Consider the following 126910-nt stretch of genomic DNA (forward strand, 5'->3'; position numbering starts at 1 on the left):
GTAAAAGTCACTTTGGTCTTACATTAGAACATATCATGGTACAAGCTTTATAAGGAAATTTACCTCATAATATTTTTTAAAGAATTTTACTAAATTTGTTGTCTACTCAAACCCTCTCCCCCATTGTGCATTAATGCTTGTGCTGGCAGCACAGCCTGCTTAACATGATTGCTAAACCCATTTTCATGGAGAAGCCTGAACACTGAAGTGTAGGGCCTGCCTAAGGTGTTGGATGTAGAGCACTGATCATGGAACAGTTGGACTTTTCATCATCATTTACAGAACTTATCTTTTTAAATATTGCTATGTGTGCAAAAGCCTCACGGTGCCCAAGGTGTTATATGTGGTGTGCGAAACAGAGCTATTTGGGTGACTGCCCTAATCATAATTCCTTGTAGATACAATGCAATGGGCAAAATTCAGTGCAGTCACCACAGAAATTAAGAGTTCCTTCTGACTGTTCTGTATATTAATGTACATTCAATTGTACACATTTTCTAAGAACTGTAAACCTGCACTTTTGTTTTTCAAACTAGGCACTCCTAATAAACGGACCTAAAAATAAAAACTGTCTGAGGTTTTTTTTTAACCATTATGTTCTAGGAGGTATTCCTAGTTCAGTTTTGGTATTTATGAGATATGGATAAGCACTTGGTAAATAAAATGGAATTTCTTGCTTATTGGGTTGTGACTAAAGAAGAATCCAAGTGTAACCACCATAGCAATGTAATGTAATGTAATGTTTCGGCTGATTGCACTTTTTTTAATTTGCAGCAGAATTGCTTATTTATTTTAAACGCTGCGTAAATTGCCGGTGCTATATAAATAAAAGATAATAATAAAATTCACAATCTAAGGTGACATTACATCCAAAGCTAGAGAAGTTACATTTGTATACATTAGGGAGGGGGGAGCATCTGTAGAGGGGATATGATATTATAAACATAAATGTGGGGAATACCAGCTATCCCCTGAACAAGAACAAGAGGTTATCCATTCAGACTTGAAGTAAATAGGATTCTTTACAGCGAGCGTAATAAAGATCTGGAATTCACTACCCACGGATGTTGTGCAATCAAATTCAGTAGATGTGTTTGAGGCACATTTGAAAATCACTTAAATTAGGGGTTTCTGCCTTATTTTGGATCAACAACAAGGCTGAACTTGCTGGACTTACTATGTTACTGTGGTTTATAAAATATAAAATGAAAGCCTTCACTGCACCCAATCCAAAATACATAAAAAGTAATAAAAGAAATTTATACTTTGTTTTTGCCATCTAAGAAAAAGACAAACCTATATATATGGAGTTATATTGTACACTGGGTGTTTTTCAGCGGTGGTACATATGCTGTAGAAGCAAATTAAAATTTTTGCCCACTTTTTTATATTTTAGTGCAAATATATGGTAATAAAAAATTTAGACTGTAATCCCCATCTATATATGTATGTTTAATAACTGACACGAGAGAAAATAGCTGACATTTTTCTTAACTTTTAAATTCCATAATGTAACATTATTGCTTCAGGAGTACAGCTCACAGTCACTGTTCAATAACAAAATACAAGCTTGCTGCCCATTTGTCTCTCGTATGTATGGTTAAATACTTCTACTCCTTCAGCAAAGTAAGTTTGACCTGGAGGGCATTAAGAGCCGTCAGAAGCGGAGGCTGCAGTGGCACTGACGTGTGGAGTCTTTCTATGTTTGGTGAGCATGGTGGAGGATCTGGACAATAGGCAATAAAATGTTAGCATCTGTGGTCTGGAGGAGGGAAAGGGCCCAGAAGATCTTAAGTATGTGCTAACACGGCTATTTGCGTCCCCTTCGCGTCCAAGGACATACCTGGTACGTCATCAGAAAATGTCTCTTGTGGACCAATGACATAACTGACACCGACAGCAGACATTAGAATTGTGGTTTATGTGAGAGAAAAATGTTTTTGTCTTTCTTCTGATGTACTGTTTTATTCACTAATCCTTAAATTGAAGGGAAAAGGAGATGAATTTAAACATTTTAACTCATCAACTTCCCAATTCAGGAAAAGGACCGGCCCCTGCTAAGTTTTCTGCAAGATGTACTAAGGTGTCTGTGTATAATATATAGTTAAACTAGTGAAGCAATCTCACAGGTTTATTCAGGACTCATTTGCCAAGGTTGGCCATTCAAAATGCATACTGACACTGGTGGCATCAAATGGTTAAACTCATCTCACATACAAAATGTGAGAAGCCAGAAACAGGCTGGATGAAAAGAGCAAGCAGGCAAGCAGAAAAGAGGTGTACACCATGATAAAATCTATTTTCTTCAAACAATACACTGCACTTCAATGTACAAACAAAATAAATGTTTCACATTAGGTCTGCTTCAGTGTGTTTTGCCAGAACCTCAGTGTGCTCCTTATGTTTTTGCTTGCAGGTTTTTAAAGACAACCCGGTTCTTATAGGTGAAGGAAGGTCAGTCAAGATCCATAATGCGGCCATTGACCAAATCACGTTAAAATTCCTCGGCTAAACTGGATGGGCAAATACCACATACAAAGCAAACAACAGGAGATCCACTTTGTAAAGCTGCATTGTGATGATGAATTTAGGAAAGCAAAGCTGGATATTGCTGTTCATGTCACACATGCCACAGGTCATGTCTTCAACCATTCTTGCTTTCTTTATGCAAGAAAGCAAAAATGGAGTTTAGTTGTTGATCATACTGGAAGTAAAGAGCATACAATGCCTTTAATATGAATTAACACAAGGGCACAAGTATCAGTAGTGAACATTTTTGAGAAGAGAAAAAAAAAACAAGCAGTGAGGGTTAAAGAGAGACACAGAAGAAAGAAATTACATATTTGAAATGAAAGCTAACTGCTGATTGGCTTCTTGTTGTTTCCAGCCAGTCAGAGGACAGAAATTTTATTATGGCTACTAATCAGATTGTTCACACATGATGTCATATTCAGGTCTAAAAGGATGTATAAAAATTGAGGCTAATGATTTTGATTAAAAAGGAAAGGAAAACTAACTAGTGATAATAGCAGTCATTTTGTTTACTTGTATTAGGAAACTACAAAGAAGAAGTATTCTTATTTTTTAATGTTACTCTACTTTTCTAATTTTCGCCTGTTTTAATGTCAATTTCAGGTTGGTGTCACCATTCAGGACAGCAGTTTCAATCTGAGCTGTAATTCTAACCCCATTTTCCAGGACGATGAACAGAAGAAAGTACCAGCTGTACCTTATAGAAGAAGGTCTGAAAAAAATTGTTCTTTGACAACAGTTCTTTTTTTTTGCCTTATTTTAATGGGGATTACTTTAACGAACATAAGAACTCAAAATGCCTGCTTCCTTTAAGCCTAAAACCACAAGGAGGACCACGAGGCTGAGGAAGACTTGAAAGGCCCTGAGAGTAGCGTGGTGGCAGATGCTCCGATCCAGGATTACCAGGAAGATGCTCCTCTCAAGGTGAAATCGATGTTGCAGGAGATGAGAGAAGCTATTGTAAAATACATATCTCAAATGTCTTCGAGTCTTAGAAAGGATATACAAGAAGAGGGACCACTGCTCACAGCTCCTTAGCAGATCACCAGGTATATGTCTCCAATGAAATTAAAAGTTTAGAGGCACACCGGAGGATATGGCTGCTGCAGATCTTCCCTTATTCAATATTTTCTTAGATAGGACATACTGGGTACCTGCATCATAGAGGATGCAACCAAACCTTTCCAAGAGTTGTTCTCCCAGTGAAAGAGATAATAATGAAGGCAGCTTTTTAGAAACCAGACATACCGGAGAAATACCAGAAAATTCTCTTATTTTCTGACTGATCCTCACTCCCATTACGAAAGAGGAAAACTTTTCAACAAGTAGTTTCTGCTTCTTTACCCATCCATCCTTGGGTAGTCAGGAACATTAAATGCAAACATCGGCACAATACTACAACTGGATAGTCATCTTGGCTGTGTATTTAATAAAAAAAATATATGGCATCTACCGACCTCAAGGACGTTGTGTGAATTGTATTAGCACTACAGTAAGTAAGACCTTCACATACCCAAGCTAAGGTAAACCATACACCTTTTACAGTACATTAATTGCCAGCCCAATTATGTGATTTATTTCAAGTATCCACGTGAAATGAGTTATGTGGGGGAAACAACTAAACCCTTCACTGTACATATCGGGGAACATAAAGGCGCCATTAAAACTAACTGTTATGTCACCCATTGCGAGACACTTTAGTGAGGCTGAGCATAGTGTATCTTACATTTATGGGAATCGAACAAGTCCCACTGTCAACTGGGAGATCAACCGTGAGATTCAGTTACAGAGACAAGAGCTGTCCAGAATATATATATATATGTATAAGATATTGTCACCCAGGGGACTTAATCAGTTTCACTGTTTTCTTTTAATAACGAAATTATTTTTATTTAGATGCTTATGCCCCTAACTTTATTTTAAGGAAAAGTACTACACTCCATATGTGTGTATTGCTTTAAACCTTGTGGTTTTATTTTAAGGTAGGCTGGTCCTATGCTGATGGTGAATAGGTAAGGCAATGGCTGATTGAATTAAACTTTTACATTTATCATCCTGTTCCGATGTACTGTCCTACCTTCAGGATATATTTGACAAATTTTATCATATCTGGGCATCTGCTATGCAGAGGAGACACATGGAAACTTTCTGAGAATGGACTCTCAAAAATCTTTCCAAAAATGGATCATGTACAGCTGGGATGTGTCTGTCTTTAACCATGGATTCATCTGAATATACAATTCTGGATGCATCTGGATACTATTCTGTTCTATGGAAAATTAGATCATGTCTACAGCTAGGATGTGCTTGTGTATCTACAACTACGACTAATCTGCATTTGAACTTCTACCAAAACCTAGATATAATGGCTCATTTTCCATTTTTTCCTCATTATTTTTTTCCAGAATCTTAATGGAATACATTTCAAAAGTTTCCTTTTGACAGGGATTCCAACACTCACCACTGGGAACAACAATTACAGAGGAGACTGTTGGGGACGTGGCCCTAAGTCCGGCACCCAATAGAGATAGTTTTTTTTTAATATTATCTAACTATGGAATTTTTTTCTTAACAGAACTACTACTACTGGGCAGACTGGATGGGCCGAATGTTTCTTATGTGCCATCGCTTTCTATTATTATTTTTGTGCCATTCTTCTAAACTTGTTCTCTCACCTTGTGTTCAATGGGGTAGAGGGGAAATGATTGTATTAAAATATGCACAAAGTATTGAAACAAAGACTCAAAGATTTCAAATGAAACTTATTTTTTACATAACGAAGAACTAAACATAGTAAAATCGATTTTTCGCACGACGTTCAATCTTCACATTATATAGCGACTAGATTGCTGGATCCTATTTTCGCCATCACACATTTGTTATATTTATAGAGGAGCACACAATAAAAGCAGCAGAAGAGGTACCAAACAAACAAATACTGCTAATACTGCAATAATGCCCCATGTAGCAGAGTCCACGGAATTCTTTCCAGATTCAGAATCTGCTTTCTTCTTCTGTGCCGATTTGCTGTCTTCTTTATTCCATTTAGCTGGAAGCGGAGCAGCGAATAGTTCAGACCTCAGCAGGAACTGGACGAAAATGACCAGCAACATGTTTCTTCTTGAGCGAAGCACAACAAGTGGTCATCAGACTCTACACTGTGTACTCTCCAGCTTTGCCTTTATCGCATCACTGGGTTATGATGTCACGATCACTGTACTCCCATCTTAGGAAGAATTTTATATTGACTCGCATGTGTTAAATCGTAATAGTTTGCATTTTCACCCTCTTATTTCTACTTGTACTTATATTGAGAGTGACCATACCTGGGGACCATACATGTTTCTAAACTTTGTTCCACTCTCAACACTTTGCTCAAGGGTTTCCTTTTAAATATAAATCTACCATAAACATTATCTGTATTCCCTGTTCTTTTGCTGGTTGGTGTCACAGAACTAGCTATTATATTTAACTGCTGCATTGTCAGAAATCTAACACTCCAGCCATACAGCTTTTTATGCCAAGCACCTAGTAGGTAGTGATGTCCGGATCATGAACGAATCGTTCATTTGATCCGGTTCTTTTTAGTGATCCGGATGAGTCGGTTCACTAGACTGAACGATTCGTTTGTAGCGGTTCAGTCTGTGAATCATCATGCAGCTGTAACCTGATCCTGGAGCTGTGAGTCATCTGCAGAGCACTCTGGGGTCAGGTTACAGCTCATTAATTCTCATAGGAACGATGACTCATAGAGTCAGAGAGTCGTTCAAAGAGTCGAATGATCCGAAGAGTCGAATGAACCGAAGAGTCGAATGAACCGAAGAGTCGAATGAACCGAAGAGTCGAATGAACCGAAGAGTCGAATGATTCGAATCTTACAGGGATCCGGATCTTACAAGGATCCGAATCTTACAGAGGTTCGAATCATTCAGAGAATATTACTGATACCATACTTTTATAAATAAATACATTAATAATGTTCACACTGCCCCCAGGATTTAGATTCCCCTGAGTTTGCCCCCCTTTACCTATAACTGCACCTACAGTTAACTTTATTAAATTAATTAAATTAACCCTCAGTCATCAGCATAAAATTAACCCTTATACCCCATCAACCATAACTGCCCCTGAAATTAACCGTAAAGATCCCATTAACCATAACGGCCCCTGAAATTAACCCTAAAGACCCCATTAACCATAACGGCCCCTGAAATTAACCCTAAATACTCCATTAACCATAACTACCCCTAAATTAATTGCATGTACTCCAGATAAATTACCTAATAAATTGGTATGGTTGATGGGGTCTTTAGTGTTAATTTGGGGGCAGTTATGCTTAATGGGGTGTTTAAGGATAATTTAGGGGCAGTTATGCTTAATGGGGTCTTTAGTGTTAATTTGGGGGCAGTTATGCTTAATGGGGTGTTTAGGGTTAATTTGGGGGCAGTTATGCTTAATGGGGTGTTTAGGGTTAATTTGGGGGCAGTTATGCTTAACGGGGTGTTTAGGGTTAATTTAGGGGCAGTTATGCTTAATGGGGTGTTTAGGGTTAATTTGGGGCAGTTATGCTTAATGGGGTGTTAAGGGTTAATTTTAGGGGCAGTCATGGTTGATGGTGTGTTAAGGGTTAATTTTAGGGCAGTCATGGTTGATGGGGTGTTTAGGGTTAATTTAATGTTGAGGGTTAATTTAATTAATTTAATAAAGTTAGCTTAAGGTGCAGTTGCAGGTAAAGGGGAATGTAAATCCTGGGGGCAGTGATTATTAATATATTTATTTATAACAGTATGGTGACATTCTCTTAATGATTAGAATGCCAATGAAGGCAGAGAGTCGTTCAAAGATCCGGATCTTACAATGATCCGGATCTTACAATGATCCGGATCTTACAGTGATCCGGATCACTGTAAGATTCGGATCCCTGTAAGATCCGAATCTTTGAACGACTCTCTGCCTTCATTGACATCACTGGAGGCAGGGGGGAGGATTCATAATAAAAGGGGCGGGGCCAATCGTTAGTGTGCCTGCACGGAGTTACTGGAAGACAGTAACTCCGTGCAGACACACTGAGTGATCCGAAGATCCGGATCATGAATCGGATCATTTCAGTGAACGAATCGAAATGATCCGATTCACTTTAATGATCCGAACTTCCCATCACTACTAGTAGGGAGCCGAAGCTCCGCCCCTTTTCAGTTACACTGTCAGTTAGACCGGACTTCTTCTTAGACGGGTGCCTGCGAGGTTCAATTCCTGTCACTATAGCAGAATGCATTAGAAACAAATCCACCTATATTTATTCAGAGCAGCTCTTCACTGCCACCTGCTGCCCAAAGACACACACAACAGGGAAATATGGAGGAATGAACTGTCCTTTACCATGCGTGCCTTTTGCAGAGATTTATGTAGATTACTGTGCATTAATCCTGGAGATTGGGATATATATATATATATATATGTATATATATATATATATTGTCACCAGGCCCGGACCCGCAGCAGGGCCGGATTGACTTAGGGGCTGATGGAGCTGCAGCTCCAGGCCCCTACCTTAACATAGGCCAGTCAGGACCGGACTGACTGGGCCTATGGGGCCTCTACAGCCGCATTAACGCAGGGCGTAAGGGGCACCTGCCCCTTAAGCCCGCTGCAACTGCGACCGGGTCTGCCACTTTAGGGGGCCGGGAAGCCCCCACCAGGGCCGACCTTACGGGTGTGCGGCCGCACAGGGTTTAAATTAAAACATCGGGGGGGTTGTTGTTTGTTTGTTTTTTTACTTTATTTAACATCCTCCATGTTAAATAAAGTTTTTGTTAACTTTATTTAACATGGAGGATGTTAAATAAAGTAAAAAAAACCCCCAATGTTTTAATTTGAGCCCTGTGCGGCCGCAGACCCCTAAGGCCCTGGTGGGGTCTTCCCGGTCCCTTAGAGTGGCGGACCCGGTCGCAGTTGCGGCGGGCTTAAGGGGCCCTGCGTTAATGCAGGACTGACTGGGCCTATTTTAAGGTAGGGCTGCAGCTCCATCAGCCCCTAAGCCAATCCGGCCCTGCCGCGGGCCCGGTCGCAGTTGCTCCTTGCTCCGGCAACAAGGTGAGGGAGGGGGTGCAGTGAGAAGGGGCAGAGGGGGGTTAGATCGTGAGAAATGGGGAGAGGGGGTACATATTGAGAAGTGGGGAAGGGGGTACATAGTGAAAAGGGGGAGATGAGATGGGGAGAGGGGGTAGTGTGAATGCGTATGAGAATGAATGAATAAATGTGTGGATGAATTGTGTGAATGCGTATGACAATGAATGAATTCATGTGTGGCTGAATTGCTTGAATGATTTGTATGAATGTGTTAATGATTTGTGTGAATGAGTGAGTAAATGCAAAGATGGTACATGAAGGGGGTGGGCTTTAACAATAAATAAATAAAAAAAGGGCTGCTCAGGCTTAAATGCCCGGGCCTATTTTTTGTCCCAGTCCGGCCCAGGGGACTTAATCAGTATAAGGACCTTTCGCTGTTTTTTTTATTTTTTTATAATTATCTTTTTAATGACTTATTTAAATGCTTATGCCCCTAACTTTATTTTAGGGATAAGTGCTACATTGGACCTGTGTGTATTGCTTTAAACCTTGTGGTCATATTTTAAGGTATGCTGGTCCTATGCTGACGGTAATTAGGTTAGGCAATGGCTGATTAAATTAAACTAGGACTTATATACCTTTTTTTAATTTATCATCCTGTACTGATGTACTGTCCCACCTTCAGGATATATTTGATGAATTTAATCATATCTGAGCATCTGATATGCAGAGGAGACACATGGAAACTTTCTGAGAATGGACTCTCAAATATATCTCCAAAAATGGATCATGTACAGCTGGGAAGTGTCTCTGTCTTCAACCATGGATTAATCTGAATTGACTCATCTGAATATACAATTCTGGAGGCCTCTGGATACTATTCTGTTCTATGGAAAATTAGATCATGTCTATATTAGAAAGCATACAGCTGGGATGTGCTACAACTATGGACTAATCTGCATTTGTACTTACAGTTCTACCAAAACTTAGATACAATGGCTTATTTATTTTTTTTCCCAAAATCCTAGTTGAATGCATTTCAAAAATTTCCTTTGTTATTCAGAGGGCAAGGCATACATTCCTTAAAGTAATCCTCCAGCAGTAGTACAGTATACACTGAAGTCAACTTTTTGTGGGAATACATGCATTTCTTTTTTATTGGAATTTGAACATTAGATTGTTGTCCCCTTCTATTCTACATGTCAGCTCCAATTGTGTGCTTGAAAAAAAATACAGAAGGGGAAGATCACCCTAAAAAGCTAACACATTCAGATTTCGAGGTGATTTTGAAATGACCAACGTGTAAACACAACAAAGCAAGAGATCAGCACACACCCAGCAAATACCATCCAGAAACACCTATCAGAGCCCTATCAGAGTTATTATAGGGCAGGGGCGTCCAACATGCGGCCATCGGGCCAAATGTGGCCCGCCGGACTTCGAGGTGCGGCCCGCGTGAGCAGAAGATTTCCCAGTGGACCGGCAGACCATCATTCAAAGCGGCCACACGATACAATTAATTGCATGTACTCCAGATAAATTACCTAATAAATGTGTATGGTTAATGGGGTGTTTAGGGTTAATTTAGGGACAGTTATGGTTGATGGGGTGTCTAGGGTTAATTTAGGGGCAGTTATGGTTAATGGGGTGTTTAGGGTTAATTTAGGGGCAGTTATGGTTAATGGGGTGTTTAGGGTTAATTTAATTAATTTAATAAAGTTAATTTAAGGTGCAGTTAGAGGTAAAGGTGGGCAAACTAACGGGAATCTAAATGCTGGAGGCAGTGAAGATTATTAATATATTTATTTATAAAATTATGGTGTCAGTGACATTCTCTGAATGATGCAAATCTCTCTAAGATTCGAATCTCTCTAAGATTCGAATCTCTGAACGATTCTCTGACTTCAGTGACATCACTAGAGTAGGCAGGCAGGAGGGTTCACTGACTCTAATGGAAGGGATGGGGCCAATCCTCAGTGTGACTGCAGGGAGGGACTGGGAAACAGTAACTCCTGTGAGCCACACTGAGTGATCCCAAGATTCGGATCATGAATTGGATCATTTCAATGAACGGCTCGAAATGATCCGATTCACTTTACTGATCCGAACTTCCCATCACTAGTCCTGGTGTGCGTGTTTGGTTGTCGGTGTGGCAAAACCTGTCTAGGTGTGTGTTTCGGTGTCAGTGTGGCAGAGCCAGTCCTGGTGTGTGTGTGTGTTTAGGTGTCGGTGTGGCAGAGCCTGCCCTGGTGTGTGTGTTTGGGTCTTAATCTGGCCCTGCCTCCGGTGTGCGCCATTTTAAGTCCAGCTTGTACCCACAGTGTGCTCCCGTCTTGTGCAGTTTTATTTGGCTAAACTTGTTTTAAATGGTTTGTGGACTGACTTTGTTTCACTGTTTAAGTAATTCATTATTGATAGAATGGCATATAAAAGTTGATCAAAAAACTTTTCCACTGCTTTTTTCATTATCACCAAATTATCCCTGTATTAATATGCATTATAAAGCTAAAAGGCCATATTTTTTCTCAGTAAAAAATGAGTGCGGCCCACGCAAAGATACATTTTTGATGAAGTGGCCCACTGCAGAAAACACTTGGACACCCCTGTTCTAGGGTAACAGCCTATCAGTGCCTGCCTTTTTTAACATGGCTTTTGGGTGTTTGTGGAAAGAATTATAAAATAAATAAATGTTATATCACTTTATCATCCCATCAACTACACATTATTTTACAGAAATACGTCCACAAATACCCTGCATACATAAAGGACACCACACACATTTTAAATATACTTAGAGATATAAATTGGTCCACTGTGGATGTCATTATACATAATTATAGAACACTATTAGCATAGAGGCAATCGAGAACGTTCTTTCTAAAGATGGAGAAATAAAGATGCCCCAAAAGGAATTTATTTTAAATTGCATTTTGTTTATATTGAAACATTATTTTTGGTTTTAAGGGAGATTTTATTCTGCAATTATGTGGTACTGCCATGGGCAGTTAAGCAAATTTATTTATCTGAATGGGAGGATCAATAGATGTACAACCCCTTTGGTGGAAACCTGGTGCTTTGGAAAAGATATCTTGATGATGTCCTTATTATTTGGAGAGGACCACAAGAAATTTTAAATGATTTTATAGCCCATATAAATGATTTTAACCTGAGATTCACATCCAACATACAAGAAGAATGCATAGATTTTTCAGACCTTAATTTATTTATTATGGAGAATTAAATCCACTCCGGCTTTATTGAGTATACCAGCTGTCACCATCCAACGCGGTGAAATAATATCCCAAAAGGCCGATTGATAAAAAGAAATTGTTCTAATAAAGAAGCTTTCAGACAATAAACAGTAGAACTACGAAACAAATTTATGGAGAAACATTACCCCCACAAAATCCTACAAAAGAGTCTAAAAGAAGTAAAGGCAATGAGAAGAGAGGATGTATTAATAAAAAGAAAGAAAGAGAGAAAATATAACACTAGATCTCATGAAATCAAAAAGATCCAACGAAACATTGGCCTATTTTTTTTTTTTAAAAAATGATGATATACTGGAAGAACTATCTCCGGACCGACCACAAGTAGTCGATTCTTTAAAACAAATTTTAGTCCCAACTGTCTTACCTTTTAGTAACATGCAACTGAAAAACTTTATGGATATAAAATCAAAAGGCTTTTTTAAATATGGTAGGTGTAAAATGTATACTCACACCGAAGAAAGTAACAGAGTTTGTGCGTTCCAAAAGAAAAATTACCCACGCTAAGGATAAATTCATCAATTGTAACACGCATAATGTATATTTACTTCAGTGTCCTTGTGGAACTCAATATGTGGGTAGAGCCACATGGGCAATGAAGTAAAGAATACTGGAGCATTTGGGCAATATTAGGAACCTGAACACTAAACAGTGTACCGCGTGACTGTAACTCGTCTCCAGAAATTAAATTAGAAAATATTTCTGTCCATAGGGATAGACTTAGTTGCCCCCCAAAAGAGGAGGAACAGTAGCATCAAAAAAAGAAAGAGTGGATTTTTAAATTGAAGACTTTTAAAAGAGGGGGTCGTAATACAGATATTGATGTTTTAGCATTTATGGGTTAGAATCTCAATTCATTACACTTTTTTGGTATTTGTTTTTTTTTCACCTTTTCCTTTATTTTTGGGTTATATTATTTAGTTATTTATTCATTTTTTAAATACATATATATATACATATGGGTATCTTCTACTGTTTTATTTCTGAATGTATAATCGAGAGCATGCCCTAATAAGACCCAAATCTTCCGTGTCGCCCTACTCCCCGCACATTTCCCCCTTTATTGGTAGTGTACCCTAAAATCCAACTAACCTCACTAAAATAGTAGTAGCTAGGTGGAAGAGCTGTCAGACGGAAACAGTAGAGGTTCCTACAGTGTGGAAATATAAAATTTTATATTGACTCACATGTTAAATTGTAATAGTTTGTATTTTCACCCTCTTATTTCTACTTGTACTTATATTGAGGGTGACCATACCTGGGGACCATACATGTCTAAACTTTGTTCCACTCTAAACACTTTGTTCAAGGGTTTGCTTTTAAATATAAATCTACCATGAACATTATCTGTATTCCCTGTTCTTTTGCTGGTTGGTGTCACAGATCTAGCTATTATATTTAATTGCTGCATTGTCAGAAATCTAACACTCCAGCCATACAGCTTTTTATGCCAAGCACCTAGTAGGGAGCCGAAGCCCCGCCCCTTTACAGTTACATGGTCAGTTAGCCTGGACTTCTCCTCAGACGGGTGCCTGCGAGGTTCAATTCCTGTCACTATAGCAGAATGCATTAGAAACAAATCCACCTATATTTATTCAGAGCAGCTCTTGACTGCCACCTGCTGCTCAAACACACACACAACAGGGAAATATGGAGGAATGAACTGTCCTTTACCATGCATGCCTCTTGCAGAGATTTATGAAGAATATGACTACATCAGAGGGGATTCCTGTGCATTTATCCTGGAGATTGGGATGTACAGGAGTAGAGAACTGAAAGATTTCATATTGCGATAAACTACATAATCATTATACTTATTTTTGCTTCCAATTTCATATTGCTTCAAAAAGGAAGCAGGGTGAAGTACAATCTCTTTCCATCAAATCATCTAAGAGTTTCAAATCCCTGAAAACGAGCCTCTCCCAACTTCTAAAAACAGAACGTAGCTCTTTTTCTTATTACAAAACTCTTTCTACACTGCCTATTGTAGGTTTTTTTTTCCCAATAAGTCTATTGAATTGCATTGAGTTGTATTACGTATTGTATTATGCTCTATCAGCACTTTGTTTCTTAATTAACACGGTCCTACATAATATACTACTTTTTCCATACCTCAGCATTCAAATTTTTCTTTGTATTCTCCTTCTAATTGAAATTCACCTGGACCTTACGATATATGCTAGAACTTCATACATGACATGTAGAGGATATCACAGTTTCTCTGCCTATCTTTCCAAATGTTGTATTCATTCAGCTTTTGTTTTTGTGGATCACATATGTGTATCGAGGAGCAATCTCTTGTGGAGTAATCTATAAATATATCGATGCACATGTTGCTGACATAGTTATGATTAGGGTTTTGCTATTTGGGTTTAGACTTCCAGGACGGACCATCCTCATAACATTGGCAAACTGCCTCTGTAACCTTTTGGTTTAATGTTCTTTGGTGTCTGGCTCATCATTTATCAAGTTGTCTGCGCTCAGATGGGGAAGTTTTGCCTTTACAAGAGACTTGACGAGCCTAACAGGATTTCATCTGTTAAAATGTGTAATTCGGTACTTTGTTTTCCTAAACTGACTAGATTCTGAACAAATGTCAATCAATTTGCAGTATCCTTTAACATTATATTTAGTGATTGAACTAATGAATTAATTAATAATTAAATTAACATGGATTTTGCAGTTCTTCGGTTTAACGACCTAACCGGAACATTCCCAAGCAACACCCCAGGTGTTCCGGTGAATACTTGGAAGTTTCAAGGGTCTTTAATATATTCAACCCATTCGCTATAGAGAAAGTGGGTACACGAGTATTGTAGAGTGAGCACAAGCAGAGTACAAAGAGGAATTTCCCTCTCATCCTTGGATTTCTTTGCACTTTGGGTGTAATTCACTAATCCAGAAGTGTGTAGGTTTGGAGGCAATTTGTAACCTTTTCATATCACCAACCTTGAATTAGTTTTCATAATGCATAGCCAATACGTATATATATTCTTTAAGTTACCTCATTGATTTAACTATGCATTTTGAGGTGCCACATCAGATTCTCTGGCAGGAGTTTGTTGGAGTTGGCCATTAATATATATTATTATATATTAATCTTTCACATTACAAGGCACATGAAAACTCTCGGTAACAGGACCGCCACCTTGCAACAGCCAGTGGGAGATGACAAGCCTCCTGAAGATTACCGCTGTGGTAAGAAACACTGAATGGCCACCTGGATAAAGGGGGGGAAACAAGGAGAAAGCCGTGCCGGACCGCTTCAGAAGAAAAAAGTAGTTGTGAAAGAAAAAATAAATGTGACTATAGAAAGAAATAATTTCCATCCAAACCAAGATGACGATTTAAGGAAATGTTAACCCAGAATTAAACTAGGATTTATATGTAAGTTAAGGACTTTCGATTTCCTTGTTCTACTCCTTTTATAGGTTTTGTATACATCGTGTGTGAATTTTGGACAGGACAGAATACTGCAAATGGAGCATGCGCTGGGCCACTTTATTTATGATTATGCCACCAGCCCTCCCTTAGGCACCTAAACCCCTCTGTCAAAACTTCCTTTTATGCAGGCACTCAGTTCAGATATATATATTATTATAATCTTATTATTTATTGTTTTATATAGCGGCATCAGATTCTGCAGCACTGTACAAAGGGTAGACAGGACATAACAATTAGTATATAACATAAGAAAACATACAGAAACAATATGCATATAATTTGACATTTTCGTTGAAAACCATGCTTAAAGTTGCACCTGCGTACTAGACATTGGCGAGGTGCGTTTGATATCAGAGATTTATGGTACATTAAAATACGTCTCCAACACCTAGTGTGATAAAAAAAAAAAATCATCTAAATTGTGGGTAGAAATGTGATACAAATTCTACCTATCAGAATTTTTCAGTTTTGTAGAGAAGACAGTGCAACCTTTTAGTAACCAATGTTCACAGAGTGAGATCCAATAGCTCCATAAGCTTTCAGGGCCTCAGTAGACCCTGGTCTTTATATCTGAAGAAGGGACCCTGGGGTCTTGAAAACTTATGGGACCCTATACCTTACCTTATCAGCTTACCCGATCGCTATTAGGTTTCACAATGGTCAAAAACACATACTACAACTCCCAGAAACCCTGGAAACACCAACATAGTTTCAGATTGAATCAAGAGAGACAACTCGGTAAAAGCATTGTTTTAGTGTATTTTATCATTTGAACTGCAATTTATTTCCATTCAAACAGCCCTACATGAATAGAGAAACATGTCAAATATATGTATATATGCTTATACAAATATATATACATACATCTATTTATAAAGAAATACATATTTACAAATATCATTACAATGTTACTTTATTCTCTGTCTTTGGTATTACACATTGATTTGAAGTTATTAAAATCAGTGATTACGTTACTTCATTTAAAAGAGTAACCATACCATTAATGCTTATGCCTCTAATAAAATAGAAAAAAAAAACATTTAGTGATAAGGTTTATTTATGAGTGTCCTCTATTACCTACTTTTGGGATTATTTTTATTTAATTTATTTTTTTTTACTGAAAAGACAAAAGCATATTCTAACATTACATTAAAACACCCCAATCTATAAAAATCATAAAAATGTACTCTTTATTCTATGAAAAAATGGCATTGGCCATCTGTGTTGCTATAATATAGCCAAGGCAACTTGGGTTAAAAACTATACCACAACAGAGATTATCAATAATAATAATAATAAAAAAAAAAAACAATCCAATAAATTGTGATCTAGTTGCATGTATTTCATACAAAGTTCTGACAGTATCTTAAATATCCTTTTCCCACAAACATTTGATAAAACAACCATAGTCCTCATAAAAGGTCGATTTAAAAAACCAATACGCGTAATATGTCTTATGACACTTTAAAAAAACAAAACACACCCAGTAAACTTTGAGAGGGGAGAATTAACTTCTCTTTTTTTCCTGATTACAATTATACGAAAGATACTTTGAAGAATTCAAAACACAGCGTCTCTGAAAGAAACTCTATACCATCTTATCACTGTACGCCCAGGAGAGAAACATTCAGTATCTGTAATGATTCTGGAGCGGTAGCTAATCAATACAGAAAAACCAAGGAATCCACAAACCGAATTGTCTTTTCTTTTTTTTTTGTTTTGTTTAAACTAAATTGAACTCTCTCAGGTTCAGTTGCAGGATTGTGTCCTTAACAGCAGCGAACACAAAGCGGATGTTTTCTGTGTCCGTGGCGCAGGTGAAGTGTGAGTAGATGACCTTCTCCTTGTCAGGGTTCTGATCTTGGTAAAGTTTCAGAATGAATTCCCGCGCAGATTTTGCATCTTGTTTTGGCCCTATAGGATAGAAAGAAAGAAAGAGAAAAAACAAAGACATAAGACACTACTATAAATAACAAAATTGTAACACTTTATGTAAATTTCATTATTTTAGAATTTGTAAATTGACAAGATAACGAGTATCCATGCCAGGCATCACTAGGTGCATCATAAGGTTAAATACCCCCCAAAAACTTCACAAGTACCCCTTATCCACAATATAATCAAATGCATTTATCCATGGAGAAAACCGGCATATAAGAACCATTCGGCACATCTAGCCTTCCCATTTTTTTTCCAGGTATAAAAGATTTAATCAGACCTTGGTCAATTCTGTGTCTCACTTCCCTTTTCCCTGTTTACTCCAGAGACAGTCAGCATAATGTCTTAAAGAGATCACTTATTAAATGAGCTTCACGGTATAAGAGATTATATATTTTAGTTGCGGAATCTGATGGCACTATATAAGACAACAATATTAACCCCTTAATGACAAAGCCCGTACATGTACAGGCTCAAAATGCATGGTTTTCAATGGGTTTAGGGACCGCCCATTGTCCTTAAGGGGTTAATAATAATAATATGTACACACACACACACACACACACGGTATTAAATGTATACACATATTGTAACATTTTACCAAGTCTTCATACAACCCTTTTGTAACAATTTGATATTATTCATTTTTCCTTTAAGTAAATGTTACAAAAGGGTAAATTGAGTTGTTACAACAAAATGCGCTTACCAGTGAATTCAGGAAAGTAATCAATTAAATGGGAAAACATAATTTTTTCTTCTAAAAGATCCTTCTTGTTTAAGAAAAGGATGACAGAGGAGTTCTGGAACCAGGGATATGTTATGATGGTTCTGAAAAGTGCTTTGCTTTCTTCCATTCGGTTCTGATAAAAACAAAAACGTACAGTGAATAAAAATTATTACAGGCGCTAGTAACGGGAGAAAAAAAAATCAAATCGCGCTATATGAATCTATAAAAAAAATCTAAAAATCAAAGTGATCCAGAGGATGTTGCATTTTCTTTTATGTGGTAGTTTGCCTGAAGTTGTATGTTTTCACAGCTAGAACATTTTGCTCTTAATACTATATAATTTGTGGGTCCTGATCGCTGAATACACATCTATTCAGCTTTGTCGTGAAAGGACTGAATAAATGCTGATGTAACGGGCAAAAAATCTGGAGCAGGGGTCTAAAAATGGGCAGTTCAGGGTCTGCCGTTCAGTAGACTCTGCCTGCTCCCTAGAGACTGATGCACTCTATATCTGAAGGAAATGAGAGTGTCTATTCTAGTGCAGGGACGGAATAAATTAGAAAATGATAAATACAATTTAATACATTTTTAAATCTTAAAAATGAGTAGCTTCCATTAAGGGAAAGGTTGGAGACTCCTCACCAACATGGGTATGTTCACAATGTATGACTACATTTATAAGGAGGTTTTGTTGGTTTTATCAGGCAAAGTGCACTCAATATTCCAGAGAAGCTATCAAGCTGTTATCGCTGTCCAAATTATAGGAACATATTGCAAGTTAAGGATGGATAGAGATAAAATGTCTGGAATTTTTAAAGTCATGGGAAAAAAAAAAAACACTTTTTCCTGGAAAACATGGAAATGTACAAATTGAAAATAATTTTGTTACACTGGGAAGATTAAATGCAGTATATATAGAAGTATGATGCTGAAATTATTCAGTAAATAATAAACTAAAATTGTTTTTTTTAAACTTTATTTTTTGTTACAAATGGAACAAGGTCTGTATATTAAGAACATTTCAACAATACAGGAGATGTTGGTCTCACCATTTTAATGAGAGGAGGAAAAGAAAAAATGATTCACTGGCCAGGCTCAGACTATAGGTAAACATTGCACTGTGATGGGGGAGAACATCAATAGGAATGGTTTAGATAAAGATTATAACGACAACCAAATTTAACCTCTTATCTGTCAACTAAGGCCTAACGGAGAGGACAGAAACAATCAACTACTGTACACCAACAAGATGGAGCCCGGCCACAACCAAACTAAACCAAACCTCCCCTGCAGCCCCCCTAGAGACAGAAATGCACATCGCTCCTGTTTAAAAATTTACGTTCTGAGTACTTGAATTTTATTCCAGCATTTGCTTGTCTTCAGGTGAGAAAACTTGCAATGATTTGAGACTTTACAGTCTCAAAAACAGAGGTTTTCCTGTTATATAGTTTGAATACCATGTCATGCACGTTGTTTATCATTGTAAAAGAACATATTCCACACTCCATATTTTTTTCAATTTTTCCTTTGGCAAAAAAGGAAAAAAAATCATATTTTTCCCAGGCCTTTCTAACTCTAAGGGCAGATCACATTAAATATCCTTTCCGCTAACTGGGATGAATAATAAGGCATGTGATGGTAGTCTTGTCATCCCACTGTGATCTTTAAATCATTGGCAAATATGGAGAAAATTAATCATAAAAGTTTTAAACATTTCAAAAGGCGTAAAAAAATATCAATATTTGATGTTAATGTACTGCATATTACCTCGTTGTCACACTCGGCAAGCACCTGATCATATTCACTTAACGCCACTAAGAAAATAATGGAAGTCACATTTTCAAAGCAGTGGATCCATTTCCTTCTTTCGGATCTCTGCCCTCCTACGTCCACCATTCTAGAATAGGAGAAGATACAAAGCGAGGTTAAACACGGTGGAAGTTTAATGATGTCTGGTGGTATTCAACGAAGACTGTTCTAAAAGGGAAAAGCCTGCATTATGTTATAAAGTGTAGTCTTCTTGGACTAGCATGAAAGGCAGACACGATCCACAGAAAATATGCAACAGATACATTTAGCAAATGTTGCTCAGGCACTAAACGAAACTGGTGCACCTACACATAATTTGTTATATAAATAAGAACCAGTTCTAAAAAATACTCTTATTTATTCCTATGCCCAAGGAATGCGATTGGTTAATCACCCTAAATCCAAGGCTGTTGGGAGACTGAACCAGTATCGATCATGGGTATATACAAAATATGGTTTTTTTTTTGTTTTTTTTTAACCTTGCAGTGAATCCTTTTGATACCTTACCTGAAAATAATGTTTTCTAAATCAAAGGGATATTCAATGATTCCAGTGGTGGGCACTCTGACTCTCAGGACATCTTGCTGAGTTGGTATGTATGCAGGAACAGAAATCCGATCAATGTCGCTAAGATAGCTGGAGGGGAAAGTTTTCATACAGAATTGCAAGTTAGTAGAGACGACTTGACACAGTGCTCGTTGCTGCATCCATTCAATCTACTTTAAAAAGTTCTGCATCGTGGGGACCCCAACAAATTCCAACTACCTAACTCAGACATTTAAGTAGAAGTTCCACCCATTTTATCAGGTTCTGTGTTCAAGTCATTGAACTTTTTTGAAAGCTTTATTTCATTTTGCAGGACTCGCACAACAAATTGGCTGATTTGAATTATTTAACAAAAAAAAAAAACTCAACTTTCTTAAGGCTTCAGACTCTCTAAAACTAGCGGGATATTTCAGGGAGCCCTGGTGGCAAAGACCATCCACTTACTATTTGGCAGAGTCTGAAAGCTGATACTCTCTCCTCCGATCATAACACTCCTGGATCCCAGGATCCTCCCACAGCTTTTTTATTGCTTCAACTTGTTTCCTTTCCATACTGCACACTTTGTCCACCTCCACCTCTCGGACCAACAAAGCATTTTCCTACAGATAAAAAGAAGAGGTTATTAATGTTATGAAACACTTTATTTGTGTAACAATATCAATGTACTGTATATACTGAATTACTGCAACACCAAAGACAGTAGATCCACAAATCAAATTCATGTATTTAAGGAAGACAATTATCCATAAAGAACTTGACGGGAGAAAATAACTATTTGGTTCATCTAACCCTTGGTCTCATTGGTTGGCACTTGAACATTTTTGCATACACTACAAACAACTACAGAATTGATACAAGTTAACACGTTTATCTATATCTATATCATTAACATAAGATAAGAGCCCATCCAAAATGTAAACTAGACTGCACACAACCAAATCAGAATGAGAATATAATGTACCATAATTTCCCTCTAGTAAAATATACTTTAACTTTATGTTCCTCTGGGGGTCAGTGTTTCCCCAAAACAGGCATTCAACAAAAAACATGTAAGTCACCTTATAGTCATTTCACAAGAAAAAAAACAAAAAAACAGCGCCAACAGTTTTAATTTTCCGGGAAGGTTGCTGCCTAGCAACAGCTAGTGGGAGATGGCAAGCCTCCCGAACAAAGATTTGTCCCGCAACAAGGTGCGCATCAGCACATGCCTAGCACACCCACAACAGCTCAAATCAGAAGGACTGGCTGAATCACATGTTCCCTGTCACAAAATAAGATGGCTTGGTACATCCAGTCCTAAACACAAAAAATAAAAAACACCTTTTCTTCATCAAAAATGATTTTGAAGGGAAGGCTTACAAGATCTCCTTTAATATTCTATCCCATGGAGTTTCCAGTGAGTACCAATTTAGCCTCATCGTAGGGTCTGCTGGAAACACCACTTTTGGACTTTCCAATGTTCCATTTCCCATCTCTATAATTATGTGGACAGTGGTCACTTGCATCTACCCAAAAGGGGTAGCCTGTATCATTTACTTAGACAATATGCTGGTCCCCCAGCCAATCCAGGAAGACTCTCCTCATAGACATGCATTTTGTTCTGCCCATGTTCAATACTCTTGGGTTTTTGAAACTATGGGTGGCCTGAAAGTTCTGCTGTGTTTCACCACATAACCCCTCGGCTCTCTTCCTCAGTCTATGTGGATCACAGCACAAATGGGGGTATAGATTCTATTGGTCTTTCCACCTTGGCCAGAAACTTGATCAACTCTTTCGATAGACCTTGTACACATCGGCAATATAAAAAATAAAAAACACCTCATTTGACACAAGGTATGACTCCATTCACATTGATACAGTGTGGTTCTGCCCTCTCTTCTATTTTTCCTTCTCTAAAGACAGATGGGCGTTACCTCAAACCACTTAAGGGTACATCCTTATCCAGACCAGAAGGTGCCCCGTTACTTTTCTATCCAATTTGGACAAGTCTTCCATTTCCCTTCAAAAATTTTAATTGAGAGAAATTGGTTACCTATTAGCCCTTGCTCTAGCTACTACAACTTTGGTAAAACACCCTGATTTATATGCATGAACCATAGCTCACTCAAACGCCAGGGGTTTCTATCTCATACATAGAAGGACAGACAAAAACTTCCATTTCCTCTTGCCTCGTAGAATTGCCAAGGATTCAGAACACCCAGGCCTTTGTTTAGTCTCCTCAATTTTATTATATCTTCAGAGAACAGCTAATCTCTGGATACTTATGGCCATGCACTCAGTCAGCATCAAAACCTCTCTCTCTTTGGACGCCATGCTTTACGGGGGATGGAGGTCACATTGGCCTCTTCTAGAGGCCCTTCCTTTCCTATCATAATGATGATGGCTAGGTGGTCCTCGGCCTAGGAAAGATGCCCAGCCTTTTCAAAAACACAAGTTAAAAGTGATTGTCCTTTACTTCTGCGTCAGCATCTCCCTACTGTGTCTTCTTTGGATTGCTAATCTCCGTGTAAACTTGGTGCATGAGCTGTCTCTGTGGACTGGCATTTTTTTCTTCCCTCTCGTTATTTTCCCCAGTCTGCAAAATTTCCTTTTTGTCCTAAGGAAGACATAGGTTTGCCACTAGGCCTTCCACACTCACTGACACACAGTTACTACCTGCTGTGGGACAAATCTTTGTATATCGTAGTCTTGGGGAGGCTTGCCATCCTTCTCCCAAGAACAAATAGGGTTTGCAGATCATGGATTTTTGCAAACTGTTTTATCGGATGTTTTCTTCCATAATGCAAGAAGACACTGTAGGTTTGGTACTTTTAAACACCCCTATTATAAGCTTTATCAACATCTTCCACTAGACTAATGAACTTGTGCCTTAAGAGTCATTACTAAATGATACAGTAATATTTTGTAGCATATATGTTGCATAATACATTATCTTAAAGCGAAAGTTGGATAAACCCCATCATTAGGTAGCTCCTACATGATATAGTGCCTACCCCTAAAGTCATGTTCACCCACTATTGAACCAAACGCAGCATCGGAAACATTTCCCTGTAATTGACTTGTTTATGGAGATTGCCAAGAACTGGCTCTGCCCCACTACATCTGGCATTACAGGATGTTCCAAGATGCACTTTACACTTTTCTTCTTCAACCCAAACTAATTTCTGTTGTCATTTTCTTGGACAATATAGAGTAGTATTTGCCAGCTCAACTGTAAACCAACACATGGTAGTCTAAACACTGCAGGACACGTTTATTCTGATACAATGTTGTGTAAAATACATCAAGTCAGAGTTTACTCTTCTGGACTACAAAGCAGATTTTTTTTTTCTGTAACACCAGAGTCCCCAAAGCAGGAGGCTAAACTGTGAGAGGGCTTGTTGGTGTCAATAATCAGTGTTCTCCGTAAAAAGGAACCGCACCCGCTTCCCTGTATTGACACAGGATTTCCTCTGCCCTCACCTCTCATCACCTTCCCAAGGAAGCTGCACTGCTCTATTTCAGGCTGCGTCCCTCGGACAGCTCATTATGTGCTACTGAGAACAGTAATGAAGGCCAATAGAGTAATAAAAGGTCAAGTAAGGGGCATTATACAACGCTAGGAATATGAAATCTGACCACAAAAGAAGATCAAGCAGAAAAATAAGCGTTTATGGTAAAGTTCTATTTTTCGCACAATATATTGTTTCCTGGCAGCTGCACATTAGCAATTAGTATATGTTCTAGCTCTATTATCTTAGCCCATTCTACAGGACTCTGATCCTGACACCTACCCCGAAGCTCTGGGAGAGTGGTCAGGAGAGCTTCAGCTCCTTGGCTTCACTATACATTAGGAAGGTCCAACTCATTGAGCTTCTGCTGCAGGAAGAGCTTGGCTGGTCCTTCAACATGTGCAGGTAAATAGGTCTCCTCATACATTGAATGATGCATTATATAGTACCAGCTCTGCCCCTCTTGCTTCATAAATTTGCTAGGGATGGTTCTTCATAATAGTGAATTGAGAGAGTTAAATTCACAACCCTCCTGCTAACCATGCCTTTTGACAAAAGTATAAAGGAGGAACGGACTCCATTAGCATTGTCATAAAAAAAAATCACCTCAATGTGGCGTTTAAGCAGGGAAAGGCACCCAAAATATCACGATAATGGCAGCCTGCAGGTCTCCTGATAAAGAGGTTCGTTTAACTAAAGCTAAGGTTGGCAAGATATTTGCGGTACCAACTCCTTGCACTATTCATTATCGAGGGCCAGCACTGGCAAGTTTATTCAGAGAAGATTGAACAGGCCTGGTATAATGCATACTTTAATGCGTTTTAAACATTAAATTGGAGGTTCTATGACTACTACTACGCTTCCTTCTTTATGTGCTTCACCTCTGTAAGGGCTCTCCTAAATCCCAGTTATACAACATGAATTTCCAAACTAACTGAAAGCTTACAAAGATACAAAGGGCATACTTGGAGATTTTTTTGCCTGTTTGATAATCATTATTCACTGCATGTTGCCATTACTAAAAGTCTTAAAATATATAGGAGACAAGTAGAGTTCAGCCAAGTAGATTTAGAATGCAAGCTTTTGAGACCTTTCAGTTACCCAAAAGAAGGCATTAACTTGATTCTACTTGTCTCCCGTGTTTCTAAGGCTAACACGGCACCAACTCTCGCCTTTGAAATTATTTAGGAATAAAGAATATGTGCAGATAACTTCTGTGGTGTTCACATATTTCTCACCTCATCTGCACCTTATGAATTATGGAGGATTCACTAAAGAAGACTTGGCTAAAATCTGCAACCTAAATTGTCCAACTTCCCCGGTTCATTATTAAACTCTACAGACAGCTGCCAAATTCAACTCCGAAGGAACTTGTAGTTTCCAAGTTTATCGCTTAGTTTTTACTGAGCAACGTTATTGTAGACTTAAACAGGCTACAAAACTAAAGGCTCTTTACTTACCACGTTACACCAAATATTAAAAAAATAAAAATAAAAATAATTCTACATAACCTACTTGTCTTATGAACAAACCAAAAAGTCATGGCAATTAGCATTAGTTGAAGGACTTTGAACCCTGGGAAATGACTGATGCTGCTTTTCTTTAACAGCTGGGCACGTAGCTATAAACCTCCAGATTACAGACACAATGATCCCAGCGATGTGTGGGAGAGGATCTCTTGCACAAACTACCAAAAAACACTGTTTAAATATTATAGTAGGGGAGAGACATCCATGCGGGAAGTGCCGGATCCCAATCATTCACCACTATAAACAAATGTGTAAGCACACGCCTCATTTAAAAACACTGCAGAGACCAAAGTCCCTTATGCAGCTGAAGGTACATTATATATAATCTGATTACTAATCTTTGGACAAATTATCTCCAAAACGAGGGTGCATCATATTCCATATCATTTAGGTTTGGTTTATTGTGCATATGTCCTTCACCAATATGTGTATAAAGAGATCTGCTTCAGGTAGAAAACTGAAACTTCTATATAATGGATTAAAAAAAATAAATTCTGGGTACAAAAACTTCAATGGGTTACTAGAGTAATATGGTATGTTTCTGTGACCGAGTTTAAACTTTTTTTTATATAGGTAAGGACTATCCAGCATGTATTGTGCATTCCCTCTATGCTCATCACAGTGAATTGGGGCACAGGATATCACACAGGAGAGGCTTGGTTCCATTTAGCCCAGGTGGCGTAAGCCCAGCCAAGTAATACGACAACCCCTAAGCATATCTGGACAACAATATGCTTAACGTACACTATTCAGTCCTACACATATTAAATAAAACGGACTGTGTGTAAGACCCATGGAGGAGCAGAGAAAGAATTCATCTCAGGTCTCAAATGCCGCCTTAAGTCCCGATTACTCCAAAACTTGGAGCGTGGAATTACAAGGCAAAAATCTTTAAATCATAGCGGGCCAGTCCTCTCCTCAATGGCAGCATTTCCTTGATACATATCCTACCTCCTTCATTCTGCAAATCAACACAACAGTGACAGATCTTAGATCCACCTTCCTCTGTGGTTAATACTGAAGATGTAGTTAAGCAGATCTCAACCTCAAGGAGTTTCTTTATACTACATTTTCACATGTCTACAATAAGCTCCCAACATGGACTTGAAACAACCTTTATATAAAGGAATTGATTCATTGATTTTATCAAGAAAAAGGTAACAAGCTTTTTTAGATTGGCAGTGGTTTGTAGGCTTTGGTTTTTGCTCCTGGCGTGGTAGAAACGGAGAGAGAAAATTATCAAGAGTCCTTTAAAGGGCCCAATGGCACCCCAGTAGTAGGACCATGGTCGGCTGCCCATTCAACCCAAAGAAAGTGACAATCCTTAATGCACATGTCAATAAAAGATGACCATCAATAAGGTGGTTTAGCTTGAAGCTTGGGACAGTATTAAAGGTTCTATTCTACTTATACAAAACATTAATTACATGTCTAATATGAGCAGAAAAACCACAGAAAATTTGAGTTGAACTTGAATGATGGCCTAGAAGTATCCACTTTTTTATTATATAACAAACACTCCTTTATAAAAGCAACATTTCCAATGATTATAGTATTTTTGTTAGTGATTGCTCTTTAGGAATGAGGTCCGTTTTAACTATTCATTACAAAAATTCAAAAGCAGGTGGAACAGCACCTCAACAAAGATTTTTGTGTAAAAGAAAGGGTACACTACAAAGCCAGCACGCTGGTCCATTAAGCATAACATTTTAACACGGGCCAGCAGGTGTAATGATGTCTCCCTGGCAGTTTACGGGGGCAGCGTTATATGTTAACTCTGTATTTACTTCTGGACGGATCTATTAATGGCATATCGTTAACCCATTAAACATATTAATAGACTTTAGTGCCAACCTGAGACTAACTCTCTTAAAGTGCAGCGCTACCAGGCAACAATGTAGCGACAATAAATATTTAGTCTTTGTATCCAGCTTGCAGCACCTGTCGTACTGATTTCAAAGCAGGCGTCATATCTGAGATCAGTTTAATTGTCTGTACAATGGGCTCATCCACCTTTCCAACAGGCTGGCATGTTGTTATTTACCAACATCAGCACATTAACCCTTGGTGGGCCAAGGAGCGGGGTGTTTTTTGTAAGTTATGTGCTTTCATTAATACTCAAAGGATTCACAAAAAAAAAGGTTTAGGCTAAGGGGTTAGGGCTAGGGCTAACCCTAACACATACACACACACTCTAACCCTAACACACAGACATTGAATGTGTATTTATACAGGCGGCCCTCCCTTTTATTATTAAAATAAATAATAAAAAATATATATATTTAAGGAGAAAAGATCTACTTATTGGACGATTTCTGGACCTGTTCCATTCTTGGTATTTTCACAAGACAGACCTGTCCAAGATCCACAAGGCTTGCACGTGCATAAATGTTTTGCATTGATATCCTTGGCACTAGAAAACCACAGTACTGCAAGAATAAATTCTTTTTTTCTTCTTCTTCTTCACATGTGGTTTATTTTCTGACTATTTCAAGGAAAAACCTTGAAATGTATACTGAACTCCTGATGATTTCTGTGTAGAGTGCTACATTTTGCACAAACTGCCTAATTCAATCTGGGTGGTAATATACATTAAAAATCAAACAAACCATAACTGTTATTATGTATTTAAAATAAAAAGTGATGGAGGTCTTGATTTATGGAAAAATGAGAGCAAATACATATTAATGATTTTATGTTGAAGAAAAAATAAACAAAAGTTGTGAAGGTTTGAGACTATTCTATTATTATAATGCCCAATGTGATTTTTTTCTAATCGCATTCGTTTCACCTGATACCATACATTTATATGGCAAACTATCTCGTAACCATTATTTCCAGTAACCGAAAATCACTAACACAAAAAATAGCAATTTCACAAATGGACATTATGCCAGTCCCAGTGCAAACTATTTAATGATTGCCTGCGTTTAACCTTTTCGCAACCAATGACGAACCAGGTACAGATTTTCAGATTTTTCAAATCCGGGTAAGTTAAATATAGTAGTGTTCCCAATTTATGCGAGCCGTGTATAATTTATATACCAGTGAAACTGAATAAAATACATTTTACAGTTTTTTTTTTCTTTACATTTTATCCATAAAAAATAAAGTTTGCCATATATGAATTTGTACTTTTTTTTTTTTTTTTTTTGCAGAAGTTCACCGACAGGACATTTGTCTTTTCTCCAACAGCTGAACTGACCTACAATGTACGAGTAGCAGCCTATTTAGCCGGTGTTATCAAAATGATTTATAAAGTAAACTATTTTCATACAGCCAGCTACACCTAAAACTAGGATAAGCACGTATGGCAATCTGTGTAGGACACTTGCAAGCCTGAAGGAAAAAGTAGTTCGTAATTCTGATAAACTCAGAAAAAATACAGGCAAGCGTGTTATGTGGCAAAGGCCGAACAGCCACGGTTCACATGGAAGATCCTACTGGCTAACGGCCTAATGTCTAGATCCTAAAAAACTCGAGTAGGTTTTGCTTCTTTTTTCAAGGTGCAACAGGTATATTTTTTTTCACCCCCGATATTTCTATTTTCTTTCTCTCCCGTTTATTTCGACTCTACTTCTTTCTTTATTGCCTCTCTCTCTCCTTAATATCTAATAAACCATTTTAGCAGCCACTGGTGAAACACACCCATGCCCACATCCCTGCAACAGAACAGAACCAGACACAATCTCTCAAGTGTCCAGAAAACGGCTCGGTGAAAGAGGCAACGTTACCCATACTTATTTAGGACAGAACTTAAAATCTATATGTATATGGATCCTGGCATTAACATGATAACCATCAATACATAACTTCAGTGCAGTGTACTGTACTACTTATATCTAAATGTATGTGCAATATTCTTTATGTGGTCATAGAGGAGGCATGTAAAACCAATCTTTGTCTACAAACTCATTTGTGTATGACACAGAAGGCGACTGGTACCCAATGCTTGTGATCTTACACTTAAATGTCCTCCTCCAGCAAGCATCGCTAAGAGATACAGTCAAATAAATAAATGTAAAACAGATACTAGACTTTGTATATAATAAATACGATAAACAAATGATGAGCATAAGCATTGTTACCTGAATCTTTAAACAAGGACTGTGTTCCCACCAGACCATAAACTCCTTAACACATTAGACCAAATCATTCAATACATCTACATGAAAACTTCATGCCATATGTAAAGCCTACCTTAAGGCGGGCCACGGTCACAACATTTTTTTGTGTGAAATATATGAGAATATTTGGCCAAAGTTCAGTCTGGTATTTATAAAAGTATTGGGCAGAATGAAAATGAATCATGTATTATAAAGGCCCCATTCCTTAAATGCTAGTTGATCAATTAAAAAGTCAAGTACTCACTCTCCAAATTTGGCATTTTTTCATGAGTGGAATCAAATGTTATGACTTAAATATACAACTGACATATAAGATACACAGAGGGTGGTGATGTATAAATAATGGTGCCATTTCTAAAAATTCTACTATAATGCCTTTAGTCTGAATGATATGCCGGAGAATCCCTAAAAGTAATTTTAAGAATGAAAGGCTGTAGAACTGATTTATAATTCTCTCATTCATATTTAAATTATCTCCATGATAGATAAAAAAAAAGGCAAGCCTAAACTAAAATAAGCGGCCTAAAATTTTTACACATAAATGGCACTGGATTAGCACTGTTATGAAGTTTTGTTTTTATTTTGACATTTGCTAAATATGAAGCAATCACCGTGGAAACCACTGAATCTTTTGGATGATACCCGCAAATTTAGCCACTGGCATCGCTGCTCCACTTTTTACTTATAGGACAAAGTAAATACCGTATTTTTCGCTCCATAAGACGCAGTTTTTTTCCTCCCAAAGTAGGATGAAAAATCAGCCGCGTCTTATGGAGCGAAGATGCAGGCAGGGAGGGGGGGGGGGCAACGATATACCGTATTTATCGGCGTATAACACGCACTTTTTTAACTAAAATCCGGAGCTTAAACCCTACCTGCGTGTTATACGCCGATAAATCCGGGGTCGCAACTGAGGCAGGCGGCGGCGGCCGCCAGCAGAGGAGTCCTGGATTTCTGCCAGTCAGGGGGGCCCAAGGGGTGCCGAGCGGTTGCTGAAGACAACCGCTCGGCAACTCTCGGGCCCCCCTGCCTGACAGATATACAGGAATCCTTTGCTGGCGGCCGCCGCCACCGCCGCCTGTGTTGGAAGCGTTTGTCTCGGGTGCCGGCGAGTTAGAGGGGAGATCCTGAGAAGGGGGGGTTAGGGAGTTAGAGGGGAGATCCTGAGAAGGGGGGTTAGGGAGGGAGGTCTTACTGTGTGTGTGTGTGTCTTACTGTGTGTGTGTGTGTGTCTTACTGTGTGTGTCTTACTGTGTGTGTGTGTCTTACTGTGTGTGTGTGTATCTTACTGTGTCTGTGTGTGTCTCACTGTGTCTGTGTGTGTCTTACTGTGTTCATAGCTTATTCAGTTATTGTAATAAATATTTTAGCCCATTTTTTAGCTCAAAATATTTTTTCCTTTTTTTCTCCTCTAAAATCTAGGTGCGTCTTATCAGCAGGTGCGTCTTATAGAGCGAAAAATACGGTAAATACAGGTTGAAATAAGCAATGCTTTCACTATAACCCTTGTGATTTACCTTGGATGGTAGCAAACGGCATTGATTACTTCGTGATTAACCTCGACAGACAAAACATAAAATATTTATCTCACGCATCGAATGCGAGAACTTCAAAGTCTTCCGTAAGCCGTTATTACTCAACGTAGAAGTATACTGTAACAAAAGCTCCATTTTACTGTGATCGACAAAACTCGATTTACTGCCATTTAAGCAGTTGTTCTGGCACCGCTTGCTGGTAAGTGGAGCCAAGAGGAGAGAACACATGCATTACATTAATCTTTCCTTCAAGGAAAGTGCAAAGCAACATTTTATTGGTGCTTCTGATTCACTCTAAAGTATACTTCTTGGGCTTTTCTGCTGGTCTGACCCCATGACTTAAAGATGTACTAACAGGGCTGGGTCATTTTTGCCTACAAGTTGGGTGTGTAATAGAAACATAGTATTATGCAAGGTACGGGTTTTACACAATGACAGTAACCCATATTGTCTATTGCTGTTTATCTTATTCATAGATACCAGATGGATCTAAGAGTGTAAAGAAATTGCAGCCGACAATTACCAAAAAACACACTGATTCAGAGAAAAGTTTCCCAGATTTTGACAAAACAAAAACCCCACTCTGTGTTTCTACACTTAACTTAAAAGAAGGGGGTTAAAAAGGGTACAGGGGATGACCAGCCAGCACCTGCCAGTATCTCGGTCAGGGGTAGGCCACAACATGTTTTGTGTCGCACATTAAACTAAATGGTTGATATGCACTACTGACTTCTACTGAACGTTAAAGTTAAGGCTAGCTTTGTAACATTATTATGTTAAGGAATGATCCACATTGGCCACAATGTAGAAGAAACTCCAGTCTAGTTCTAGGACAGTGATGGCAAATGTTTTTGGGCTCGAGTGCCCAATTTTCTGCATGATTCTCTTGGGGGATAAATGCAACAATTTGAAGAATAATCTTTATTATGCACAACCCTTCTTCTCTCATATCTTAAGGAAGAAAAGGGCAGTGGCAGAAGCAGACAAGTTCCACCTGAGAAGTCACCATACACCTTGCACCCATCCGGTTTAATCTAAATGCATATAAATATATTTAGATCCAACAGGATGGGTGAAAGGTTCTTGGTGGAACCCATGTTCTGCTGCTGCCACTATCTTTCCTTATTTCATTGTACATCTGTCCTTTTCTCTTACCGTTCTAAATTCCTGCGCGAGGTTGCTTCAGTGTTGAGCATTGGGATATGACAACATAGGAAGACAAGGTCTCCCTTTATTTTGGGCCAATGTAAGAAAATTAACCAGTCACTCAGCAGTCTAGCCTTGGCATGCCCATTGTGCCATAGGTTCCCCATTGCTGTTCTGGGAGATGAGTGTAACACTGTTTTCCATAGCTTGAGCCTCATCGTAGTAAGATAACACGAAGAGGCCAGTTTTTCTTTACTGCAGATTAACTGGAAATTGATGTCACAAAACTGCAGGGAACTCAACTCAAAGCTAAAACAAGCAATGAAGAGGATCCCTACCCTACATGTGGCCTTTTTACACAATATATTTATTTTAGTGCTCATACAGCCATATTGCTCACTCAAGTGCATCTGTGTACTTCTTTATCTCGGGAGAGAAATTATCACAGTATCGGTAGACGGGTTTCTCCCTAACATCCAGCAGCAAAGATTAAAAGGAAAAGAAACTTGCTCAGCACAGTCATTTACTGACTGAAACTTGAAGAACAGGATTATTTTTTCTTCATCAGTCACTGCCCTCTCCAAACATTTCACTGTTTGCGCATGAATAATCTCACATTTCTACAATTCACAGGCGCATAATTTATTTTCACACTTTTGCTAATCCCTGCCATGCAAAATAATTTATGCTTATTTATATAACAAAACCGTAATATTTGTGTCACTATCATAAACTGTAGAACTACATCTAAAGGGCACTCCTCATACATTCAGAAATAAAAAAAATAAAAAAAAAATAGAATTCCAGCTCATAAGTGTACACAACAGGATACAGATAAAACTGCAGAAATTGCAGTCAGACAGGGTTACTCCTGTAAAACAAAACAGTATTCTGGGTTCCCGACGTCATCTTAAGTATCAATGGAACACAACTTCAAAGTATATCTTGTAACATTCACATGTGACAGATATATTTTGGCCTATCTGGCACACCAAGCATATGCCCGGTGGGCTGCCGGCCGACGGTATGAGGCTGCCAGAGGGATATGCCTGGGGACATAAGGTACAACCGCACATATCCAGACTGGATCACCAGGAAGCCCAACTTCCTGTAGAAGCCTACTGTTCTTTAGACCTGTGGCCTAGGCACACTGACATTTTCTAGTAATTCTGCTGCTGCAACAGAGATAATATCCAAGCCCTATCTGGTGATCATTCAGACCTTTGTGAATTAACAATTCACTTTTAAATGGAAGGTATAATGCATGCAATAGCACAATCATATACCTAAGCCCAGGGTATCCAACACATGAAGACGTGACAAAAGTGGGAGATGGCGGCAAAGTTTACATTCATAAATTTTATCATGTGTAACATCCAAACGAGGTTCCATTCTATCACACAAAGGTCAGGTTCAGTGCGAGACAAGAAGGGAAACGGTAAGTAAAACAAAAACATACTTAAAGTGAAGTGAATCATCAGGTAATTTCCACCATAAAACACAAAATGCTCTAAGGCGCTCAAAAGGCGAAACGACGTGCTGGCGTAATGCCGTTATGAGTCTGTTCTCGCAAACAGGAGTACGTAAACAGGGGAATAGTTGTGCTGCAACTATGTCCTTACTCGCGAGTGACCTTAAAGTGAATGTCCTTAAAGCAGGGTATGCCTGTATTCGAACAGTTTCTCCAACCTTTTAAAGCAGATCTGTCCCTTTCCCACATCATATATACAGTGTCTGTATCTAAATATTTTTTTTTTGGTTGTTATTTTTAGATCCAGTGCAAACGCATGATGGATACATGAAATTCTGCTACTATGGATTTGCACCGTGTCACCACAACTAGCTCTTTAGCTTGCAGAAGATGCCTACAGCTGAACCTGCTTACTATTGCACCCACACAGACTATACCCACATCCAGTCAATTCCAGCAGTTGCTCGTATGGGAGTTCCAGGGGGTCCAACACGAAACCTTGTGTAGACACTGAGAATGCCCCCCTCCCCCGCTTCCATTAATGTATGCCTGTACTATAAACTCAGTATGTGGCACAGCTTGGCACTCAAACTATTCAAGTACAACATTCATGTACTCTTAAGTCATCTTTGCATATTATGATGTAAAGAACTGCTCATACAGTGGATATAAAAAGTCTACACACCGCTGTTAAAATGCCAGGTTCTTGTGATGTGAATGAATGAGACAAAGATAAATCACGTCAGAACTTTTTCCACCTTTAATGTGATCTATAACATGAACAATTCAATTGCAAAACAAACTGAAATCTTTCAGGGGAAAAAAATAAAAAAAAACCCCACAATAGCTTGGTTGCATAAGTGTGCACACACAAATACTTTTTGGAAGCACCTTTTGATTTTACTACAGCAAGCAGTCGTTTTGGGTAGGAGTCTATTAGCATGGCACATCTGGACGTGGCAATATTTGCCCACTCTTCTTTGCAAAAGCGATCCAAATCTGTCCGATTGTGAGGACATCTCCTGTGCACAGCCTTCTTCAGATCACCAATGTCATAATCTGTCTCATTCTTTAAAAACATGAGAATCTGACATTCTAACAGGGGTGTGTTGACTTTTTATATCCACTGTAGTTACATGGGGCAAACTATGTACCAACAATTCAACACTGGGGCAAAATGACGGAAAAAGGTGGGTAAAGTGGGTTCTATTAAGAAAATCACTTCCCACAATATTATAGTCATAGCAACTCCTCGGCCATTTTAAAAGAAGCACATTTTTCTCCACAGTCACCCGTAAGTCCTCCTCCCTTTCCTCTACATGTTTCGTACAATTGTCTCAAATGGTAATTAGGCCTGTTGAATCTGGCATGAATTCAAACCGTAGAGAGCTTTGAACAGCCAAGTTTACTTGAAGAACGAGATACGCTGAAAAACAGAGGATGTTTTCTCTTTTCTCAAAAGATTATATGTAGAAAGAAGAATGGGAATTGCCAGTCTCCTTTTTTTTGGGGGGGGGGGTAAAGGAGAAAAGATGTAGCTTTTATTTTTGGCCGTTTTTTTTACCAGGTTAAGGCAATAATGATTTTAAAAGCCTTCACCTTGTTGTAAAAACAGAAAATGACCAATCAAGCTTTCATTCCAACTTTGTATATCTTCCATCTCGGCTTGAAAGACTATTTCCTGTATGAAATACTTGGCAGGGAGACTGAAACAAGTGTTTATACAGTAGCCAATCTTTGCAACTGCCAGTTGCAGAAAGATTCATGAGCTGGGGTAAAAATATATCTGACAATTTTCATTCCTTTGTTGGAAGAATCCGTAACACCACTTTGAAGAAATGGGCAGCACAAATTCAATTTTGGTTGGTAAATATCCTTGGTAAATAAGGCATAAAGCAAACTGAAACAGCATTTAAGACAAATCACGCAAATATGATGCACTTTTGTGTGACGTAAGCACCTTTAAGCTTGTATACCTGCATTTTTTTCTGTATACCTGGTAAGGTAATTGTGAACAAAAGAATCACGGATGGATGGATCACCGGTTTCTGCAATATATTGGTATGTGACCACTACACCGGCACTAACAAAAGGGAGGAGCACAAATGGCATTTGCTGCTTAAAAGCAAACAGATTTTTAACTTGTCAACAGATGGCTGCAGAGAGGGGAAGACAGACTGATGACAGAAGAGCTGTTCCCGATCCAATTTTACAGCTACGCATATTAAAAGGAAAAATACACCGAAATAAAGTAATCAGGCCACCCTGACAGAATGAGTATGGTGGCTAGGATGATATTCCTTATAAACACAATCCTTACAAATATGGGATTGGCAACATGCCTGTGGATAGGCACCAGTCAATCCATTAAGATTCCTCTAACTGCAGTGCGAGCGTGAGTGTGTGTGTGTGTGTTGAAGTTGATGCATTTTATTGGGCCAGTTCAGGAAAAAGATGCCTCTTATTGCAGTCCATTTTTGTGGATTCTAGTCCATTTAAACTGTATCCAAACTGGATTCTAGTCCATTTAAACTGTATCCAAAATAGCATAGTCATTTTTAGTTAGTAGAGTTGGAAAATGAGGCTGTTGTAATACGTCCCTCCCCCCACAGTCTCTGCTGAAAGGAGGGAGCATACCTCAATGTTCAATGCAAGTTGGGCTCCAATTGAATTCTATAAGAGTAGTAGCTGCAATCACAAACACACATGCTAACTAAACACAGTTTTTTTGTTTTTGTTAGGATACATGCAACTGGCTTCTGTGACTTTAATGAAAGTACAAGTGAGAACGTGCAAGCAGCTTTCATACATATGCTTCATAGTATCAGTACCGGATATGAAAGAGAGAAAAAAAAGAGAGAAGCAGCTGTCTTATTTTATTATGCCAGTACCTAAACAATTCATGCTCCGGTTTGCATACAGTAAAATGCATTGCAGTCCCTGCAAAGTAGACTTAATTTATTAAAAGAACAAAAATCTAAACAAGGGTAAATTGTGAATGCATATTTGCCACACAACTCACACGTTCAATTACCACTGATTTCAGCGGAAGCTCAACATGCAGGTACGTGTTAAGCTGGCATGCATGGTGAGCATACTTAAGTACACATTCTGCTTCACTAGAAGGAAGTAGGAGCTGGAGGGAAAATGAGGGACAAGGTTCATTTTGAATGAAAGAATACACACAAAGAATGCAGAAATCCACTTCTATATGCATTACAGAAAAAAAGAAATAGGGTCTAGACTGTCCCTTTAACAGCGTGAAGGCGATGGTATGGAACACCAGTAAAGATGTAGGGATTCTTTTCATTATGTAATCAGGTTGAAGGGATTTGCTGAAGAATCAGCCATACCCAGCAGTTCATGCTAATTGGTCCCATTTTCACTAAATATTAATACAGTATTCATAATTGTTTTTATTCTGATGTGCATTGTCTTCGTGTTTGTTGGTTCTCCAGGTTCATCCACTTTCACATTACTGACCTCTTAAGATGTAACGTGCCTATTGTCTGTTAACTTTTTTTTTTTTGGGGGGGGACTGTACCCAGTAAAGCCAAAATATACGACTGCGTGGTATTAAAGTCCGAACGCACTTTGTACTTGATTTGCGACATAACCACAATGTTTTAGTTGGGTCTCTGGGCATTAGCAAAGCTCAGTGAAAGGATTGACATACCGTATATAACCTTACTTGATTTTCAAATATTCATGAAAAGCGTGGCTGTGTAGTTAACGACAAATACATAATTAGAACTTATTTGCGGCTGATCAAATCTGGCCACACAAGATATAAAGAGTTAATTTGGCTCAACTGGTTATTTTAGTGGAAATCTGTGGGTGATAGTCAAATCTCAAATTGTTTCTCAAAAAATAAAAAGGGGAACAAAGTTCAAATTAGCTTTAAAGCTCACAAATGTTAATAAATATTTCACTATATTTGCCGACAGTTACAATCTGAAATTATTTTATTCTTACTGTTACTTTAAAATCATATCCCAATGATCCTTGTCAACAGATAATATCAGGCTAATCAAAGGGATTTTTGTCAGAGAATTGAACACATTTGTACTTTTTGGAACCAACCTTGAAAAACAACCTTGTTGTAGAATTAACCTGACCATGTACTCACATGCTTAAGATTTCCATTTCTTGCTAATCTTTTATATCCCTACCATTCCCATTTTTTCTACTAAACTTGTGATATTTCTGGAAAAGACATTTGTTTCTCGTTTACCCATTTTATTTTGGATTCCCTAAATGACAGGAAGAAAATGTGCGTGATGTTTAGGTTTATGTGTGCCATGATTTGGGCTTTTTTTTCCCCAGGTGCTTTCTAGTCCATACCGCATGCCCTGATGCAAAACGAACAGCGCTTTAATTCAGCAAAATCAGATAGTAGAAGGGTTTCAATACGACATGTCAGGCAGTGTTGAAACAGCTGGATAATGTTCCAATGCCGAATGTAAATCAAGGCAGCAACGTGAGACAAGGCAGGCGGGGTATGCTATGTGGCCTCTTTCTCAACAAGATAATAAATCTTCCAGCCCGCAGCTTACAGAACTGGCTTTCCAAGTCTCTGCCCCGTGAGCCTGCTTACAAAAGGTAGCGAACTACATAGGCTAGATGACTTTACCAATGATTCCTAATTGCAGAGAATTTTGCCGAGGATAGCGGGCGTTAAACTGGTGACACAAGATAGAAAGCCACAACCTTGAGTCAAGTTATGCAGTTACAGTATATAGGAGTCTATGGAACAAGTCAATACAAAAACATATATACACACACAAAGATCTATACACATATATGATGTATACACACAAACATATACCGTATTGGCCCGAATATAGGCCGCACTTTTCCCCCCACTTTAAGTCTTTAAAGTGGGGGTGCGGCCTATATTTGGGGTCTAGCGCCCGACGCCCGGGACATGCAGTTCCGGGCGCCGGGCAGGCAGCGGGGTTAGGATACAGATCCCCCGCAGCGGTGCAGGGGACCTGTATCCTACTCTCTGATACGCTCAGACAGCCTCCCCTGCCGGCACTTCCCACGAGGGAAGTACCGGCACGAGAGGTTGTCTAAGCGCATCGCCGGTGAACGTCCCCCCCCCCCGACTTATCAGAGCAGACTCCCGTGGCAGCATATCTCGGGGGGGGGGGGGGGTAGGACAGAGTGGCAGCATATCTCGGGGGGGAGGACAGAGTGGCAGCATATCTCGGGGGGGGAGAGGACAGAGTGGCAGCATATCTCGGGGGGGGGGAGAGGACAGAGTGGCAGCATGTTTTTTTGGTGCTTTTTTAAAGAAAAAAACTTTTTCTTTAAAAAAGCACCAAACTTTTAGGGTGCGGCCTATATACGGGGGCGGCCTATATCCGAGCCAATACGGTATATATTTTCTTTACAACAGGCTGCAGTCACTTAAAGCTCAATTACAATCACATTCTAATAAAACTTGGAAAAATAAGTACATCTCAATGATGCACCTGATCCGTGTTGGGTTGAACCTTTAAGCATAGTCTAGAGTTTTAAGAGATCAAGAGCTGGAATAATTATTAAAAATGCATTAAACGCTTTAATCTGCAAATAAAAGATTGTAAGATCTGTTATTTTATTTTGCTCTTAGCTTAATCACATAAAAAAACAACACACACACTTTTACAAAGCACTTTAAGCTTCTATAGCAATAACCTGCAGAAAGTAGGACATCTACAATAGATTAAGTAATCAAAGCCAGGGAAAACTAAAAATATATATATATAGTTTCTTCACCAAAAGGTCATTTTCTCTACTAGGAGCTGCAATTCGTCGTTGGCAGATAAAGAGAAACCATAAAGTAGAGATTATGCTGGCAATAGATTAAAGCAAAAATATAGAACAAACACCCCAACAACTAAAATGAGTGTTTTGTAGGAAAGGTGCACCTGTTACAGAGAACTACCAAAATGGACAATTTTTTTTGTGTGGGGAATTCCCCGATTTCCTTCAGCTCTGAAAAAAAGACAAAAAAAACCTCCAAAAAGTCATCGTACTGTAACAAATGCCTACCTGTATTCCAAGTTCCCAAAACAATGTGCGTTGTAAGAAAGCATTCAGTGTAGGAAGCCCTTTTTACACCCTGATGGAATGAGTGGCTTGGATGATCCCTATGACTCTCCATCCTATTCTCACCCCACTCCACATTTGGAATAATTTAAAGAAGAACAAAAACAACTACCATAAAAGAGTGGCCCTCTCTGCCCTCTCCTACCACAATGTCACAATTCTCAGCACATTTAGTATTTCTGTGTATGTTAATATGCTTCAGCAATCTATTCTGTTATACTCTCGATAACACAACCAGCGTGAAAGAAACATAACCTAAATGCTCTGGCATGGAAGAAAACAACAAATCTTGCAATAAATCTGGATTCAGAGGCTAAACAAGGCCTCTGTGAAGTGATAGTCGCTCCCTATTCGGCCAGCCAAATATGTTAATGTCTTTTTGCACTACAGGAACGCATATTGGGTATATAATGAGCAAACTTATTATTTAGATCAAGGTTTTCCAATTAACTGCCCCATTCCGTATTGATTAATTTCCATCTTCGAGACACAGTAGACTAGTTAAAAGGAAACTGTCATCGTCACAACTAATTCAAATGATAACACACTCCATATTCCTAATCTCATAAATTCTGGATTTACACTTCATAAACCCATCACCTACTGCCTCTCCAATTCTAGTAACCAATATCTTTTATTTGGGGCTACCATAAAAAATGTTCGGGCCCTGCGTCAACGTAGGAGCGGGTGCCTAGTCTCATTATGGCTTATGTTAATCTCCTAATGTGCTTTCCATGTTAACTCTACACTCTTCAAATGGCTTCCCCCCAGGTTCCTTCAACGTTCTGCACATGCTGGGAGATACAGTACAACAGCAGCTGGCGTAGCGCTGTTGCCCACGTCTCCATTAGAGAGATCGGTTTCACGTCTCTAGCTATTTTTGTTAAACAGGATTATTAGGCTTTTCTTTTTCTGTTGCAGTTTCACTTTAATGTCGCAGTTATGACACCGTATTGAAAGGTGTTGTGAGTCAAGCCCTGCTGTTGGTTCTCATGCTTATCGCTGGAGCATGCAGGGGCCCTGTGAGGTAAACAAAACACTGAATAGATTAGTCAGTAACGACTCTCTGGGTCATACTTGCCACAATGAAGCCAGAACTAGATGTAAAAAAAAAAAAAAGTCTGGAACATTTCCACCTTCACGGGACACTCCAGCCATCATTTGTACTTTATTGCATATGATAGCCGAGTGGTCCATTTTAATTTGCATTCTCCCACTATGTAAATACATAGACGGAGCCTACAGAATCTCTTCAGTTTATTTGCCTCTTTCTCTGTCCCTCCGCACCTTAGCACGCAGGGCAGCAACAAGCCACAGAAATGAAAAATGGCCATTGAGTAAAGACCTTGGGGGTGACCTCCATGACGCATTGCCTTACTGATTGAGGCCTTTAACATGACAACACTATTCAAGTAGGAATTTGCAGTTTCCCATACTCCGTCATGGCAGTAATGTCTGCTTTATTCTTTTATTCATCTCCTACAGCACTTTCAGATCTGTTGTGGGCACAGAGAAGCCAACGTGCCATTAAGCGAAAAATACCAAGCCAGGCAGCTATGTAGTATCATTTACACAAAAACACACTGCAGGGCATAGGATGACTTGGGGGGCTTAAATATTTAACATTTTAGAGAACATGGTATAGTTACCTAAAGCTTTAGGGGCAGGGAGGCAGAACCAAAGGACAAGACCAGAGGTACATACGGTCAATTGCAGATCTTCACCATCATTGGTTGTGTAATTGCCAGTCTTGTTTCGCATAGCCATAGAGGAACTTTTTGCTTTTGGCGGTGTCCTAACAGGCAATGGTGGGACAAGATTTTATCAAGGCTTCGCGAAATATTGATAGCTACGTGTGTAACTATTCAGAAAAATAGTTTAAAAAGTAGTTTAATTATAAAACGTAATTTATAAAACACGTCTACTGTTTATAAACAGGTTAACCAAGCACGTAGAACACTGTGATACCCAGCTCCTAGAAAAGAGGGACATGGAGAAACAGAGAAGGACATGGGGTCCCAAAAAGGCACGTTTAATGTTTCCTTGTAAAATCACATTTGATAGAAGCTTTGCCAAGTAGGAAAAGCAAGTCTTTCTGTCTTTCGCTATTGTATTTGCAAACACAAATATAGGTTGCAGGCTTCAGTCTACATGTTTTCTTTCTTTGGCTTTTAAACGAGAAGGGAAGAAAAAATAAGGGGAAATAAATTGCTTACATTAAATAAATATAGCATATCGACAAGGTGATAATTGCCACTTTAATCCTGGAAGCTAATTATTGCAGTCTTGGAGTGTGCCACTACTCAATCACTACCACTTAATGAGTGCTAATTAATAACATAAGATACATTCCCGACAACAGCAAGAGAATTCTTATTTTCTACGATCGCCATTAAATAGAATGCAGACTACAAATATAGGTACATCTAAAACCCCTGCCATTCAGATATAGGAGCTTTATCCAGTGAGCAGTGTGAGCATTGGCCAGGCTCCTATTACAACACATTATTAATATTCTTCTACACATGATCAAATAGCGCATAGGAACAGCCCTCCTTAAATCTCTGCCCAGTGTTCACCAATGTCTGAAAGCATATAGATGTATACAATTTGATGGCAGCTCATAGTTGAAAGGCGAGCTCTATCAAACATTCCTTGGTTTTCATATAAATACAAAAAGAATAAGGATCAACTGATCTGTATCACACCATACAATGTTTGAATTAATGTAGCCATGCTTACTATGTGACCACATGAAAAAAAGTAAATAGCACTATATATGGAGATATGTATTAAGAATACTATGACCCTCGCAATGAACACGTCTCCATAGCTCTACAGATGTTAAGATTGCAAACCAGAAAATTATCTGCTAACTAACCACAATGCAGACATGGAAACCGAGATGAATAAAATTCTGACATACGTACAATATATATATATTAGGGCTGCAACAACTAATCGATAAAATAGATAATGAAATCGTTGCCAACTAATTTCATTATCGATTAGTTGAATCGATTTTATCGTATACAAGATGAGGGTTTTTTCAGAGAAAATGCTCTGAAAAATACCCCTTATCTTATAATCCGTCCTCAAACAACCGGATCCTCCTCACTGGCAGCCGGTTGGCAACTGTGCCATGTGCACAGACATCCTCCGCTGCTGCCGGCACTTACGCCGGGGCTTCTATGATGGAGCACCAGCATGACATGGCCTTCTGGTGCGCCACCATAGAAGCCCCCGCGGAAGTACCGGCCAGCAGCAGCAGAGATTGTTTGCGCGCATTGCACACCGCTCGCTGGCTGCCAGAGAGGAGGATCCCCCGCAGCACTGCAGGCAACCTGTATGCTCTTCTCTGGCAGCCGGTGGGCATCTGTGCGATGCGCGTAGACTACCTTCGCTACTGTCTGCACTTGCACTGGGGCTTCTATGATGGCGCACCAGCGTCACATGACCTTCTGGGGGTCAGTCATAGAAGCTCCAGCGAAAGCGCCGGCCAGCAGCAGAGGTTTGTCTACGTGCATCGCAGAGTGGCATATCCGGGCGTATAAGGCATATTTGGGGGGGGGGGTGGCAGAGTGGCATATTTGGGGTATAAGGCATATCAGAGGACATAGTGACATATTGGGGGGGTATAAGGTATATCTGGGGGGCAGAGTGCCATTACAGGGGGGTATAAGGCATATTATTATTTGTTTTATATAGCGCTGATCTGGGGAGGGCGGAGTGGCATATCTGGGGGTATAAGGCATATCTGGGAGGCAGTGTGGCAAGCCTGGGCTCAGATATGCATAACAGGTTGGGAAATAAAAACAAGAAATGCATTTTCTCAAAGTTTTTTTTTCCTGCTGTTTGTTTTTAACATCCTGTTTGTTCATTAAATTATTTACAAAAAAAACAAAAAAAATACATTTTTTTTTATCCGATTAAAAATATTCAGCCAACTAATCGATTGGTTGCAGCCCTAAAAAAATAAAATTATATACATATATATACACACACACACACACACACACACACGGCTTGACAGATCGCCTTGGTGCCCAGGGTTTTACAGGACATGTAGGTAGCACTGGCCAGGGCCACCATCGGGAACCTGTGTCCCTCTGCTTGGATGCAGGGGTGCGGTGAAGCAGGCGATGCAAGGCTCTCAGCTGGTTCACATAATGTGTGTGGATACTGTAGTATTCCATAAATAATTATAAATCAAACATTTACACTGTTAAAGACTTTTGTTTGAAGGGTTTGGACATTCAACAGGACATGGAATAAGGCTTCTAATCCTGCATTTAGTTAAGAAAATGGTAAAACTGAAATATGTCTTGAGAAGGAACAGTTAATTTTTGACAAACGAAGGCGCTACAGGTGACACATTTTATACGTGACCAGGGCCAGACCAGGGATAAGTACAGCCAAAAACTGCATATAACAGCCGGTATGCTATGTTTTTATGTACGGGGCACTGTCGGCCAGTGGCCCACCAGGTATTTGCCCCGCATTCCAGATGGCCAGTATAGGCCTAGTTATATTCAACAGCTAGTCAAAGAATGCTCTTATTTCTAATTCAGGCAGCCATAAAGAGAGGAATTGTAATGTGGTTTAGACATTTAAGCCTGTTTCACAAGGGTTAAGCCATAGCATTGTGGGAGGTATAGCTCAACAACAGATGGAAAGCTGTTCAGCTGGATACACCTGTACAACAAGTAGTCGCAGGACAGACGGGGGGGAGGGAGTAACACACACACACACACTATAACAGAATAAGCCAATCTTAAAACCATGGTTATCAAAATTTGTTTTATTTGCACTTCGGGGGTTCATGGTTGAGGATTGGAAATATTAAGGAAGAAGCACGGGCCCCTTGAAACATTAATAGTGAGGGATTACACATTTTTATAAAGTATACAGGATGTACACGCTGAACATGTCTCTTCCTTTTCCTTCCTATCAACACCCCATCACGTCCCGTGCTCTTCTTGGTAATGCTTCATAATTCCTGCCAGAAAATGCAGGAACATATTGCAGAAAGCAAAAACAATCATTATCAATGTAAGGAGTCAGATACTTTTTTAAAGAGATTATTTTGTTCCAGCAATACATGATTCAGTGTTTTTTTGGCACAAGGGCCACAAAAATACTGATCTTCCTGGAGAAAGAACCTATTGGCACTGGGAAACCGTACATGGGCAAAATGGGCACAAAAAAGTCTTTGCAATAAAGGGTTGTAATAAAGCAAATATTTTTAGCAGCTGAAAACAAAAAGATACTAGTGCATATAACAGAGTTTTCCTGACAGGTCCTATTCTGGACTTGAAATGTACATTCGACCTAATACTGTGCTCTGTAAAACAGTCCTTGGCTCAGAGTACTTTGAAGACAGGGCCAGACTGGCCTTCCGTGAAACCGAGAAATTTCCCGGTAGGCCGCTGCATGTGGGTCCACGTCGAGGGAAGCACTGCACTTAGTCGGCATGAGGGCATATCTAGGTAGAAGATGCAGATGCATTACCAGATGAGCAGGACCAGTTGGCGAGATCACAGATCTCCCTTTAACTGGCCCAACATTAAGGGAGTGCAAGGTCTGTCCCTTCAGACCTAAGCTCCGGTGCTCCCTGACATCATATCCTGGCAGTCCGCATGAATCGCCATGCATACTACCCATGAGCACAAAAGTAGAGGTCTGAAGTGACAGTTCTCACGCTCCCAGTATGAAAGAAGGAGAGAATGCGAGAGAGAACGTGTGTGTGAGCAGGCACCAATACATATGCAAGTATGGGCAGACGTATATGTGTGTGAAAGGACAGGTGTGTGTATGGGCAATGTATAAGTTTGTATATTGGCAGGCATGTGTGTATGAGCAGGCATGTGTATATGGCTTGTGTAAGGGCAGTGTATAGGGACAGGCAAGTATGTGTTTGTAAAGGACAGTGTGTGTGGGGGGGCAGTGTATATGTGGGTGTATGGGCGGCTGCAGTCATAAAATAGATCTGTGCCAACTGAGGCACAGATCTATCCACTGAGCATCTGTCAGTCAGCGCTGCACCAGATATCCGGTGCAAGCAGACACGCAGAGCAAGACCACACTCCAGACCTAGAGGCAGGTTGACAGACTCTGGACCGGGGGATAAGACACCTTATTCATACACACACACACACACACACACTTCAACACAATGCACATGATTACATGCACATAAGACAAACCCTCTCATCACCATACACTTACATAGTTATTTATTTAAAAAATTATAGATCTGGTTAGCATATTTATTAAACCATGTTCTAGGCATTTCAGTTAATCTGTGAATTTCTCATTTGATCTATACTCGCAATGCAGGGTTTGTATGTGATATTTTGACCTATAAATGACCTATGTAGTATTGCAATACAGCTTAGTAAAACATTACGAACATTAAAGGGTTATTTTTTGGTTAACAAATGCTTTGCACATATCTAGAAATAAGAAATCATTTTGCACATTATTAGCGCTATTTTTTCTTTAGGAAAGCTAGAGGGTTATTTGCTTGTATTATCTACTGGGAAAGTTATTTCATATTTAAAAAAATTTTTTTTGCATTATTTGGACTATACCGGTGCGCTCTCAATTGGTCCCAGTCCATTACATGATGTCATGGGCTTTATTGATTTTAAGTATATAGCAAAGGATCATAGGAGCTGCTTATAACATGGACTCCACTCTGTAGGTAGCAACAATGAATATACAAAAAGGCTCTCAGTGAGAGTGACAAGGGAAACAGAGGAGTGGGTACTCACTGAAAACAAATGTATCACCCACAATCATAAATGAGGAGAAAGTAGAAACATCAGCCAGGATAATAGTCAAAGCAGTTCCAAAAAATTTGGACTATAACGGTGCTCTCTCCATTGGACCCAATCCATTACATGATATCATGGGCTTTAATGATTTTAAGAACTGCGTTTTCACATGCATCTTTTATGGCTAACTTGTTGTTCAAGTACATTTTCAAAAATTCAGAGTTTCTCCCTATTTTGAACAAAAATAAATATTAGCACTGCGACCCTACACATGACTATACTCCTTTACCATACCATTACTCCCATCAACTGAACTCCCAAATTATTTTATTATGTGCATCAGATTAAAAATAAAAGTTTCCAAAGCTACTGTGCTATTTTCTTTTTTTAAATTCTAGTTTTCCGCCTAGTATAATGTTTTCATGAAGCCATTGGCATATGTTCTAAGCTCTATTATCTTATCCCAATCTACGAGACAAACACCCACACTCCTTATCATACTGCCCAGCTCACCCAACCAGGCACTATGACTAATGAAAGTCTGTAAGAAGTGCGTTCATAGCATCACCATAAAGAAAGTCGCCAATATCACATGATCTATAACAATGGCAGCCTCCACATCTGCAGATAAAAGTAGAAAAAACCCTGTCCATGCTATCGGCACAGACACCTGTTAGGCTGGCTACAGTACTTACATCCCCAAAGGGCAGTGGAGAGGGGTATTAAATACAATGCAATATTTTTCCCCATATACCACTCGTGTTATGCAGCCGATACCAATACCAGCATCAATGGTTATCACATAAAGACCAACCGTGGACAGGAGCGAAGACATGTTGGTAAAACAGACTTTTGGAAGAACTTAGCATTGGCAGCAGCAGATGTTGGCAAGCTGGAAAAAAGTGCCCTTAAGCTGAGTTAAAGGGCAGTAGATGGTTTAAACACACAGGAACCGAAACCAACAAAATTGCTGATCAATGGCCATCAACCAAAATGTTTTTGTTTATGTGGAATTAGATTCTCATTTTTTGTATGGGGAGCTTAAAAAATATTAAACTGTTTATAGTAATAGATCAAACTGCGCTGAATAAGTATTCTCTGGCCAAAGTGAACGTTTATCTGCAGAATTATGGTTATCTACCAAGAGTATAATAAGCAAACATAGCCTGTAATTTATTCCATTTTCCAAAATTGTCAGATCTGATATAGTAGTGGTGGTATTCCAGACAAATAAAACAAATCTTGCCTATGGTTTATTTAAAAGATGAACAGAATTTAAAGTCTTTTAAAATCAACATTTGCCAGACATCTTTAATCACAATTTATCAGTGTTTAATAAATAAACTCAATGTTGAGAACGAAGTTTAGCAGTGTATGTGGTTGGGACTATATTCATCTCGGACATGCTGTTTATGCTCAATGTGCCTTTTGTGTGGTATGTACATACCTAGGAGTTTTCTGGCTTTGGTTACCTGACGGGGAACGGGACTTGAAGCACATGGACATAGCTTGTGTTGCGTGTGGGCATGGATAACACCATGGGGGTCGGCGAGGAATTCAGCAGGGATAGGCATGCCTAAATGTCATACCCGTGACCCGGAGATTCAGTGCCCTGACCCAGAGAAGAGACCCGGAGCAAAGGAGCTTCACGCGGAGTCTCCAGGGGGAAACCCAAAGCTTTCCCAGGTTTGCTCATGTATGAGGTGTAAAAGGGGAGATTGCTTTAGTACAATTATCAGCATATAGGTCCTTATGTCAGGACACCAAGCCACATGACAGACGGTGCTCACAGTCAAAAGGTAAATACAGTGGTAAATCTCATGCTTTGGGATTTCAGTTTGTTCTGCAATTGAATTGTTCACGTTATAGGCCACATTAAAACTTCTGACATGATTTATCTTTGTCTCATTCTTTAACATCAAAAGAACCTGAACATTTTAACAGGGGTGTGTGGACTTTTTATATCCACTGTACCTCCGATGGGACTGCTGACCATATTAAGTCTGCTAGCAATGATGCAATGTATAATGGTGAATTTGAGCCTTTGTTCTAATCTAGCTTGCTATGGGCTACAACCCAGATCTTGTATGCTCCAAGTTCTCTTCATAAATGTCCATTTCTTGCCCTGACCCTTCCCTTCTTTTCTTTTCAGTTTAGGATGGAGTATGGGAGATAGCAAATAACAGCTTTACAACTGTGTTGATTTCAGAGACATCCAGATCCATGAAATTTAACAAGGTGATTAAGGATTTTTTTTTTTTTTTAATAAAATGTCTGCAGACAAGGCAGATGTTTTGGGATCAGCAGGACTTTGTTTAAAATAAACATCTGACATGCTTAGTTAAACATGCAAAGACCACACTGTAACTCAATGCCACAGAAGAAACAAAACCCAAGATAGAAGTTAAATCCAAACTTCTTACAGAGGAAAGTTTTACAATTTTATTTTACCATTATTGTAAGAACATCAGAGAACTATTTTTCAGATGGAATGGTTAGAGGATTTAACTTCCTCTCCCCCTTTAATCTCCATATTAAGGGACAACTGGGTGAGGCAAATAAAGCCTTAGCTCTTTCTTCCTACAGACACTCACTTGATCTTCAAGTCCATCCATTTACGTCAGCTAAGTAACACTGTTTTTTCTCACCACCCATTTTACGTTCAGATGCATTTAAGTGCTGGCAATTTGTTCACATCGGTTTAAGAAACACGTCTACATTTCACGTGATTTTCAAAAACCGTGGCAATAGGGGGCTTGCTATGTCCACCTTAATTAAAATAATCAGTAAAACATTTTATTGAGGGGGACTGTCAACATGACATACAACGGCTACCGACGTCCCAAATCCGTTGCACATCATTGAAAACATATTGGCTGGTGTATCTCTAACAGTACATGCGGACAGCACACCCTGAAAGCATGACTACTGTAATCGACGTACAATGTAACCAGGCAGATTTCAGAGGGAGTCAGGGAGAGATTCCAAACAGTACCAGTCACATGGTTATTCTTGACTGACTGGCTGCCTGCCTCAAGCAAATATAAATATAATATATATAATATATAATATATTATAAGAGCAAAATAATATAATTTTAAAAAGTAAATTAAGCTAACTCCTGTTATTGATGACATGACATACTGCACCTCATGATACACAGAATTATTAACCCAGGAGTGACAGAGTACATTTTACATGACAGTGACTAAAACATTCTGAAAATAGTTTAAATAAACTATTCCATCCACTCTATGAATAAGCGTATTCCATCCACTCTATGAAGTCTGCAAAGAATTAATGTTTTAGAATTTGTCACTTGACACAAAAGCACCACTGCCAAATGCTCACATCCCACCTGATTAACACCAGAACAGCTCATCAACAGTAAACTTATTATTTGTTAAGAAAAAAAAATACAAAAAAAAAAAAATAGGGGGGGGGACCAAAACAAAACAAAAAAAAACAGTTTCTTACCATGTTCTGCTCAGAGGAGTACTGTATCCGCAGCGTATCCATGGCCCTTATCATGGACTGCATAGCAGTGAATATGTTTTGGTACACAAGCTTTGTGAATCCTCTTCGGTCTTCATCAGAGTAACCAGATCCGTGGATAATTCTCATCTGCTTTATAAAGGTACTCTTACCACTCTCTCCTGTGCCTACAAGAAGAAGAAGAAAAAAGTTATTTAAAAATGCATGGCCTACACGTATCAAACAATGCCACTATTTATAGAAGTAAAACCCTGTAGCAATCAAATCTGTGTCACTTGTATTACACAATCTGTTTTAGTTTCAATTATTTTTTTGCAGTTCTAACATGTGTTTCCAATAAATACATAGTGAGGACGTTCAATGAAAATGTTCCTTAATTTCTTATGATCCATCAGCAAAGACTGCATTGGAAAACCAAGCAGAACGTTTTACATAGTTTATGGATAATACCTGCGCTCTATTGATCGACTGCACATGAGCCTCTAGCAATAGAGTTTACAAATATCCTAGGGTGAAGTAGTAACTTTAAACATGTGCTGCCCAAAAGAAAAAAAAAGCTCTTAACATGGAATGCTGTATTTGTTTTTTCCAGACACAAATCAGCCTCACTTCACCCAAAAAAATGCTACTTCTCACTCAACTGTCCATAAAAGCTCTTGAGGAACACCCAGGGCTTTTCTACAAACTCTATATATTCATGTTCTTGGAGACCATCTCTACGCTGTGGAGTCAAGAACTCCGACATAGCTGAGGCGAGATCTCTTGCTGTTTTAGGGTCATGCGTGACCGTGCACCTAGTTCTTTTAGATATTTCGTCAGGAAGGCCACCCCTGGAAACATTTACAACTGTCCAAATCTTTTTCATTCAGTTTATATGACTAACAGTGGCTTGGTAGAACTACAAAGCCTTAAAAATGGCTGCATGACACTTTCAAGACTAATATGGCATAATATGTCTTAAGAGTCACGTGTGCCGACAACTCAATCTAATGGCAAGGGCCGAAGTGAGATTAATAATTAGGCCTGTATACCAAGGTCTCCTTAGACCTCATTCTTTTTTGGGCTGGGTAGAGTAAACAAGGGATGGGAAATTGCTTTTTCAAACCTGGAAATGTCATGTTAGGCTACCCAGCAAATCAATAAAATGAAACAACTGAAAATGTATGACCGGTAAATAAGTGTCATTTTTAACACAATAAATGTGCCACAGGAATTTCACCTAGGTGTATCTCAAATATATGCCATGCAAAGATCTGCCTATCAACCGCAGAATTAAAGGGATAAATGATATACATTTTCTGGAGGAAAGAATCTTGTACCAGTGGCATCACCCAACAGTTTAAAAATCCAACAATTTAAAAAAAAAACAACAGTTTTGCCTAATTCAGCAGGAGGTTACACATAAACCAATTAGTTATTTATCATACTTTTTAGGCGTAATTTATCAGTGTAATATAGCACGCATACCAACATGAACTGAGAATATTTTAAGCATGCTTTAGTGAAGGGGCTTTAATGAGTGGGATGCTGCGGAAGCAGACAGGAAAACGGGTGGACAGAATATGACTTGATATACATCCTAAAGGAACGGCCATTTGATTATATTATATATTAAAAATATATGAAACTCATAAAATTTCAAAATGATCACAAGATCAAGCTAATGGCTCACGGTGCAAAAAAAAAAAGTCTTTCATCTTTCATGAAAATATTGTTTAAGGATATAATAGCAAGTTCATTACATCGAGGCTCTGCTGAAACAACCTTCAAAAGAAAATATTGTTGCGCTTGTTTTACACAATGTCATAAAATTACTAGAGTTACAAAACAATAACCACAAGAACATGCAGATTCAGTGTAAGAAGTGGACTTGCTGAAGCACGCTAAACATAGTGTCCCTGTGTCAGACTTCCATGCCAACAGATGCTAGGCTGCTAGGTTCACAGAGCACTTTGAGGACTTGCTTTCCTTGCTGGCTTTTCCCCAGAGGTCTCCTAAACAGAGTCCCCTCCGACCGCTGCGGGCACAGACTGTCCAAGGATAGCTTTACAGCACGTAACAGTACGGAGTTGCAGTCTTTGGATTCATAGCACATGTTTAGCAAGCTACACGAAGTCAACTTGCTAAAGAGAAATCTTAAAAAAGGGTCACCATTCACTCAAAACATGTCTGCTGGTCTCTCTACCAGTCAAGACCTAATTTTAATTTTAAAAGAGTATTATTGTTATTTATTGATTTACATAGCTCCTTCATATTCCATAATGAGCAAAGCAAGCAGCCTCTTGGAATGAGCTTACAGTTGATATTAATTACAGAAGGTCCTTGCTTTATACTGAACTCAATTTTTCCCTTCGTTCGGTTGGTCAGAATTCTACTTTTACACAAGGAAAATTGAGGACCAAGGCCAGACTCCAAGGCCACACATGATAATACACACAAACACAAGCAGCAAAATGCTCTGGCAACTTATCATTGGACTAACTTGGAGAAAAATGGTAAGTTAGAAATTCTCATGAGAATTTCTATTGGAATATCTATTTCTTTTGCATTTTCCTCTTTTTTTTGGACTTGCGTAGAGTTTACTGCTTCCATATAATATAACGAATGTTATTGGTTTTGTGGTAATGGAACTGGTGAACCAAACCGGTATACGACATGTCGCCACATGAGTGAAAACACTGTTATGTCAGCCCTTCACAGACATTGTATCCTAATCACCTGAATAGGTAGTAGATAAGTAGCAGGTAAACGGGCCTCTGCACGCTAGCTAGGCATCTCCTACGTAGCAGCATTCTGCCCCCTGAACCAAGCAGTCGCTTTTAGAGATTGCTAAAAATGCTTTCTCTAATTTATTCGAATGGAGGCTCCCACCGGGGAGAAGAGAACCCTCCTAACCAGCCTGTTACCAATCAGCAGCTTCTTGCCATCTGTCTATAGAGCAATCGGTGCAATCAGGTGCACTATGCTTGCTTGTTGCAATGGCAACCAACACCATTTTTTTTTTTTTTTTTTTTTTTTTTAGAGAAAGAGAGAAAAGAAAGAAAATGTCCTAGCCTCCATATTTCAGCTTCTGACATTCAAATGTTTGTCGTATTCAGCAATACGTATTTACATTGACTTATTCAGAATGTCCTAGTATCTGCTAGACAAGAAGAGCCAAGATCTGCTACTAAAAAGGACAAATGGAGGGGAAAAGTGGGGGCCCAGATTTGCTCTCAAGTCCAACACTTACTACCATCTTATAGTTACATGAAAAAAAAATGAAGAAACAGGGGTCCCTAGTGTGCGTGCACGCCTTTCTTCTGTAAGGAGACTGTATCAATAAATACATATTAGCTATTTGGATTTATAGATGTAGAAACAATACCAGCACGATTATTTTGTAATACTTCTTTCACTATAAGTGATGCGTCCTAATGAGTATATTTGTTCAACTAAGTCTTACCGTAAGCACAGCTTTAATTATTACGTAGTATGCTGGCTTGCAGCAAGTTTAACCTGTTACGCATAAACATCTTAATGGGGGGGGGGGAGAGAAGGACGCAGAGAAGCAGGTGAATACAGAAAGGAGAACTCACCCGAACAGCCGCTTTACATACTACAGAACCCCAAACAACTAACGCAAGACACTTAAGTGGTATTACCTCCCTTGGCTACAGGCTTTCGTGCAACTTTAAACCAAATCTATGCTTTGTTGCTTCATCTGGCTTAAGTTTACAGAGAAACTTGGAGATGTTGCACAGTCATAACAAGGCAGAGCCTGCGTGAGAAAGGTGATCCAAAAAAACTTACTTTGAAAAACTAAACAAAGATTAAGAGTAACCCTCCAATTACCATAAATACACCCACACGATTTGTTAAAAACCACATGGAAAATGTACAAGGTCAAAGCAGTAGCACTAGTGACGTTGCTTCCAATAAAGCCTCCATAGGGTCACACAACGTTCAGACTCTTCTTTCATGCATCTAGATGAGGACTAAGGATTTGCAAGTCAAAAGAAGGACCCCAATCTTAATTACTTAGACCCAAAAGACTAGCTGCCCATACTAAAAAGTTTGTAAAGTTTGGTGCTAGGAGTTGTCCAGCTGATGAACAGTGCGGTCTGAGTAGACATTTAGTGCGCCAAATGACGAGTAGGAGATCTGGCCCAGGCCATGTTCAGTATGGAGCAATCTCATTTTAAACCCATGGCATACCTGGGAACTTGTGGGCTCCGGCTACCCGGAGTCTACCCTTGCGGAACACAGCCAGGACAGCCCGCCGATGTTTTGGGGCAAAAACCCCCCGTTTAAAAGGGAGGGGATTGGGGCGTCAGGATCTTGCTTCTGCATCCCGGAGTATTTGGGTGTCGACACGGAGAAGAAGCCCTTCTTCCGGAGCGTCCCGGCAAAACCCAGAGAGTTCCCAGATATGTTCCTCACATGTTTAACATATGGAAAACGCCTTTCTTACCGTAACAAAATAAAGGGGGATTTTAAAAGCTGCACAGGTCCTGGCTATTATCCTGCAGGAGATGTGTTTAGTTGCTCCATCCTTATGGGGGTCTAACAAGGGGGGGGGTTAGATTCAGAGAACTCAATTCCCCCGTAACTCTGTAAATCCGATAACATGGGACACAAAGATATAAAGCAGTTACATAATTTTAATCACAATTTCAAATCTAAATCTAGATTAATTCCTAGAAGTCAATACCTTTAGCTTTAATTCGTTGGTAAACCAAAGAATGCCGACAATTGCTAACAAAAAAATAAACATTTCTGCTCACAGAAGCGAAGGCTTTAATTTATCATGAAGAATGTATAGATCTTAATTTTAAATAATTTTTTTAGGACTATACACTAAAGAGGAAGTGAATCCTGCAACACGGAGTAAGCTGGCACTGTGTATTTGGCATTTTATAATGTATGGTAGAAATATTCAAATTTACTGATAGATCTCAATATGGACACGCAAAAGAATACAAAAGAAATGAAAAGACCCTTCAATCATGCCATGACTATTTTATCAATTGTGTGCACACAAAAAATTAAAATGGAATAGGGTCTATTACGGCTGTCCACTGCCCCTAGACTTTTGATTTCCGTCATCAAGTATCTTGTAAAGCATCCATGGTTCCAAAAGATTATTGTCCAAGGTTGTTGGAACGTTGATGGCTCCACGCCAGGTATTTACATGGTTAAATATTTAGTTTAAATGATTTACATTGTTATACGCACTATATGTTCAGTCTGGTGTTTGTGACACTGTGTGCAGAGGGCAGATCTTAGCATAACGCTTTGGCTGGATTTGCATGGTGAGAATGCGGCGGTATTGATAGCTCGTTTGTAAATAAAAATAAAAAAAGGACAAATAGATTGAGCTGCAAATGACTCACTAGAAGCTTTTCACCTGGCTGCATATAGCCACGGCCGCATCGCTGTCACAACCAACCAGAAGCTCAAGAATTCCAACTATTTTATTGGAGGGATTTACCATATTGACACTCTAATCAAATTCACATTTAAAAGACACACGAGAACCACTGAGCAAGAATAGGTTGTAAACATGAGCTATACAACGTTTTATACATATGGGCGTCAAAACAGTTAACCGTCTGTTTGCCCGAGGTGAAAGGATGTCATTAAACGGGCATGGTTTTTAAGGGTTGCCCAGTCAAATCAAATGGTCAAGCCTCTAAAATAAAACCACAAAGAAAGCACAGGAATTTCAATACATTCAAAATATATATTACATATATATATATATTTTTTTTAATATAAATATTGAAATTCCTGTGCCATGTGTCTTTTTTGGGCTACAAAAAATAAGCAGTAGTGCAAAAAGATTAGGCTTTAACCCCTCAGTGGCTACAAAGCATCCTGCACATAAACCGGATAAAAAGAGGGGAAAAAATAAATAAAAACACACTAATTCACAAAATAAGAATCCTCTTCAGCGTTTACGATCTAGTGCATTTATCAGGGTGCATAGGAGAGACGCTTAAACTTGTGACGACACGTGGCTGTAACACCACATTTGACGTCTGTGTATATTATAATCCATGATATACCGTAAATGTGCAGCCAACTGTTTCATTAATATCATATTCCAAAAAAAAAAAAAAAAAAAAAAAAAACTGTTCCTTTAAAATGAGTTTGTGATAATAGGGCACATAGAGCCCCGATGGTTAGAGAGGCTCTGTGGCTATAGCAGCGGCAAAAGCTTCTTTGTGTTTGTTTTGGTTTTAGGGGATTAAAGCTATTCAGGAAAGTATAGAGTGACAGAGCGGCTTAGGTTTATTTTCTTAGCAAGCTACAGCACCCAGGTAATGTTTTGTCTAGTTGGCACATCACATTTAAAATATTACACTTCAATCTATAACATTAAATGTTTCTAGCTCAGCCATCCATTGTCGCATTTAAGAATACAATTTGCAAGCAAAGGAACTTGTTCATAGCGTCACCATAATAAAACACACAGTGATATTAGAGAGATGAAACTGGTGATAAACAATCACCAGAGATCATAGGAAACCTCAGAAGATTATTCTTAGAAACTAAACGCTCAGTTGACACCTAAGCATGTTTATGCGGACACCGATGGCTACCTTTTATTTCCCAGGTAGTACTGGAGTACATGTAAATATAAATCTGCCCACTTAGAGGTGACTGTAACATAATGCAATGTGTTACTGGTCGCTATAAAAACTCTGAATGTCTCAGTTACAGAATTAAAAGGAAATGCGAACAAGGGAGTACAGCTTCACAGTCCCTCCTGGCTTGGTGATGGAACAAGGTGGGCTTACAGGTTCTGATTTTAAAACCATAAGTTTCTCTTACATTCATACCCCTGTCTTCAGGATCATAAGAAGTTTATAGGAGAGTTTTACTAAAGCATTATATCAATTAGACTTGTGCATTTTGCTTCGTACAAAATGAAAATTTACAGAATTTTGGAACATTCGGTGATTTGTGCAAAGCCACAAAAATGAGGCTGGACCACCAACAAAGTGGACGATACTCTGAAAAATCTGGGACCTTTTCACGTACACCCTCTTAATGTCTTCCCAACACCTCTGCATCATCTTCTATCCTCTTTATCTCCGGGCACATACCCTGGCCAAAACAGTGGCTCTTCCTCCGATCAGGGTAGAGGACATCACTGACATGACGTCATTTTGCCCTAAGATGAACTTCCTCTAAAATTGTGGCCCTTTTGGTGACGTCCTCTCTCTGGATTGGAGGGGCATTGCTATTTGGCATAAATTTAAACCAGGTTATGTCCCTGGACGAAGAGAGAAGAGAGAAGATAAAAGAGGAGAGAAGATGAACAAGAAGATGAACAAGAAGATGAACAAGAAGATGCGAAAGCAGAAGTGGTCAGCAGAGAATGTAGGGAAAGAGCATGTCTAGTATCCATTGTGTTTAAAGCATCTTTAACTAGGCCTGACAACTTAAAAGGAGGTAGTTTACATCATGGCAAAGAGTTGTGGATACTTGTATTTTAGTCAAATTGAAGTTCATTAACTACATTAAGAAGAAGTAAAGCTCATGACCTACTCTGACCCCATTGTGATTTTATCAGGATTTATGTACATAGAACCAACACATTAAGCCAAGCTCTCTATGGTACGCAGGGGTATCACTAACTCAAATATACAGAAAATACAATATGTTGTGTAAAGAGGTCCCCCTGCTCGCAAGTTTATGCCATAAATCCCACTCTAAGAGAGCAGTACGAAGTGATACGCGCGCCTTACATCTTCAGACAGAGAGAGGATTATAATGTCCCTTAGGACATTCATATGACTTTTATCCCAACAACGGCAAACATTTGCATATTTAGGAGAGCACATTTAACAATTTGTATGTCTGCCAACAGTATACAACCATATAACTCACAATATAAAATGTAAAAGGTGTGGGAAGACGCAAGAAATTTAGGTAGCAATATCAGAGACCAAATTACGCACATTTCCCCTTATCACTTATTTTTGTCTTCCCTTCGCTTGATTTGTATAAATTTGTATGGCATTGTAAATAAGAGTGTTTGAGTTTCTATTGCCATTAACAAATCCTGCCTGGAATGAGGATGTGAACCTCAGTTCAATTGTTTGACAAATATTTTGTCTTACTCTTAGCCTTTAAACGGATGCAAAATTGTATGCATATTCGCCAAAATATACAGACAGACACACACACTGCAAACAGAGTCCAGCAAATATGACGACGCAAAATCTTTATTAATGCTAAACACGTAATGTGTTTGTGTCTATTTGTTAATGCAGATCAGGGATGTTAACCATCGCAAATCAGGCTGAAGATGGATCACAACTCCCAAAGTTCGGATTTTTTTGCTTCTGTTTGACCAGTGTGTAAAGCAATTTATGTCTACAGTGTTTGAAGGATCACATGAAAAATAACCAGAGAACTCGCATCTAAAAAAAGATGGCGCTATATAAAACAATAAATAATATACGTATTATATATACACACACACTTCACGTGATATTTCATAAGAAGAACTTACATTTCAAGCGCAACTGTCTGTTCAAGGGTCAGTCTTTTACGTAAAAGTGCATTCCAAGTGAAACAGCCAGGAACAACCACTTTGCAAGATATACAGCTCAGAACGTTGCAGGATCAGTGGCAAGTGTATTTAAGCACATTACTTAAAGGACATTCCATGCAGAGGTTTAAAAAAATAAATATAAAAAACTCCATCATCTATCCTTTTTGGCACATATTTTGTCATTGTGACAAGTAGAAAGTTCCAGTTCAGACCGACGTAATACGCAGAAACACATTTAATACACTAATTATACATCAATCTACATCGCCATATCTGTGCTGAGCGTACATGAAATGTCATACCAGACCCATGTAACATGGTTATTCTTGCCTTTAGGACCGAAGTGGGGGGCAAATTGAGCCAGATATATTACAAATACACATAAAAAAGGGGCGATAATGCATGCGCCCAAATGTCATCCGTGTAAAAATTGTATATAATTGTAGAATGTAAGCCGATTTGGAATGGGTCTTCCTTACCTAATTTCTTTAAGTGCATATCATTATGTTATGTGCTGTGTGTTATATCTTGTGTAACCATTGTACAGCTCTACCGAATAGAACAGTGCTATAGAAATTTGACATCACCGTTCCTTTAAACAGAAATGTGCACCTACCAGGGCCACAACTGCATGTTTTTAGCAAAAGGTTTGTCCAGCACTCGACTGCTTGTTATTGTGGCCCAATATCAGTTAATATCAGTCAATAGTGTTTTTTCTTATTTAAGAGAAATACACAATACATAAGTCAATTATATACAGATAAGGCATAGGTAAGGTACATTACTTATCCGTTATTATCAACTGTCCTTTCTGACCCTTGATATAGCATGAGACCAAGGGAGAGAAATGTAGCGTGGGCGAGCGCAGATAACACTTGCATTAGCAATGACTCAAACCTGTACATTTCACACACTACAAATCATCATTCTGATTTGGTTCTTTATTAAGAAACGGTTGTCTTTTAAAGGAGCGGTCACACCCACCAGGATTGACCAAGCAAACAATGGCTGTTTCAGGGTCCAATTTTCACAGTATTAAACCCAAATACTAGCTAATACAACATGAACATGAAGTTACCAGGTGTCCACCACGACAAGGCTTATGGAGGTCATTGTTGCTTATGGGGTCAAATGTCCTTCACAAAGTATGTAGCTGCCCATCCCCAGATTACCCTTCTACAGAGATCCATCTTATGACGCCTGGTGCACATTACCTAAACATTCCAGCAATTCTAATGTTCTCATGTTTGCAAAATGTCCGGATTTCTTCAACCTTTTCTACTTCTAGAATAAAAGGCGGCCAAACACTGCTATATTCCACCTTGCAGGGGAAGACTTTTTTTTCCTTCTAATGTTAGCAGTATCATATAGCATCAACATAACTAATTGAAGGACGGCAGTGAACAAGTAAAATAGGTCTTTAAGTGAAAGTTTATTCACTGCTTGCGGCGGTCTAGATTAGCATGTATTCATTAACTTCGGTCTTGTAAAGTCCACAGGTCAGTGCAAACCTATGATTACTACACCGCCATTTACAACGATAAGGATTTTACACGGGGGCTAATGGACGACACAGGAGACAGAATATTCCGTTCAGTAACTGCCCGGCAAGCCTTGCTGCTTTTTAGATGACTTTGGCTTGTCCTGGATCAACAACACAAAATTAGCCAATTTTACGTTTTGCTCTTTATATGTTTCACAGAGTATGCACATTTGTCTCTTTAAATTGTCTGGTAAACCAAGAGCTACTTACATTTTAGATAGCACCTTAACCTTTGCTAATGCTAATGCTAATGCTAATAGGGCATCAACGTCTTGTAAAGTACTGTAAAAGGATGCTAAATTTCAGCTGAAAACAATGAATCTAAGTAGGGCTGCAACTAACGATTATTTTAATAATCGATTAATCGGCCGATTATTTTTTCGATTAATCGATTAATCGGATAAAAAAAAACAATATGCAAATTTTTCGTTTATTTAAAAGAATTTAATGAACTGGATGTTAAAAAACAACTTAAAATTTACATTAACATTCTTATTTTGTTATGATGTAATAAAAAACAATATTTTCAAAGTACAAGAACCCAAACACAATATTTATGAAACAAAATAACCCCAAACATTCTGAAAAGAGGTGGACTATTACTGTTCAAGAAACTTTGCCCCAGCACTTTGCACTTTGCACCCAGCACTTTGCACCCAGCACTTTGCACCCAGCCCTGGCACTTTGCACCCAGCACTTTGCACCCAGCACTTTGCCCCAGCCCTGGCACTTTGCATTCAGCACTTTGCACCCAGCATTCAGCACTTTGCACCAGCACTTTGCACTTTGCACCCAGCCCTGGCACTTTGCACCCAGCACTTTGCACCCAGCCCTGGCACTTTGCACCCAGCACTGGCACTTTGCACCCAGCACTTTGCACTGTGCCCCTGCACCCAGTCTCTAACTCTGCCCTGCACCCAGCCCTGCCCCCACATTCTGCCCTGCCCCCACACTCACACTCTGCCCTGCACCCACTCTGCCCTGCACCCACACTCACACCCTGCCCTGCATCCCCACCCCCACTCTGCCCTGCACCCAGTCTCCCACTCTGCTCTGCACCCACACTCACACCCTGCATCCCCACCCCCACTCTGCCCTGCACCCAGTCTCCTGCCCTGCACCCCCCACCCCCACTCTGCCCTGCACCCCCACCCCCACTCTGCCCTGCACCCACACTCACGAACCGCTCTGTGCGAATGGAGCCACTCGCACAGAGCGAACCGCTCTGTGCGAATGGAGCCACTCGCACAGAGCGAACCGCTCTGTGCGAATGGAGCCACTCGCACAGAGCGAACCGCTCTGTGCGAATGGAGCCACTCGCACAGAGCGAACCGCTCTGTGCGAATGGAGCCACTCGCACAGAGCGAACCGCTCTGTGCGAATGGAGCCACTCGCACAGAGCGAACCGCTCTGTGCGAATGGAGCCACTCGCACAGAGCGAACCGCTCTGTGCGAATGGAGCCACTCGCACAGAGCGAACCGCTCTGTGCGAATGGAGCCACTCGCACAGAGCGAACCGCTCTGTGCGAGTGGAGCCACTCGCACAGAGCGAACCGCTCTGTGCGAGTGGAGCCACTCGCACAGAGCGAACCGCTCTGTGCGAGTGGCTCCATTCGCACAGAGCGATTCGCTCTGTGCGAGTGGCTCTGTGCGATCCGTGCACATAGACATGAAGAATACTTACCTCCGGAACGCGTCACATCCGTCACGTAGCTAGAAGGCGGAGACTGCAGAACGTGTAGCAGAAGCGGGGAACGCTCGCGGAGGTAAGTAAAAGGAGCCGAGTGCTCCAACAACGAATTGATCACTCGATTAATCGATAACGGAAATCGTTATCGATGATTTCCGTTATCGATTATTATCGATTTTATCGATTCGTTGTTTCAGCTCTAAATCTAAGTAATTGTATTGGGTCTCAAGTCACGTTTCATTAAAAGTACATTAAGATGGAGGCTCATCAATATGTGATGTGTTATACTTACTCCTCATTATTCCTTATAAAAACAGATTTTCATACATAATTTAAATATTCAAGGGAAAATGTGATGAATAAGTTGTAGACATTTGTAGCATGAACTCTCCAGCTCTCACAGTATGCATTACAATTATAAACAGTGTGAACAAGACTGAATTTTATTCAACCTATACATTACATTTAAGACCACTGTATAATCTTGTACAGATATAGCTCCATATGCAATCACATCAGGGTACAACTATCCAAGTCCTCTTATACTAATGACACTAGGATCCAAAAAAAAATTAAAAAATTCTTGTCTGCATTTATCATATACACGCATTCTCAATAACATTATGTAGGACAAGGTCTGACGATTCCCAGGAGCCGACAAAGTACGGCTCAGATAAAAGTTACTGCAAGCATCCAAACTTTATGGCTATGCAACATAAAAGTCTAAAATCTTAATCTATGAGAGACGTAGTTATGCTTTTTTGATAAATGTTATAATGTATATACCACACACACACACACACACACAAAAACCCTGCTCACCCTCTTTGAATTCTTACCTAATTTTTAGACCTGCTAAAATACAACCTCAGATGAACACCACATGACATATTACACCATGTTATGATTTAATCAACAAAAAAAGCCAAAATGGTGAAGCCATGTGTGAAAACCAAGTAGACCTAACAATTCAACAGCTTGTAGAACCACCTTTAGCAGCCATAACTGTAATTGTTTTCTGTCTCTCACATTGTTGTGGAGGAATTTTGGCCCACTCTTCTTTGCAACGTTGCTTCATTTCATTGAGGATTGTGGGCATTTGTTTACGCACAGCTTTCTTAAGGTCCCACCACAGCATTTCAATTGGGTTGAGGTCTGGACTTTGACTGGGCCATTGTAACACCTGGATTAATTTCTTTCAGCTATTCTGTTGTAGATTTGTTGGTGTGTTTGGGATTATTATTGTCTTGTTGCAAAACCTAATTTCAGCCAAGCATTAGCTGTCAGAGAGATAGCCTCACATTTGACGCTAGAATACTTTGGTATACAGATGAATTCATGGTCGGATCAATGACTGCAAGGTTCCCAGGTCCTGTTTGCTTATATACTAAGTTTGTTTTTTGCCAAACGTGGTCCTGTGCATTATGTCCAAAGGACATTGTTCTGGAAGTCTCGCACTTTATTGAAATGCAACTTTGCAAACTTAAGCCATGCTGCCATCTTCTTTTAGAGAGAACAGACTTTCCCTTGTCAATCCCTCCAAACAAATTTGTACAGTCTTTTTCTAATTTAACATGCTAACTGAGTCCTGTAGAGTATGTAACTCTTGGTGGGTTTTTTTTTTTTTTTGCTATTTCTCTGTGCATTGCATTGTCTGACCCTCGGGGTGACGCCCACTCCTGTGAAGAGCGGCAACCGTCTTGAATGTTTTCCATTTTCGAATAATCTTTCTTCCTGTAGAATGATAGGCTTGTTGAAATTGTTTGGAAATGGCCTTATATCCGTTACCAGATTGATGGACAGCAACAATTGCTTCTCAAAGATCATTGCTGATGTCTTTCCTCCTTGGCATTGTGTTAACACACACCAGAATGCTCCAGACCAGCAAACTGCTAAAACTTTGGCTTTTATAGAGGTGGTGACACTTGCTGATGATCAATTAATCAAGGGCATTAGATTAACAGCACACGTTTGCTACTTAGTATCTTAATGTCTATGGTAGCCGTAAGGGTGTACTTAATATGTACACATGGCTTGTCCTTTTTGGCTTTATTTTTGTTGAATAAATCATGACACGGTGTAATATGTCATGTTGTGTTGTTCATCTGAGGTTGTATTTACCCAATTTTTCGACCTGCTAAAGAACAGATGGTTGTTATGTCCCGTTACATTAAACCATGGAATTCAAAGAGGGTATACTTTTTTTCACATGACTTATTTTTTGACCTGTGAAATAGTTGACAACTTATTTTTTTTTACATAGGTCCTATAAACCACACTAACCGTCTCCTATTACAACAGTCCTGTGGCTTTAAAATTGAGAAGATATTTGGGGTGACGCATATATTACATGCAGCATCCCTGCTGTAATCAGTGAATATGTGTCAGCAGTTGTTTAGCAGAATCTTCCAGGGATTGAATATTCCATTTCAAGTATCTTTGTAGCTTCATGTGTCATATGTTCTTGAGTTAGACTTAATGCATAAATAGTGACCTCCTTACTTCTACTGACACATACAATAACCAGAAGCAAGTTAATGTGCATATCATTATATTAGGACCAAGAGTGTCAGAAATGTAACTTTCGAAAATCTACAAATATAGGCTTGAATAGACTTTTATAAAGCTGCATTTACCTTAACTGATGTCTGCCAAGCTCATATTATAGCACAAGGAATAGGAGAATAGAAGAACTTAATGAAGTTTAGAGTTCTACTTTTAACACGCCATAAAGTTTCACTGGTTAAGGACTACTGAATATGGGAATAAATTGCGATTAGTTTAATGTACATAAATACCCCAAAGAGCAAGGTGGCATCCTTATTAACTACTATTACAGCTTAGCCAAATCACATACTTGTTAAATATTTCCTTATTGTTTGTGTTCAACTTCCATTTAATGACAGGAATAAAAGAATGCTGAGGTAAATAGTAACGAGAGGGCAAACACCGTAGATATTGCCACCATCCCTTGAACACAAATCAGATATTTACACTAGAAAACATAAACACGTATATGATGTACACAGATACATCAACACATAACTGTCATTATCTCTAGTGAAAATGCTATCTGAATACATAGCTGCTGAAATCACCAAAAACAGTAAATAATTATCCCTGAGAGCAGAAAAGACAACATACACATACCATTAGCCCTTAGGTTTTTTTCTTAGTTGAATAATGACCTTATCATATATCAAATATTTTTGAATGCCAATGAAAACAGGACACAAAACACGTGTTTTGTTTTATACCGAAGGTTACAGAAAAACATAAAAGTAAGCCTTTTAACGAGTTGGGGAACGACTAGAATCCCATAAAGTTCCCATTAAAAAGTAAGGTGTGCTCATTTATCTTAAGAGGTCGCTGCTATGACCTGTTATGTTGGCTACGGGCTCTGCCCACAATGAGCTGAAGAGAGGGTCGGTAAGTTATGGACGCTACAGATTTTATTTTAAACCTCATATAATTATTATATTACTTTTAATATTAATGTTTATGTAACCCATTTCAAAGAACAAAAAAACTTTCATTATTTAAAATTAACAAAAATAAGTGATATTTATCAGCCGTATAAACTCATTCAGATGTTATCATTTGAAGCACCACCTTGGAGCTTCTGAATGAACTACTGAAACATAGATAAGGTCCATTCAGCCCGTCTAATCTGTCCATTTTTCCTGATGCAATAATCAGGCCGTAAACTTGAGTATGCATGGGAAAGAGCTTTACGTCTTTCCCATGCATATTTAAATTGCCTCACTGTATTATCCTCTACCACTTCTGATGGGAGGCTGTTCTTTTTATCTACCACCCTCTTTCTAAAGAGAAACTTCTTTACATTACATCTAAACATCTGAAAGGGGTAACATCGTACGTGTCGTCCTCCAACCTTTTTTTTTTTTTTTTTTTTTTTTTTTGTTCTCGGTGCTTAGCATATCCAATCTTTATAGGTTTATTTTATTAAATAAATGCAAAGGCTTAGCAAATATAGATAAGGACAAAAACACTGTCCCCGGGAAAACAATCCTGAATTGGATTGGGGTTTCCCCCACAGATAAAGCGTGTCGGTGATTTTCCCCTATTTTTCATACTTCCTGTTGGTCGACTGCTTCGAAATGTTCACGTAAACAACCAACCTACCTGGATTCTTTGCACAGAAAGGGGTTAATGATGGCCACACAAAGCTCATAAAGCTCATTTATTTACACTGGAATGTTGCCGTACTGGTAATTCAGTCTGGCATGACTTCTACAGACAGCAGCAGTGAGAACAAGAAGGTGCTCCACAACAAAACTTAATATTATTATTAAATAAATAATAATGCACACATAACGACCAACACAAACCCTGAAAAGAAAAGAAAAGCCCAACGCATAATCCAGTGGAAATAATGCTATTAAAATAAAATATGTTGTGGCCAACAAAAATCATCTATTGTTTAAAACAAAAACAAAAACATGCAATTCTACAACTGCCAAACTTAAAGTTGCATTGTAAGCGACATGAGTAAGAGGGTTAATACCAAACATCTGGCAAGTATATCTTAAAACATGCTTCAACCCCCCCCCCCCCAGACAGGAGACAGCAAGAATTAATAAAGTGCAATGAAGCAATTTTAAAACACTGCAGGGCACAGACATTAACCCATTCAGTGGCACCCGATGACACATGCATGTGAATGGTCACTGGAGACAGCTAATTTAGAAACTCAACTCCAAGCATTGAGAAAGCTTTCAGAAATTATATTATATATACATACATACACACACACACACATCCATGCATTAAATGTTATACTTTAAAAAAATGTATATGTTTTATATATATTATATATGACTTGCTGAAATTCTTGAGTTGCCTGTCTGAAAGTGACAATTTTGTGATGTCAGCAAGATCACAAACATGGCATTCGGGCTTAACCATTTAACCCCTTAATGACAAAGCCCTTACATGTACAAAATGCATTGTTTTCATTGTCCTTAAGGGGTTAAAAGTGTCCTGTTGGTACCTATAACTAGTGCATTTGGTTTAATACCTGCAACGAACTTCACCGGCGAGCCTGTAAACTGCCCATACTCAAAGCAGTTGTTTATGGCACACAGCAACCAGGCTTGCGTACCAAAAAAATGCCATCATAAAACAAACACTGCATTCATGTATTTCAAGTATGCAAAACGTTTGCATGCATCAACCAACATCATTGTGTTGGAGATATACAGTTTCATATTTTATCTCACAGAGGCGGAGGTCTGTGTCTCAATTTGACAGCTAGTTTTAACAATTTCCTGTCCTAAAGTTCTCTCCCTCTTCCTCGTCTAACCTTAAAAAATGACACCTAAACAAATCAGCAACATAATCGAGGAAAAGAGAGCATAACGAGGAGGAATTACCAGCTAGCCAATAAGACCATTACAAAAAAATGGTCATCTTGCACATGCCACATAGGTTACAGTAAAATTATTTATGAAATATTCTGCTTTACAGAAATGTTCTTCTTTCACGTTGGAGAAGGGGGCTCGGAGTGCAGGAGCATGCGGTGACCAGACTGCTAGAATGTATGGAGAATTGCTTCTCTCCTATGCCGATGCAGGCCCCTGAACCCAAACCGGTTTGGCAGTCTTCCATGGACCACTGGGTTCAGCGTAGTGCCCAAGCTGCTGGACTAATGCATGATGCTTCGGGTTCTGGTTCTATATTAACATGCAGCACTCAACTATTTATATATAATGACACGGAAGAAAGCTGCTCTTGTTGTCCTTGTGTTCCAAGGAAACTGATCCTAAATCAAGTACTGAATAGATGTTGTGCCATTTCCCCACTTATATTTGATTCATTGGCCACACTATTGTTCCTTTCAAATCAGAGTCAGACTGACCTCAATGACATTACTCTAAAAAGCATATACTCTTAACGCTAAAACACAAAGTTACATTACTTCTTAGCACTGCGGCAAAAGAGCAAGGCGGCCTAGTTTAAAGGGGCACCCAAGTCCTATTTTCATGTTAAATCCGTGCATGCCTTCTTCAAGTTATTTAAACACGTCCATCGACTTTCTCGCCCCCCAAAATATAAGACTGTTCCTTTGCTTGACAGGCAAATGTAATTGTTATTTTATGAACGCTTAAAAAGAACAGTTTAATGTCCCTTACAAACCCATTGAGAAGAATCCAAATTAATGGACTCTGAGGACTTTAATATGCATTCTTCAACATAAAGACTCATCGGATCCAGAAGCTGCAGTCCTGCTAATGCAGCTTTGTGGTGTGACACCACTAACCACTGATTAGATTTAATCGGTAACAGAAGCGTTCCCACTGAAATCAATATACAGAGTCAGCCTTGCCTTACTACGTGCTGCTGGGTGGCAGGAGCTCGGCAGAGTCGTGTGACTACTTAGTAGCGTGGCAGCACCAGGATTTTGCGACCGGCTTCAGCATGTGGAGAGAACATGTCGAGCCCCGGACTACTTGCTGTACCACATGGGCTGTAATGAGCTTCTGCTGTGGGAATGACAACATCAATAACATGCTTTCCTCTGACCTTATTAGACTCGCCGTAGTTTACTTAAGGAATCAGCACACACACTAAATACGTTCGTGCGTCTGAACAGTTGCCAACCTTTTTTGAGGGGGATTTTTGCCCTTGGAGATGGATTGCTAACTTGTAAATATAAAGTTTGCATTTGATTCTCATTTTCTGCTTTTGGAGAGGTCATCGAACTAGGAGGTAAACAAAACAAAAAAAACTATCCCTATGGGGACTACTATTACTATTAAAAGAAACCAGTAAAATAAACATGATTTTATTACACAAAACTGACATTTACTGCCATATAATAATGCTAGTTTGTTTTACAGCCAAATTATAGATTATATACTGGTATATTACAACCAAAAAAATAAAAAACATCCCCAAAAGGAAAATAAAAACATTAAAAACAAATAAAACTATGTGAGCCCAAGACACTAAAGTTTCGACGCAGTATATCAACAATGTGTTTAGCGGTGTATGCAAAAAGGTTTAAGCCTGATTATGAATGAGCTAATGTTGAAACTAATAGGAGTGCGTTGAGCCCAGATAGCCAGGTCAAGAATCATAATATCCCAGGCTGCCTCTGACAGATGGACTGGCTCAATAGGGTGTTTCCAGAATCTGACGTCTAATCCAGAACAGTGTAATGATGCAAAAGTAATCGGATTTATGATAGCAAACGAAAAAGAAAAAAAAACAAAAACAAAAAAAAAAACGCTACAGAACGGAAGTGGCTTTAAAAGTTTGTGTGGTATTGACTTGGAGTATGGACTTCCTCCATGCATAAATACTTTGGGAAAGGGTTCTATAGAGAAATACAGACGGGAGAACCCTGGATTGAGTGTAGAAAATAGATCTTCCCTGTACAGCAGAGGTAGGAACTAATTACGGTAACTGCCCTCAAAAGTGCTGACTACGCAGCAGCGACTGATATGAGGTAAAAATTATACTACTAGCTTACAATTACAGTGTAAGAAGGTGGGTTTTCTATAATAATAATACAATTTTACCATTTATCACGCTTTTCATTATGCTTAGTTAACAAAATAATATATAGTAGTTGACTCCTTTCTACTGTAGTACAAACTCGGGACTACAACTCCCATCGTCACAATGACCAACCGACTGGCATGAGACCCACACTTCTACCCCGCTTCCAGACAAATACTATTACATACAAAAGTCATTATTCTAAAAAGGAACCGTTTAGCTTCTACAGGAGGAATGGGAAAAAATTAGAGACTAATTCTGGATAGTAGAGAGCTCTAATATAATAGACAGAAATTGAATAAGCATCCTAAATAGATACCACCATGCACTGTGAGCCACAGATTTTAAAAATGGACGATGAAAGGATCAACATACAGGTTTCCATTCACCAACATAGCTTGAGTGCTCTCTTAGAAACAAATGAGAGTCCCTCACCTCAAGCTTCTGCAGAAGAGCTGTCAGAAGGAGCAGACCAAGAGGGGCAATCTGAACTGAAATACCTTTGGATACAATAGTAGAAGTAAAAAGAAACAGATGTGGATTCTGTAGCCACAATGTTTATATTTTATAAAAATCTTGGTTATCGAGCCAAGGATGTTAGTGTATGCATGGGATGGTCCTCATCAACAATATCTAGGTAAGACAATATCGTAGGAATTGAGGGTTTTTATCAAAAAGCTGCTAGCCCTTCAAGAACCTAATGCATTAGGTCTATTCATATGTTGGGTTAAATACGTTGATCAAGATAGAGATCTGTGGCTTTTCCCACTCTAGGTACCTATACACCATATCCTTGTAAAATTCAGCAATTAGATTCCAGTAGAGCAGTAATTTTGGGCAGGACCACCACACCTGTATATATGATGCTTTGGTTTCCATAGCCCTTAAAACCATAGGTATTTGGTGCACATAATGTCTACAAGGGTCTTGTTAGCAAAATAAGTAGAGTTTTAACAGCCTGACTCTTTATAGAATATTTTGAGGTAACTGCTCAATCTTCCAACTCCACCAAGAGGTCAAGATACTGTTCCTGCTTGGGGGAATCTATGAAAGCATGGTGATATCGCATATCTAAATAGCTTTTATACGATGGGTTAAGCTAGCAGTCTTAAAGCGTACTTCCAATATTAGATACTAAAGTATGTCTTGCCAGCAGACTTGAGGACATTTTGTAACCGATGGACAATGCAAAGTCAATTAACTAGCATAAATACAGCCATTTTGTGGAAGATGTTCAGTAGGCAGAATTTCTTAACTCACAACGTTTAGACAAGACACACAGGTACTATTCCAATTTCTTCTAAATGGAAATGCCTCCCTCCTTTTAATTAAAGAATGCAACTTTTCAAGAAAAGCTCATTTTTTAAACTGGTTTTTCAATTAGTGGTTGGTTTTGTCTAAGAATTCTAGATTAAGATTAAGAATTGCCCTTAGGAAATACAAAGCATAGGTCACGGGCCGAAGTTATGAAACAAGTGAAATGCCATGCGGAGTGGCTATCCAGATACCCGTAACTACGCAAATCGTGTGTTTTTGGACAATGAGCAAAAAACACTTGGACTGATATTATTCAGCCACACCAAAATATCTTTATTCACACTTGCAGGCCTGCAGAACTAAAGAGAATACTTTAAAGGATTATCAATGAAATTCAGTAAATAGTTTAGACGAGGCCAGCATTAGAACCAGGTCTGGAATTAATATGTAACTACACACTATACTGAGCACGCACTATAAGCGTTGTAATAGAACAGCTGGAGAGATACCCTTTTGCTACCCCTGCTGTAGAACATCAATAACAAGATTAGATACATCATTTTTTGTAGACTCTGTGAAACACACTAGGTTGGCTTTAGCGGTGCCCATCTTTCTGCAAACTAAGCAACTTCTAACCTAGAAATGGTGCACATTTACATTCATGCTGGGTGCTTCCTCGCATCACTGATGCAGAAGAGTAAAAGCAGAAACGTATGGTCACACACTTCCAGTGCGTTTTCCCACCTTGGTTTGTCAAAGACCCTACCCACTATCTTACAAGGGTCCTCTTAATTGCCAAGAGGGCCCCCGAATAAGCCACAGCTGGAAGCACCACCCTCACCAATTGTCACCTTCCTTCATTTAAGCATCTCCTTGATCCCCTACCCTGATCTATCTTCTAGCATCCTCAGACACAGTGGAGTCTAGTCATTAAAAATTGAGTTTTTAGGAGGACTGGACCCCCCTAATATCACTTTACATTATGAAGGGGAAAATGAGTAATGTGGGAGATTTTGTAAACCCCTCTTCACCGATTTGTTGGGCCAATGGAAAGGTTGAAATGATCAACTCTCCTGCCAACTAGTACTTTGGGTCAACCACACAGAATTGTGCTTCTTGGAGACCTGCTTGCCCTGCTGTGGTCAAAATTGAAATACAAAAAGACAGGCACGATTGTTGTTTCATTTTGCAACATAACGAGGACACCTGACAACATAATATTGGTATTGTAAGTGGTGTATAACATGTACCTTTAAAGTGTTATTAAAAAAAAAAACTCAAAAAAAACAGAATTTTGGCCCACATGTACAAAGAACAACAAGAAAACACGCACACTCTGACTATAGACAATGAACTAGCAGGGTTATAAAGGTACGTTTAATTGGATTACAAGAGATTTAACATGATCCCTTTTTGAACAAAGTCCTACAAAGAAATATCTTAAAAACTATGTTAAAAAATAAAAAAATAATAATAATAATAATAATAGTTACCGCACTCAGTCTACATGTATATCACCATCACATGGGATGGGGTTTTCAAAAAAAAAAAAGGTTAAGACATAAACCTTTAGGCAAGAATTTTCACCCATAAAACCACTTGCATCATCTATACTTTGCTTCTTCAAACGTGCCTAACTTTCCCATGCTGATGTTTAACCGGAAAGCACTGTATATAGTAAGATATTATACTGTACTTTGCTCTTTAAACTAAAATGTAAAGCAATGTGGCTTTCTACCATATATTATATATACACACACACACACCCCTATATAAAACAGTACTGTATGTTATTTACATTTTTTAAATATATATATCGACATACAACATTGAAAAAAACATACAATACTGATGTATATGAATATATATATTTAAAAAAAAAAGTACAAAGCCACATTTAGATTTTTTTTTTTAAATGATACGTGTTATACCAGAACACACACACACACATCCATCCCCCAACTGAACAAACAATACTTAAAATGCAAACACACTGACATATATTATTATTATTATTATTATTATTATTATTATATTTAATTTTGCAAACTCCAGGAGGTGAGCTGTGACTGATCAGGGGGTTGTATGCAACAACATTTAATCATATGTGTTAGGCAAAAGGGGGGGGGGTCAAACCAAGTGAATACAGGTAAGAATATGGGGGAGGGGTCATTGTAAATTTTCAGATATTATTCTACAGCATCAGCAGGATATTTAATGGGTTAAAATTCCAAAATCCTTTGCACATGCATAATAGCACCAGTGCGAGGCAGGGAGGGGATTGGGGCTACTAATACCTTTTGTGATGATCACAATGAAGGCACAAACATGATCCAAATACCTTCACGTTAAACGCGCTGTGTAAACACACACACACACACACACACACACACACACACACACAGTGCAGGGAGCCAGGTGCACTGCACACCAGTATAACCCAGTAACCACACTACTGGTCTGGAGATCAAGGTTCGAGAATCCAAGCCAGTGTCTTGTGACCTCGTACCGATCATTATCTCCCTGTGACTCAAACCATAAAACTTCTAAATTGTTGATAGTTTGACTCCCTAGAAAACACACACACACTGCATATGTGTACATGCGAACACACGAAAGGAAACGCGATGCGAATGGATCGCAATAACAGATCAAGAGCCACCGTGCGATCCGATCGCCCACAACCCATTGAGACATCTCGTGTCCCCAACAGGCCATCGATTAGACATCATTAAGAAGCCGTCACTTACCCAGAAGCAGCAGCTTTAACTCCCTGCGAGCATCTCTCTTATCCCTGCGGAGCTGCCTCTCGATCTCTGCATTAATCCGCTGGGATTCCTTCTCCTCCGCAGACAGACAGCACCCAGCCATCCTCCAGCCACAAATACGGATACACCGAGAATTAAAAGCGCTCCAAACGCCACACTCCTGGAGGTGACAAGGGGCTAGAAGGGACCCTGGCCCTCCCTGTCGAAACGCACACACAAAAAGAAAAACCAGCCAACAGAGCTGCTCCCTTTTCTGTGTGAAGTTGCAGTTCTGGATTCCTGTAAAGTCCAAGCAGATCTCCAGATAGGAGGTGGGAGGGGAGGGAGGATCTGCTGAACAAAGCAAATGGATCTCCTTGTTTCTTCCTTGATAGCCCCGGGGAAGTTTGAAAAATCCTCGCTGTTTTAAGTCTCACTACAGATTCCTAGCAGCCCCCGCCGAAGGCATGTGTGTCGCTGGACGTGACCCGCTTGTCGCTCCAGCGGCGATCAGGGCGATCGGTGTGCGCGATGGGGATGAGGGGGGAAGCGATCTTCCAAGGAAGGACCTCTTTCCTAGAAGCAGATGGACGAGAGCCCGGAGACTTAGCACTGGAGGTGGGGGAGTCACTCGGCGCTCATCCACTGAAAGCTTTCTTTTTCCTGAAGTAGAATGTAGGCGGGGGTACGGCCGCCCCTCCTCCAGCACCGGGGATGGGCCGGCCGAGCCCTGACTGCCAGCTCTCTTGCCAAAAAAAAATCTGCCTCCCACACTAGAGCTCGTTTTTCCTTTTAACCTTCTCATATCAACAGTGAAAACAGTGTTTCGGGTGGGTGGTATTCTCAGTGGGCGACAAAGGGACAATTCTCACTTCAACACTGATTATAAAGGGGCCATCACTAGCTAGAAGCTCAGAGCTGGCCCTGCACAATGCATAATTTAATGTGTGAGGAGACCTTCAAGATCCTTTACTGATATAACAATACGTTATGCAGGGCCAGCCAAGCTCTTCCTACAGCATAAGCTGGCTGAGGCCAGATCTTCAAGATGCAAAACTCTCCCTTTAGTGGATCGACCCTCCAAAGCTGTTTTCTTATTGAGCGCCGTATGATTTTATTCAAGGATTTTTTCGTAGGCTTGAATTTCTATGGTTATGGTAAAAAAGAATGTTAATAAACAGTGTATGAGTCAGGCCAGTGAAGCAGATACAGTATGGAGGCCCCTTAAAGTGTTTGCCAACTGCAGCCTTCACTTGCACCTCCCTCCCACCAAGCGCAGGTGAGTTAATAAGTGTCTCGGTCATTTTACAGAGACACCTGTGCACAACGCGGCCGCAAGGAGCCCTGTAAAGCGCTCAAGTACCCTCTGTCCCAATATAACAGACCGCAGCCAGTTAAAGAAACAGTCATGTCATTATTCGAAACCAGAACATATAACATTTTGATATTTAAAGGTAGCAGGTAGACCCTTTTTTTTTTAATTTGACCAATATCCGATTCCAAACCTTTCCACCTGTGCCTGCAACATCTAATCAACAGGTAAAATAGGTAGATATGGTTTGTGATGGTGTTTAGGCCTATGGCACCCTTTGCCTCGAAAGCACAGATCGATAAAGTGGCCATGGCTAGGTTTGCGAAGGTCCATAGAACATCATTATATTGTCCACCATAGACCCCGGGAAATGTCCACCAGGAGCAGCGTAGGTCATCTTGAAAGAAAGACTTCAAAGGAGCTGACAAATGCTGTTTTTACACTATGTACCTGGGCATTTTAGTACTTTTTAGCTGATGAACTGCAACCCCAGTTTTAGGCCTGGCTTATGATAAGGTGTAATCATTTTTAATTACCGTATTTGCTCGTTATAAAACAGGGTTTTTTTCAGAGCAAATACTTGTCTTATATTAGAGGTCGTCTTCTAATCAGACCTCAAATAGAGGTCTGATTACAAGACTAAGATCCAGATCCCCCGCTGCAGGGTACCTGGATCTTCCTCTCCAGCAGCCTCTGCTGCTGCTGGCGCTTCCTCTGGGGGCTTCTATGATGGAGACCTTCGCATGTGATGCCAGCGCTCTGTCATAGAAGCCCCGGCGGAAGTACTGGCGAAGATCTGCAACGCACAGACCTCCACCGGCTGCCCCACTAGACAGTTTTTTCCAAGAAGCCACAAATACTTTATTAACTCAATGCTGTCAAAAATTGTTTTAAGACTTGGTTGTGTGTACATAAGTGTGGTGGTTATATCACAAATACTAAGTTTGTATGTTACAATGTGGTTATGTGTATGGTTTTTTTTATATTGATTATATGTATTTTTACAGAAGAATATTCCCTTTAACTTTAAATTGTTAGACATGCATACGGTATTTTAAGTCCAAATTAGACATGTGCATACAAATTTTTAATTGAAACCAAATCTGCCAATTTTGTCAACAAACGAAGCAGAGAGCTCTGAATTTTCATTAGCATTTCGTAGATTTTTAACTCTCACTTACTAATGCTATCTCGTACTCTCTCTGACACTTTCAGTCATGCTCTTACTCTCTCACATTCTTTCACACTGCCTTTCAATGTCTCCCCTCCTTCTCCACCGACCCCTTCAGTGTCCGTCTTCTTTTCCACAGCTCCGCTCCTTCTCTTTCCTCTTCTTGTTCTTCTGTCTTCTTTCTGCTTCTCCCCGGAATCAGCTCCATTAACCAGACCTCCCAGAGTGGTTCCTCAAAAGGGCCGAGCCTCCGGGATTCCCCTGCGATCGGAGTAGTGGGGTAGGCACTATTCCTGTATTGTGTGGTGTGGCTCTGCCCTTTTGCGGAAATACTCCAAGAGTCCAGAATAATCCAGACAGATTCACGGAGAAGGAGGCCTGCTTAACCGAGCTGTTACCAGGGAGAAACGGACGATGAAAGTGAAAGTGACTTATGAGTCCTTGTTTCAGGTCTATGATTTTAGGGATACATCAGGGATATTCTTGCGCATCAGGGAGGCAGGAGAAACGACATTTCTGGGAGACTCATGGAATTTCTGGGAGACTTGGGACGTCTGCCTAAAACAAGATGATTCAGGCATTACTAATTTAGAGTATTACACAGAACTAAAAAGAGGAAAATAGAGTAAATATACAGACTAAGCAGCCGTGATTTTAGCCAGCTAAAGCAGGCCTGATTTTAGCCAGCAATAGTTACACATAGTGCTATCAAGATAAGGCTGCAGAGTATTCTTCCCGATCACATTGTGATCAGTAGGCAGGGCAGAATAGAGGAAACCCTTCAAGTTTGTATCTATGATACCCATAATGGATGGATACATTTTCTTCTGTCTTCAGCAGAAATCCTTGTTGTGCTGTTTTACTTTCGTAGCTATGGATTTTGGTGTGAAGATGCACCAGGTATAAATTGGGGGAAAAAAAAAACAAACAAGACCCCAATTGTAGCATAGCCAGACTGGGGAAGACTGGGAAGCACAACACTTTAAGGACAGTGGTCACCAAACGAGCTACACACTGCAACCCTGCTGGCATGGGCCTGAATGGAAGTTGAATGAAGAATGATTGTACCGGTTGTACTATCTTTTAAAGATTCATCTGGAAACATGTTCAAATGAACGTGTCCATTCTCTTGGTACTTATTTATGGCTTGAATTTACAAATATTCTAATTACATAAGGATATGGCCTTATTTTTAGACCTTGCTCCAAAAAGCATTGTTTGCATTGTGTTGATGAAAAAGTATTTGGAATTATTATATAGTGTTGATACCTTTTGAGTGTAAATAAGACATGTGTCTGTTTTGCCTAAGTTTGGTTGAGTGCATAACTGGGACATCAAATATATGGCCATTTTACATGAAGGTTCAAATAAGATACATGAAGTACTCTTTCTGCATAAACAACAGAAAAAAACCCCCAAGGAATTGATGTATATCAGTAAGGAAGAATGCGTTGTTCAGTGGCCCTGAATTCTGCGGGACCTGTATGTATTACCAGTTTTCAAAACCTCAAATATTTGTCCTTGATTTGTACAACATAGAATTTCATATGGTGTTTACCACAAGTTAGTCTGAATTAGTGGATAATAATGTCACCCCTTCAAGTGTTCACTAAATTCATCCTTGGTGCCAATGAGATCAGTTGATGTCTTGAAAGCGGTTGGATACAAAGCCTAAGGATAGCAGCTAAACAAAGCAGGAACCTAGAAGAGTCTCCTTTGAACAGAGAGAGGATATAGAACTTTAGGGCAGCCGAACCACCAATTGTTTCAGGGAGCTTGATATGTATTTTAGCACTGTCAATTTATGCATATTTACACAATGCAGTAATTTCAATTTCATGCCAAAATGGATAAGTCGGAACTTATTTGTTGTGACAACTTGCCAAGGCGGTCACCATCCTTGGCCAGCAATTTGTATCAGGACAATAAACCCATCAAAATGAAGAATATTTTCCATCCTTATTGATTCGTTACGCAATTGTTGCTTTAGTAGTCAATAATCCACAGGTTTTTATATTTCATTACATATGAACAGCATTATTATTCCTCTAGCGAGGAAGAAATAGAAGTAATAGAAATACGAAGCCCAACCCCCCTGTTTCCCTCCCTCTAACCCTTCTACTGAATACCATCGAGCTCTAGTTGGCTTTGTATCACATACCTGGAGTTGCAGGAATCAGAGGACTGTGAAGAAGAAGAACCTGTTTGACTAGGACTGCTGACTGAAACATGCTTACCCAATCAAGGGAATTAAATCTGATATATTTTCCTTTAAGGTATTTCTGTCTCCATGGTTAGGTTTTCACGGGTTTGCAACTCACAATGAAGGCTGTAAAGTTATCAAAGTATGGGCATTCAATTTTAAAGTCTCTTTGTGCAAGAGTTGTTCCCAAAGTTATGTGTTCATGGCAGGTGGAATGCATGTGGATGCTACTGACCTCTGCTGGGCACCATGGTTGCCAATAGACTTGTGCACAGGAAGCAAAATGGCATGCTATGGCGCTGAATTTATTTTGATTAATTGATTTGGAGTAAGGAAGAAGATTAAACTGCAGCAGGGCATAGGGCAGGCACTGTCAGACAAACACATCCAGCCATATGATACAAGACGGAATTTCCCCCAATATTAGAAATAAGAACACGAATTAAGGCTTGTGGCCTGGGCAGCACTGACTTTTCACTATATTCCAACATTTTGAATTGATCATCTCAGAGTAACTACTGCCGGTTTGCCCGTGAAGCAAAGCTGTGCTGTGGTGTGTACATAGGTGTTGGTTCATTCCAGAATTGGTGAGATTTTCTAACCTTATTAAGGCTCACTTCTTTATCACACAATTTGTACCTTGCAGTGCGCCAATGCTCTGAAAATAATCCCACACTACACTATGGCACTGTACACCAGGTAAGGTAGTAGTTGTACTAGTGCTTTTTCCACAAGAGTATTTGTGATGGTGGTACTGGTGCCAGTGCATGTAGGGGAACCAGTGGTATAAACTAGCCTGCTGCTGCTTCTGCAGAGTGAAAGGATCAACACATCTAACAAAGGAAGTATTTTAGGAAGTGTATTCCAAAAATAAGAAAAAGATATTTAAAGAATTGGCTCCTAAATTAATGTTTAAATTTAAAAAAACAGCCCTAAAATAAATAAGTCAATTATTACATAAAAGGTTGTTTAGCTTCTATCCACCCCAGTAAATTTTCTGCACTCCACTATTAACACTTGTAGTAAGGTAGATAGATTAACTTTAATCTTAGCTGAATCTAACACTGTCACTGTCACCAAACAAATTCAATACAAAGTATAAAGTTCTCTTTAAAAATTCTCAATACCGGCATTTTTTATTACAAATGTCCTATCACACTTCTTGTATCATCTTGAGGACAACCTTGAGATGTTCCTAAGAACATTGGTGTCCTTCAGACCACGAATTTAGTGCCATTTTTAGCTTTCTTTTTATCACTTAGAGCAATATCATACTAAAACACTGTCAACAAAGGATCCATTCATGTAAAAAGCATATTATCATATCGCCATGACAACTGTTCTGTAATAAATACCTAATACTTTAGCTAAAACCTACATAAATAGTAATTAATAAGTAAACAGCAACTTATGAAACTTGTGTCACGTGGTGTGTGACATATTATTATATGTATGGATGCTGCAAATGTCCACTGTAGTTATGTGGTTAGATGTATGATTAAATAATGATCACCAATGTAATATGTAGGTTGAAACACAATTATTAACTGAAACAGAAACAACTGTGTAGGAGGAATACAACTCAGCCAAACACATTAATCAGGTGAGGTTGCTAAAAAAAGGTTTAATGTCAAAAGTCATACACCGTGCCAAGACAGTTCCAAGGCAGACAGAGGTTTCCAGATGTTCTGTTCAAGCTCTTTTGAAGAAGCACAAAGAAACATGTAATGTTGAGGACCATAGATGGAGTGGTCAGCCAAGGAAACTTAGTGCAGCAGATGAAGGGCACATCATGCTTACTTCCCTTTGCAGTCGGAAGATTCCCAGCAGTGCCGTCTGGAGAAGTCTGTCTTCATGGAGTCCAAAATCAAAAGGTGTACTTAGTTTTCCACACAAGGCTTTTCCATTTTGGCTTTATTTTCGTTTAATAAATTGTGACATTGTGTAACGTGTTGTTGATCTGAGGTTGTATTTGCCTATTGTTTAGACCTGCTAAGGAACAGATGATTGTTATCATGTACTGATACGTAAAAACAGAATTCTAAGAGGGTGTACTTTCTTTTTCACACGACTATATATATATATATATATATATATATATATATATATATATATATATATATTATTTTTTTTTAGTGCAAACAATCTAGATTAATGTGGAAGTGGAGCCCCTAGGGTGTGACCAAGCAAATGAATTGAGAGAGATCTGTGAACAGAACATAGGACACTGGTGTAAATGGAGTTAGTAACAGAAAACCAAAAGAGGTTATGACGACACTTAAAATGCCTCGGACAAGAAACATCAACTTGACAAAGCCTGTACCTGCTGGGATTTAACACAAATATCCAATATATCATAAACATTTATTTAATGCTCTTTGTTACTGTTTAATTTATGATTAAACCATAGTCTTATCTACTGAGGTACTCCTTTGCTTATACTTGGCAGAGTTTAGAAATGTACCCTACTTATATTTTTCCAGTGAAGAATAGCATTCTCTAAGATGATGGTTTGAAAATGGCAGAAGGCATCATAAGGAGATTGAGCTGGCTATGTGGACCTTTAAATTACATAGAATTTTGAGCAATAATGAACAATAAAAACACAACGTGGATTAAATGCTGGTCATGTTCCTATACCATATCACAAATCTTGGAGGAAAAACACCAAAAACATAGATTACCTAGGACAGACCCTGTTGGACTCATTATTCTTAAATGCTTTGGGGATAATAGTTATTTTCACATATGTATTCGCAGAACCTTCTTAATATACGGCAGCTGGGAAACTAGCAGTTGGGAAAACAAGTGCTAAGCAAGGAGTTCATCAGAATCGTTCTGCAAAAAGTTAACCTGTTGAAACACAGTTAGCACCTGCACTTATGTATAAACTAAGTAGCACTAGGAAGAAAACCCCTGTGCAACAGCTGCAACAATATACAAATACAGATTTGTGTAAAATAAGTTCATATATAAAAACTGCAGGTGTTTTTGATCTGTATTTTACAGTGGATATAAAAAGTCTATACACACCCCCTGTTAAAATGTCAAGTTCTTGTGATGTTAAAGTATGAGACAAAGATAAATCCTGTCAGAACTTTTTCCACCTTTAATGTGACCTATAACGTGAACAATTCAATTGGAAAACAAGCTGAAATCTTTGAGAGGAAAAAAACCTCGTTGCATAAGTGTGCACACCCTTAAACTAATACTTTGTGGAAGCACCTTTTGATTTTATTACAGCAATCTAGGAGTCTATTAGCATGGCACATCTAGACACGGGAATATTTGCCCACTCTTCTTTGCAAAAGTGCTCCAAATCTGTCAGAATGTGAGGACATCTCTTGTGCACAGCCCTCTTCAGATCACCCCACAGATGTTCAATTGGATTCAGGTCTGGGCTCTGGCTGGGCCATTCCAAAACATTAATCTTCTTCTGGTGAAGCCATGCTTTTGTGGATTTGGATGTGTGCTTTTGGGTCGTTGTCGCGCTAAAAGGTGAACTTCATCTTCAGCTTCCTAACGGACGCCTGAAGGTTTTGTGCCAAAATTGCCTGGTATTTAGAACCGTTAATAATTCCCTCCACCCTGACTAAGGCCCCGGTTCCAGCTGAAGCATGATGCGGCAACCACCATGCTTCACTGTGGTTCATACAGGTAATACATACCTGGGAACTCTCAGGGTTTGACCTTCAGTCTCAGTTTTTGCCCCAATCTCAGGGTCTTGCACAGTCTGGAGCTGACTCCTTCCTATCCTACAGTGCCATGATTATGAATAAGACTCTCAGTCAGGGCTTTTGCTACCAGTATATTATGGTTATATTTCCGCTTGAATGCAGGCGACTCTATTAAGTGCATCTTTAAATAATGACAAGCCAAGGTTTCGATGATTACCGGTAATAGAGCCATTTGGTTAACACATTTTGAGTCATAGAGTCTTCACGATCGTTTATTAAAGGGTTACTATTTGAAAGGTCTCAGCGTCAGTTCATTTAGAAAGTTGCCAGGTATGGTAATTACTTATCTACCTTTGCCTTTCTCCCATATGCATATTTGTGATGGGAATGGTTTTTCTATGGCTCCTTAGTGCTCATACAACTTTCTCATCTTTCTTCTTGTTTTACTGGTTCCTTAACACATGGCCATAGTGCTGGCTGGGAAGAATGCGCCACCACCGTCCTGTTCTGAGAGTAATAAAAAGACCTGCTATTAATTTGATGCCTTGCTGGATCATGCAACTATGTTGTCGTGTCCAGCTATTGTGTAGTGTACTCTCAATCGTGGGTGTTGGCAGATGCCAACACGGGCTTCTCTCACATTGTTGGTGAAGTAACCCGCAGCTAAGTATATGCTCCTTTGTTGTCTTTCATCAGGGGCGTAACGAGAAGCCTCGGGGCCCCAGTGCGAGAATCTGTTAAGGGCCCCCGCACGCCCAACCCAATCTTCTCAGGCTATCTATACCCTGTCCCTCCCTTCTCAGTATCTACCCTCTCCCTACCACCCTTCTCACTATCTACCCTCTCCCTACCCCCCGTCTCACTATCTACCCTATCCCCCTTCTCACTATCTACCCTCTCCCTATCCCCCCTTTTCACTATCTACCCTCTCCCTACCCCCCTTCTCACTATCTACCCTCTCCCTACCCCCTTTGTAGGTCACTTACCGTGCAGCTCTGGCACCAGAGACAGACTCCTCACGCTCCTACCACTGCAGTCAGGGCAGCGCTGAGGCAGGCGGCAGAGTCAGGGAGCAGAGGAGACAGAAGGGCGCCGAGTGGTTGCTGAAAACGACCACTCGGCACCCCTTGGGCCCCCCAGACTGGCAGAACTCCAGGGCCTGGTCGCAGTTGTGACCCCTGTGACCCCGGTAGTTCTGCCACTGTCTCTGTGTCTCAATTTACAGGGCTAAAAGAGAGGTCTAAACCACATTATATGCAAGTATATATATATATATATATATATATATATATATATATATATATACAGATTTACTCTAAGGTTGTGTATTGGGGCATGTTCGCTTACACTTTTATGTTTATTGTTATTGATGTGGTGTAGGCCTACCACTGCAGTGTCTGGCTTAGTATATTGTAGGGATGCACTGAAATAAAAATTGTGGGCCGAAACTGAAAATGACCCCCCCCACACCTTTAAAAACAAAAACAAAATATACACTTTTATTAAAAGTAAGTAACACACCAAAATTAGACAGTAAGTCTGGTAGGCAGTGGGCGTGGCTTTAGTGTTGTGCGCCAGGATATGACATAAAATCCCGACGCACAGCATCAGTTGCTGCACACATCACACGGGAGCAGGATCGGAGGTCTGCATTAACAGACCTCCTGCTCCCTTGATTGTCTTTAAGCCGGTTGGAGGAAGTAATGCTATTCTGGCATCCATTTGAAATACACTGGGTGTTTAGTTTTCAAAAATAGATGGCCTGATGGGGGTTAATTGAATTAACCAGCTTCAAAGATGTCCCTAATAGTACACTCAGGCTGGCATGATGGTTCGCCCCAACAAATGCCAGATAGGGATGGCCGAGGTACGATTCCTGGTCAGTAATGAGTGAATAGTGATTTTTACCCTTTGTACAAGAATGCTTCACCGAGAACTTCTTCTGTCCTGTCTTTACCTTCCACTCTGGTAACCCTCATAGGGTTAAGGGTTTCCTCGGTTTTTTTACAGAAGATCATTACTGGAAGGGCCCTGAACAGGTATATGTGTGTGTATGTAAATATATATATATATATATATATATATATATATATATATATATATATATATATATATATATATATAAATATATATATACATATACATATACATATACATAGTGTTTCCTAATTGCTCCCCTACTTTTATCCCTGTCCTTCCATGTGCCCCCTAAATACAATTACTGTTTTCAGCAGGAACTACTGAGGACAATACACACCAGGATCCAAATAGCTAAGGTACCATAAGTACCATGGATTTGAGCAGCGGTGTACATTTGTTTTCAGTTTGAAACATTAGAAACATAGAAAGTGACAGCAGATAAGAACCATTCGGCCCATCAAGTCTGCCCAACCTCTGAATACTTTCCTTAGTGTCTGGTCTTACCTGATATCTAACTTAGCCCTATGCCTTGCTTGCTTAAATGCCTTCACTGTATTAACATCTACCACATCTGCTGGAAGACTATTCTATGCATCCACTACCCTTTCAGTGAAGTAATATGTCCTGGTGTTAATTTTAAACCATTGCCCCTCTAGCTTAAGACTATGTCCTCTTGTTGCGGTTGTATTTCTCCTTTAAAATGTTGACTCCCTTTAAGTATTTAAATGTTTCTATCGTATCCTCTCTGTGACGTCTTTCTTCCAGGCTATATATGTTAAGATCCTTTAACCTGTCCTGGTAAGTTTTATGCTGTAGCCCGTGAACCATTTTAGTAGCCCTTCTCTGAACTTTCTCCAACATATCTATATCCTTCTGGAGATGTGGTCTCCAGAACAGTAGACAATACTCCAAGTGATCTGTACAACGGCATGAACATTTCCCTCTTTCTACTGCTAATACTGTAGTTGGTGGTAACTAATGAATTACATTGTAAGATAGTTTGAATTACAGAGAAAAGAAGCAAACCACAAGATTCCATGTTTTGCAGAGGCCATTTTTATTAAGCTAAAACATTAACACAATCTCTAAAGTAAAACATGTGTTGGGTTTGGCTCAGGGTTCCAGTTCTTTCTCAGGTGTCCTTCAGATCATATCCATACACGAGCCAAAAGAAGTGACAACACCAACAAAAAAGTGAACAGTATATCAATGTTCTTTAAGGACATGCAATGTCCACAGTCTGGCTACATCCATCTGAAAATGGGCTGTACACATCCATCTCGGTGTTCACTGATGCCAACTTCACGGACCTAAAAGAGATCACTTGTATTTTAATAAGGCCTTCAGTAAAGGAACAATCATTTACACGACAAAATGCATTTAAGTACATTTTACATTTGCAGCATGATTCTGAGCTCTTTTATGATGTCACATTCCTGTTCTCTGGACATGAACGACAGATACTTTTTGTTATTGATAATTTAAGAACTTACTTTTGTTCCTTGTGAAAAAGTGTGTACATGACGATGGAAATCCGAATAATGTTCAGAGCCGCTGCCAGTCCAATCAATAGAAAGATGAAAAATAGACGGATGTTTGCAGCCAGCTCATTGAAGAATTTCTGTTTAATTTCCTCTGCCTCTCCTAAAGAAAGATTTCAAATTATGAAACGGCTTTTGGATTTTTATCATTCACCTAGGTTATCCGAATGTTAAAGCACAGGAGACAGTTTTTACAAACATACATTTATAAAGCACAATATAGTGAGTAGAGACATAGTATCATAAAAATCCCTGAATTTCTGAAAAAGTTGTGTAAAATGGACTTAAAATGGAAGTTAAATGCCTATCATGGCTAGTTTGCTCAAAAAATTTGGGTAAGGCCTTTAATGTATTATTTTGTTATAAAGTGATTCTTTTCATGAAGGATAGAATAGCTATGAATATTAACAAAAAAGTATATTTAAAAAAACTGTGATGCATGAATTCTTATAATATCTCACCTTCAATATCTTTGGCACTGGAGCCATTCTCATCTAATACTTGCTCTTTTGCTGACGAGCAGACACCATAAAAGAGAAGAAAAAGCAGGAATACCGGTAAACGCGCAGACATTGTGCTTTGCAAGCAGCTTCGCACCAGAGTCTGTACTGAATGACCTACTCACTGTGTCTGCTATACTGTGATGCTAGTATGACATCACAATCTCCACAAGGAGCTCCTCTTTGGTAAAGTTATCTGTGTCAAAATCTACCAAGCTTGTAGTTTGCGATGTCATGCAGTTGCATGAATTTAATAAATAATTTCAGGAGTAATAGCTCTGATATGGTCACTGTTAATGTATGTATTACTTGCAGTTGTATTATGGATTGTTTCCCATGACGTTGCATTTCCAAGATCATTAGAACAGCTCTCAGTTTCTTGTCCCTTGGTCACTGGTCAGAGTGCTGAGTGACTACGTGATTTAATAAGACATCATCACACACTAGCTGGTATCCACCTGGATCTCCAGTTGTATTATTTGGATAGAGTATGAGCCGCTGCTGATCAATAACCTAATTCACGTTCAGCAACAATCCCTAATTCCAGTCATACCCCACATACATTGACACATCCCATAGCTAATAACAGTACCTGTGATTGACAGGAAGGGGAGTAATCAGAGGCCCCAGCAGAGTGTGCAAAGACCCTCCTGGCTCTCTACTCTGGCATGATCAGACTGTCTCTAGAACATAGAAGATCACTCCTCAACAATATGAATGATTTGACCATTTGACAGATCCACTGGATGCCACCTATCCTTCCCATCACTGACAGCTGTCAGAGAGAGAAGGGGGCCATCAAAATCAGTCAGTAAAAATAAAAAAACAAACACGTTATTAATAAAAATAAACCTTGTATTATTCTTTTTATGTTTTATTACCTAACTGCTTGAAATCTGGTCACTGATTAGGAAGAGATGGAAAGCAAAATGGGTCAGTCAGAGTCTGATCATTCATAAGACAGTAAAACTCTGAAGAGCAAGTACCTTTTGACTATGGAGTGTAACGATACTGGAGCAGGGACAGTACGGCCTGCCTCTGGAAGACACTGTCAGGGTAACGGCACCCCCATGTCAGCAGGCACTCTGGCACCCAGGACGGACCGCCCCCCGCCAAGCCAGCCAGTGTTTGGTTCTAGTATGATCCTCATCACGTGATAATCATTAGTGTATTGCAGAGATCAACGGGCATCAATATTTGGCAGCATGAGAAGCGTGACCATGCTGCAAGACTTTTGATTGGTAGAAAAGAGGGGCAGATATGTTGCTGTACGCTTATTGACTGGGAAAGATCAGGGGATGGTGACTTAGATACAGAACGGAAACGGCTCACCCTGCAGATGTTCCTCAGTTGTGTAATGCCCCTGCTCCAGTATTGTTGCAGTCTATAGCTAAAAGGTGCTTGCACTTCAGAGTGTTTCTGTGTTAGTGCAGATTCCTGACTCCTTGATTGTTATATGGTTTTGCTATCTGTCTCCTGCCTGATTTTCTACTTTATCGTCACTCGTGCTGCTGCATCTACCTTTTCACATTTCTTGCACATATCAGGATGAATGCTACAGCTTGGAGTCTTTCCTCTCCTCTTGCACACATGCCATGTTTTCGCTGGGTTTAGGGGCGATTTATGTCTACATTTTTTTAGGTGAAACATTGTAAATGGTTTAAATGCAGTTATATTGCAAACTCGCAAGAACAGGACCCTCTTCTTCCTCTTCTTTTTCACCAGTATGTATTATCATGTGTTAATGTCTTTATTAATGTTGTATATTGTCAATTTTAAAGTCATTTTTTTTATTTTACTCTCCCCTATTGTCGCACTGCAAGGTTTGCACCCGTTGTAGCCAATTTAATCCTGGGAATTATTTTCCATTACAACCCATTATTCATTCAGTAGATAGACATCAATGATTATAGAGGGGAGTTAAACACAATGCCATCTTGAATGTTCTCATATGCTGTCAGTAACTATACATTTTGGAGAGCTTCCAAAATGTGGATCTATGTTTAAATTCTGATTTAAGGTTCTATGGATACACACTGAAAATACACAGTATATGGGACCTGGTAATGGGGTTTTTGTGCAATTAGATGAAAAGAACAGACAACTATCTATAAATACATGTCCTAAATGGGTTTTGGAGCCAAACCATCAGACCTCCTGGGTGCCATTCAAAGGTGCTGTTCCATCTACTCTGCAGTAAGAAACAAAATTTGTGATTAAATGTATCATCCCTAATACTTTTGAATGTCCAAACCTCTCCCAGAAATAATCATGACTCGTGTTGCTTTAATGTGATTAAACATTCAGAGGAAAGAAAAGAATATTAAAGATTCCCTAGTGTTTATTTTCTTCACAAGTGGAAAATTACCTTTAACCTCTACAGCGCCAGTTACATACGCCTCAGGGCCCCGGTGCGAGAATCTATTAAGGGTCCCCCCCAACCCCCAACCCATCTATCCCTTTCTCACGATTTACCCTCTCCCTCCTTACCCCCCTTCTCACGATCTAACCTCTCCCTCCCTACCCCCCCTTCTCACGATCTACCCTCCCTACCCCCCTTCTCACGATCTACCCACTCCCTCCCTACCCCCCCTTCTCACGATCTACCCACTCCCTCCCTAACCCCCCTTCTCACGATCTACCCACTCCCTCCCTACCCCCCCCTTCTCACAATCTACCCACTCCCTCCCTACCCCCCTCTTCTCACGATCTACCCACTCCCTCCCTACCCCCCCTTCTCACGATCTACCCACTCCCTCCCTACCCCCCTTCTCACGATCTACCCACTCTCTCCCTACCCCCTCTTTGTAGGTCACTTACCGTCAACTCCTTGCCGCCGCCTGCCTCAGCGCTGCCCAGAGTGCAGTGTTGGGAGCGTGAGGCGTTTGTCTCGGGTGCCGGCGCTTCACGCTGAGCGCTGGCATATGACGTCATATGCCGGCGCTCACCAGTGAAGGCATCCTGGATTTCTGTCAGTCAGGGGGCCCAAGAGTTACCGAGCGGTCGTTTTCAGCAACCGCTCGGCACCCCGAACTCCAGGGCCCGGTCGCAGTCGCGACCCCTGCGACCCCGATAGTTCCGCCACTGTACATACGTATGTATATAATACAACATGGTCATTAAAATGTCCTTGATAGTTCAACCAATGAACCAATGAACCAAGATCAAAAAAATTAGTGATATGTTATTATTTCTTTAAACATAGTCCATAGAATACAGTGTCCAGGGTCTTTCTTCGGAGTGCATTTTGTTTTAACTTTTTTATATGCATGTGTGGAGGTGAATACTTGAGTAGATAGAACAAGGAGTAGACTATTGTTCTAGTGAAAATGATTACAAGCCTTTTATTGTTCTATTAATCAGTTATCCCATAACATCTCTACAGAGCTTCAAACTTTTTTTTCCCTTGACTTGCCACGTGTAAATTGTATGTAATTGTTGGTTTGAGATCAACCATCTTCACTTGAGCATTAAAAATGTTTCTGATCAGACGATCTGTCTCAAGGTGTATACTGTCCATTAGGACAAAGAAAATCTATGAAAAAGATGTTTTAGATCACATGGATGTTTTCATGCTTCAACAAATCAGTTTTCATCAGTTTTTTTAATGGCTAGTGCATTAATATACAAATTGATAAACATTAGGCAAATTTCCTTGACTGATCACTGCAAGAAGCAGCAGTCAGACCTGCTAAAAGTAAGCATGATTTGCATAACCTATTGATGCCTAACAAACATATAGTTATGGTGGCTAAAAAGTTTGCATCATTCCTTATTTCCGTGTTAGCTTATTATATCATACCTTGAGGTCGATACACTCACAGTTTGTATAATCATTTTAGTGGAAATATTACAATGTGAAAATTAGATAAAAGAAACATAGTACATTTCACTATAAAAATACAGAAGTTTATCTTTTGAAAAGAAATGACCAATTACCTAATTTTAGGGTAAATTTAACACATGGTTTCCATGCTTTCTGCTCCCTCAGTAAACAGAGCTGCAGGATTTGTTGGCTGTATGTAAATACAATATAATTATATTCAGAATTCATTGCCTAAAATGTAAATTTAAAGGTCAGTTGTGCCTATTTGTGTGCCAAGGATGAGCATTGCAACATTTGCATCAGAAAAACAATTGCCGAATAAAATCAGGTAATAATTCAGTGTTACTCGTGGACTGTATGAAATATGATTAACCAAATACTTATCTTTATTCAACCATTAACATATAGGCATATAGAGGGTTAAAAGGCATATCATGGGGCACAGTGGCATTTAGAGGGTTAAAAGGCTTATCATGGGGCACAGTGGCATATAGGGGGTATAAGGCATTTCTGGGGCAGAGTGGCAAGCCTTGGGGCAGAGTGGCAAGCCTGGGGGCAGATATGGAAAAAACTGGGGTGGGGGGCAGGTTGGAAAATAAAAGTAAATAAAAACAGAATATTTTTCTCAATCATAGCTTTTATTAAAAAAAATAGCTTACATAGTTTACATGAATTAACATTTACTGGTAAAACTTTTTTCCTATAGGGTCATCTTATATTCATGCTTTTTCTTCTTTTCCTGAATTAATATTCAGCTTTTGGAGGGTCGTCTTATAATCAAGCAAATACGGCAATATATATCGGCAGCACGGACTAATATTAAAGAAACTGCCAGTTCAGCAGTGAAATGATATTGTGAAATCATATTTCAATCAAGGTCTTTACTTCAAAGAGATAAGTACATATTATGTAGTTAAAAATGCATGTCTAATGCATATATATATATATATATATATATATATATATATATAGTGTATATGTAGCGTTTTATAATTGCCCCCCTACTTTGGTCCCTGTCCCCTCATGTGCCCCCCCCCCAATTTGAAAGCTGGAGATGCCAGTGTAGGTGAGTGGCTTTTAATTTGTTGAGTTATTCTCACAACATACTTTAAAATGCATTGGGCCTGTAGACTGTGCCTTCAAGCAAATATATTTTACCCAGCCCTAACCAAAAGATCTCATAGATTCCAGACTTTATGGACAGCCTCGTAAAGGCTCCAGTGGGCTCATGTATTCTCTGAATACAACCTTGTTCTTTCTGTTGATATTCAACCACGTTTCAGTACTTGGAGAAGAAATAACAAATATATTTACCCAGATATATTTGTATATTTAAAGTAATGTGCTAGCTATTATTTGCGGTGATATCCATAGAGGTCTTTTAAAAAGTCATTATAGAAAAAAAAACAGCATTTTCCTTTTACGTCATTCACTACAGACAACAAATTTTGTATTTACATGTTTAAACACAAGCAAGAGCTGTGAACAGGTATATTCAAACACATCTCAAATACTAGAAGCCATATTCAATCTTAGGTCAAAGAACAGAACATTATATACCAGAATAAGTGAATAGAAACATATATTTGATGGATAGTATTCTAGAGTAATGTATCAATAACATTTTTTTAAAACTTGCTTCAATTATTTATTTATTCACGACAAGAGGGAACAATAGTCATACTCTACAAATGAAATGTAGGCTTAGGTGGATCAGAGCTGTTTGTCCATTGGGCAGATGCTGTATGTCCAGAATGGGGATCAGAAGATGCACTCTCCAAAGTATTTACAAAGGTGAACTGGGGCTACCAACCTTTATTCAACACATTCTTTCCATCCAGAGTAGCAGAAACATTCAATTCCATTCAACCAATTTCTGCAGGTTAATGGGATAGTTATTGACCCTGAAAATCTCTCATTCAGACTGTATGACATGATGCACAAATTATAAAAATGGTTTTTAGATTTGTTAGATTGTTTATACTTTTTCTGTGATTTTGATTAAAGATTAAGACCATAGGCCCCTGTAATTGCCACATTTTACAACTTGATGCTGTCATAGGACGATTACTTGCCAAACGATCTAGCTTATAAAAGGGCCAACAGCCTATAAGATGTATTTGAGAAGGCTGAACAAAACCAGAGATTTTTATCAACACCACTGGTCCATTTCTCTGTCTTTCTTGTAACTATTATCCTGATATCATCAGGGGAGAATTTGGCACACATTCACACATGGAAAAGCAGTTCAGACCTAGAGGGTATTAAACATGTTTATCAGGCTATGCTATTTAGTTGTCCATGTTGGTTGGGTTATGTAGGAAAGACGACCTTAAAAGACTTTGAAGACTACATCTCCCAACACAAGACTAATGTCTTACGCAAGGACAGTGACAGCTCAGGTTCAAAACACTTAAGAGGGGAATAGTGCCGCAGAACTGGGAAATCAAGTTTTGGAACAGGTCTTTGTTCATGTTCATCAACTTCATGTTTGATGGGCAGATCTTTCGCTTTTGACATTTTGTCATTTTTTTTGATTATTTAATTTTGTATTTCTAAAAAATATTTTCAAAGATGTTTCAGTATTGTCTGGGACCATTACCCCTTTGTTTGTCTATGTTAGTAAACTGTTCATTTGGGATTTGACTATATGCCCTGCAATACTATATAGATGTTTTACCTTGTCTTGTTCATCTGGAAATCAGATTCTGGTTAAGATATCAGTGGTTGGTGAATGTTTTTTTACGTACATGGACATGCTTTATCTTATTCACTACTTTTTATGGATTAAGGAGGCTAAAGTGTAACTTTTGACTAGTTTATACTTGGTTTTTTTACTACATAAAAGTCATCATGGCTTCTTGTAACTGTAGATACAGTTTCCAAACGGTTCTTATATATATGGCAATGGCTAGTGCATCAAATTCCTATGTGTATTATTAATTATTCACATGTTAGAGATTATGGTCTACTGACATGCACAATTACTTTACCTTGTTGCAAGAGGTTACACTTGGATATCTTGGTGCTGTGTATCTTGATTTGATGACCCATTTACAAATGATTCTGTTTCTCACTTTGGTTATAGTTACAGTTGATCTCCTAACAGCAATATTATTTGAGGCTATATTCCACATTTTATGATGCAATGTTTCTGAGCTGTTGTGACAGTGATTGTTTTCCCTCTAGGCTTTCTCTGTGTGGATGTGATTTTGCATTTATATGCTGTGCATGTTTGGTGTATAGACAAGGGCTTAACACTTTGACAAAAGGGCAGCATGCCATTATTTATTATTATTCCATCGTACCTATACATGATCTCATATTTAAGTGCGCAGTTTCAAAATAGCGTATTTTTTTATCAATTAATAACTTGGCATTACAGGAATTTACCAAAAAAAAAAGAGATAATAATTAATCTAAAAGGTAATTAATTTTGTCTCCACACACAAAAATGAGTTGAAAAAAATACAAAGGGATAGTATTCTATGTTACAAAAAATGTTTCAACTTTTCAGGAAATGTCTCGGACTAACCTGTTCCTCCCGGTTCTCGAGGAGAAACACTTTAGTGTAGGATTTCACAAAGGGCATTTCTTAAAGTCAAGTGGGTGTGCTTACTAGCAAGCGTAACCTGTTCCACAATGTTTTGCCAGTGTCCATCTATGGATAGCCTCCAGGCTGCAGCTTCCCCCACCCACATGGAAGAACACCTTCGCAAATCGTATACTCCAGACCTCATATTTACTTTAACGCGTACAATAGCTGAAGTATGTCCTGTATTTCCTGTATGTCCTGCTTGCAAATATTTTTTGCTCTTAGCTTAGTTGATTTATGTTGATGACCCTGGGAACCCTGCTGTGTTTAGAATATCTATTGTTGAGGAGCCAAAATTACAGCAATACTTTTTCGAATCATATGATAAGGAAAATGAAGGCAGAATTATCACCTTGAAGCATGGCTTTTATCGTACCGTAAGTATATAGGGTACCCTATTTCCAAATTTGGGGGTTTCCTTACCTACGGCTAAACGAGCATAGCATAATTTTTAACTCGTATTTGATACACTCTAAACTGGATCTTCATTGAGTTTTTGTGCACAATTGATTCACAATGATTAAATTATTTGTCATGTTAGAGAGTGTTGCTGTCATGAAAATCGTGCCATGACTAGGGGCTCACTGATTAACTTGAGTGGCACACCATATTATTTTTTCAGTACTATCTATTCCATACTGTCTCACTCCCCCCTCAACCACCAAATATACTGTAAGCTCACAAAAGCAGGGCCTACTTATCCTTCTTTACCAGTATGTTTTAATGTGTGTTATGATGTCATTTAAATTGCCAATTATTTTCACTGTCCCCAATGTAACAGCGCTACAGAATCTGTTGGAGCCATATAAATAAATGTAATGTAATAGATATTCTCAAAGGTAATTAATAAGTTCTCCAGGGAAATTATATGTTATCTTTTACAATTCGCCCAGATGATCGGTATGTAACATATATTTTTTTTTGTATGTTGCTATTTCAGATAATATGGTTTTTTTTTTGTAGACTGAAAATGTGGGCCCCGTTATCACATTTGATCGTTTCTTTGCAAAGTGAAGCAATTCCAAAAAGCAGCTACTGTGAAAACAAGATGTAGCCTCCAGCTAAAAGGGAAGTGGGTGACTTATCCAGGAAATCATCAAATGGCTTGGACTCAAAGGTGAACTTAAATAAAGCCAACTGGTCCCCATGAGTCCAGCACATGTGGTCGGTTAACCTCTTCAACACCAGTAGCGGATTGCCCAATAAGATGATTATCAGCACCGGCAGGATTAGCATCCCCTCTATGGAGCTTACATACACTATGTTTTAATATGTAATGTGATTAATTCTTTTAAATCTCCATGTCATCGGATGGTTTTATGAATCGTCCGCCAAAAAGAAACCCGTAATAAATCTTGCAATGTTATGCAATTATTATCACATTACAAATGAATGGGTATTGTGTTGTGTTTTACACAAAGAGGCCTATTCATTGAATGGTGATAAGGTCACTTAAAAATCAAAGGGCACTTTGTTTTATTAATAAGCAGTTCCTGTAGTTGTTGATTAAATAATACTGCTTTACACATTGGAGTGTATAAATTAGTCACTGCTTTATTGCAAAAAAAAACACACAGAAGTTCATGGGAAACAGGAATCAACCCGTTTAGTTTGAGGGGCTTACTTTCACAGAAGGATAACTGGATCCCTGCCATACTACACATGTTTCATTTTGCCTTCTGCGCCTAACATAGATTTCTGTTTTTGTGTTATTTGCCCGCTTCAGCCGGAAAATGTCAGAGTTTTGGCCGTAGGCAGCTCTCCCCTTTGCCCTACAGAAAAGTCCAACGCACTGAAAGCACAGTAGTTCTAAAAAGCCTAACCTATCACCTCTTATGATGGTGTTGTTAAACCTTAAAAAATACAGAGTGCTTTAGAATGTTCAGCAAATAACAATTTAAAAAGTTTTTCCCTTAATTATATTGCCAAACATTTAAAAAAAACACAAAATCAATTTTAAGAATTGTTTTCTATTGCTATGATAACAATACCGTTATGTCCCTTCACCTTCATGACTTCATATTGGAATTATGCATACAAAGTTTCTACTTATTATTATTATTTATTGATCCATATACTTCCATCATAATCTGCAGAACTGCAAAATTGACTACAATTCATAACAACTAATAATAATATAACAATGTATACTCATAAGAGCATACAATCTAGAAAATATGAATGCAACAAAATTAACTACTTACTATAGTAATAAGCAGGGTTTGAGCATTCAATTGTCATATTTCTTGTTTTAATTTTTTTTTATTATTTACAAATTTCCACACAGTCGAGAGATAATTTTACTTTCCCTATAGCTCCCTTTTAATAGAACATTAAGTTTTATTTAATTTAAGATTATTTTAAGTGATTCAAAGAAGATATATACCAAGCAGTCTCAGTGCATGTTGATACAGTGAAGACATATACCCCAAACCATGATATATACACATAAGCACGTCTGGTTCTTTGTTTATATTACTAGCAATCAGTTGCCTGTCAGAAGAGGCAGAGGAGGGCATGTAAAGCCCCAAAATTATGTGCAGACACATACATTCATTCTGACCCATGTTCTGTCACTCAACACAATCTCTCTCGCTATCACCCCCACTCTTTCAATCACAAACACTCTTTCACTCGCACATATACTCTTACCTGCCTTATTCCCTGCTCACTTGCCGTACGAGCTGCTGTACCTCTACTGTGGGGTCAGATACATACCTGGGAACTCTCCAGGTGAAGCAATGTTTCCCCGAGTCTCAGGGTCACTTGTCTATTTAAGGTAAGGGAGCTGCTTTTACCTCTGTCACGAAACAAGGCTCTAGGGAAACCGAGTATCAGCATGCCTCTGGTTCCAGGCCCTGGAGTAAGCCTTCCAAAGTAAATCTTGCAGGGTTGCAACAGTCAAGAAGAGGGGTCAGCCTTTGTGGGACAGACCTACATGTTGAGCAAGTTTAGGATAGCTTTTAGATGCTAGGAGAGATCTCTTGGTTTTTCAGTCCCCAATAAAGCAAACAGCATATGTTTTCAAAGGGTGAACTGCTTTATTGGGGTTTTTAAGGGTTTATATAAACATAATGTGACAGAATGACCTGTCATACAAGGCCCCAAGGTAGTCAGAGATGGCTCCAGCCTGGCTGCCAAACAAAGATTGCACAGTCAGGAACTCCATTGTTTAATTAATCCCATCAATAGGATTGCTGCAAAGGGAATTAAAGGTTGGGTTGTCTACATGCACCTATTTATCAATTTTAATTTATGTTAATTAAGTTCTGTGGATATATGAGTCTATGTTTTACAAGAATAAACTGTTCATTCCTGCTGTACTCAATTCAAGGTAGTTGTGTCTACTTATTGGGTACACATAGCAGGGTTCCAAGGTGTGCATGCTGGCTGGTGCTGGAAGTTATTCCGGGGACAACAGGAGGATACATGTGGGTGATCTCTGGGAGTTACTACAGCTCTCTTGGTGAACCCGTTACATTGACGGCAGCGGCGGGATCCTACTTGCAAACGTCCCAGCGGAGTACCAGCGGGTATACCAGCAGCAAGCTTAAGATGGTTCCAGCACTACAGGACGTGTTGGTGCGCAGCAGAGTCATGGGCTCCCTGAATGCCTGGATGGAGGGTGTCCGGGGAATAGTCCTCCCATCCTCCTAGGAATGGTACGTGCTACAACTAGATTGGCGAATGCCGTACCTGGGAGGGCAGCCTCAAGAGGACTTGGCGGCTGAATTGGAGAAGTTGCTTCCACTTGAAATGAGTGTGGATTGTGGACACCGGGCCCTGTATTAGCAGGCCGCACAGTGGTGTCCAGAGCTGAAGAATGACTACCTGCCAGAGGGCGATGACTTTGGTGGCCCGGGATTGATAATGGAAAGCCTACAGGAGGACCGAGAATTTGGGAGCCCATGGAAGTATCGATGCGAGGAGATCCGGGAGTTCAGGGAAGGGATTCTCGCAGATGTGCCCTGTTACCTGCCAGACCTGTGGGCTGTTTTGGATTATTTAGTTTACCAAGAATGGATCCTGGAACAGGTCTACCAAGGACTCCTTGACCGTGCTTAGCAGTGTGCCCCAGAGGAGGTAGATCCTGTGAGTATTGTGCCCCCACCAGAAGCACAAACAGCCGGGCAGAACGCAGCTGGACTCTGCCCGCTCTCTTCCCTCACCCGACACTACCTTCTTTAAGAAGCAGCCTTCTCGTCTGGCAGTGTGTGTGTGACATCAGTGCTGGAAGCCGGGATATGAGATCAAATCCTGCCACGCATACACTTATACATAGAAGTTCATGCACAAATACACCTATACATAGACATTTATGCTCACACGCACATATACATAGACATTCATGCTCACTCGCACTTATACAAAGACATTCAAGCTCACACACACTTATACATAGACATACATGCTCACTTGCACTTATATACAAACATCCATGCTCACGTGTACTTATACACAGACATCCATGATTACATACACACTAGTGCTCACATGCATTTAAACACACATACCCCCTCCCTCTTGCAGCCCCCCACACCCCCTTACCGCTTCTGTGGCTTTAGGTCAGATGCAAGCAGCCTCGGTGGGAGCAGTACCTAGCTCCACCCATAGCACAGCTAACCCTACCCATGGGGAGATCAAACAATTGCACATGGGTATAAATATTAGGTAACACATAGGTCAAATTCACTTAGTCATTTATCACAATGGGTAAGACCAAGGAATATAGCTGTGATGTGCGGCAAAAGGTTGTTGAGCGTCACAAAATGGGAAGTAGAAAATAGTAAAATCACTGAAAATGCCCATTTCCACCATCTGGGCAATGTTATGAACCTACCTGATTAGATGTGTCTATATTGTCTGTGAAGAGCATTGTTCAAGTAGCCAAAAAATCCTCAAGGATCACAGCTGGAGAACTGCAGAAGTTAGTTATACCTTGGTGTCAAAATGCCTCCAAAACTACAAGTCGACATCACCTATATTACCACAAGTTGTTTGGATGGGTTTTAAAAAAAAGCATCTACTCTCATCCAAAAATTCAACCGTCTTCAGTTTGCCAGATACTACTGGGACTTCAAATGAGATCAGGTTCTATGGTCAGATGGCAATAAACACCAGAGGTGGGTTTGGCACACAGACAGGTAGCCATGGGGCATGGGGCAAACTGAAGAGGAGAATCCACCAGCGTCAACCTCTAAATTTGAAGGATCTGGAGAGATACTGTATTTCAGATCCATTGCCATGTATTCTCCAACCTCATCAGGCATTATAAGAGAAGACTTAGCGCTGTTATATTGGCAAAGGGATATAGCACAAAGTATTAACTAAAAGGGTGCCAATAATTGTATCCATTAACATTTTTTTGGGGATATCCATTTTTGTGTATATCTTAAAGAAACAATCAATAAAGAAACATTTTCACAGCCTTCTTTGCTCATATTTAACAAGAGTGCCAATAATAGTGAAGGCCAAAGTAATAATATTCATTTAAGGGTGGGGTTGTAAAAATACAACATGTTATGTCAATTATGCAATATAAGCAGAATATATAGTCAGTATATTGATAATGTGGAGTCTATGGACTCATAGGCAATAATCGTTACTTACATCTCATTTGTTAGTACATATAAAATCACACTTTGGGATCCATATGGCCATAGCCAATATGCTCCTGTAGCCAGTGGTCCAGGATGTGTAACAGGTTACTAATCTAAAGGCAATGTTGCAAAGGAGAATCAATTAACAATGTATGCTTGATGTAGTTGCGGAGAATGGTGATTTAGATCGAGAGATATACCTTGAAAACTTTGTAGTTGGTAAGAAATAATGTTTAAATGATCCTTGAACTTACTTGTATATGAATGCTTAGCAGTGAGGTTCTCTATAGGAGAGGCAGCTTGTTGTGGTCACTAGGATGAAAGGAAACATTTTAACTTTGTAAATGATTTGTAGAGACATTAGATGGAGCATAAAATCCAGAGTAAAATAAAGAGAATGTGTGCTTACTTTCTCGTGTGGTCGATGAAGGGTGAGTTGTGGCTCAAAAAGAAATTCTTTAAAAGGAGTGACTAGTGCATTCTTGCAACTGTATATCGAGCGAGTAATGGGTGCCGAAATGGGTTTGAAGGGTGCTGTTCTTCACAGATGTTTATCTGTTACTCTAGCATCCAGTTGTGTGGCGTTGGTGATTGTAATTGGTTATAGAGATCATCGGTCTATTATTATAGTGATATGCTAAAGTTAGTATATATATTTTACAATGGTTTACTATATGCAATCATTTATAGAGATGATCAGTTTGATGTTGATGTTATTATATTGATCAAATTAACTGTGATGATAGGATGTCTCTATTTTAAAATGTTTGATGAACTGGGTTTTATGGTGTGGAAAGTCCACTAGTTTTTAGTAGAGGGAAGATCAATTCAAAAACCTAATATACAGATATAAAAATCAGGGGGGAAGGTGAAACAGGTGTATTAAAGGAGTGGTTATAGGTTCATTCTAAGATCAAACTGTAACTGATGTACTAAATATGTTGTGGTCTACGTAGTGGTAACCACGTAGAGATTACAATAGACACACCACATCTTTGAATCCCTATTTTTGCTGTTAACTACTAATTCAAAGTGTTTAGTTAAAATTAGGACGAACGGAAGAATGTAAATTGGAAAATTAGTTGAGATGATAAAGTGGTGGATGAGGCTAGAGGAGGAGATGGGATGTATTGGGAGAATGTTATAAAAAGATATGTAATTCAAAATATTTGTTCCCGAAAGGTGTTATTTTCAGTTCATATATACAGATCTGTCCTCAGTAATAGGACAGATCTGTCCTCAGTAATAGGATCTGTCCGCAGTAAATGATCTGTCCTCAGTAATATCACTCACTACAGATTTTTTTCAAACTGCCTGTGGAAGCAACATCAGCACAAGCCCTGTGTGTCAGAAGCTTCATGAAATGGGTTTCCTTGGCTGAGCAGCTGGACACAAGCTGAGGGTCACTATGCACAATACCAAGCGTCATCTGGAGTGGTGTAAAGCACATCACCACTGGACTCTGAAATGTGTTCTCTGGAGTGATCAATCAAGCTTTACCATCTAGAAGTCTGATAAATGAATCTGGGTTTGGCAGATGTCAGGAGAACACTACCTAATGGCATGCATAGTGCCTACTGCAAGCTTTGGTAGAGGAAAGATAATGTCCTGGGGCTGTTTTTCAGGATTTGGACTAGGCCCCTTCCAGTAAAGAATAGTGTTAAGCGTACAGCATACAAAGACATTTTAGACAATTGTATGCTTCCAACTTTATGGGAACAGATTGTGGAAGGCCCTTTTCTATTCCAGCATGACTGTGCGCCCGGTTCACAAAGCAAGATCCATAAAGACATGGTTGGATGAATTTGTTCTGGAAGAACTTGACTGTCCTGCATAGAACCCTGAACTTAACCCCATCAAACACCTTTGGTATAAACTGGAATGGAGATGGCGAGACAAGCCTTCTCATCCAACATCAGTGCCTGACCTCACAAATTGGCAAAAATTCCCACAGAAACACTCCAAAAAGTTGTGGAAAGCCTTCCCGGAGGGGTGGAAGCTGTTATAGCTGCAAAGGCAGGACAACTACATATTAATGTCTATGATTTAGAATGCAATGTCATAAAAGTCCCTGTTGGTGTAATGGCCAGGTGGCTCCATAAAGTGTATATGTAAACTAGAACAGTTTTAGAAAAGAAAACACAAAAGTTTTTAAAGCCTAAGCCTATTTTTAACTAATAATAAAGTTTCACTTTAGAGTTCCATTTAATTTTAAATATTAAAAAAAATACTGTCAACTTATTAATAAAGATATTACACAGATTTGAAAGCTCTGTTAATGCTTTATATATTTGTTGACAGCTCCACTAAAAATATAGTGTAAATAGGGAAAGACTCATATTGGTGAACAATAGTGGAGAAGAATCAAACCGTCTGAATTAAATTCAGTGCGCATAATGTACCATGTAACATATGGACTCTCGCTTTATTTTGGCATTGATGATGGAACATTTTCATAAAGGAAAAAAGGCCAAGTCAGCTGAAACAGTTTACCACTTGGCAGGCTCCACATGTCAGTAACTAATTAGTCCATCTGGGATTGCATCTTCTACTGGAGTTATTGGTCTATTCTCTTGCAGAAATGCCTTTAGGTATTTTATTAGTCTTTTAAAATCATCAGAGGACCATGTATAAGTTTAAAGATATAAAATAAAATAATCACTGGGAATTCTTGAAAAAACTCAGGGAAATCAGAATCAGTGACACTGGTTGTGGAACTCATTGGTGCCCATGAGGAACTTAATGTTGCTACTTAATAGACTAAAAGCTAGCAAGGACTGGACAATCTTCTCCATCTGTACCAGTGTGCCTTATGTGTGTTTCTCTTATCATTAATGTTGTATCATCCGGATTTGAATGTTATTGTTAGTTTCATTTTCTCCCTCATTATTATTTAGTGGGATGGTTAACTGTATGGCCTGGAACAAGGTTTTATTAAGATTTTGTGAATTTTTGATAGGTATGTATACATTTACAAGAAAACGATATACCGTATTTGCTCGATTATAAGACGACCCTGATTATAAGACGACCCCCCAAATCTGAATAATAATTTAGGAAAAAAAGAAAAAGCCTGAATATAAGACGACCCTATAGGAAAAAAAGTTTTACCAGTAAATGTTAATTCATCTAAACTCTGGCATTTAGAGGGTTAAAAGGCATATTATGGGGAAGAGTGGCATATAGGGAGGTTTAAGGCATTCAGGAGGCAGAGTGGCGTATAGAAGGTTAAAAAGGCATTTCTGGAGGCAGAGTAGCATTAAGGGAAAATACCAGAAATGCCTTATGCCCCCCATTTAACACTCCCCCCCAAACTTCTGACTTCCCTGTCATGTAGCCGGAGCAGCGTGTAGATCCCACGCACTTCCGCTGCAGCCGGAAGGAGGCGTGGCTAGCAGCGGGCGTTGTCTGCGTCCATCGCGAAGACCTTCCCCGACTGTGAGAGATCAGAGTTCCCGGCACCGGTGCGGCACCAGCACCAGCACCGGTGCGGGCAACTCTGATCTCTGACAGCCAGGGAAGGTCTGCGCGATGGACGCAGACAACCCCCGCTGCTAGCCACACCTTCTTCCTGCTGCAGCGGAAGTTGTCTACGCGAATCGCGTAGACATCTACACGCTGCCCCAGCTACACACCGGTAAGTGGGGTGGGGGGGGGCAGGAGGATCCAGGTCCCCTGCAGCTGCCTATTTGAGGTCTGATTATAAGACGACCCCGATTATAAGACGAGTGGTATTTTTCAGAGCATTTGCTCTGAAAAAAACCTCGTCTTATAATTGAGCAAATACGTATTGAGCAAACAGTATTTAAAAAAGATTCTACTATTTCGAAACACATTATTGTGATATTTAGGACTTTAGAATATTGTTTAGAATACCATCCTATTATCCACTGTCCGAGTTACAGAAATGTACGTATTCTTTATATGTAAAACTTTTTTGTGAACTATATTCAGTATGCTAATTGGCAATGAAGTCACAAAGACATTCTATTGTTTCTCAAATCTGCTTGTACTGAACTAATGTACTGAAACTCAGGGATAAAACCATATCTCTGGCCTTGTGATCCTTGTTCCAGAAAGCTCCAGGAAGCTGAACTCAGCAAACATACACGCTGAATGTGTTCTTATTTTCTCTTTGAAAGTGGTGCCAAGCCAGAGGAATACAAAAGGACCTAAAATAAATTCAACAACGCTTTATTTATTTAGACACTTTCAGATGTAGTTTTAAAGTCCCACCCAAACATAAAGATATATAGCAAAATAACACTACCGGGAAATCTTTTATGTACGCATCATTTCAATGTAGGTATAACAAAAAAAAAAAGAAAAAAATGATTAATCTGCAATTAAAATGAACTATGACTCATTAAATATTAAACCTTTAATTGCCCATATTTAAGATTCTAAGTATTGACTTGAATAATGTGTTTACCAAACAGGTCTAATACCAAAAACCAAAAACTGTCTGCGCTTCTTACCCTAATAAAGTTGGCAGCAAATATATAAACATAATATAAATGAGAGGTTTTGGTTATATGAATTGGCCAAAGCATAATTAAGCTCACCCGCCACGTCAAGGCACACTCTCAATAGGGTGAGAACCTACTCTCACCTCCTACGTAGTGGACACACAAAGCAGTTTATACTGCTACCAAAACCTTATTAAAGGTCTAATACCAGTTCACTGATTTAGCTATATAGATGGCCAACCAAATTCCTTCTGCAGCAGACGCTCAATGAGGTTAACGGGATTGGACCTTTATAATATTTAGTGAGGTCAAAAAGCTGAAATGCAAGTCTCCTGCAAACTGTCCTGTCTGCTGTTCCTTGAATAAACCCTAGAAAAGTGAATGCAGGTATGAAATACCACATCCTGATTTCCCTTGAGGCTGTCCTTTCATATTGCGGTGGGGGCAGGGATAGCCCCAAATACTCCTTGCTTGGCTTGGATTGTACTATACTACTTACTTTAACTTGAGGGAACTATGACATACTAATTATATAAATGAACAAGGTAGGCCATTTTGTTGTTGTTGTTCATGACCACATGTTGTTCATTCATAATATCCCACAATATTTTTGTCTCTTCTGTCCATTGGACACACAAAATCCAACTCACTGATGTATCTTTTAGTGTGACTGTGGTTGATATAAAAGTGTAGCATGTAGCAAAGTCCACCAAGTAAGTATCCAGCAGGAGAAGACATGCTTATAATTTATTAGCTGCTGGTAATGAAGCACCTCGGATGATTTTCAGTCTACGTCTGGTCCTGTATACCACCATCCCGTACGGAACATGATGTCGGAATCTGAGTTTTTAAGTTTTTCCTTTCTCCAGCTATGAAGGTGTTGCAATTGAAGTTAAAGGGAATTTCTTAAGGACTTTGTTCATTGGGATGGCATGTATAAGGAGATCGGCTAAATTGCTGCCAAACTGCCCTGAGCTTTGGACGCTAAGATGAAACATTTACAGACAGGTCTTTCAGTTGCTATCAAGTTTAAACGTTCAATAACAGAGTAGATACAGTATTGTTGCCAATAGATGGACGGGATGATAGCAATCTGAGTGATAAAAGATATTGTGGAAATAAAGTAGCCTGACCCTGTGTGTCATGATATTAAACCCATTGAAAGAAATCTCATTGTAGAACGTCTACCTGTTCCACAGCAATGTCTGTAATAACAGTGAACTCTTTGACTTTGGCATCCTCAGGACTGGCTCTGGGTTTAACCCTTTTAGTACCGTAGTACAAGGCAGTGCTTTGCTTACTCTTTGGCTAAAGAACCCTGAACCCCATAATTTAGAAAGGCCCATGCGTATTTTATTGTGTTTTAATCTGTGGATCTAAAAGCTAAATATCTAGTTCAGACAAACATCTATCACACTGTCAGATTCTTAATCTTTTAACTTGTAGGCACAATTTAAAGGGACACCCCAGCCATCATATGCACGTTAATGCATATGGTAGCTGCATGGTACCTTTAACTTTGAATGCTGTCCCACTTGCAAAAAAATGGGTGTATTCTGATATTCTTGATTTCAGAGTCTATTGTTTTGTGGCTGTGTAACGCTAATGGGCACCCGCACCTGATGTCATTGTGACATCATTAGTTGTTCCCTATAGTTACAAGAGTCCAGATATCTCTAAAAGAAATATATGGATTGATTGAGATATTTATTTAGATTAATAATAATATAACACAAAATTTCTAAAAATAATTGTCTAACTTCTCCTGCTAATCCAGACGCCAGTCCTATTGAGTCTATTCTATTGAAATAACATGATGATACTTTGTATAACATGCCCTGGGTATGACTACCAGGACTGGGTAGGTGAAAAATCAAAATCAAATATACATGTTATAGAAAATGGATGGGAGGTAGACATAGAGATCTGTGTGGCTGCAAGAACACACCTTTCAAAGCGCACCATTTTGCAAGCTGGGCACTACCTGATGTAATACGGAAACCATTAACCGCCTGAGAGTGATGATATTAGGGCCCCAAGCAGCTACATGAGAAAAATAGAAAATATACGTATTACATCCTGCTTGTGGTTTTTAGGTCCCTCAGTCACCTCCACAATCTACAAATATCCAGCACATACGCACCTTGATACTGTAACTCAACCTCTCCCATATGTCAGAGCGACCATGTACAACACATTAACGCTCTCCCTGTCCATGCTGAACATTGTCCCTCCCTCCACGTACGCACGACACCCATTCCAAGGCCCTGCTAAGTAGAGCAATCAGCCTATGAATGTGAGGTGACCAGCCTCTTGGCCTAATAGAGACGCCATGCAATTAAGTAAAATGAGAAGATTTAGCCTTTATTCTGTTGTTCAGGAGGCCACAAAATAGAGAAAAAGAAGCAAAAAAGAAGGAGCCGTAGGCTTAGTTTGTACAGCCAGGAACACATGCAAAAAGGTCTTGAGCGGAGCATTTCCCACAGGAAATAAAATGTATCCAAATGCTCAGCACATATCCAAAACTTACTTGGGGACCAAATGAAAAACAGCTGGATCCCGTCCCCAAGTAAGGATATTTTGCTACTAGAGGAGGAAGATGTAAGAAAGAAACAGACGTTCAATCAGCAAGGAAAAGGATACATCATTCTGGGTCAGACAAGGACCAACAAAGTTTACAGATTTAAGTTTTTGTTTAACCAAAGGTTGTGTGTAGGGGGAGTAGATGTAAAAATGTCATTACAAGCGTAAATATCTTCATTACCATTTAGAGGCTCAAAACAAGCTCAAACTACTGTACTTGATTTAAGTTTATAGGACCTGTATCCAAGAAATATGTGTGGTTAATGCAAATACATTATTGATTCTCAGCGGTGACGTAATCATGATATATAAATGAATTCTATGTAATATTTAAGTATACCTTGTAGTCCTCCTTACAAGCATTACTTGGCACCACCATAAGTCTTTGAAGCAAGGTATTTATGAAAGGCCTCACAAATTTATTTCACGGGGTATGGATCCATTTTCATTGCCATTAACTAGCTCTCAGCTTGATTGTTTATTATGATGCAAAATAAGGAGATTGTTTATTTTAGGCTGTGTTATTCATAAGTCTTATTTTAGGATGACCACAAAATGGAATGTCTCTAGAAAGACACGGCTGGAAAAAGTCAAGTAAACCTAGCCACGTTCTGCATGGAAATCCAGACATGAACCAGGACAGTACAGCTAAGCATACAATAAAGGCTACTCCTCATACAGGTTACACAACAAACTGTCGGCAGCTTCATTAAGTGTCAACTACACATTAAGTGGTTTCATAGCCTGGATTGCTTCCAATCATGGTGCTACCTATTATATAATGCCAGTACAAATTAACATCCTAAATGTGGGTATTACACTAAAACAGAAGGCTGGTTTTGGTCCACAACACCACTTACGGGGTTCATTTTGTACCTCTTTGTATCCATGCAACTGTCTCCAAATTGGAAAGAAATGGAACATTTTACAGACACTTTTCCAGTCCAATTTAGATGCACTTTGTTTAGAATAATAGATGGGGGTATTCCAGACTAGACAGAATTCATTTAGTTACTTTGGACATAACATACAATATGCTGGTTTTACGCTGTTCTCGATATGTGCCGGGAACCCTTGTTATCCATATAAAAGCCCACTCAGTTACCTGATATCTGTTGGTTAGCATTACACTCCTTATATCTGTTCTTTCGTTCCTTACCTTTTGTGAAATGTTTTTGTCTACTGGCCTGTCTCTGGCCTGAGTAGTGAAAGTGTGTTAAACAGTAGACTTGTGCTTTCAAATGAATTGCACACTTACAGAATTTTGGTGAAATTTGGCAATTGGTACAAAGCCAGGAAAAAGAGGCCAGGCCCCCAACAAATTGGATGAAAACAAAGCAAAAAGCTCAGAATTCCCACTCTCTCACACTTTTATTCTCGTTCATACTCTCTCACACTCTATAAAGGTTTCCCTATTCTCTCTGCTGACTGCAGACATAGCTCGGGAGGAACTTCTGCTGAAATGGTAGCGCTTGCCGTGACGTCGTCTCCAATCGGGGGAGAAGACGTCCCTAAAATCAACGTAATTTTGTCCTAACTTGAACTCTTGGGAACTATGGTATGATGTTCTCTCCCCAATCAGGATAGAGGATGGCACCAAAAGTGCCGTCATTTTGCGTTAACCTGGACTCAGGGCAATATGGCAACACTCGATGATGTCCTCTCGCCCAATTGGCGTGAGAGAGTGAACAAGAATTAGAGTGAAAGTGAATGTGGGCACCGGGCAAATCAAAATGCCCCCGCATTTTCAGCAAATCCCAATGGGCAGGGAACTAAAAATCGTTTTGGGCCCATTTGCACATGTCTGTTGGACAGGGCAGGATAGTAGAAAATGATCATGGCACAAACATGTTATGGGGTTGCTAGTATTAGGCTGTTTGGTTGGGCTTGTCCCACAGCAACACCCTCCCTATTTCTAGAACTGTATAATCATCCATATACAGTAGTGGATAGCTCTTGCAAAGGTGTCCCATAACACTCACAATTTTTAACATTGATATCATTCTATTGTTACGCTAAAATATTTTAGCTACAATAAATGTTTTCAAATTAAAACACTTTCTCAAGGCATTGATAGATTGCACGTGAAAGTACATTCCCGGCTTTAACATCATCGTAGTTTCCGTAGAATGTTGCGCAGTTGGAATGGTTCCAAATGGAAGTGACAGAAGGCTCAATGGAATTAACCAAGAAATACAATCACTAGAGGCAAGAAGACAGGACAGTAACTGGACAGTGAGATAGGATGCAAAGCACATTTCTTTATGAGTTTTTTTTTTTATTAGGTTTTGGTTTTGTTTTTTTATGGAGAGAATTTAGTTTGTAAATTGGATAGATGGTAAATTAATAAAATTGGCATTAAAAAAAAGAAGCCTTAGTGAAACGTTTGTGTGGTTGCTACACTTGTAAAGCTCTGCACTTTAATTTGGATGTTGGCAGTAAATAGACTATCCACATTTTATAATGGTGAAAATAACCGATGAATGCCACATGAGGCAAAAAAGTGTTTCACCATAGTAAGTGATCTTTACAATATCAATTGAATATGTGAATAAATACAAAGTTAATATTGTCTGTTTTACAAGACAATTGTTAAAATAACAATTTTATTGTTGTAATGATGGTGGATTTTAACTACACAAAAAGCAAAGAGAAAACAGTTGGGATGCCAGCTAGAAATACTGTATATATAATAGATAACTTAAATTCCCCTAAAATAGCAATTTCTGCAATACATATTTGTACACAAATGCCGGTAAGACTAACCAACCACCGCAAATGAAACTCTTTTCACTGACCTCATCAGAGGACAAGACACCACCTTTACCTATTAACACCAATCAAAAGGGATTGGGATTTTTACTCTGTCTGGTGGTAGCCAGGTAGTCTGGTGATAGTCGCTATGGTTTCTCACTCTCCTCCCTGCGATCCCCCTGCACCGATCACACGGTGATCTCTATGCAAGTCCCCACAGACTTGCATTGGAAAAATCTAGGCATAAGACATCCACTTATCTTGGTCTATATTGAAATTTACCATTTCATAGAAAGTCAGTAAGTTAGTTTGACATCACTTATTACCCATAAATCCATGCTGACTATATGTAATAATATTGTTGCCTGAAAAGATCTCTTAACATTCCTTCAAACAGTTTTCCCACTATGGATGTTAGGCTAACCAGTCAATAGTTTTTCCACTCTGAACAGGACCCCTTCTCTTAATCAAAGGCATCACATTCTCAAATAAATATGAAATAGAAGACAGTATGGTCTCCTTTATCGGTACGAATTCTGACACTGAATCCTCAATAAATTGAAGAGAAAAATGAATTGTGCACCTCTGCTTTGATCCTCTGTAGCCAATGTGCCTCCTTTGGTTTAAAGTTGTTCATTTCATCTTTTTTGCTGTTAATATTCCTGAAAAATGTTTTGGGATTTGTTTTGCTTTCTCTTGCATTCATTTTTCAGTCTCCATTTTAGCTTGTTGTTTTTTGTATTTTATAAATAGTTCCTCTTTTTTTTAAAGACTTTAAATGATGTTTTTATGATGTTCCTTACCTGTCTTACTTTTATTTTTTCTGTATTCATTTCTCAAAGGCATGTGCTCTTCCAACAGCGGTTTAAAGATGGTCCATTTTTCTTTGGTACTTTTAGTTGAAAAAAACTTGAGAATTTAAAAAAATGAGTCAGAACTGGAGTTCCTGACATTAGACATTAGAGAATCTTATATCACTGTCATTACAGATAGACTGGCGTCTTTGTGAGCTATGTTGTGAGCGGGCTTTTAACGTCAACATTTGGTGTCTTTAAGCACTTTTGGAAGCACGGCTTCAGATTAGCCTATGTAACTCGTTTTGACTCCTGGTCCACTCAGCCCCAAGAATGTACTCGGGTTACAAAACCTCTGTCTCTACTTGCCATACCAGACCATCTAAACGGTCAGTGGGCCATCAGCCTCTTTTTTTTACAGTTTCTGTAAAGGTTCATGCCTCACAAATTCTGTTGCTGTGGTAGCCCTGAATTAGGGAGTCTCTCTAGTTCAAACATTTCTATATGTCTTCTATGAAAGGTCTGCTGATCAATAACTCCCTCACGGGATCTATGACTGTCCTATCAACATTCTTACTGAAACAACTATTCCCTTTGAAAGAATGTGAAACACTCAAAAGACTATATACATGAAAATCTTAAGAACGGGTTTTTTTTCACCCTTCCATGTCCCCGTCCAGGGCCAGTATGTTTGTGGATGAAAAGATGGGAGCTTAAGACCTAGCATAAACTATAGAAAACTGAAAGTTACTATCAAGAATAGATACGCCCTTCTCCCTATTAAGGAAATATTAGACCAAGTCTGGATGGCATCAATATTCAGGAGGGGGTGAATGGAAAACTGCTTTCAGAACAAGAAATGGTCATTTTGAATACACCATTATGCCCCGGCTACGTTACAACACTATAACAGGGGGGGGTTTGACGTTGTCACGGAGCTGACTACCTCCGCTGACTTGTGCTCCCTTAGCCTGGGATAACACACTTTTTCCCTGGTTTCCTAGTCACTAGCCAAGACTCAGCATAGGGTTTAACCAAAACGAATACTGGATATAACGGGGGGGGGGGACTCCCTAGTTGCGGATCCTGGCTGTCTGCTGGAGATAATCCCCTCAGCAAGTGTAGGGATGATATACTGCTGGGGGTGACACAGAAGTCTTTACAAAGTCAGGGCCCATAGTCAATGGGGAGGAGGCTGGCAGTCAGGCCTCTCCAGTGGCCCCAGTGATGGAGGTTCTGTCACATTTCTCCCCCTTCAGAATGAGACTGACCCAGGAGGAGACCCCAAACTGGTTGACTCTGTAGTCAGTCAGTTCATGTGGACCAATGCCATCCCAAAACTGGTGTCCCAAACAATCTGCCCCTCCCAGAGCAGTACTCACCCGCCTGATCTCTGCCAACTGCACCTTCTCTCTGGAGTCTTCTCAACCGCTGGGGAGACAACAGGGTGGCGGGGGCCCCTTTAATCCAGGGTTGGGGATCTGAGCCAGCTGCCCAGCATTTCTGGGGACCACAGGTGACAACCACAGTCTCATCCACCTGTATGGGATACATGTCCCCCAGAGCTGGTTTTGTACCATCATTTGGTGGAGGGACCTCTGGTGAGGGAGGGCAGAGGCCAGCTGCGCTCTGACCTGGAGAAATACCTCTCTACCAGCTCTGAAGGGCCCCTCTTCTATGGGGTTTGCGGGGCCCTTCAGAGCTGGTAGAGAGGTATTTCGGCTGGGGTGGTCTGAGCAGGCACTGCAGGAGCGTTATGGTCAGACATAGGAAAAAGAAAAGGCAGCAGACAAAGGCCAGCAGCACTCTGCCCTGATGGCAGCTCTTCTGGTAGGTGGGTGCTAGTGGAGACCGCAGTCCCATCCACTACACCACTCAGTAAAATCCATAAAATTCATGGTCAATGGGGCATACTGTTGAACACGGTCAAACAGCTCCTTATATGCCTTTTCCAGTTCCCATTCTTGTGTGACCAAATAATCCAGGTCAGCCCACAGCTCGGGCACGTATGGAATATCCTCCGCCCTTCGCTCCTCGAGGTCTTCCCCCCGACACTCCGATGCGCTACCAAAGTCGGGATCCTTTTCCATACTTTCCAATAATAATCCTGGGCCACCAAAGCTATAGCCCTCTGTGGGACCTTTATCCTCCAGCCCCGCCCATAGCTGTGCTGCGTACCACCACAGAGCCCGATATCCATCCTCCAACCTCAGCTCTGTCTGGACCAGCACCTCCAGTTCAGCCACCCATTCCTCTTTGGGATGCTTCCCCAGGAATGGTATCAGCAACTTCCGCTTGTAACATACAACAAGATATTGAGATACAAACCGCCCCCTTAGTCTGCCTCCCAGAGACAACAGAGGCAGTAACAGGATTAACAATACAATAGGGGTCCCAACCTCCCCTTATCTATCACTGGCAAAAATCAGTTCCAGGGATGGCCGGGGTAAATGTCTGTTGTAGTGGAACTGGGGGGGGCTGACTTATACAACATTAAACTGAAACAATGGTGGTCACTCCCTGGTTGCAGATCCTGGCTGTGACGGAATCCTCCATCGTTAGGGGCCACTGGAGAGGCCTGACTGCCAGCCTCCTCCCTATTGACTATGGGCCCTGACTTTGTAAAGACTTCTGTGTCACCCCCAGCAAGTGATGGGATGATATACTGCTGGGGGTGACACAGAAGTCTTTACAAAGTCAGGGCCCATAGTCAATAGGGAGGAGGCTGGCAGTCAGGCCTCTCCAGTGGCCCCTAGTGATGGAGGGTTCCGTCACAGACGTTAAAAGCCCTCTCACAACGTAGCTCACAAAGACGCCAGTCTATCTGTAATGACAGTGATATAAGATGATATCTTATTTTTTTCTCCAACCCTCATGGAGCATCAAAATAATATGACTAAGGTCCTATGAAGAATTAGGAAACAAGACCTATATGCTAAGTTGGAAAAATGCATCTTTGAGACTCCTTCAGTAGAATTATTGGGATTTATTCTCTCCCCATGCTCTATTCAAACAGACTTAAAAAAAGATTAAAGAATGGCTCACTCCGAACCCCAAGAACTTCCAAAGAATTATTGGATTCGCCAATTTTTACAGGAAGTTTATTTGTAATTTGAATTATCCAAACACTCTCTCCCTGATTTCCTGGAATCCTAGGGCTCAAGAAAGTATCCTGTGATGCTCTGTAGCACACGTCACACGTCTACAGCATGTTTCACAGGGGCCTGCACCCAATTTCGTCGAGTGACTCCAAGGATACTATTTAAGACACTGACACGTTCAGTAATGTGCTCAGTTGTCTTTAGTTCTAGTCACAGCAACTTGGTGGTTATTTTATCTGTATCCCCCATACTCCACCAGTTTCTGGTTCCCTTCTATCATATCCGTATCGGCTGTTTATTTGATTCTGACCTGTTTACTACGGATTATCTTCTCATAAAGCTTTTTACCAGTTCAGGTGACTTTCTTTAAAGGGGAAATTATAGTCTATATTATATAATGAAGTCCATTGAAATATGTGATATGAGATGGACTGACAATGATTGTAGCAGCCCATGGGGGCTACTGTAAGATATCATATTACATTCACAATGCAGCAATTATGCAGCATCATAATCAGAGGCATCCATTTTCAGTTCAGGCCACCAAAAACAACGTGAGATAATGTTCAGTGTACATTAGATTCCCATATGGCCAGAAGAACATGAATCTCGAGCCCCAAAAAGAATAGTTTGATGTTTTTCAAAGGCAAGGAAGTAAATATTCAGAGGGCAATAACTGTGGACCAACATGAACTTTAAAGCAGCTATAATACATTCCATAAAGTTTGAAGAGATTTTGGTACAGATTTCTGCCACGGTATTGGAAGCAGTATTTTAGGTTCTGGAGGAGGTTCCTCTGTCACGTCTGCTCTGACATTCTTGGAACCCAGATGAAGAGATGACACAATTGAAACTGGAAAATAATAAACAGGCTTGCAGATAGTTCAACCTTTTAGCACTATTAATGTACTCTAGGTTCTTGTGGTCCATCAGAATGGTAATAGGATTGTGAGCTCCCACCAGCAAACATCTCCTTTCTTCAAGAGCCATGACAATGCCCAATAGCTTCCTATTCCCTACATTGCAATTGCATCAACCTCTAAGCCAAAGAGTCTCACAGGTTGAGGTCAATCAATGGTGGCAAGAACTTTGGGTGGATCAATTTTGAACCCAACAGCAAAATCACATATTCTGGGAAGTGTACCATGCGGACTTCAGACATACTGTACTCCTCTCTATCTCGACATAAGATTATTTTATTAGTGTTTGTAGTACCATACAAATGTGGTCTTGGTGGGATTTCCAGTCATTAGAATCAACATGAATATTGATAAAGCAAACTATGATGACAAGGTGAAGAAGATCCTGGAATATGTAATTTACAAATTCCTGAAAAAAACTGCAGGAGCATTAAATTACCCAACTGACATGACAGCATACTTGGAAACTTCCATTATGGTGTTAGGTGCAGTCTTCCACACATCCCCTTGATTAATTATTAATTGCCCTAAGTAAGTACAAGTATGTAAATATAGTGAATAACAGTTATGTGATTAGAGGCAATGTGTATTTTGTTAAGGACTCCACAGTCGTATAAAAGGTCTCAGGGTGCCATCTTTCTTAGGACAAAAATCCAGCCCCATGAGATGTAGATTTATACCTAAACTATTTCTTAACTTGTTTGGTTATATATTCTTCCATAAGCGTAACAGTCTGGCTCTGACAAAGGGCAAATTCTACCAAGAGGACACGTGGTTCCATGCAGAAGATCAATTGGACAATCATTTGCCCTATGAGGCACCAGCTCAACAGCATGCATTTGAAGCACAAGAAAGATCTGGAAATTGTGAAAGGTAAATGGATACAGCAACAGGCAAAGGTTGAAGGACAAAAAGACAAAATAACTTCCATAGCTTGATTGGTGTATTCAGTAAGACAATTAGTCTGACCATGTTAGACAGCTGAATATCAAAAGCTGAGCACAAAGGTCTCCAGGCTGAGATCTGAGCCGATTGCCAATCGATTGAATGGTTATGGGCCTGCAACCCGGGATAACCCAGAACCACATGGAGATGGAGAGGAAATAATATTGAAACTTATAGTTTCTTGCTGAAAATTCCAACAGAAAGAACAAGCATCAAAGTCTGTCATATACAGTTGGGTGGATAAAGAAAATGCCCATCAATGGCTTTAACTACCAATGGTTTAACTTGGGTGTTCAATAGCAAAGTCCCTGTCCGTAAAGCTTCTTGCGACACCAAAATCAATTAAAGCTTTTGAGGAGAATAGCAAGAGTTATACAACCCTTGTTTGAGTAGGGAAAATGGGCAGTAGAACCTAAGGACATCTCCCTAATCCTCCTCAGGCCTGGCGTTTCATAGATTTGCTGGGCAGGAGGATACTAAATGGCCTTTTCTCCATAGTACATCATAACGTGATAGCTGTACAGTTTCACCTTCTTAGATAGTTTACTTGCCCCTAACAGCATGGTTTCTCCTTGTGGCACAGGATTATCTCCAGAAGAAGAAAAGTGATGGGGTTTCTATTAAACATTTGTCCTTCCCGCCTCTTGCCAATCCTCTCCTGTTATTGTTACTTAAAAAAATATACATTATCAAACATGAAGCTTGACTGCAATTTGTAAGGCTTGGATCTAACAAGATGAATGTATTACATAAGTGAGGCGATTTTTTTTTTTTTGCTATATGGTAACTTGAGAAAAGGCACAATACTGAACAGAAAAGTAATATGGCTGTTTTTAGTGTACTGCTCCCATCTAGTGGTCACCTTGTAGAGTTTCTGCTGGGAAATGTCTGTCAAAATCAAGTCCACATTGTTATGTAATGTAATGTGGAATATGATGGCACTCTATACATCTTATAATAACAATAATAACATTACTTAATATGGTCAAAGCAACACTTTCTTATGGGCAAATCGCTAAGGGTGAAACTCCTCACCCCACCTTCCTCCTTCAAATACTAAATTAGAGCAATATCAACAGTTAAAGGGGACAGTCTTGTGTCCTGTACGCTCTCGCTTGTAATCCACTCTGAACCCACACAGGAGATGAATATACTACGTGGGCCATGTAAACCATATTTTTCCCTTCATGCATTTGCAAGGGGACCCCACACAAAAACTCAGCTATTGTAGGCATTAACGTGCATATGATGGCTGAAGTGTCCCTTTAACAATAGGAAAGAAATACCCTAAAGAAGAAAAAACATGCAGATCATGAACTCCAGAATGTAAGACCTGACAAATGTATTAGACTCGGTAAAAGCTATTTAACATACTTGCCCTATGGGATGCACTAGCGTTCTATTCATTTAAATAGACATTTTTTAAACCCCATCCAAGAATTATGTTCTGAGAATACCTGCAATTAAACACCAAGCTCTATGTCTATGAAGAGAAGAAATCTTAGCAAATCTTGGTAATAAGTTGAACAGTTGAACTATATATATATTCCATTTGGTTCTGAAACATGAATTTTTAAATGGGATTGGTGGTAGGGTATAACTGAAACACAATCAAGTTCAAAATGAAAACATCCACTATATCCATCAATTTCTCTTTTTATGTACAATGTATTTACAGTTTATGCAGTTACTATTGCCTAAGCACATCGCTAACAAGAAATATCAATACCCAGACAGACTTCATGATGTAGAGATCAGGGCTCTGTGGGGGCCATACCAACACCGTTGTTCTTCTTTACTCTGAAAATAGTTCTTAGTGAGTTTGGTTGTATGCTTTGGGTTGTTGTCATGTTGCAGAAAAAATTTGAGGCCGATCATTTTGGCCTAAACTTTGTTCAACTGTACCTAGAAGAATTGATGCTGTTTTCAAGACACACCTTACTTTATGGAAATTTTTCACACCTGCCTCAAACTTTTGCAAACTACTGTACATATATAAACTAGACTTGTGCACAGGAGCAAAATTGATTTGGACAAAGGTTTCATTATCTTTTTGAGGATTCGTGAATTTAGTTTCCTGACCTTTTGGTTTGGACAAACTCTTAAGAGTTTTTCCATTTCAAAATTACATTTGGCACCTTCTGGACTGACATTTAAAGAACATTTACTTAAAGCAGCAGCATCTTAGAACTTAGGAGGAGATCCAGACTACATTTTCAATTGTAGGACCACAACCAGCAACACTTTTAATCAATGGATAAACACACATCCTGGTGGCAATACTGCCACAAGATTCCATTTCCAACTTCTCTGTCTCTCCTTCACTAAGCATGTGCCTTTTTGTCTTGTAAGTTTATTTTAAGGGCCAACTTGCCTGTTACCCTTGGGTCACAGAGGGTGGTCAGTATGTAGTCTGGGGTGTCCATGCTGGCTTGTATGTGACCTGTCGGCTCCTGCATCAGCCTCCTGATAGCCCAAACCCGCAGCGGTTTGCCTTAAATTCTTGTTCACATCCTTAAACAGATTCAAGACAGTAGCTACTTGCTTCATTAATGCCCATTCCCAACTGCCCAATACTGGACAACCCAATGTTCTCCTCAGGGGGCTGCTCTAGGGTCCTGTACATCATGTCCAGATGTAGACATCCACCTTCTCAGGCTCCTCCCTGAGCTGCTGGCTTGCAGTCCCTTTGCAGTGAAAGTGCCTGGCAATCTTATGGCATCGTTCAATGGGGTTCGACAGCATGTGCAGCCCTTTAGTTGGAATAGCTGCCCTTACGACCAGGTACAGTATATGCGTCATGAAACAGAAACCCACAAAGCTTCTGACTAACTCTTATGACCATGTTTGCTACTCCATCAGTCATGACAGTCCTATTTCTACTGCTGTGTCTGCCTGTGGTCCAATATATATACACAAACACACACACACACATATATATATATATATATATATATATATATATATATATATATATATATATATATATATATATATATATATATATATATATATATATATACCGCTGCGCACCAGCAGATCTACATATGTCAGAGGTAAAGTGAATGGTCTGACCAGCTGCCTTGGACAGCTTGACCTTAAACAATACGTAGGTACGGTACAGGGAGAGCATTTGTGGTGAAGTTGGTGCAACAGGGGAGGCGGTAGTGGGTAGTGAGCGAGGGACTCTAGTAGCTGCTTGAAGAGCTCCCCTACAATGATGGAAAAGAAAGCCCCTCCCAGAGCTGTCCAAGTAGCCACGTCAATTTATTTGATTGCTGCCTTTGAGTGGAAAGCTGCAACGTGTTCCAGGGAAGGCTGATGCTGTGGTAAACCCTGCTCCACCTGTCTCTTGAAACCAGTCAGAACCCTGGAAAAAGCGCCAGTTTGCCCTTAAACCAAAGCTGCATCGTGGTGCAAAAGTAGATGCTGGTTCGTAACAGAATTGGTGAGCTGTCCTACCTTAACTTAGTTCTGAACCTTGCAAATCACCCATTTCCACACTCTCAAAATGATCCAATTCACTGCAGCAGTGTAGACCAAGTAGAGTTAGGAGGGCTTTTTGTTTTTTTCTTTCCCATGACACTGTGAATAGTGATGCTAGCACATGTACTGACACAGCCATGCTGATACTTTTGCAAAGTGGAAGAAACAGCACATCTAACAGACGGAAAGATGTGTCAGTTATTTTACACTCATTATAGAATAGTTACAAGCAAACTTTGCCTTTGATCACAAAGGCACTAGGATAGGACCCATCCATGATACCTTGGTAGTAACTACAATTGAACCCTACTTTGGTATGTAGGGTAGAGTAGATTTTACCACAAGGGCCAGGATGTTCGCTACTACTACTACAACTGTTGCTGCAGCAGCTGGTAGGATTTCCAATTCCCAGCAAGAAGGCTTAAACATACACTCACTGGCCACTTTATTAGGTACACCTTGCCTTATATCCCCTTTCTTCCCCATTCTGATGCTCGGTTTGAACTTCAGCAAATTGTCTTGACCACGTCTACATGCCTTAATGTGTTGCGTTGCTGCCATGTAATTGGCTAATTAGCTATTTGTGTTAACAAGCAATTGAACAGGTGTACCCAATAAAGTGGCCAGTGAGTGTACAGTAGACTTGGGCGCCAGCCAACTCTTTGTGTTCGTCTTTGTGGGGGAAAAAATCTTTGTATTCCACGAATATTTGCCGGTTACTGTGTATGGTTCAGGCGAATATTCGTGTACATTCTTCGTGGGTTTTTTTTTCGTTTTTTGTAGAAGGGGGTTAACACAGGGTTAATGCGGTACGCACTACGCAGCAGCTTTGGCGCCAGGATTTTAAATGTCCGTACCAATTGGTTGATGCCAGAGGAGGCCCCTGTAGGCGACCAATAGAGTCGCTTGCACAGCTCCCGTTAACCCCTGCGATGCTGCGTAGATACGGTAGGCTAAATGGGGAAGGGGTCAGGGAGATTAGTAACGTTTTGCTGCTGCTGCAGCCGCCGCCGCCGCCGCCATGTTCGGCATTCGGGCTGAACAACAAAAACGTACCCTTCGTGTTCGTTTTCATGTTTGCTTGAATACGAATGCACAAGTGTAGTGTACAGTATATTTTGATTGCAGATAAGGTCCATTTTACTCATCTAGTCTGCCCATTTTTTCTGGTGTAGAGGCTCAGACTTTGATCAGGCATTGGTCTTATCTTTGATCCAGGATAGCTTTATACCTGTCGCATGTATATTTAAATACCATTACTCTATTAGCCTCTACAACTTCTCATAAGAGGATGTCCCATTTATCTACCAGCCTTTCAATAAAGTGAAACGTACTAATATTACATTTAAACCCCTCACCCTCTAGTTTTAGACTTTGGCCTCTTGTTCTAACATTTCTCCTCTGAACCAAACTAAATCCCTTTAAGTATTAAAATGTTCCGATCATGTAAATGTTTAATCAGTTATGATTGTTTATTTGTTTTTCTTCCACTTTTCTTTTTTCCAACCTACACATATTAAGATGCCTTAGTCTTCCCTGATATTTTTTACCGTTGAAAGCTTTGACCATAGTAGTCCTCCTCTGAACTCTCTACAATATGTCAATATCCTTTTGGAGATGTGGTTTCCAGAAATATACACAATACTATAGGTGAGGCCCGACCAAAGATCTGTAAAATGGCAGAACCACCTTTTTCTGCTATTAATGCCTCTAGATTTGCAGTCTTGCACTATGTATTGACTTTTTAAATTCTTTATTGACTGGAGGTATTCACATTATTTGGCTTGTCCCACTGGGAATGTCTACCTTGTGTCAGACCTTTTGCATCATCTGCAAAAAAAGACAGACCTTATAATTAAGGCCTTCTGTTAGGATCACTAACGAAAATAATAAAAAGTACTGATCCTTGAGGTACCGAACTAGCAACAAGTCTTTCCTCTAGATATACACCATTAACTTTAACGTTTTGTCTCCTATTGCTCCACAATCACCTTAGACATTCAACTATTATAGCATCCAAATCCAAACACTGTAATTTATTTATGTCTTATATGAGGGACATTGTCAAATACCTTACTGAAATCCAGATATGTATGCTATATGTATTACTACTCCCTGGTCCATTGTTTTAGTTACCCATTCAAAATAATAAGGTTGACAAGATCTCCCTGCTATTTCCGATCACACAAACCATAAGCTGTAGCGAATGTACCAGGTTCACATGATTGCTTTGTAGACTCTTTACATACATTTTCAAATTAAGATTGTGGTTAGTTGATAGTGGAAAAAATATATACGATTGCCAACAATCAAGGAACACTACACAATTGGTCTCTTTGGAGGCCAGAGAGCTGGCTCTGGTAGACACAAGAGTGCAGCTGATCCTCTACTTGACATTGCATGCAAACACAGTTACATTCCTTTACCTGACTGCCTAATTTGTGCACAATATTATGTGCGCTACAAAAAAAAGCCTTAAAAATAAAGAGAAAAAATACAGCCTTAGGCTAGATTTCCACTTGTTTTTTTTTTTGCTAAAAACGCCCATAAAAACGCCAATAGCGCCACCTGGCGGTTTTTTTTTGTGAAAAACGGCTGCAGCCAGATGTTAGCTGTTCTTTAAAAGGAAATCGCAAAATGCCATTTCCACTTGGCGTTTTTCTGTTTGGCGTTTTTTCAGTCCTCTTTGGCGTTTTTCTGCTTTTTTGGGCTCTGTGGCAGTTTTTCAAAATCGCAGCATGTTGACACTGGCGTTTTTTGCAAGAAATCTTGGCGTTTTTCTCCAATAGAAGTCTATGGGAGAGAAAAAACGCCATGAAAAAGCCATGTGGGTTTATTGCCGTGGCGTTTTTTAGGGCGTTTTTTCCACAGTTACAATGCAGAGGATGGACCCAGTATCTGTGTGTCCTACGAGAAATAGGCTGAAAACAAACAGTTTCACACAAAACAAAGTCCTGGACTGGTTCATATTGAATTTTACACCATTTGGAACAAACATGCCATTACAAACAAACATATGCGACCGGATCCTGCGTGCCAAAAGCAACAGCAAACAATTTGCACCATCATTTGGGGCCAATCTTCCCAGAGGAGCAGACATTCGGAATAAAGCATGCCTTACAAACCACAGAAAAGAGACAAAAGGGTCTACCAAGTAAATGACATCAGGAGAGGGCAGATACTTGCCATTTATCCTAATCCCTTTTAGCTGGGTGAAACTTCTAACTTGTAAAGGCTGGAAAAACTGCCTAAGGTCAAAAAAAGCAATTTCCACAGAAAGGCTAAAACGCCAGAAAAAACTGCAGAAAAAACGCCAGAACGCAGGTAAATGCAGTGGCAGTTTTCTTGGCGGTTTTCCTGGCGTCTTTCATCAAGAAAAAAACGCCGGACAAAAACCCAAGTGGAAACCTAGCCTAATGCTTCAATCCTAGTAGGACAATAAAATAATGTAGCAGTCTGTACAGCTGCAAATCTTCTACAATCCACCCCAGCACTTAAAAGAGTCAGTTTACTACACTTAAACTATCCAAAGTATTATGGTAGATGAGCTGGCAGCATAACAGTCTCAGTCTAACACTGTCTGACTGTACTGTTTATTTCTAAAACTGACACTGTGGTGATCTCTCATCTGTTTCTTGGCTGCTACAAACAAGTTAAAATGGAATAAGCAAGTATACAGTGCCAAGAAAAAGTAAGTGAACCCTTTGGGGTTACTATCATTTAGGTATAGATTTGTCTTCATGATATGATCTTCATCTAAGTTACAATAATAAACAAACCCAATCCGTTTTAACAAATCACACACAAATTATTGTATTGTTCTTGTCCATATTGAATACATCATTCAAACATTGTGAGTTGGAAATAGTATGTGAATGGCTAGGCTAATCACTTCAACAGGAGTCAGGGGGTTAGCAAACCTGGAGTCCAATCAAAGAAACAGGATTGGAGGTGTGTTTTAGAGCTAATTTGACATAAAAACAACACTCCCACATTTTGAGTTTGCTATTCTCAAGAAGAATCTGCTGATGTGAACCATGTCTCACAAAAAATAAATAAATATCAGAAGACCTACAATCAAGAATTGTTGATATGCATAAAGCTGGAGATTGTTACAAAGTAATATCAAAGAGTTTACATATTGATCAGTTTGCAGTTAAACACATTGATTTAGTACTATGGCTATTCTCCCTAGAAGTGGGCGACCAGCCAAGATGACTCCAAGGGCACACTGCAGAATGCTTAATGAAGTAAAACAAAATCCTATTCTATTCACGAATCTACCACAGGACACGGGACACCACAGATAAATCCGCTACACACCAATTTAACATTGTTGCCCACGTAAAGTTTGCCAAAGAGCACCTTGCCACTCCACGATGTTACTGGGAAACTGTTTTGTGGGCTGATACAACTAAGTTTGATTTCTTTGGGAAAACTCAACGTTATGCGCTGCATACCCACATGAAAACATCATCCGAATCGTAAGTATCATGGAGGGAGCATGATTTAGGGCTGTTTTACTGCTTCAGGGCCTGGACAACTTGCCCTCATTGAGGAGACAATTCCCAAGCTCATCAAGGCATCATACAGGATAATGTCAGTATGGCTTTCCACCAGCTGAAGATCAGTAGAAATTGTGTAATGCAGCAGGACAATGACCCTAAACATCAAAATAAATCTACAACAGAACGGTTGTTAAAAAAAAAAAAAAAAGTATATCTGCCTTTTGCTGTGACCCAGTCAGTGCCGACCTTTAACTCATTAAAGATGCTGTGAAATGAGCTCATGAGATCCAGCCATACCAAGACATCCTAGAAATATGGCTGAGCTTAAGCAGTTCTGTAAGGAAGAATGGTCCACAACTCCTTCTAACCATGTATCTCTGATCTGCAGCTACCCAAAGTGTTTGTGTGTAGTTATTGCTGCCAAAGGATTTTGAACCAGGTATTAAATCCAAGGGTTCACTTACTTTTTCCACCAGCACTGTGAATGTTAGATAGGTGTGTAAAATAAAGGCATTAAGGATTATCATTGTTTGTATGTTTAGCACATTGTGTTTGTTTATACTTGTGACTTAGTTGTAGAACAGATCAAACTTTAACAATTCATGCAGAAAATCAGGTAATTCTCTTCCGTACTAAAAGACCACCAAAATGGGGGCACAAATGTATTCAGAAGTTTCTTGTTCATTTCATTTGCTTTGGTAAGGATCCCTCCTCATTTTCAGAAATTCATATAAATGCAAATTAGGCAAAAATTGTACAAGCTCACAGGTCTAAAAATATATATTTTTCACATACCAAATAAAATATATACACTGGCAGCTCACTGCAGTGTACGTGTGAATATGTACACACACCGATCAGCCATAATAATATGACCACCGACGAGTGAAGTGAATAACACAGATAATCTTATCATGGCACCTGTCAGTGGGTGGGATATATTAGGCAGCAAGTAAACATTTCCTTCTCAAATTTAATGTGTTAGAAGCAGGAAAAATGGGCAAGCATAAGGACCTGAGACAAGGGCCAGGTGGTATAAAACTGGGTCAGAGCATCTCCAAAACCGCACCTCTTATGGGGTGTTCCCAGTCTGCAGCGGTCAGAATCTTTCAAAAGTGGTCCAAGGGGGTGGAGGAGAAAAAAAACCAAAAACAAAAAACCGTTGAACCGGCAACAGGGTCATGGGTGGCCCATTGATACACGTGGCAGATGAATGCTGACCCTTGTAGTCAAATCCAACAGACGAGCTACTGTCCCTCAAATTGCTGAAAAAGTTAATGCTGGTTCTCGTAGAAAGGTGTCAGAACACACAGTGCATCACAGTTTGTTGCGTATGGGACTGCGTAGCCACAGACCAGTCAGCGTGCCTATGTTGAGTCAATGAGTGCTACAATGGCACGTGAGCATAAGAACTAGACCATGGAGCAATGGAAGACGGTGCCCTGGTTATCTTTTACATCATGCGGATAACCGAGAGCATGTCCTTGCTTACCTGGAGAACACATGGCAACTTAGGACTTAAAGGACCTGCTGCTACCGTCTTGGTGCCAGATACCACAGCACACCTTCAGAGGTCAAGTGGAGTCCATGCCTCGACAGGTCAGAGCTATTTTGGCCACAAAAAGGGGACCTACAAAATATTAGGCAGGTGGTCATAATGTTATGGCTGATCGTTACTAAATGTCAGATTTTTTTGTTGCATTGCTTTACTATCCTAAGTAACCAGAAGAAAAAATTCAAGCTCAATTGAATCCCTTACGAGAGACTACGTTTGGCAACCATAAGTCTCTAATTTGAATTATTTCTTCCCTGCAATCAGATACGAGAGAAGATGCCATTATGGAATACCACTATGTCTAATGTAAATGTAATGTTTTTTATTAAAATAGTATAGAGTATATCTGTATAAGTACAGTGTTGTATATAGTGATGTAGTGTTGCATTGTAAAAAAATGGATGTAGTTTCATGTTGCTCCAATAAGATGAAAATCTGGAGGTCACCAGTGTTGCAATTGTGTGATATTTTAGTTTATGTTCCAACTTTAAGAAACAGCTGAGCGTGATGCTTAATACATTGCTAATAAAGCCCTGTCTACGCTAATGAAGTCCCCTTCTCCAAAGATTAAAACTATTGTATACCACAAGGCAACATGATAAGAAGTTAACCTAGTAGATTGGGTCAAGATAATAGTCATTGGTCCTTAATGGGTAAAGTTCTACATTTATGTATAAACCTGTGTGATGGAAGAAAATGTGGCAATATCAAGCAAAAACAGGTTTACTTCAGGGATTCTGGGAGTTTGAGAATGTGACTCCAAGTCTCCATCCAAAAGGGTCTCTCTGAAAATGCTCTCATACTGTAATGAAATAAAAATGAATTATCAATTGCAATTCAGAGTAAATCCACATTGTAGGGGGTTAAGATCATGGACTTATTGCTACCAGATGAGAAAGCGAACTGACCAATGATTAAGAGAATTTTTTGAATACTAACCAATTAAGTAACCTCAATTTATGAAGCTGATAAAAAAAAAGTGACGTCCACAACACACACAAGGAATAATGCATCACTGTTTAATTTGATACTAAAACAATTAAAATTAAAAAAGTTAAACTTGTAAGCCAAATTAACTGAAATGTTGGGAAAAACCAGATGCTCGATAATAGCTTCAAAAAATTGTACCACATACCAACATCTGTCCCGTCTAGTTTTAAATTGTGGCAACATGATGACATCCTGGATTAACATATCAATAGCATAGCATAACATATGAATGCACACACACCTGTGTATGTGCTGTAGAAATTTACATTAACATATATATATATATATAGATATATACACCCAGAAGCACGATTTGTGGATCTTTGGTTGGATGTATAAATAAAGAACATACTTTTCAAAGTTACAAGATTAGTAATAGTACACAGGGTTGGAGACAACTTTTTAAAAAATAGAAATAAAATTGTGTATATTTGACCACTGAGGTTTTTATTGATAAATGTGGCATGATAATTGGTGGCAGACACTTTTTTCTTATTAATGATGCAATATATGTAGGGAAGGTCAAGCCATATAGGGTTTCAATTGAGCAATAGTAGGCATTTAAAAAGGTAGAGGAGACTCACTCTGAAGCCCTTGTTATCTTGTCAAACAGCTACCTTTTTAATAAAACTCTAAAGCAAAGAAAGAAAAAATATCTACAAATAGGTTACCCTTTTCATTGTTTTACATGGCCTTTCCCATCTCCCCAATCTTTAATACCAGGATAATTAAACGCTGAAAATTATTACAATTCAAACACCAGCACATCAGAATAGCCTGCATTTATAACACAACTGCAATACAGCGCAATAACAGTTAGTTGGTTAAAAGAAAATTTAAAAGGCAAATTTAACTTATTTAAAACACTTTGAGTGCCAATTTGGGTAGCAACACAGCCTACTGTTCTTTCCCCTGGCACATGAGTGGCATAAAAGTACACATATCACCATTTCCTTGTGCTAAATCTATGTGGGTAGGACCTTTAACAAAAAGCACTTCATTTTGGCAAAAATAGAAGGAAAAAAATAAAAATAAAGATTGCCTATATATCTTTTTTTTTCCTTTTGAGGCACAAGTGTCTAGTTTGGAGCTCTGTAAGGCATTACAGTAAATTACCAAATTTCAAACACTACGTGATACATTCTTAGTGGGAACTTTGTGCGGCAGATGTTGCTTTGTGCAAGTGTAGCTCCATTACAGACTGACCACACTAAGGAAAGATTTGGGTAAACTTATTAAACACCTAACCCCCGCCCCCACACAATTTTTTTTTTTTTTGCATTGGTATGTTGGAAATTTGTTCGTAGCTGGGAATCTGAACATCTTCCATGTGAATTAGTTTAGCTACCATTCCCATTGCACATGCCACTTAAGAAAAGAAAAAAGTATTTACACGATTCCCCAACCCCACCCCACCCCCCCCAAAAAATTGACAGATTGGAAAAAGACAAACGGGAGCCATGCTTCAATCTTCAAGTCAATTCTTGCCACAAATCTAGGTCAACCATTAGGTTTGGGATGAATTCGCCTATCTCCCATTATTCTTTTTAAAATGGGATACTTCTTATACATCCCTATTTTTACTAACTTTCTAAATAAATGTGTGCATAGCAAAAGGATGAAAAAGGGAACCCCCCAAAGACAAAAGTAACATAAAACAAAGTTTGTGAAGCTTCAGTGTCATTTTTCATTCCTGTCACAGCATCATAAAAATACAAAGAAAAAAAAAACAAATATATATATTTTCACTGACTAGAAATTCAACATTGGTGACAATTATATACATTAGAAGTGTGCTAACACTTGTATAATATACTGTATGTGATTGTTATAGTTAGTTCTGTTATGCATGAAATACTTTTGAAGAAAACAAAAAAGCACTATGTGTGCAGTTCAAATTTATTTATATATATATATATATATATATATATATATATATATATATATATATATATATATATATATATATATATATAAACCTTTTTGACCTTTTAAGAAGTCTGCTCCCTTCCAGTAATTTGGTCAGGGTATTTAATTAAATAAGTGATTGGAATTAAGTCTTGAGTCAGCCTTATGCAAAGTACATATGTATGGAGTCCAATGCCATATACGTTGATAGCTCTTCATGGTTATCAAGTC

At 39.4% G+C, this 126910-nt stretch overlaps 1 protein-coding gene and 1 long non-coding RNA gene across 2 annotated transcripts; one reads left to right on the top strand and one right to left on the bottom strand.

Annotated features, from left to right (window-relative positions):
• Positions 1-16061: 16061 nt before the first annotated feature.
• LOC128497037 (guanine nucleotide-binding protein subunit alpha-14) lies at positions 16062-73832 on the bottom strand. The gene is made up of 7 exons (XM_053466890.1): positions 73325-73832; positions 49989-50173; positions 20779-20933; positions 20296-20424; positions 19747-19876; positions 17959-18112; positions 16062-17228 (listed from the first exon to the last, which is right to left on the bottom strand). The coding sequence occupies exons 1-7, from the start codon at positions 73443-73445 to the stop codon at positions 17038-17040; spliced, it is 1065 nt and encodes a 354-aa protein (XP_053322865.1). The 5' UTR covers positions 73446-73832; the 3' UTR covers positions 16062-17037.
• A 19451-nt stretch (positions 73833-93283) lies between these two features.
• Positions 93284-94455, top strand: LOC128474389 (uncharacterized). Its single transcript, XR_008346346.1, has 2 exons — positions 93284-93443; positions 94030-94455. It is a non-coding gene; the product is annotated as an uncharacterized LOC128474389 (long non-coding RNA).
• Positions 94456-126910: the final 32455 nt, after the last annotated feature.

This window comes from Spea bombifrons, chromosome 1 (assembly GCF_027358695.1).
Source record: "Spea bombifrons isolate aSpeBom1 chromosome 1, aSpeBom1.2.pri, whole genome shotgun sequence".
In the NCBI taxonomy this organism is placed as follows: Eukaryota; Metazoa; Chordata; class Amphibia; order Anura; family Pelobatidae; genus Spea; species Spea bombifrons.

Coding starts and splice junctions, on each gene's coding strand:
- LOC128497037 (XM_053466890.1), bottom strand. CDS start 73,445: ATGGCTGGGTGCTGTCTGTCTGCGGAGGAGAAGGAATCCCAGCGGATT. Junction 20,425..20,778: donor CTTTCAGACTCTGCCAAATA/GTAAGTGGATGG, acceptor TTTCCCCTCCAG/CTATCTTAGCGACATTGATC. Junction 17,229..17,958: donor TTACTTTCCTGAATTCACTG/GTAAGCGCATTT, acceptor TCTATCCTATAG/GGCCAAAACAAGATGCAAAA.